This window comes from Populus trichocarpa, chromosome 11 (assembly GCF_000002775.5).
Source record: "Populus trichocarpa isolate Nisqually-1 chromosome 11, P.trichocarpa_v4.1, whole genome shotgun sequence".
Taxonomy (NCBI): domain Eukaryota; kingdom Viridiplantae; phylum Streptophyta; class Magnoliopsida; order Malpighiales; family Salicaceae; genus Populus; species Populus trichocarpa.
The window spans coordinates 18695620-18800677 of NC_037295.2; the positions used below are offsets into that span (position 1 = coordinate 18695620).

At 36.1% G+C, this 105058-nt stretch overlaps 11 protein-coding genes, 1 long non-coding RNA gene and 4 pseudogenes across 13 annotated transcripts; 13 read left to right on the forward strand and 3 right to left on the reverse strand.

Moving 5' to 3' along the window:
• Positions 1 to 405: 405 nt before the first annotated feature.
• LOC18103504 (putative germin-like protein 2-3) lies at positions 406 to 1199 on the forward strand. The gene is made up of 2 exons (XM_006377876.3): positions 406 to 520; positions 664 to 1199. The coding sequence occupies exons 1-2, from the start codon at positions 406 to 408 to the stop codon at positions 1197 to 1199; spliced, it is 651 nt and encodes a 216-aa protein (XP_006377938.1).
• A 3401-nt stretch (positions 1200 to 4600) lies between these two features.
• Positions 4601 to 6419, reverse strand: LOC18103506 (uncharacterized). The gene has a single exon (XM_052445457.1). It carries the CDS (start codon positions 6252 to 6254, stop codon positions 4800 to 4802), a length of 1455 nt encoding a protein of 484 aa, XP_052301417.1. The 5' UTR covers positions 6255 to 6419; the 3' UTR covers positions 4601 to 4799.
• A 7293-nt stretch (positions 6420 to 13712) lies between these two features.
• LOC18103507 (tubulin beta chain) lies at positions 13713 to 17026 on the forward strand. Its single transcript, XM_006377879.3, has 3 exons — positions 13713 to 14354; positions 15140 to 15409; positions 15954 to 17026. The coding sequence occupies exons 1-3, from the start codon at positions 13961 to 13963 to the stop codon at positions 16625 to 16627; spliced, it is 1338 nt and encodes a 445-aa protein (XP_006377941.1). The 5' UTR covers positions 13713 to 13960; the 3' UTR covers positions 16628 to 17026.
• Positions 17027 to 17503: 477 nt separating this feature from the next.
• On the reverse strand, positions 17504 to 18638 carry LOC18103508 (putative germin-like protein 2-2). The gene is made up of 2 exons (XM_006377880.3): positions 18270 to 18638; positions 17504 to 18124 (listed from the first exon to the last, which is right to left on the reverse strand). Exons 1-2 carry the CDS (start codon positions 18385 to 18387, stop codon positions 17601 to 17603), a joined length of 642 nt encoding a protein of 213 aa, XP_006377942.3. The 5' UTR covers positions 18388 to 18638; the 3' UTR covers positions 17504 to 17600.
• A 1659-nt stretch (positions 18639 to 20297) lies between these two features.
• On the forward strand, positions 20298 to 22188 carry LOC18103509 (tetrahydroberberine oxidase-like). The gene has a single exon (XM_006377881.3). The coding sequence runs from the start codon at positions 20508 to 20510 to the stop codon at positions 22116 to 22118; it is 1611 nt and encodes a 536-aa protein (XP_006377943.3). The 5' UTR covers positions 20298 to 20507; the 3' UTR covers positions 22119 to 22188.
• A 911-nt stretch (positions 22189 to 23099) lies between these two features.
• Positions 23100 to 24956, forward strand: LOC18103510 (tetrahydroberberine oxidase-like; annotated as a pseudogene).
• Positions 24957 to 27844: 2888 nt separating this feature from the next.
• Positions 27845 to 35314, forward strand: LOC127904025 (tetrahydroberberine oxidase-like). Its single transcript, XM_052445459.1, has 2 exons — positions 27845 to 28445; positions 34215 to 35314. The coding sequence occupies exons 1-2, from the start codon at positions 27938 to 27940 to the stop codon at positions 35297 to 35299; spliced, it is 1593 nt and encodes a 530-aa protein (XP_052301419.1). The 5' UTR covers positions 27845 to 27937; the 3' UTR covers positions 35300 to 35314.
• Positions 35315 to 48634: 13320 nt separating this feature from the next.
• LOC18103511 (tetrahydroberberine oxidase) lies at positions 48635 to 50530 on the forward strand. The gene has a single exon (XM_006377883.3). The coding sequence runs from the start codon at positions 48635 to 48637 to the stop codon at positions 50330 to 50332; it is 1698 nt and encodes a 565-aa protein (XP_006377945.3). The 3' UTR covers positions 50333 to 50530.
• A 1490-nt stretch (positions 50531 to 52020) lies between these two features.
• LOC127904033 (uncharacterized) lies at positions 52021 to 55742 on the forward strand. The gene is made up of 3 exons (XR_008056827.1): positions 52021 to 52088; positions 53012 to 53093; positions 55636 to 55742. It is a non-coding gene; the product is annotated as an uncharacterized LOC127904033 (long non-coding RNA).
• Positions 55743 to 56415: 673 nt separating this feature from the next.
• LOC127904029 (tetrahydroberberine oxidase-like) lies at positions 56416 to 61433 on the forward strand (annotated as a pseudogene). Its single transcript, XR_008056826.1, has one exon. The product of XR_008056826.1 is annotated as a tetrahydroberberine oxidase-like (transcript).
• Positions 61434 to 75955: 14522 nt separating this feature from the next.
• LOC127904024 (tetrahydroberberine oxidase-like) lies at positions 75956 to 77857 on the forward strand. The gene has a single exon (XM_052445458.1). It carries the CDS (start codon positions 75962 to 75964, stop codon positions 77657 to 77659), a length of 1698 nt encoding a protein of 565 aa, XP_052301418.1. The 5' UTR covers positions 75956 to 75961; the 3' UTR covers positions 77660 to 77857.
• A 3956-nt stretch (positions 77858 to 81813) lies between these two features.
• Positions 81814 to 83632, forward strand: LOC127904027 (tetrahydroberberine oxidase-like; annotated as a pseudogene).
• A 5734-nt stretch (positions 83633 to 89366) lies between these two features.
• Positions 89367 to 91207, forward strand: LOC127904028 (tetrahydroberberine oxidase-like; annotated as a pseudogene).
• Positions 91208 to 96561: 5354 nt separating this feature from the next.
• LOC127904030 (putative germin-like protein 2-1) lies at positions 96562 to 97796 on the forward strand. The gene is made up of 2 exons (XM_052445461.1): positions 96562 to 96805; positions 96972 to 97796. The coding sequence occupies exons 1-2, from the start codon at positions 96694 to 96696 to the stop codon at positions 97505 to 97507; spliced, it is 648 nt and encodes a 215-aa protein (XP_052301421.1). The 5' UTR covers positions 96562 to 96693; the 3' UTR covers positions 97508 to 97796.
• Positions 97797 to 99326: 1530 nt separating this feature from the next.
• LOC127904032 (putative germin-like protein 2-1) lies at positions 99327 to 100223 on the forward strand. The gene is made up of 2 exons (XM_052445463.1): positions 99327 to 99501; positions 99580 to 100223. The coding sequence occupies exons 1-2, from the start codon at positions 99390 to 99392 to the stop codon at positions 100113 to 100115; spliced, it is 648 nt and encodes a 215-aa protein (XP_052301423.1). The 5' UTR covers positions 99327 to 99389; the 3' UTR covers positions 100116 to 100223.
• A 2056-nt stretch (positions 100224 to 102279) lies between these two features.
• LOC127904031 (uncharacterized) lies at positions 102280 to 103315 on the reverse strand. Its single transcript, XM_052445462.1, has 2 exons — positions 102819 to 103315; positions 102280 to 102610 (listed from the first exon to the last, which is right to left on the reverse strand). Exons 1-2 carry the CDS (start codon positions 103195 to 103197, stop codon positions 102606 to 102608), a joined length of 384 nt encoding a protein of 127 aa, XP_052301422.1. The 5' UTR covers positions 103198 to 103315; the 3' UTR covers positions 102280 to 102605.
• Positions 103316 to 105058: the final 1743 nt, after the last annotated feature.

The window sequence follows — 105058 nt, forward strand, 5'->3', positions numbered from 1 at the left end:
TGAGTTGATTGACCTAGTCTCTTAAACTCACAGAGCATATGAGGCTATGTTAGTAAGACAAACAGAAATTGGACTCATATGTGTAACACATCCCGTAATAGGATTTTGTAGTCACATATTTTATTGATCATCCTAGGAGAAAACAAGACATCTGGATCAAAATGATTTTCTTCTGGTTATATTTTCAGATTGTATGGAAGATGGCAGACTCTTTCAACACATATAGACACTGGATAGCAGCTAATCATATCTTCAAAGACGGAGTCCTGAAACTCTGATCCATCCTTTAATGCCAATGCTTATCTGCACTCTATGTTCACTATATATAAGAGTTCTTGTAACCATCCTTTTCCATCTCAAACTTACTTCATCAGTCTCTCTCTAACAATACTTCGAAGAATCAAAATGGCTAATCACCTTTTGGTTATTGCAAGTTTACTAGTCATTGCTTGTGCCATGGTTACTGCCTTTGAGCCTAGTCCATTGCAAGATTTCTGCGTTGCAGATCCTACTAGCTCAGGTCAGGATCTTACTAATTTATAAAGTAGCTTTAATTGCATAAAAAACGATGCATGTTTTAGCTTCTGCTCTTTCCAGACTATTAATCAGTACATGTCAGATGTTCGGCTCTTGTTTCTTACAAATATTTTTTTCATATGGCAGCAAAAGTTAATGGTCTAGCTTGCTTGGACCCGAAGATGGTGCAAGCCAACCACTTTTCCTTTAGTGGACTCCATATTCCTGGCAATACATCAAATTCCCTTGGCTCTGCAGTTACACCAGTCTTTGTAGGCCAATTACCTGGACTCAACACCCTTGGAATCTCAATGGCCCGTATCGACTATGCACCGTGGGGTCTGATCCCTCCTCACACGCACCCTCGAGCCACTGAAATTCTAACAGTCTTAGAAGGCAAACTCCTCGTTGGCTTTGTGACTTCTAACCCTGAAAACAGGCTCATTACTAAGGTCCTTGAGAAGGGTGATGTGTTTGTGTTTCCAATTGGACTTGTACATTTCCAGAGAAATGTTGGCCATGGAAGTGCTTTCTCAATCTCTGCCTTAAGCAGCCAAAACGCTGGTGTTGTTCTCATTCCAAATACTCTATTTGGATCCACACCAAGTATTCCTGGAGACATTCTAGCCAGGGCTTTGCAGGTGGACACGTCAGTCATTGAAAAACTTCAAGCTCAATTCTAGACGGTCGAGATCCTGAATTGAAGAATTTCTCCTTTCTTACCAATATGTTTCTTACGGTGATTTCTTACATTTGTCTAGTCCTCATTTATTCTAACGTTTGACGATTTGTATCATTTACTTACAAAATGTTCCTAAGACTTCCATAAAGTTTGCAATAATTTATAGTTTGATCAGATAATGCTGCTTTATGACTGTAATTGCCACACCAAATTCTTCCAGCCATATAATAAGCTTACATAATATAAATGAGAAAACATCTGATGATTGAACACAATTTCATTCCTGAAGGTCCAGTTAGTCCAAATGGTGACAAAAGGCAATGCACTAATCTTTCTTCTGCATGTTGCAGTGGCCAAAGTGCTCAATTGCCAGAATATTTCCTCAATAGAACTTGACATACACCACATAATTCCTGACTTCGATTGAGTTAATTCCACATACTCTAAATACTAGGTCACTGCATTAGAAAATGCAGCGTGTTTCAGCAGAACTACCATAGAAAGAATAAACCTTGCTACTTTAGCAGTTTTGCACTCCTGACTCCAAATGACTTGACTGAAAATTCCATTACAGTAACAGAGTACTTTCACAGTTTTGGTTGCATATACTATCAAGTTTAATTTTGAAACACTCTAGCAGTTTTCATGCATTTGTTAAAAATTGATCTTAATCAACCTTGGCAGGCCCGAAACATATTGTTCCATGCGTTTCTCTAGAATTATTCAAAGTTATTTAGTGCAGGGTTAGTTTTAGTTCTGAGATGGAAGAAGACATCCTCTGCGTGAACTAAATGATTAAGAAGATTTGCTAATGTGGCACTAATGAAATCAATAGCAACAACACATGACACAGTTCGATCATATGAAACCGAACTCAAATCATGTTGAGCATATCTTGTATTCTTAAGCCTAATTCCAAGTACCTGAGGACTTTTTCAGAAGCTGGGAAGAACAGGAAGGCGAATAGTGACAGGGATGCAAGGTATCGTAACCCTTACACAGAGGAAGCCATTTGGAATAAAGGGATGTACTTCTGTAGCTATATTCGGCTTGAATTGAAGATGCCAGACTCTCTCAATTCTAGTGCTGACATTGGACGGCAGCTAACTCGTTCAAGGTCTAATTCTTTAATTTCTGAGCCGCGCTTCATCATATGCATATGTAAGAGTTGATGGAGCGACGATTTCACAACTTCAAATTACTTGAACAAAGGCTTATCAACCTGCTGCTAATAATACCTCAAAGAATCAAAATGGCTAAACACATGATATTTGTTGTGAGTTTAGTAGCCATTGCTTGTACCTTGGCCATTGCCTTTGAGCCTGGTCCGCTGCATGATTTCTGTGTCGCAGATCCTACTCGTCCAGGTCAGGGACCTTACTGAATTGTAAGCGATCATTGTACAGTAGCTTTAATTCCTTAAAAATTTGTTTCAAATGTTTTTGCTTCTGCTCTTTCCAATACATTAATCAGTACATGATCAACATGCTATTTATATGTTCTTACATTTTGTTTTTCGTATGGCAGCAGAGAGTTACTGGTCTAGCTTGCTTGGATTCAAAGCCTCATCTCAGCTATCCTAGGCCCCGTTTGTTTGTTGGAAAGTAGTTTTCTTTTGGAAAGTGAATTCCGGGAAGGTATTTTTCGATGTTTGGTATGTAATGATGGAAAATAAGTTGGAAAACACTTTCCAGTGTTTGGTTATGTCATGAAAAATGAGCTGGAAAATAACTTATTAATGTTTTATTTTTCTCAAGTTTATTAAAATAATGAGGAACAAATCTTACAAATTAAAAAGTTGAAAGAGAATGAAATTGAAAAAAATATAATTTCATAAATTATCTCAAATAAAATAAATAATAATCAAAATAATAGAGATCAAATCTAAAAAATTAAAAAAAAAATGAAAGGTGAAGAAATTAAAATAATAATAATTAACATTTCATAAATTATTTCAAATAAAATAAGTAACAATCAAAAGAATGAGGATCAAATTTGATAGATAAAAAATTTCAATAAAAAAATGATAAGGAAAAAGCAAATAGCAATTATAAAAATAAGGACCAAAATTAATATAAAAATTAAATTTTAAGAGATGGAATTGAAAAATAAATATTCAAAACAAATTATATATATCAATCAAAAGTTTGAGGATCAAATTTGATATAATTAGCAAATAATGATATTTTTAAATTTTTCACAACTTCCGGAAAGTGTTTTCCGCCCAAATTTTCCAGGAAAACACTTTCCTGAAAACCAAGCTAAATTTTTCTTTGACTGGAAAGTGTTTTCCGTTGACCAACGTTTCTAATGGCAAACAAACACAGGAAAGTTTGGAAAGTGGTTTCCCGGAAATCACTTTCCGGAAAACAAACACAGCCAAAAGGGAAAACATTTTCCTGGAAACCAAACCAAATTTTTTTTTGACTGGAAAGTATTTTCCGTTGACCGGAAAGTGTTTCCGTTGACCAACTTTTCTAATAATAAACAAACACAGAAAAGTTTGGAAAATGATTTTTCAAAAAGTAAATTTCGGAAAACAAATATATCTTAGACCGAATCCCAATCCCGTACAAATTTTGAAGGAACATTGATTGACACCCAAAACAACATAGTGTTATTACCTCCAAGAAATATCCTAAGCTTATGAATGGACGAATTATCAGTGTGGTGTCCTTTCATGAACTTGTTTTTCTAACGGGCACCAACTTTTTTCGCTAATTACTTGCAAGCCCTAACCTTTCCTATCAATGGAACACTAAGGCACAGCAATCAACAACACTTGGTTCAGGTAACCTGCACGGTAAAGGCTACTCCAAACAATTTCATGCTCATCGGAAAGGTGATCCAACATATTTATCCACCTTTTGACCAAAATTTCCTTTCTAAAAAATAAAGTAACTGGATCGCAAGTTAAACTGAATTTTTAACATGATCAGGTTTTTTATTTTTTTAAACTCTGACTAGTCTAGACAAATGACCAAATCAATTTTATAACTAGAATTATTATATTATTATTAATTTTAATATTCAATGTAAATTAAAATTAAAATAATTTATTAAATCTTGTTGACAATTTTCTAAAAACCGTACTAAAACAGTCAACCGTCAACGTCCCTTGTTCTGTATCTTTTCTTCACCATCTCCTATCCTTCTTATCTACACTGTGTTGTCTCTTGTGACAATAACCAGACGCGCTACCGTTGTGAATAAATTAGAGGAACTAGTAACTCTAAAGGTAAAGAAGACTACATTTGGCTGATACATGCGTTTTACAGTTCTTTTGCGGTACAGATATGGTTAATGCATTTGAGCTGAACATTTCTGCTGGTCTAGCGGTTGACATAAATAAATTGCAGACTTGATGGTGCTTCTTAAACTGAAATAAAACCAAGACAAGTATACAACAAATTTCCACAATTTAGGAAATGAAAGTATTTATGAATCTTGATTCTGTGTCTGTAAATTTACAGTTACAACACCTCAGGTTGGAATCCCAGCAAAAAAAGATTGGAATTGCTCATCAGACTTTTGTAATACAGTTTTGAGACGTGAAGAACACTTTCCCTGGAAGCAAAAACAGCAAAAATCACCCAAGATCCTAGCTTGAGATTGAAGCTCGGGACCTATTCACTGGCTCGTTTACACATCTAAATCTTCCAATCAATTTTATCAGCAAACATGATGCAAGTGTAAGCACAAGGGATAGACTCCGACCTCCTACAAGACCAGCAAGAGCAACAAAAAAGAGAATCAGATAATCTGAACTGCCCTTTTTATCAACTACTACTACTTCCGTTTCAGCCTGCCATCCAGTGCTAGAGCTAGAATTTCCTTGATCAGGTTCTTTTCCTTTTCTCCTCTCTTTTATTCCCTCTTCTTCTTCTTCCTCTTCCTCTTCCTCTTCCTCCAACTTTGATAGCAAGGCCTTGCCTTTGTTTTCAAACCCTTGTTTGTCACCATCTTCTAGCACTTCAATTATCCCCATCTCATCGTCTCCCCAACAACTAGATGATTCACTACCGACATCTGGTTCTTGCCCCTTGCTCTTTTTCGCCTTCTTTATAGCCCGCAACTTCTTTGGCACCAATTTCTTTATGATCTTTCTTCTGATTTTTGATTTTCGGCTTCGCTCTTTTTCGCATACCAAAACTCCACTTTTATCTTCCTCTACCTCCATAATTCTCCAATCACAAACGAGCAAATCCATTCTTGATTCAGCTCCCCTATTTGCTTCAACTGGCACAATCCTATCAAAATTAAATTCTAGAGCTTGAGTTTCCTCGAGGGAAGACTTCATTTCAAGAGTCTCAATTAAATCACAAGAATCAATCCCAACATCTTCTTCTTGTTCTATCTCTTGAATGATCAATTCTTTTCTTGAATCATCACATTTCCTTACTCCTTTCAACATCAGAAATGCTGAAGAAACCCTTTCGACAAATAGTTCTAAGACTATCTCTACATTGAGACATGGTTTCAAGAAACATAACACATGCTTTCCAACATATTCAAGAAAAATAAGCACAAAAGCAGACATTGTTATCCCAACTACAAGCTTTTTAGTACTTAAACCCAAAACCACCACCAAAAACATCTTCAAAACCACAAATAACAAACGTTTCTCTTTCTCATTCCAACATTTCTTATCAGTAACCTTAACATCATCAACATCTTCAACATCTTCAACATCTTCATCATCTTCAACAACAGGCAATAACTGACTCACCAAATCACATACATCAAAACTCTCCATATTCTCCAAATTCTGAATAGGCCCTGGTGAATCCACCAACTCTATAGAACTTGATACAAAAATAGGATCAGAGATTACAAGTTCCTCCTCCACCTCTTGCAACTGCTGTTGTCTCTTCTTCTTCTTCTTCTTCTTGCCAGTTGGTTTCTTTAACCTTTCACGGTTCTTGACAAAGAGATCAACAAGAGAAGTAGGGAAACCAGTCTCAACAACAAGAGAATTCCCTCTTTTTGGCGACTGAAGATCTGCCACAATACGTGAAAATCTTGCAACTTTGTCCTTCTTCCACGGAAAAGGCATGTTCGCATCAAAAAAGATTGGATTTTGAAGGATGCCCGGATGGGAATTTTCCCTAAAAATATAGAATTTGAAGAGAATTTGTGTGATCTTGTTCTCTTACAAGCATCCTATAAAAATGTCTTGTTTTGTATTTTATTGTGCTGATAAAAAGGTTAGAAACCTATAGGAGATAATAAGGGAGATACGATAGAGGGGGGGGAAATGGGAAGAAATTACTGTGGAAACGCGTGTGCGCTGTTGATGAGATTGTTTAACTTTTAATAATTCATGATATTTTAAAATAATATTTTTTAATTTATTAAAATTAATTTTTAATAATAGTATATTAAAACGATATTAAAATACAAAAAAAATAATTTAAAACTAAAAAAAAACTTTAAAAATATAATTAGACAAAAGTTAAAGTGGAGTCTTAATCTCTGTTTTTTTAGTATAGAGAATTTAGGTTTTTTTTTTTTTTTAAAAAAAAAAAGAGGTTTTGGGGTCTAAAAGGGCTTGCATTTACCTAATAAGGTGGTGAAATATGGTGGAATACTACAGCTTGGCAAGGGAATTGGTGGTGGTTGCTTTGCTAATTTTGGCTATTCTTGCTGCCAAAGGCTGGATTTTTACCTGTTTTACAGCGTCTCTATTTAGTAGGAAAATTGTTTGAGTTGTTAACGGTTGATGTTTTGTTATTTTATGTCTTTCATTCCCTTTAAACTTTGTGAGTTATATTTAGAATTGAATTATAAAAAATAAAATCATAGTTATTAAACTTTATTTTACAAGAATTTGATAAGAGTTAAGTTTCTTTTGAAATTATTTTAAATATTAATTTAGTATATTGATTTGATATTTTATTGATATAATCTAATCTGAGTGAAGTTCAACAAAACTAAGTCTAAATAATTAAAAAAAATTAAAATAATACCGTTTGGTGAATTTTTTTAATTTGAATTAACTAGATAAAGTAAAGTAAAATTAAAAAATAAAATCTTTGAAAGGTAATTTGAAACGAATTTAGTTACGCTTGGTTTACCTAAATCAAGCTTTATATTAATTAAAGCATTAATATCATGATATTTGAGCGTAAATATCATGTCCCCCACGGTGATTTAGGAGAGAATCGTCCATTCATGAAAAAGGTGTTTTTTTAGAAAAAGAAAAAGGAAAGAAAACAAACCATTCTTTCCATAAGGCCATGATTGGATTCCATTTGAGAAAGAATTAAGCATTCTTCCCATAGGGCCATTAAGCATTTAATTAAGTTCCTAAACGGCGGGAGTAGTTTTTTCTTTTTATAAGGGCTTTTTCAAATTGTGTTTATTTTTAAAAAGATATTAAATTAATAGTTTTTAAATTATTTTAATATATTAATATTTTTTTAAAAAAAAAGGCGCTAAGCTAGATAATAAAACAAGGTGGACAAGTCAATAATCAATTCAAAACAAGCCGCCTAATTTATGGACGAACGCGAGGATATTTCCTTAATGGGACCCAAATGGCATTTTGATTAGAATCAAACGGTGGAAAATCAAGATTAAGAAGAAAGAAGAGAGGATTTTGGACCAAAAGTGGAAAGGGACATGGCTAAGCTGGATGATGGGGAATGTGGACAGCTCAGAGGAGAGAGAAAGTAGGGCCCAGTCAGTCATGAAAGTAGTTCAGAGTCAAGTGGGGGTTTCTGTGACAGGATAATTGAAAAGACAAAGGGTGAAACACAAGTTAAAGTGACTGTCAACATGGTGTTGATGATGTTTGACTGCGTTTTGGTCTTTTTTGTTCGCTTTCTGCAAGGCGTGGTCTTTGGGCTTGGTTCCAGCTGTTCAGTATCGTACATTTTACTGTAACCATTAATCATTAAATGTACTTGTCTTGTCACCATGTTTTTTAAAAAAATCTAGGTTGATGAATTATTCAGTTAATTTGTGGGTTATAAGGTAAATTAGAATTGTTTTCAATTAAAATTACATTATTTTTTTAAAGCATTTAGTGTTAATTAGTGGAACTTCATCGGGTTATTAAAAACTTGGTTGTGTAATTTGAGTTTTAATAGATTAATGTCTTGTATATGTAGTTTTTAATCCTGATTCCACGATTGATCCAAGATAAGTCATGGGCAGGTAAATTGAACTAGGGTGGATTGATTTATTTAAATTTTTTTTTTTGGAACATGACCGAACCTAAATCCTAGTTCAAGGTTCAATCTTTTGAATCCGATTGGTATTAAAATAGTGGTCTTAATTCTATAGTTTTTAACTCCTATTCAAGAGTCAACTCGAGACAACTCATATGTTATGAGTTAGGTAGATTAATGTGAGTTAATTTGGGTTAACTTGATTTTTTATCTTATAAAAAAACAAAAATAATATTATTTTTAAAAAAGCAATTAAAAAAAAGTCAGCAGATTTTGACCAGGGGCCATCCTTGATTTTTTATTGGGCCACTGAGTCAATTCTTCCTATGTTTTTGTTGAAACCCGGTCTAATCTAGACCTCGAGTCACCCGAATTACAAGTCAACCCACCAATCCAAACTGAGTCTTAAAACAATGCATGCGTGATTTAATTAGAAACTCGGTTTGAATCATGTTTATATCTCAAGTTTTTCAGGTCAATATGTTACATGTGTGGAGTTTAAAATGAATGAAAAATGATAAATTGATATTTGGCATTCCACAAGGTTCAAGAAAGAAGGGATCTTTAATTTGTTTTTCAATAAATTGACTATAATTTAGTCTATAAAAATTAAGTGATTGATTTTTTATTATAGAAAATTATTAGATATGTTGTCCGTGCATGCTATGGGCCAAGAAAAAAACATTTGACGTAAAAAAAGTTCTAGATTTAAAAAACCCAAGTCTCGAGTAAATGGTTTAAATGACAATTTAAATAATATAAAAAAAACAAAAAAAACAAAATTGACAAAAAAATAGAAGATTAACATAACCATACATGAGCTTATTTGGATTAGTAAACAACTTAATGCTAACCCAATAAAAGAAAAACCATAAAAAAAAAGAAGCAAGACTTCAAAACAAAAAAGAGATGAAAACTCAGAGTAAAAAAAAGAAGGAAAAAAAACTAAAAAAACTCAGGCGAACCTTCTAAACCTGGTCTAATATTAAAAACTTGCAACTTATTGAATCATGGACTTGATTTCAATCAAAAAACTTAATTGTCAAACATTTTAATTTTAAAGGATGAAATCATTAAAAAATATATTAATAAATAAACTTGAAAAAGCAAAAAAAAAAAAGAACAAAAAGAATGAGGATAAAATTTGAGAGAAAAACAGATAAAAATGATGAAATTTGAAAAAAATTAAAATAATCTCAAACAAAATAAATAGCAATTAAAAGAATGAGTATCAATTTTAAAAGATAAAAAAAATCATAGGGTATGAAATTGAAAAACATTTTGATAGGTTATTTATAGATTAAGAAATGGTAGGAGGTAATACTAGAAAACATTATAGAGAGCTAACCCAATAGAATCAAACCAAGAAAATAAAAAAAAAACAAAAAATAAATTAAAAATAAGCTAAAAAGAAGATAAAAAAAACTTAAACAAACCCGGATGAACCTCCTGAACTTGATCTAATCTCTAAAACCTGTAAATTGTGAAATCTTGGATCTGGGTTTATTAAGAAACTTAACTCTTAACAAATTTAATTTTTAAGGATGAAGACACGTAAAAACCATTAATAAAAAAACTTGTACAAGGAAAAAAAAACAAAAAAACAAGGATAAAATTTGATAGAAAAATACCCGAGGAGGATGAAATTTGAAAAACTAAAAATGACCCCAAACAAAATAAATTGCAATTAAGAGAATGATGACCAAATTTGAAAGATTAAAAAATTATAGAATGTTAAATTAAAAAAATAATAATTTGATAGATTATTCATGGATTAAAAAATATTAGGGGGTGAAATAGAAAAAAATTATTGAGGGTTAACTCAATAGAATCAAAATGTAAAAAAAGAAAAAAATACTTAAAAAAATAAAAAAAATAAGAAAACATCAATTTAGAAAAAGAAAAAAAACCAAGAAAACCCGGCGAATCTTTTAAACTTGGTTTAATTTCTAAAAGTTGCAACCCGTAAAATATTTGACCTAGATTCAGTTAAGAAGCCTAATTCTTAAAAAATCAATAAAAAATAGCGAGGATAAAATTTAATATAAAAAAACCCAAGGAGAATGCAATTTTAAATTTTTTAAAAAAATGGTGCCAAATAAAATAAAAAATAATTAAAAGAACGAGGCCAAATTTTAAAGATAAAAAAAATAACAATTAAAAGAATGAGAACCAAATTTTAAAGATAAAAAAAAATAACAATTAAAAGAATGATAACCAAATTTTAAAAATAAAAATGTCATAGAGGGTGAAAATTGAAAAACATTTATAAAAACCTAGTAAACCTGAGCAAATACATAAACCTTGTCAAATTTGAAAAACTTGCAATCCATGAAACCCTGAATTCGCATCCAATCAAGGAGTTTATTATGAGCCAATTTTAAAATATAAATTTTAATAAGTTGTTAAAGTAAAAAAAAAATAGCAATAAAAAGAATAAGGATTAAATTTGATAGGAAAAAAAATCAAAGGAGGGTGAAATCATAAATAAAATCATTTATGATTTAAAATAAAAACTTGTCAAGGCTAAAAAATTCACAAAAAAAAGAGGGATAAAATTTAATAGGAAAAAAGCAAATGAAAGTGAAATCGTAAAACAAAATCAATTGAAAAACATGATTCCAAACAAAAAAAATCAAAATTAAAATAATAGGGATCAAATTCAATATATTATTCAAGATAAAAAAATCATAATAAAAAGAAAAAGGGATTATATCTGAAGAACCAACAAATTAAAGGGTTGTTCTTGAATTTTTAAGGGGTTGTTGCGAAAATCTAGGTGAAGGAGAGAGAAGTTGAGGGGGAAAGAAATGGCTGCTAATGCAAAACCACCACGAATCTTAGTACATGCGTCGTCTTATCTAACTCGGGATGCCGAGACCTTTCAAATGTCACCCAAACGGTGCGGGGGGCCTCTACACGCTGGCTCATGTCGTGCATGCATTAGCATGTTTTTTTAATTATATTTAATAAATATAATTTTACAATAATACTCTTATGCACCCTTGAATTTCCTATCACATGGCTAAAGACATAATTTTAACCTCCAATAAAATTAGTATGGTGCTATATTCTCCACTCTAGACTCATAAATTAGTGTGACACCATTTTTCTTATTAATGACTACCTTTTGTATGGGCACCTACTTCCCTCTCCAATTACTTACGAGCACCAACCTCTTCAATAAAATTAGAATGGTGCTATAGTCTCTTTAACTGACTCACAAATTATTAGTGCAACACCATCTTTCTCGTCAATGACTACTTCCTGTATGGGCATCTACTTTTCTCTCCAATTACTTATGGCCACTAATCTCTTCATTAATAATACAACAAGACACAATAATCAACCACTCAACTTTTAATGTGCCTTTCACATTTCTCCAATGCTCTATATTCCTTGCACATTTTATCTTATATTTACTAACTTAAACATTAAATAGTTATTGTTTCGTCTGAGAACTTGTAGTTAAGTTTTTCATATTAAGAGTGTGTTTGAGAGTGTGGTTGCGGTTGCTTTTCAAAATGTTTTTCATTTCAAAATAATATATTTTTTTATTTTTTAAAAATTAATTTTGACATTAGTATATCAAAATTATTTAAAAACATAAAAAAATATTAATTTTAAATAAAAAAAATTAAATTTCTAAAAAACACGATTTCAACTGCGTTCCCATCGCACCTTAAAAGTCATCTAATGTTGCATCACCCAGGCCAGCCCGTCGGTAGTGTATGGTTTATTAGATGGGTTTGCTTTTAGCAAAAATGGCATCACAGGCCTAGTCCATTTTCATGGATTCCAAATGCTACTCAACTTATTTCTGTTCAACATCTTTTACCTAGGACTTGGTCCAAATGTCTTTTTTTGGGAACAGGGTTTTGGTTTTGAGGCCATTATGAACTAAGGCCTACCAAACTTTCTGAGCACGAGCTCTCATCATGCCAGGAATTTGTTCAAATCCAATGACTTCTGTTTTGGTGTTGCCCTTATTCTACTCTCCGAGCAAAATTGGAAGAGATGAACTTTCCAAGCTTTTGATTCATTCATCAATGGTGGGGTTGCCTGCATTCCTAGCCCTCCTCTTGACTGAGATCGAAGTATCAGAAAACTTGAGAAAGTGAGAACTAAGGAAGTATGAACAGTTACCACAGCTGGGACTTGCGACTGAGAAACATTGGAGAGCAGAGTGGATCTTATCTTTCCCAAAAAATAAAAATAAAAAGTTAGATTTTTTCTTTTCCAAATTAAAACTTTATTGCTTTAAGTTCATATCTCATCTTGAAAACACCAGCTTGTTACAAATTTCTTGCTGTGTAATCCCAAAGGTAGCCAGCCAGCCCTAATGCCACTAGTTTCAGCACGTATTTTCATCAAATACCACCAACAATTTAGTATTTTTTTAATGGTCTACTATTGCTTGTACATATAAGAAATAATTCAAATTTATTTCTCAAATAATATCAACAATTTATGACATTAACTTTGTGGAATGGATCTCTCTAAAAAATTAAATCAATGCACCGTTAACTATTTTATATATTTTGATTAACGTGGGTGTCTGAGTCAGTTTGCGCGCACCTCGATTAATCTCACGAGCTCTGAAGTTAACGAACATGTAAGTCTCTAGTGGTCATCATGTTAGCAACCATAAGGCTTGAATCTGAGACCACAGGGAGAGCAAATCTTTTGGTCCCAAACTCTTACCACTGAATTACCTACTAGATGGTTATTATTTTAATATTAAGTGGCACTTGGAGCACTTGTTATGGGATTAGTTGTTGATATTTAGAAATAGTTATAAAATCTTAATTCTTAATCTAATCACCATTGTACTATTAGATATTTATAAAAAGTTTGAAATTCAAAATTATCTAATTATTACATCAATAATCAACACAAAATAACAATAATTAATCCTATAACAGTTTCTCTAAGCTAACAATAATTAATTCAATAACAACAATTGAGTTCAATTAAGAAGTTTTAATGAAATTTTACTTTTGAAATATTTTAAATATTAAGAGATTCAATATATAAAAAGAAATCAAATATTAACTTTTCTGTTTTATTACACTAAAAAGAAAAAATTAGTATTATTTTCTAAAATAATTATTTATCTATTTTTAATAGATATTTGAAGAAATAAGACCACAGCAATGCAAGTAATCTAAAAAAATTTGAATTCTATTTTTTAATATTTAAATTGAATTTATTTATTAATTAGATTTAAATTAATCAGAAATAGAAAATTTGTTACAAACAGTCTTTAAGCCTTAATTAAAATACACATTATAAAGACAATATGATCCCAAGGGATAAACTTGTCATGTTAGACATAAACTGATCAGGTGATTCCTTCCAGAACACTCAAACGTACATTCCAACTCACTTGCAACCAAAAATGATTAGAAAAAACACATCCTGAACCCCATCCCATGCAAGTAACCAATAAAATCACCTCAAAGACCCAAAGAAACCTCCTTTATATGCTCTCCTCCACTCCTTCCTCCTCAATTCCCTCTCCCCTTCAGATCCCACTTAAAAACCATTTCAGGAACCCCAAAGAGGTGCAAACTTTGGTGCCAAAATGAGAGAAATCCTTCACATTCAAGGGGGTCAATGTGGGAATCAAATTGGGGCCAAGTTTTGGGAGGTGATCTGTGATGAACATGGGATTGATCAGTCAGGGAGGTACAGTGGAGACTCAGATCTTCAATTGGAGAGGATTAATGTGTATTACAATGAAGCAAGTGGTGGAAGATATGTGCCACGTGCTGTTCTTATGGATCTTGAACCTGGTACCATGGATTCAGTCAGATCTGGTCCTTTTGGACAGATTTTTAGGCCTGATAACTTCGTTTTTGGCCAATCCGGTGCTGGTAATAACTGGGCTAAAGGGCATTACACTGAAGGAGCTGAATTGATTGATTCTGTTCTTGATGTTGTCAGGAAAGAAGCTGAAAATTGTGATTGCTTGCAAGGTAATTTTTTTTAAAGATGTCTTTTTTAGTGCCTTTTGTGTTGTTTTGATTGAACCCTTGTGAGTTTTGTTTATTTTGCTTGTTTGATATTGCATTGGGAGGGATTAATGCTTTGAGAAATGGCTTTGGATTGTTTTGATTGGATATATCTATTTTTTTAAATGGTTTTGGTTAGTTTGTTAGAATACAAAGAATACAAGTGGGTTTGATTGGATCTGGTCTTATATTCAGGTTTTTTGAGATTTTTCTTGGTGCCGTTGATTTTTTGTATTATGAAAATGAGGGGCTTTTCATTTTTGTTTTGTTTAGCTTGCTGGGAAGCTAAATGTGTGTTTATGATGGTGCCTCCATGACTTGTTCTTTCATGTTGTTCAATGACATCGTAATGCTGGACTAAATCCTGTTTTCTGGTTTTGCTGACTGCTCCATATGCTAGGCTAGTTCTGAATTTTTTTTGGCTGGAAACTTGTGTCGTTGGTTTTCACAGCTGATAACAGATAATGAGAAAATGATCTTCCGGGACTTGAAGTATGTAACAAGGTCTATTTAGATTCAAGTGTGGTTTATACTCATGGTTGGAAGTTTGGTTTCTATCTTTTTCATGATTTGGTTTTTGTTTGCAATTTTCCGTGTTTCTCTTTAATTTGTGGTCATTTGATTGGTATACCATCATTGTTTTTTCTCTTAAATTTAAGTTCTATCTAGAACTGTCCTTTCTCATTGATGCTACATTTTTAGTTTTCCTGTCTGTTTTCAAGAATCATTTAATATATTTGGTGGAACAGGATTTCAAGTTTGCCATTCTTTGGGTGGAGGCACTGGTTCTGGCATGGGAACTCTTCTTATTTCTAAAATTCGTGAGGAGTATCCTGATCGCATGATGTTGACATTTTCCGTCTTCCCTTCACCTAAGGTATCTGACACTGTTGTTGAACCATACAATGCAACTCTTTCTGTCCACCAGCTTGTAGAAAACGCTGATGAATGCATGGTTTTGGACAATGAAGCTTTGTATGACATCTGCTTCCGCACTCTCAAGCTTGCTACCCCCACTTGTAAGTTAATTGAAAGCGCTTTCTGTGAACTGAAAGACATAATTTAAAGATATTAAATCTGGAATTAATTAAAAGAACCATCTGGCCTTTTCTACCTAAAGATTGAAAATGAATGTTGAGATGGACAACAATAATAAAATGCTTAGTTCTTAGTTGGCTGCTCACTTCTCGTTCTCATTGGTGGTTGATAGGGAATTGATTGCTTGTGACTTCTTATTTTTTATTGGTATTTAAATCCACATGGTTTGCTGTCTCTCCTTGCCTCTAACCTAGACAACCACCACCCCCTATGCCCCACAAATAAAGATGACAACAACAACTTCTATTGTACAGCTTGCTGTTCACTTATTCTTCTTCCCTCTTCCAGAATATGCAATATCTTCAGCTCAATTTGATTGCAGATAATACACATGTAATTCATACGAACAGATGCATGATATGTGTACATGAACATGCCCAAACACATGCATGTATGTTCCATGTAAGGTTTTGAAGCATCATGATCTGACTCTGGTACCTTATGTTTTGTTTTGCCATATCCCAGTTGGGGATCTTAACCATCTCATTTCTGCCACCATGAGCGGTGTCACATGCTGCCTTCGCTTCCCAGGACAGCTGAACTCTGACCTACGAAAGCTCGCAGTTAACCTTATCCCATTCCCTCGTCTTCATTTCTTCATGGTTGGATTTGCACCCTTGACATCAAGAGGATCACAGCAATACCGTGCTCTGACTGTGCCTGAACTAACCCAGCAAATGTGGGATGCCAAGAACATGATGTGTGCTGCTGACCCACGTCATGGCCGTTATCTAACTGCTTCAGCCATGTTCCGTGGTAAGATGAGCACTAAAGAGGTCGATGAACAAATGATAAATGTCCAGAACAAGAACTCGTCATACTTTGTTGAGTGGATTCCCAACAATGTAAAGTCCAGTGTATGTGACATCCCACCGAAGGGTCTGAAGATGGCATCCACTTTCATAGGGAATTCAACTTCAATCCAGGAGATGTTCAGGCGTGTCAGTGAACAATTCACAGCTATGTTCAGGCGCAAGGCTTTCTTGCACTGGTACACTGGCGAGGGAATGGACGAGATGGAATTTACTGAGGCTGAGAGTAACATGAACGATCTGGTTGCTGAGTATCAGCAATACCAGGATGCAACTATCGATGAAGAGGAGTACGAGGAGGAAGAGGAAGAGGAACATGATACTTAAGATAGCTTGAAATTCTTTTCACTATGTCTCAAGTATGTATTTCCCTGGCTCTATTTAAGTGAGTGAAATGTTTCTCATTGGGGGGTCAAACTAGATTGACTTGCTGATGTATGGGTTGTGGTTCCTTGTATTGAAGATGGGATTTCGTGACTCCTTTTGCTTTTAAATTTGAATGATGGATGTCTTGTATTTAGTAGACGAGTGTTTGGTCATCTATCACTTCAAACTTGTAGCATTTTTCCTTGGATTAATTTGTGTGATAGGCATGGTTTTCTTAGCAAGGCAGGTTCTCGTGGCATTATAAATGCCATTAGTGTTGCAAGGGGGGAATTGTAATTTTTTTTCCTATTTGAGTGTATATCTTTAGTTTTTCGATTTGAATGTTTGTATCTTTAAAAACTTGCAATGAGTGCTTTTATTTCTTCTTTTTTTAAAAATCGTGGAGACCATAACCGACTAGATAAGATAATGAAAAGGAAACAAAATAAATAAAAATATAGGGTTTATGGACAACCAGAGCCAGTAGGATCTGCAACACAAAAATCTTGCAATGGGCTAGGATCAAAGGCAGTGGCCAGGGCACAAATGATGGCTAGAAAACTTGCAGTAGCAACAAAATGTGGCTAGCCATATCAATTCTTTGGGGTACTAAAAAGAGACTGGTAAACTACGTACAGCATTGATCATTGATGTAGTATGTACGCAGGAACTCTTCCTATATATGGCGATGGATCGACAGTCCAAGAATTTAGTCTTCGAAGGAAACTTGCCGCCGTCCAATGCCCATGTCTTTGGGGTACCCAAGACAAGGCTGGTAGATTACACATGCACCAAGAGTCGTAAGAACAAGGAAATGCCAATGAGTTGTTCCTTGCTTGTTAATATATGGAATAATTTTATTTTCTTGCATTATTTTTTATTACAAACTCGTGAAAGCAACACCAACCATGCATGAACAAGGAAAATTCAGAATTTAACTGTGGAACTGTGCTCTAAGTTTCTCAACAATGGACTTGTCGACATTATAAGCCTTGGCTAGAACATCATCACCAATGGGTGGATTGGTTCCAAATATATTGCTAGGAATAGCAATAAAACCAGGGTTCTGGCTGTTCAAAGAAGCAATAGCAGCAGCAGTTCCGTTGCCCACATTACTCAAGAAATGAGCAAGTCCTATGGGAAAAACAAAGACGTCTCCCTGCTCAAGGACCTTGGAAAAGAGCCTGTTTTCCGGGAAAGAGGACACAAACCCAACAAGGAGGCTGCCTTCCAAGACGGTAAGAATCTCACTTGCACGAGGGTGAATGTGAGGAGTGACGAGACCACCTTGTGCGAAGTCAAAGCGAATGAGTGTGAGTCCAAGGGTGTTTAGGCCTGGTATTTGGGCGACAGAAGCTGATGTAACAGAGGAGCCAGAGGGGTTTGATGTGTTGCCAGGAACATGGAAGCCTCCAGAGAAAAAATTATCAGGCTTTACCAGCTTCGGATCCAGGCAAGCTAGGCCATAATCACAAAAGAATATGTTAGTGGGAGCACTCACTAGACTTGGCTAAAAATAAAATGAAAGCATAATTTATTTCTTGAATATGATTAAAGCTAATTAATTGCAGTGTAATTTTGAGTAAATCAATTAGACCCCCACCTGAGCTAGTAGGATCTGCAACACAGAAATCTTGCAGTGGACCAGGCTCAATGCCGGCAGCGGCCAAGGAACAGGAGATGGCTAGGAAGCTAACAATCACCAAGATCTGGGAAGCCATTTGGATTGCTTGGGGATGGAGATTGAGGCAGAAACAGAAGTGACTGGAGATTTGAGTGCTATTCTTTCAAGGACTAATATGTATAGTGAATTTTGTAGGGTAGATATGGATTTATTTTAAATTCTTTACGATTTGAGAATCGATGCATTAAGTTCTTATTTGATTTCGGATATTATGTGGGAATAAATTTGTTAGCTAAGAAATTAAAATCTCAGATTCGAAGAATATGGAAAGGTAAAAAGGGAAATGAAATTCAGTAGTCAAATTCTGTAATGGATATTATATATTAAAACAGAGAAAGAAATCAATTATATTTATAATAAGATAAATCAATTAATTCCATGAACTTCTCTAACAAATCCCAAGATTTATCTCCATTATTTTTTGGTTGATTCTTGTGTGTAAAGTCAAGATACTTTTCAATAATTAAAATCCCCCTCAAAGCTGTCCTTGTGCTTGTTTAAAACCTCAAAAATTTAAAAATGAAGTAATGGTTGTTTTTAAAAGACTTTTCATTTTAAAATATATTAAAATAATATTTTTTTATTTTTTAAAAATTATTTTTAACATTAACATATCAAAATGATTTACAAACATCAAAAAAATATTAATTTGAAACAAAGAAAAAAATAAAAAAAATTTCAATCTTTTTTAAAAACGCTTTCAAAACGCAATGCCAAACACACGTAATAGAGTTGGTTTGATAATTGTTTTAAAATATATATAATATATATAAAATAAATAAAAATATATTTAATTAAAAAGACACCAACATAAAATAAATTGTATCTTGAATAGTTTTAGAAAGAATTTTATATTTTTAAAATATAAAATATATAAAAAATATCTATTCTATTTTTATTATCTCTATTTATTTTATCTCAAAACAATTGAATTTTATCTCGTAATAGTAATTCAACGCTACCTAATATTTCTCCTCCTTTCAAATGCTATGATATTCAACCATTTTTCATGATAAAATGAAGAAACCAAGCATGGCACTATGCATAAGCTAAGGATGACTTCCTGTTATTATTTATTTTACAGTGTGATCGCAGTTGCTTTTCAAATAATTTTTTGTGTTGAAATGCATGCTAATGATTTTTTTTATTTTTTAAAAATTATTTTTGACATCAGCACATCAAAACGATCCAAAACATACAAAACATATTAAATTTTAGCAAAAAAAAAAAATTTAAATTTATTGGGAACGCGGTTTGCACCGCGTTCCCAAACGGTGTAGTACTACTTGTAGTTTAGTTAAAATAATTAGTTAGTCCTTGTATTTTTAGAAACTATATATTTAATCTCTATATTTTTAAATTCATTTAAAATTCAACCATTATTCCATTTTATGCTTGTTTTCAACTTATTTTGATTTCTTCTTTATTTAAAAAAAATAGAAAAGATAGAAATAATTAGATAGGATGAAAGAGTTTTTTAGTACAAAATACTATTATGGTCAACCCTAATCAAAGGACCATTTAATCATTTTTGATATTATAGAAATTAATTGATTTATTTTATTAAACTACAAGGACTTAATTATAATTAACATTTGATTGTGGTCAAGCTCCTTAAAAACTTTCTAGAACATGCCAAATAAAAAAATAAAATATTTGGACTCTCTTAGCGGCAAGATCAAGCAAGGAGATTCACTGAATTATTATTATATTAAATATTATTTCTATTTTCTTAAAAACAAAATTCCAATGCTTGAGCTTTGACTAATCAAAGATTTGTGTGAGGAAATGTGCAATAACCGAGGAAAGCAGTTTTTCAATGCTTTTGGTTTAACATAAGGCATTGTAATTAAAATACCTTATGCAATGACTTATAACACACGACTCTGCATATGCTCATGATGACTACAATAAGCATTGCTCTAAACTTCCATGTCTGAATACTTTTCGACTTAGATTAGGTAAGTTCTTGGTAGTGTTGATAGAAGCAGAGCAATATTTAAAAGCCAAAAACATGAATAATGGTCAAACTTGAATTATATGGTTCCTCAATTACTGATCAAAATAGTTTATAACTCCCACTTGCTGTTGACAAGAAGCTGATCAGTTCGCCTGAATAAAGTCAATCTCTTGCAGGTTCCCCATGCTCAAAAAACAATGGAGATGGCTTCTCTAAACTCTTCCTTGTTGCCATTATTGTTTCTTCTTCTCTTATCTTTCTCATGGTTAACCCTAGCCCATCCTCATGAGGGTTTTCTTCAGTGTCTTTCCTTTCATTTTCAAGACTCCACAGCCATTTCTAAGCTCATTTACACCCCAACAAGCCCCTCATATTCTTCTGTCTTGCAGTTCTCGGTTCAAAACAATAGGTTCAATACAACTTCTGATCCAGAACCTGTAGTTATCTTTACGCCAACGAATGTATCCCACGTTCAGGCTGCGATTTATTGCTCCCGAAAGCAAAACTTGCATATTAGAATTCGGAGTGGTGGCCATGATTATGAGGGCCTTTCTTATGTATCATATTCACTCCCATTTGTGATCGTTGATCTAATCAATCTTCGAAAAGTCGCAGTTGATGCAAGGCATAAAACTGCATGGGTCCAGGCTGGTGCATCTCTCGGCGAAGTTTACTATAGAATTGCTGAGAAGAATAGAACTCTTGCCTTTCCAGCAGGAATTTGGCCTACTATTGGTGTTGGTGGTCACATTAGTGGAGGAGGATATGGCATGATGATGCGGAAATATGGCCTTGCTGCCGACAATGTCATTGATGCTCAACTGATTGATGTTAAAGGTAGAATCCTTGACAGAGCATCGATGGGAGAAGATCTATTTTGGGCCATTCGAGGCGGTGGAGGAAATACTTTCGGTGTTGTTGTCGCATGGAAATTGAAGTTGGTTCCAGTTCCACCTACAGTGACTGTCTTCACTGTCCCAAGAACCTTGGAACAAAATGCGACAAACCTTGTCCATCGGTGGCAATCGGTTGCGAGTAAGCTTCACAAAGATCTCACTATTGCCTTAGTCCTAAGGAGAATCAATTCTAGTGAAGAAGGAAAGACAACAATATTAGCTGCATTCACTTCCTTGTTTCTTGGTGGAGTTGATAGACTCCTTCCGTTGATGCAAGAGAGCTTTCCCGAGCTCGGTTTGGTTAAAGAAGATTGCATCGAAATGAGCTGGATCAAGTCTGTCCTTTATGTTGTCGGATTCCCAAGTAATGCATCCTCGGATGTTTTGCTAGCTAGGACTCCTCTAACTAACAGAAACTTCAAAGGAAAATCTGACTATGTTAAAGAACCTATGCCGGAAACTGCATTAGAAGGGATTTGGGAACGATTCCTTGAAGCAGATATCGACACGCCTCAAATGGTCTGGGCTCCTTATGGAGGAAAAATGGATGAGATCTCAGAAACTAGCATTCCATTTCCACATCGATCCGGGAATCTGTACAAGATTCAACACTTGGTGTTTTGGGATGAAGAAGGCAACGAGGCATCTAAGAGGCATATAAGCTGGATCAGAAGGCTTTACGATTACTTAACTCCTTATGTTTCAAAAAACCCTCGAGCTGCATATGTCAATTATAGGGATCTTGACATAGGCATAAACAATATTCAAGGAAACACAAGTTATCGACAAGCAAGTATTTGGGGTATCAAATACTTTGACAATAACTTTGATAGGTTAGTGTCTGTGAAGACTAGAGTTGATCCTGCTAATTTCTTTAGAAATGAACAAAGCATCCCACCTCTCTCTTCCTAGCAAAAGGAGGGAGATAGGGGGAGATGAAATTAAATGATAATAAAGATGTTGTCAAAAATAGTTTTTTTCCTTCATTTTTATCACAATTTGTGGCCTGCGATTTCACGCATACACAGTCTAATTAGCTTGGTGAAAAATTGTGTTCCCATATCTTTCACTTTGTCCCTTGGCTAGTTAGCTCAGTGAAAAATTAACATCGGTTATCCAGATTTTGTAATGAAAAAGGCTTTTCCTCTACAGCCAGCACATTCTACAGGTTCTTGCTGCTGAGTATTGCAATTCGACGTAGTGTTTCTGACTGGTTTACTCATAGTTGAAGACAGAAACAGAGAGCTGAAACAGAGGAAAACAGGGTGGTTTCAAAAGGAAAACAGAGAAAACAGAGTAATTTCCAAATCAGAAAGAAAATACAAGGGGTAAATGTTAAAAACTTTGACCAAAACATGAATTAATGGTGAGACTTTAAAACTCCAAACCTTTGAAAATGACTCATAATAACATAGAAATTCCAATGAATTGCAATATTATAAGCATTCTTTAATTTCATATGTTGATTAAATGTGCTTACATTATTGACTAATTGAAATAATTAAGTAAAAGAAGTTTGGTGAATCAAAATTCAGAAGTTTGGGAATTAACTAATCAAAATTGGAAGGAAAAGGTCAGAATCTTGGAAAGAAATTTCAGAAAGGCTCGTTGCATGTGTGGATGATGAGATACCGTTTCGTATACTACGTTATAAAATAGGATCATCTCCATTTGAACACAATTTAATAGCTTTCATCTTGATTTGTTGTCAATGCAGATAACCGATAGTCCTGGAGGAAATACTTTGTTATTTGCAGTCATTCTTCAACTTCAAGTTTCTTGCGACGCAAGTTCAAACATCGATTAATTTACTTTTTCTACTTTTAATCTGTTATTACAAATTTCTCTTTCTTCCTATGGTAGCACTTCTCCTCAGTTCTATAAATAAGATGGTTCCCAGCAGGGCTCTATGCTAAAAATCAAATGATCGAAATGATTTCTCTTAGTTCTTCAATGCTGCCACTTCTGTTTGTTCTTCTCTTTTCATTCTCATGGGTGACTTCAGCTCACACTCATGAAGATTTTATTGAATGTTTTTCCCTTTACGTTGAAGACTCCACAGACATTTCCAAAGTCATTTACACCCAGAATGACTCTTCATATCCTTCTGTGTTGCATTTCGCAATACGAAACCTTAGGTTCAATTCTACTACCCTAAAGCCTCTTGTCATTGTTACACCGACGAATGTATCACACATTCAGGCTGCCATTCGTTGTTCCCAGAAAAATAATTTACAAATTAGAATTCGAAGTGGTGGCCATGATTTTGAGGGTCTCTCTTACATGTCTGTTCTGCCGTTTGTCATCCTTGATCTAATCAATTTTCGATCAGTCACCATTGATGTAACTAATAAAACTGCATGGGTTCAGGCTGGTGCAACTGTAGGGGAACTTTACTATCACATTGCTAAAAAAGGTAGAACACTTGCCTTCCCAGCAGGTATTTGCCCTACTATGGGTGTTGGGGGACACTTGAGTGGTGGAGGGTATGGAGCGCTGCTTCGTAAATATGGTCTTGCTGCGGATAACGTAATTGATGCAGAATTAATTGATGCTAATGGTAGAGTTCTTGATAGAATATCGATGGGAGAAGATTTGTTTTGGGCCCTTCGAGGAGGTGGAGGAAACAGCTTTGGAGTGGTTATTGCGTGGAAAATAAAATTGGTTGAAGTTCCACCTACGTTGACAGTCTTCAATGTCTTAAGAACCTTGGAGCAAAATGCAACCCAACTTATCCATCGGTGGCAATACATTGCAAATAAGCTCCATGAAGATCTCATGATCACGACATATATAAGAAGAGTTAATTCCAGTCAAGGAAATCCAACAATACAGGCTACATTTGCAGGTTTCTTTCTTGGAGGGGTGGACAAGCTTCTTCAATTGATGAATGAGAGCTTCCCCGAGCTTGGTTTAGCAAAAGATGATTGCCTTGAAACAAGCTGGATTGAGGCTATCATCCTTAACAGATTTCCAGGTAATACATCTTTGGAACTGTTGCTTGATAGGACTCCTCGATTTGTAACAAATTACAAAGCGAAATCTGATTACGTCAAGGAACCTATGCCTGAAATTGCTTTGGAAGGTATATTTGAAAGGTTCTTGGAAGAGGACATTGAAACACCTAGACTGCTATTAGTTCCTTATGGAGGAAAGATGGACCAGATTTCTGAGTCTAGCTCTCCATTTCCACATAGAGCTGGAAATATATACAAGATTGAGCATCAGGTGTCTTGGAGTGAAGAAGGCAAGGAGGCATCTAAAAGGCACGTTGATTGGATTAGAAGGCTTTACAGTTACATGACTCCTTACGTTTCGAAAAATCCTCGAGAAGCATATATCAATTATAGGGATCTTGACATTGGAATGAATAGCCTGGCAGGCAACACAAGTTATGAACAAGCAAGCATTTGGGGTAGGAAGTATTTCAAGAACAACTTTGACAAGCTGGTACGCGTGAAGACTGCTGTTGATCCTGCTAATTTCTTCAGAAATGAGCAGAGTATTCCACCTCTCCCGTCCTGGTGATCGGAGGGGGATAACACATACAGGGTTGGAAGAAGATTCATCACACTAATAACATAATTTTCTGTTTTAGATGTCTATAAAGTTTACTTCATCAACATTTATTGCATGGCATTTCATGCATGGTCCAATATTTTGATCATTGTAATAAAAATAAGTATGGTCAATGGAGATATGTGATTTGAATGAATAAAATTTCCTTCTATGATGATCTAAATTGTGAGATTTCATTCAAATTAAATATGATATGTTGCTCTTGTATTCTTATAGTTCGATCTTCTCCCTTGGCATAACGAAGAATTGGTCTTGGTCAATGCTTATGCTCTTGAAGTGGGATATGTATCAAAGGCTTTCAAGAGAAAATTCGGAAGTGTCTAATGGGTCTTCTGATAATAATAAAAAACATAAATTTTAATCCTATTATTGGACAGGGCTAAAATTTTATGTGTGTTTTACATGTTTCTTATGAGGTTAGCTGGCTAGCACCAACTGAGGTCAAGAACATGTTCAAATTAAACCTAGAAAATGCTGTTTCGGAATTTTCTCTGGTTATTTTAGGATTCCTTTTTTAATTAGGTTTCAAAGTGTTATTTGATTTAGGTTCTTTCGGCTCCTATTTAAATAGTTTTATATGTTAATTTTCATGAGATTAAACAAATTGGAATAGTCAAGAATTATTGATATTTTGAATTCATCAAATCAGTTGCAATTTATTTGTTAAAAGTATTTCAGCAGAAGGATTAATCAAGAAAAAACCACAAAAACCAAAAGATAAACCTTGCAGTGAAGTAATTGACTTGTAAATGAGGCATGAAACTAGCAACAGTGGATGGTCAAGGTGACTGACCGAAAATTTACTTCGATTCATTTCCCTCGGCATAAGTCTTCCAGATTATGTATCAGTTGAACATGATCATAGGGTAAGCATCAGCAGACACTATTATCTATATTTTTGAGGAAGAGAAACAGAGAGGCAAAACCAAGAAAACAGAGTAGTTTATGAGAAGAAAACAGAGAAAAACAGTGTATTTTTAATATAAAAACAGAGAAAACAGAGAAATTTCAATACTTCCAAGGACAAAGATCACCAAGGGTAGGTGTTGAAAGATCATTCTCTCTATTAAATATTTTTGAAAATGACATAAAGTTTATTAATTTAAATGTCTAGAAATATTATAAGCATCCTTCAATGGTTGAATAAGCGTGTTCATCTGAACTTCGGTGCATGCTCGAAGATTACGACACACAAGGCCATCATTGAACTGTGCTAAGACGTTTTAGTATTATTTATGAATCCAAATCCAACTGCTTGGACATTGACTAATCAAATTGAAATAGAAAATGTCGAATACTAGAAAAGTAGTACTGTTTTGGACAGCTCCATTCGTAGGTAATGTGATGATAGCTTAGGTTTTACACACACATATATATCGCCAGCCATCACATGCCAACCGGTTAACTGGTTTAGATAAATTGATAGATTAGCAACACAAACCAACCGGCCAGCTAGTTTAGAACAACCAATTAACTGATAGAAACTAGTTAACCGGTTGACTTGTCTAGCCAACCAGTTGAATGGTTGATCAGGATTTTGAAAATCTTGATATGTTAATCTTTCAAATCTGTAAATCCCATAATATAACAATATTATCTTCAACAACCCATAATTTTACATTAAATCAGTTTATTTAAAGCCAACTAATATTCTAATACATCAATTAAAACCCATATAAAAACCCTAAACACTTTCAAAATCCTTCTATAATCAATCTCTTAATGAAAAATAAAATAAAATTAAAGAGGGAATCACTTGTTTCTTCAATCTTTTTTGAATCAAAATTTAAGCTAAAACCAAAATCTTGGTATATATGGGAGGAAGTTATAGTAGAGAGAAGAAAAGATGAAAAGAGAGAAAAATAATTCTCTTACAATCTTATTTTTAAATACCTAGATTAGTTGGGTTGAATTTGAGCTGAACTTGGAACTTGAATCTAATGAGCCAAGAATATAGGTCTCACAAGATCAAAGCAGTCCAAGTTCAAAGATATATCCATGAAATACTAACCTTCATGACTCAATTACGTAGTAGACAACTGGATTATGTATATGTTGACTGTGATCAACGAGCATTTACCTAGTTTAGTTGGGTTGAATTTGGGCTGAACTTTGAACTTGGATCAAACGCTTACATCAAAACCACATATTAATTGAGAACACAGTTTATAAGAACCAAAACTGATGTAGAGGGTTTTGAACAATACGATGTGGATTTGTTTAATAGACTACATGGAAAGCTTAGTATACACATTTACGAACTAGTGAGACAGATATAAGCCTAATAAGAAGTTTAGCTGTGCCCAACGACATTAACTTTCTGAAGATTCTGAAGTCCTTGTTCTATAAAAGGGCCAGCTTGTTCACATCAGAAAAGCCTTAAAAAAAGGGCTCAGAAGATACTGTTTGATTTAGTTTTATTATTTTCATCTTAATTTCAGATTTCAGCCTCAATATCGATTTTTGTTTTTACTTTTTCTATTTGTTTAGGGATTTTGATTTTCTTTTCTTGTAAGGGTCGATTTCAGACTTATTTAAAGGGTTGTATTTTGTTTTGAAGAGGTACATAATTAGAGAATAATTTATTTAGTAATTAAAGGAATGGATAGGGTTCCTGTTGTAGACTCCTTTCGTGAATCCTAATCTGAACAGGTTCAGCCGTCTCAAAAACCAAGCAGAAAATAGAGTAATTTGAAGATAAAAACAGAGTAGTTGAGAACAGAGAAAGCACACTAATTTCAAAGTGACAAGGGCAAAGGTTACTAAGGGCACGTCTTGAGGTGGATGATCATCGAAACCACCTATTAATCGCAAGTATCCAAGAAATCTCTGCTATTCAAATGACTTGCAATATTATATATCAGATAATTTGAAAATAGTGCTTACTAAGAACCGAGAATTCGCAGATAATATTTTTTATGCAGGTAAGTCGTGAAGGAAAAGCTTAATTATATTAACAGTCAATTTTTGACTTCAAGTTTCTTGCGGAGGAAGTTCATTTTTTTTTTAATTCTTAATCTATTTGAAACTCCAGCTCTTCTCATTTTAATTTACTTGTTTCTCAAGCAAGAATTCTCCTTTACACTATAAATTTGGGACTGCCTTGCAGGTTTCTGCACTCAAAAAACCATAAGCGTATAGTAGAAAGAAAAATGACTTCTATGAGCTCTTCAATGCTGCCATTCCTACTTTGTCTTCTCTTTTCATTGTCACGTGTAACATCAGCTCGTCCTCATGAAGATTTTCTTCAATGCCTTTCCCTTCATTTTGAGGACTCCACAGCCATCTCTAAAGTTATTTACACCCCAAAAAACTCATCATATTCTTCTATCTTGCATTTCGCTATACGAAACCCCAGGTTCAATTCTTCTGAACTGAAACCTTTTGTCATTGTTACACCAACGGATGCATCGCACATCCAGGCTGCCATCCATTGTTCCCAAAAACACAAGTTAGAAATTAGAATTCGGAGTGGCGGTCATGATTTTGAGGGTCTATCTTACATGTCTACTGTCCCATTTGTCATTGTTGATCTGATCAATCTTAGATCAATCACTGTTGATGCAACCAATAAAACTGCATGGGTTCAGGCTGGCGCAACACTAGGGGAACTTTATTATAGAATTGCTGAGAAAAGTAGAACTCTTGCTTTCCCTGCAGGTTCTTGCCCTACTATTGGTGTTGGAGGACACTTTAGTGGGGGAGGATATAGCACGATCTCTCGCAAATACGGCCTTGCTTCAGATAATGTGATTGATGCTCAGTTAATCGATGCTAAAGGAAGGATCCTTGATAGAGAATCAATGGGAGAAGACTTATTTTGGGCCATTCGGGGCGGTGGAGGGCAAAGCTTTGGAGTGGTTATCGCATGGAGAATCGAGTTGGTTGAAGTTCCACCAAAAGTGACCGTCTTTACTGCAGCAAGAACCTTGGAACAAAATGCAACCAAGCTCATCCATCGGTGGCAATACGTTGCGAATCAGCTTCCTGAAGACATCATCATCGATGTGCTTGTAAACAGAGTTAATTCTAGTGAGGAAGGAAAGTCAACAATACAAGCTGCATTCTTTTCCTTGTTTCTTGGTGAGGTTGACCAGCTTCTTCTTTTGATGCAAGAGAGCTTTCCTGAGCTTGGTTTGGCCAAAGATGAGTGCACGGAAATGAGCTGGATTGAGTCTGTCATCTACATTATTGGATTTCCAAGCAACGCATCCTTGAATGTGTTACTTGATAGGACTCCTCAACCACCCTCATTACAATTCAAAGCAAAATCTGACTACGTCCAGGAACCTATACCTGAAATTGCATTTGAAGGGATATGGAAAAGGTTCTTTGAGAAAGACATCGAGGTGCCTGTATTTTTCATGATCCCTTATGGGGGGAAAATGGATGAGATTTCGGAGTCCAGCACTCCATTCCCTCATAGAGCTGGCAATCGATACATATTTGTCCCCGTAGTGTCTTGGAGTGAAGAAACCAAGGAGGCATCCCAGAGGCATCTAGCTTGGATCAGAAGGCTGTACAGGTACATGACTCCTTATGTTTCAAAAAATCCTCGAGCAGCATATGTCAATTATAGAGATCTTGACCTAGGAGTGAACAACCTGGGATACACGAGTTATAAACAAGCAAGCATTTGGGGTCGGAAGTATTTCAAGAACAACTTCGACAGGTTGGTTCGCGTTAAGACTGAAGTTGATCCTACCAATTTCTTCAGAAATGAACAAAGTATCCCACCTCTCTCATCTTGGTGATCAAAGGGAGCTACTTCTCTTATGTATGAGATTAATGCTAATAATAATACTTCTCTTATGTATGAGAGTTCAGCATGGCCCAATAATAATTTAGATCATGTGAATTAGTTCATAAAATTTCCTTTTGTAATGATCTAAAGTGTGAGATTTCACACAAATTCAATACGATGTTGTCTTTTGTATGTTAAAAATTCTGATTTTCTTCCTTGTCAAAAAAATTGACCCTAATCAAAGATTATATCCTCGAAAATTTATTTTAATTTTCTTCCACCTTGTCATAAAAAACTTCCTCCAATTCCATCATGGCTGTGAAGGCGAAGGCAAGGTTCAGCCTGATGTCTATTCTTTGCTCACTTCCTTTTTGAGTGTTGCAGAACTGTATATTTTCTGCTTGGTCATTTATAATTGAAGACGAAGGAATGGAGAACAAAACATCATCAAAAGGAATCATCTACTTGGAAATTTCTAGTTATTTAGCTTTAAAATAGTTTATGGTCTCAAGACAGACAGATACAGGACCTAAACCAAGAACAACAGAGTAGTCTGTAAATAGAAACAGAGAAGACGGAGCAGTGTCAGATCACTTGGACAAAGGTTACAGAGATCAAGCCCTGATAATTATGATCAAACCACATATTAAATTTGAACATGAGAAATCATTCTTTTAATAAAAATCTTCGAAAATGACAAGAAAAATTCAGAACTTCAAATGACTAATAGCATTTTAAACTTCTTTAATTTAATGGCTTGAATAGTTGTGCTTATCAGAAATTGGTGGCAAGTTCGAATAATGACATGCAAGGAAATCTGAATCTGCTATCGAATTATAATAAAAAGATATATAATTTCTAAAACCAAGTTTCAATAGCTTCTACATTGACGAAATCAAAACCGAAATAGAAAATGTCGAATACTAGGAAAATAATGCTCCAGTAAAACAAAATAAGAAAGAGTTATTTTAATAGTTACATTGGTAGGCAACCTGATTAAAAATTTTTTTTCCAAGAAATTATGGAAATCTTTTTTATATTAACAATCAATTCTTACTTCAAGTTTCTTGTGTGGCAAGTTTTTTCTTGGTTAAGTTATTAATTGATTTGAAATCTTTGTTTCTTCCCATAATTGTCGGACCTAGCCCAAAGAGCTAACCATGAAAAAAGGCCCGGGTCTTTGGGCTATCGAGTCAACCAATGAGTCACCGGTCAAATATAAGTCAATTATTTTTTTTTAATCAAAATGACATTATTTAATTCTTATTTTTCTTGTTGACTTCAAGAATCATTTTTTTTTTTGTAATTAAACCTTCAATAAATTCAATTGAGTCCTTAAACATACAATCTTGAATTTTCCTTCTCAAAATTGAATATTTTTGCAAGTAAGATTTTCATTAGTTGAAAATATGCTGTCAAATTTCTCAATTTTATGTATTTTGATCTTTCTTAACCAATCTTTGGCAATTTCCTAAGAGTTATGATATGTTCTTCTTAACTTGTAACGTTTTGAATTAATGAGTTGGAAAATACAATAAAGCCCTTGAAGGCTTAAAAGTTGGAATAAATGAATAAGGGGTATAGTGGTAATTCAACAAAACTTGATAAATATAAATAGGAAGTAAAAAAAAGAAGAAGAAGAGATCTGAATATTTTGAGAGTAAACCGTGAGAGAGGAGAAAGAAGAAGAAGAAGAAGAAGAGAAAAGAGGGAAATTAGAAGGGAAATAGAAAGGAGTTGGAGGAAATAAGTAAAAAGGGTAAGATTATGCTTTAATGTGTATAATATGTTTTCTTTAACTTTAATTTCGGTTTTGATGAATGTTAGGGTTTTGAAAATTTGTGTTTTGGATTTAATTGATGAATTAAATTGAATGTTATAAGGTTGATTGTTGTGGGTAATGGATTGTTATGTTGAATTTGAGAGATTGTAGATAAAAATGATGATTTTGAGTTATGGTTTTGTTTGAATGGTGAATTTGTGTTAGAAATTTGGAGAGGACAGTAGGTTTTCTGTTAAAATTCTGGGTTGGAGGTCGAAGATGACAAAATTTCGGTTTGGTCCCTCAATTTTGGAAAATTACAGTTTAGTCCCAAAACTTTGGAAAATTACAGATTGGTCCCTGGATCATATTCCGAGATTCTGAACAGAATAGAAGATAAATTATGGGCAGAATTCCTGTATAGTTATGAAATTTTAACACTTTCAATTTGGTCCTCCAATTTGACAAAAATTACAATTTGACCCTACAAATTTGGAAAAATTCCAGAATGGTCCCTGGAGCATAATTAGAGGTTCTGTACAGAAATGAGGATGAATTATGGACATAATTCCACTATGTTCATGAATTTATGATATTTTAGTTTGGTCCTTCAATTTGACAAAAGTTACAAATTGACCCTTAAAAATATGATAAATTACAGATTAGTCCCTAGCTGTAATATTAGCTTTTGCAGATGGTTTGATGAATAGTTGAGGGTTATTTAGTGAATTATTATCAATTTTATTATTTGTTTTATTATGGATTAGATTTCGGGAAAACCGTTAGATTTTGGGTTTTTAGAAAAATAACTAGTTAGTCTAAAAACATATAGGGTTATGGAATATACCCTTAGATAAGTATATTAAATAGGTTATATGTTCTTTCGAGTCGTTCTTGAAAATGTCTCCTTTATATTCAGATAATCCTGATATTCTACCGGCAGGACGTCAGTAGGATTTTCTTCGGTGTCTGCTTTTGACTTCTGTTTGCTTTCTAGTCAGGTGAGTGGATAATTTTCCATATGCATGAGAAATATTATAAATATTTGATTTGTTAATATGAATTGGATCATGCTTCTTGATAATATATATGTTGATTATTATCCTTGTTTTGATAAAGCATGATCAATTGTTGAATCTGAATTCTTGATATGAACCAGTATATATTCTGAATTGACTTCTGAATTGATAGCTCCTCATTTGATTGATGTCATGAGTTGAGCATTGAGATATGAATATGTCTGTTTGATTATAATTATGAACCTATGGTATGTCTGTCAGAATACTCATGCTAATAGGGTAGTGTTAGTCTTTGTGCACATCATATCTGAACCCTAGTTGTTCGGAGGAGTCACCAATCTGTGTGGATTGATCATCCCACAGTACGGAGCCTCATGCTCATTGCATTTTGATTTTCTGACGAGCTTTACCTTCTGATATTCTTGTTATGGCCTATTTGCGAAACTTTCCTATAAGAACATAGAGCCATACTTGTATATATATTTTTTATTTTTTTTATTACCTCGTGTGTGTATATTGAACGTTATCTACTCACTGAGTTGTTGAACTCACCATCTCATTATTTATCCTTTTCAGGCTTATAGCTTGATAGCAGGTCATTTTGTTGGACCTTCAGAACCTGCTCTTTGGTTGTACTTTGTACCTTTCCTTTATGTCTAGTTAGTGCTCCAAAACTCTGAACTTATATATACTCTTGTATTAAGACAATTCAATTATATTATGAAGTTGATTTTGTTATTAATGCTGCGTCCTAACTCTGATTGAGTTAGGATAAGTTTGTGTGTAAGTTTGGGTTCGCATAGGTATGGAATCTTGGAGGGGAACCTTGCCTATGTGCCGGTCATGGATCTGGGATTCAGGTCGTGACATAACTGATATATATGTATCTTTTTATTTTTTTGTATTTTTTATATTTTTATGTTTATATGAGCCCTAAAAATAATAACAACACTACATATGAATATGAATATGAATATGAATTGTAGACATAATAATTAACATGATTGGGTATAGTCGTCGATATCTTTGAAATTTCAACAATCAATAACATGCAAATAAGCTTTCTTTAACCCAATGGGTTGACTTCTAGGCCTACTTGAACTTCGTAGTAAGTTCCAACTTTGAAAGATTTAGTTATACTGACGATATAACTTGGAAAGATTTTGCTATGCTAAGGAGATTTGAAGCCGCTTTTGACTTGTAGCAATTAGTTAACGATTTTTCTTGGCACAAAATTCAAAAGTTGATGCATTGACTAATATAATATGACAAATTCTTGATCTGACCTTTCTAGCTATGTCCTCAATTTCTTTCTTCCTTGGATAAGAAGTCTTCTTGATGATACTATAAATGAGGGAGCCCTTGCAAGCTTCATTGCTCGAAACCATAGTGATTGATGACTTCTCTTAGTAGTTCAATGCTACCATTTTTGTTGATTCTTCTATTTCCATTCTCATGGGGGACATCAGCTCACACTCATGAGGATTTTCTTCAATGTCTTTCCCTTTATTCGGAAGACTCCGCAGCCACTTCTAAGGTCATTTACACCCCGAACAACACTTCATATGCCACTGTTTTGCAGTTCTCGATACGAAATCTTAGGTTCAATTCTTCAAAATTAACTCCTGTAGTCATTGTTACACCAACTATCTTGTCACATATTCAGGCTACCATTCATTGTTCCCAGAAACACAATTTACAGATTAGGATTCGAAGTGGTGGGCATGATTATGAGGGCCTTTCTTATATGTCTGTCCTGCCGTTTGTCATCCTTGATCTGATCAATCTACGTAAGATTACCGTTGATTTGTCGACTAAGACTGCGTGGGTTCAGGCTGGTGCAACTCTAGGTGAACTTTACTATAGCATTGCCGAGAAAAGTAGAACTCTTGCTTTCCCTGCAGGTGCTTGTCATACTGTTGGTGTTGGAGGGCAGTTTAGTGGAGGAGGGTATGGAGGGTTGCTGCGTAAATATGGTCTTGCTGCAGATAACGTAATTGATGCAGAATTAATTGATGCTAATGGTAGAGTTCTTGATAGAGAATCGATGGGGGAAGATTTGTTTTGGGCCATTCGAGGCGGTGGAGGAAATAGCTTCGGAGTCGTTACAGCATGGAAAGTAAACTTGGTTGAAGTTCCGCCTACAGTGACCGTCTTTGCTGTCCCAAAAGTCTTGAAAGAAAATGCAACCAAGCTTATCCATCGTTGGCAATACGTTGCAAATAAGCTTCCTGAAGATATCGTCATTGCAGCATATGTAAACAGAATTAATTCTAGTCAAGGAGGAAATCCAACAATACAAGCAACATTCACTTCTTTATTTCTTGGTGGGGTTGATAGACTTCTTCCACTGATGCAAGAGAGCTTCCCTGAGCTTGGTCTTGTAAAAGACGATTGCATTGAACTGAGCTGGATTGAGTTTGCCCTCTTCCTCGCTGGATTTCCAAGTAATGCATCCTTGGATGTGTTGCTTGATAGGACTCCTCAATCCATAACAAGTTTCAAAGCAAAATCTGACTATGTTAAACAACCCCTGCCTGAAACCACATTAGAAGGGATGTGGGAAACGTTCTTCGAAAAGGACATTGAGTCCCCTAGTTTGTTCATGGTTCCTTATGGGGGAAAGATGGAAGAGATTTCTGAGTCAAGCATCCCATTTCCACATAGAGCTGGAAATTTATATAAAATTCACTACTATGTGGCTTGGACAGAAGAAGGCAAGGAAGCATCCGAAAGGCATATTTCTTGGATCAGAAGGCTTTACAGTTACATGACTCCTTATGTTTCGAAAAATCCTCGAGAAGCATACGTCAATTACAGAGACCTTGATCTCGGAATAAATAACCTTGCAGGCAACACAAGTTATAAGCAAGCAAGCATTTGGGGTAGGAAGTACTTCAAAAATAACTTTGACAAGCTGGTACGCATAAAGACTGAAGTTGATCCTGCCAATTTCTTCAGAAATGAGCAGAGCATACTGTTAATTTGAGTAGGGTTTTTCTGCAGAATTCAATTGTATATTCTTATTGCAGAAACAGGGGATTTATACATCACAATGTACAGCCTTCCTAGTTGTATTTGGAAAGGAAACAATTACGATCCCATGACAATCGGGATTTACATAAATAGAAGATAAACGTGACTATTACAGCTATAATTTCCTATTGTCTCTCGGTTTGTACAGCTCATGCCAACACTCCTCCTCAAGTTGGTGTAGAAATGTCTTTGATACCCAGCTTGTCAAGTGAGCTGTGAAAGTTTTTGTTTGAAACGGCTTTTGTAAGCATGTCTGCAAGTTGGTCCTCTGATCTGACGAACGGAAAGCGAATTACCTTTTCTTCAAGATTCTGTTTAATAAAATGCCGGTCTATCTCAATATGCTTTGTTCTGTCATGTTGGATTGGGTTCTGAGATATTTCTATCGCGGCTTTATTATCACAATATAAATTCATTTCTGAATTGGGTGCAAATCCAATTTCTGAGAGTAGGCGTCTGAGCCACAAAAGCTCGCAAAGCCCCTTTGCCATACCTCTAAACTCGGCTTCCGCACTTGATAGAGCTACCACCTTTTGTTTCTTACTCCTCCACGTAACCAAGTTGCCTCCGACGAATGTGAAGTATCCTGATGTGGATTTTCTGTCGGCCAAGTTTCCTGCCCAGTCTGCATCTGTATAGCCTTCAACATCTAAGTGATCATTCTTAGAGAACATAATCCCCTTTCCCGGAGCTGATTTCAAGTATCGAAGAATTCGAACAACCGCATCCATGTGATCTTTACTAGGGCAATGCATAAATTGACTGACCACGCTCACCGCGTATGAAATATCTGGACGAGTATGAGATAAATAAATTAGCTTACCCACCAGTCGTTGATACCTCTCTTTGTCAGTTGGGGTTTGATCAGGATACTCCCCAAGTTTCTGATTCTGAATTGTTGGAGTATTCGCCGGCTTGCAGTCGAGCATTCCAACTTCGGCTAGTAGATCAAGTACATACTTTCGTTGTGATAGAAAGATGCCTTGTTTTGATCTAGCCACTTCTATTCCAAGAAAATATTTGAGTCCACCCAAGTTCTTCATTTCAAATTCCATGGCCAAATGTTTCTCCAGTCTATAGATTTCTTCTGAATCATCTCCTGTGATTATCATGTCATCGACATAGATTATCAAGGCAGTTATTTTCCCTTGTCGTCGTTTTAGGAAGAGAGTATGATCTGAGTTGCTTTGTTGAAAACCATACTTTCTCATAGCCATGCTAAAGCGACCAAACCATGCACGCGGTGATTGTTTCAGTCCATACAATGCCCTTTGTAACCTGCAGACAATTCCTGTGGAGGATGACATATAGCCTGGTGGGATATCCATGTATACTTCTTCCTTAAGATCTCCGTGAAGAAAGGCGTTCTTCACGTCAAATTGGTGTAGGGGCCAATCTAGATTTGCAGCCACAGATAACAGCACCCTCACGGTGTTTAGCTTCGCTACAGGGGAAAATGTCTCATGATAGTCTATGCCGTATGTCTGAGTATATCCCTTAGCCACTAACCTCGCCTTGTATCGTTCAATGGATCCATCTGCTTTGTGTTTAATTGAGAATACCCACTTACACCCCACTGTTTTTTTTCCAGCCGGCAGTGGGACAAGATCCCAAGTTCTATTCCGATTCAAAGCTTCCATTTCCTCTTGTATTGCTACTGACCATTTGTGATCTGCTAAGGCTTCATGGACTCCGCAAGGAATGTGATCTGAAGACAGCTTTTGTGCAAATTTTATAAGAGGATCAGACCAGCCTTTTGTTGTCATATGATTAGAAATTGGGTACTTGGATTTCTTCCCTGCTTCTCCAGGAGAGTAGCGAGCTGGAGCTTTGCCACGGTTACTCCTGAAAGGTAAGTGATAACCAGTTGCAATATCCAAAACATTGCTGGAAGGTGATGCAGAAGGTCTTACCTCAGGAATATTCTCAGGAGAAGGATTGTCACTGTCGGGTACTTCCAAAAGAGGGGTTCTTCTACTAGGAGATTCATCGTCAGAGTCAATAACCATGATGTCTTCATACAGGCCATTATCTGCAACTGGTGATGGTGTTCCTGTTGGTGTTCCCGTTACTGCTTCTTCCTCTATATGTATAGCAGCATCCGCTTCTTCCTCTATATGTCTAGCAGCATCCGCTGTCACCATATTTTCATCCATTTGTGTAACAGCTGCTTCTGTCTCCTCCTGTGATGGCGCCACTGTCACCACGGTAGGGGCTGCTGTCACCATGGTTTCCTCCTCCTGTGATGGAGGAGCTGCTGTCACCACTGTTTCTTCAATTTGTCCCGGGGCTGCTGTCACCATGGTTTCCTCCTCCTGTGATGGAGGAGCTGCTGTCACCACTGTTTCTTCAATTTGTCCCGTCCACCACTTCTGCTCTTCATCCCAAGTCTCCCTCTGAAGAGAAGAAGCTGATACATGTGATGAATAAAACTTGTCCGATTCTACAAATGTGACATCCATTGTTATATATACCCGATTTTTATTCGGGTCATAGCAGCGATACCCTTTCTTGTTGGTACCATACCCCAAAAATATGCACCGAACAGCACACGGTTCCAGCTTGGTCCTTTGATTTTTATGCAAATGAACAAAGGCAACACATCCAAATATACGTGGCTTAATGAGTAGTAAAGATGGTAGAGTGACATGTTTTGACAAAACCTGTAATGGGGTGTTGAAATCCAAAACCTTAGAGGGCATACGGTTCATTAGATACACAGCCGAAGCAACAGCGTCATCCCAATGACGGCCGGGTGTATTTGATCCAATCAACACGGCTCGTGCAGTTTCTAAGATGTGTCGATTCTTCCTTTCGGCTACTCCATTTTGTTGTGGCGTCTGACTACACGATGACTCATGGAGGAGACCAGTTCTTTGGAAATATTCATGAAAATTGCGATTCATATACTCTCCCCCATTGTCCGTCCGAAGAATACGGACATTTGCTGAATATTGGTTCTGAATCATAGCATGAAATGCTCGAAATACACCAAACACTTCATCCTTGCGTTTCAACAAGTATAGCCACGTCATCCGCGTACAATCATCTACAAAAGTCACAAACCATCGTATACCCGAGATAGTTGTAATAGGGGAAGGTCCCCAAACATCAGAGTGAATTAGAGTAAATGGAATATCACTTTTATTCATGCTAGTTGGAAAAGGTACACGGTGACTCTTGGCCAATATGCATGTTTCACATCTGAAATTTGAGTAACTCAAAGTTGAAAATAACTGCGGAAATAAATGCTTCATATAGCTAAATGAAGGGTGCCCCAACCGAGAGTGCCATAACCAAATCTGTTCTTCGCGTGCGCTAGATGTGCGACTCATGGTATTGACTTTGCCGACACTGAAGTCGTCCATGTAGTATAACCCCTCTCTTTTAGTACCACGCCCAATGATCTCCTTCGTGAGAATATCCTGAAAAAGACAAAATGTTGGATACATTAGCACTAAGCAATTGAGTTCTTCGGTGACTTGTCCCACTGATAATAATTTACTGGAAAGAGAGGGTATTAAAAGAGTGTTAGCCAATGAGATTGAAGATGATATATCTACGGTTCCAGCTCCTGTAACCGGATACTTAACCCCATTGGCATTGAATATATTATTTCGCCTTGGCTCTGTAATTTCCACGAAATCATCTTGACAAAACGTCATATGATCAGTAGCTCCTGAATCCACTATCCAGTCTTCATTCTTGCCTGCGTTAGACACAAGTAAGGCACTGCTGTCATTACTGGAATTGTTACCTGGATTACCGAGAGAGGCTGCCTTGTCCTCCTTTGATTCAACAAGTGGGACGAGTGAAAGGGTGGCTTCTGGATTTATAGGGGCTGAATTAACCATGGCTGCTCTTCCAGTTCCACCAGCAGCTTCTTTTTGTTTTCGTGCCTTGAGTTCTGTCCACCATTCGGGGTAGCCATGTATTTTAAAACATGTCTCACGGGTGTGTTTCAAGTTCCCACAGTGAGAGCATCCATCGTTTCCTCCTTCTACATGGCCCTTAGTTTTTGCAGGATTAAATTTCCCCCCATGTGAAGAGGAGTTTCCAGTCTTGGCTACCTGCAATGTAAATTTGTTTTGTGAACCAGTTCTCATACCTCTAGAGATCATTGCAGCAGCATCTGGAATATTTCCTCTGTTGGACAGCATCACGGCCTGCCTTATGTCTTCCCTCCGGACATGGGCATACGCCTGTTCTACAGTTGGAAATGGTTTCAGTTGCAACACATCACTCCTGATTTTATCAAGCCTGTCATCTAATCCATCAAGAAAGGTGTACACCCGATCCTCTTGCAAGAGAGTGTTGTATTTTTGTATATCATGAACACAATTCATCGGGTTTGGACGACGAAAGTCAATCTCCCTCCATAAGCCTTGGAGATCATTGTAGTATTTTTCAATTGGTTCTCCCGATTGTTTCATCTTATTTACTCGCCTCTTTAGATCATACACCTGAGATGTATCAGTCCCATCAAAGTAAGTTACAGCAATTGAATCCCATACCTGTTTAGCTGTAGGGAATCGAATAAAGTTGCTGACCAAGGATGGGTTCATTGAGCCAATTAACCATCCTTTTACCACTGAGTTTTCTGTCCTCCACCTCCTAAACGAAGGGTCATTCGGTTCTGGTTGTGGAAGATCACCATTTATATATCCCAATTTGTCTTTTCCTGAGATGAACATCTCAACAATTTGGGACCATAAAGCATAATTGGTACCATCGAGTTTGATACCAATCTGTGTTGCAGTAATATCATGCATTACTGTTGGAGTCTGTGTTTGATTCTGGTTTATGGCTTGAGTCATTCTTGCCATAAGGTCTTCAAGATTTGCAGCCATATTTGGTTGCTCTAGTTCTGCTGGTGCTCCTTCCATTCCTTCTATTCCCTCCATTATCGTATGCTGCTATTGGTTCCAGCAACTTTCGTTGTAGCAATAGATCAATTTAAGGATCTATGCTCTGATACCATGTTAATTTGAGTAGGGTTTTTCTGCAGAATTCAATTGTATATTCTTATTGCAGAAACAGGGGATTTATACATCACAATGTACAGCCTTCCTAGTTGTATTTGGAAAGGAAACAATTACGATCCCATGACAATCGGGATTTACATAAATAGAAGATAAACGTGACTATTACAGCTATAATTTCCTATTGTCTCTCGGTTTGTACAGCTCATGCCAACACATACCACCTTTCTCATCTTGGTGATTAAAGGCATAAGAAGAGAAAGTTAATGGTAATACATTATTATATATTTCATCTGGAGAGACATCAATAAAGTTATCCGTTTTAAGATCAATTTTTCTACTGAGATACTTTTGAAGGTGTCCAAGAAATATGTGAGATTTCATTCAAATTCAATAATATGCTGTCATTTCAGTGTTTCTAAGATTGAAGGTTGAACAGTTGGGATCAATGTGGAGAGTTTCAATTTTTCTATATTCAAAAGCTTGAACTTTGACTAATAAGAAATTGTGTGGAAAAGTAGGCGATAATAGCGAAGATAAAGATGGTACTGCAATTATGATTTTACTTGAGAATTTCCTCTTACGTACTAAGATGCAAAAAACATGTTACTTTTTTTTCCCTCTCTCTCTGATGTAATAATATTAATGCCGAACAACAAACAACCTGTTAATTAATGGAGAGCAAAAGTCACACCCCACCCACTTCTTGTCCAGCTAGAAGTGGAAGAAATGATGGCACCTATCTCACTTACTGTCCAGCTGCAAGTGAAAGAACCGATGATCACCAAGAGATGAGATGTAGTAAGGTGGCATGTGTTGGAATGAGCTGGATCTATTCCAACTTGCTGCGGAAACACAGCACAACATGTGTGAAAAAAACACTAGGGAGCTAAACACCAGAAGAAAGAGAGAGAGTGTTGTGAGTGTGAGAGTTTGAGTTGAGTTGAGAAGAGAGTTTCTCCTCCTCCTTGTAATATGTATGGTTTCTCTAGTTAATGAAAATAGCAGCTCCAAATTGCCGAACCTAAATCTTGCGGGCCTCCATTTTTTATCCTAACAACCGGTATCAAAGCAAGGTTCATGAGTGTTCTTGATTTTCCCCCAGAAATCAAAGTGTTCCAAACTTTGATTTGAATATAGCACTGGATACTACTCGTTTTGAGGATTCAAACAACGCAAAAATCAAGCATATCGGAGCTAAAACGAAGCCACACGGTCTGATCAAAGTTTGCCAGGAAAAGTCAACAAACTTGTGAAGAAGAAAGAGCCCGACCCGCCACGTCATCCGGGTTAATCTGGCCAGGTAAGCTGACACGTAAGCATCTTCATCCCAGCAAGCGTCCACACACAGGACGCATCTTCAAAACACTCCACTTGCCACACCAGCGACTGAACCTCCGCTTGCCACGTCATCACAGGGTGTGATCCTGCGCAAGCAGCTCTACCGGCACCCGCCTCTGTTGCTTGATCAGAACCATTAATTTGACCAGATCTTGCATAGTCAGATTTAAGCCTTCCGGACTCGGAATCTTGTGATTTCTGAGTCGATCCCAACAGACTTGATCATTGCTGACACAACCACAGAGTCTGATTTTGAAGATTCACACTTGAAGTTTGGGAAAAAAATGGTGGAGGAAATAAAGTTGCTGGAATTGAAAAAATTAATGGAAGAGATTTTGTATACTGGAGAATGCAAATTGAAGATTATCTCCACGGAAAGAAACTTCACCTTGCTTTGCTAGGAAGAAAGCTAGAAAATATGAATAAAGAAGAATGAGTCAGATTAACCTTAATGAGAAAGGTTGCATATAATGTCATCCAAAAAAGAAGTATTGTGGGGCTAATGACAGCAATGCAGTGTTTTAAAACCCGGACCGGCCCGGCGGGTCGATCTGGAACCCGGCTGACCCGGGCCTGGGACCGGTCCGGGTGGAGGCAAAAACCCGCTTGGGAATTGGCCCGGCGAAACCCGGTCGACCCGGCGGGTCGACCCAGGACCCGGTCCACCCGGTCAAACCCGGGTGAGACCCGGTCAATTAACTATAGTGCGAGAGAGACGAGGAGAGATGGCTTGAGAGAGTTACGAGGAGAGATGGCTTTGATGGATAAAATTAAAGATTCAGGGAGGAGGTAGTTGAACGCAGCATAACAGAAGCAATGGTTACTCTTAGACAACTAAGAATCCCTACCCAGATCGAAAACTGCAACCAATAGTACCCAAGATGCCAAGAGGTTCTCTCTGCTTCTATTTCTTCTCCAATCTGTTCTCTTTCGCTTCTTTTACCACTGATCAAGCTGGATAGTGTACTGTTTGGTGAAGAAACCCCAGTTTCGTCATCACAATCTGCCACAGCTGCCGGTACCCTGTTCATGTCAATCCCTCGTTGAAACAACCTCGTATCACATATTCACATGTTCTATCTGCAATAACAAAAACAATAATGGGAATCCTGTAATTAACCGAAAACACAGATCTGAATCAAAGACAGTACTGAAAGCTTGTTTTTTTAGAGCCCAAAAACAAGAAGAAACAAAACAGGTACCTGGTGATTGAAAGAGGTCAGTCCAGGAAGTTTTTTTTTTATGTTTGTTTTGTGAATCCAAAGGCATGAGATTTAGCTTCAAAGAAGGCTGCTGATGATGATTCCGTTGTGTAGCATATCCCAAGCTCAAACTCAAGCCCAAGCCATCATTTTTATCACCCATCTTCTCTCTCTCCCTCTCAAACAACAAAACCAAAGTTTCAATCTTTCCGATCAAAATAAACACTCCCTTTTGCCTTTCAACTGGGATAACTGGGTTTTTATTCAGGATTGTGAGAAAGCAGAATGGGAAAAGTTTCAATCATTTATAATTTCCAGGATAGATTTCAATTTTGTGTGTGGATAAAATAATTAAGCTGTCGTGATGGATGATGTTGTATGTTTACAATAGTTTTTTAAAGTTAAAGTATTTTTAAAAAATATATTTGATATTAAATAAAAAATTAGTAAATCTTTGAAGTCAATAGGCTGGCTTGTGGGAGTAGTATAACTCAATAAAAATAAGAGGATTGACGCGCATCTCCGATGTCAATTACTAGGCTGATATATATATATATATTCTTCCCAGCTTCTGTAGCAACTGGGATAATGGCGCGTAGAAATTCTATAATAATCGCTCATTGATTGGTTGAGAAAACTGTGTCTCACAGGACAGGAAGGGCAGCCAGTGACTATTGCAAATTTGGAACCGCCAATTATTCTTGTTATTAGGCATCAAGAACACAAAAGCTGTTTTTTTTTTGGTTGACCCGGGTCAACCCGGGTCAACCCATCTGACCCGTGACCCGATCACTTGACCAGGTCGATAACCGGGTCGGGTTTCAAAACTATGCAGCAATGTACGACATGTATGAAAAGCTATCAGCAAACAACAAGGTGTATTTGATGAAGAATTTATTCAATTTAAAGATGACAGAAAGAATGTCCATCACACAACACTTAATAATATCAACATTATCACGAATCAATTGTTATATGGTGAAATTGAATTTGATGATGAGCTACGAGCATTGATGTTGTTGGCTTCACTTCCAAATAGTTGGGAGGCTATGCAACTCTGCCGAAAAGTCTAAATTAAACTATGATAACATTCGAGACTTGATTCTTAGAGAAGAACATGGAAAAGATTCAGGTGATTCTTTAGCTTTTGGTTCTACCTTGAATCTTGAGATGAGAGGTAGAAGATTTGATAGATATTCAAATCATGGTAGATTAAAATCCAGACCAAAATCCCGTCAAGGTCGAAGCAAGTCAAGATTCAGAAAACAAGTAGAATGTTGGCATTGTGGCAAACCAGGTCATATTTAGGTGAACTGTAACTTGATGACGAAGGATGATGAGAATAAATCTGCTAAGCAATAACAGAAGATGGACATGAAGCATTAGTACTTTCGGTTTACAATTCCCTTGATTCTTGGGTGTTAGACTCATGAGCCTCTTTTCACACTACACACCAAGAAATCATACGGAATTATGTTGCTGGTGAATATGGTGTGGCGTATCTAGCAGATGGAGAGCCATTGAAAATTGTGGGCATAGGAGATATGGAGATAAAACTGGCGCCAAACGGATCTGTATGGCAGTTACAACATGTGAGACATGTACTTGAACTGAAGAAGAATTTGATCTCTGTGGGACAACTTGATGAAAGTGTCCCTTTTCATAAATTTTATGGGAGCTATATGGAAGGGCTCTAAAGGAGCAATAGTTTTGGATCGAGGTTAGAAAACTGGCACCTTGTAAATGACCTCAGCATCAAATCATAGCATTTCTATTGCTGAAGCTAAAAATCAGGCATAATTATGGCACTATAGACTTGGTTGTATGAGTGAAAAGGGAATGAAGCTTCTTCTTTCAAAGGGAAAGCTACCATGTTGATAGATAATGGTGAAAAATAAAATCATGATGAAGTTATGCAAGTTGAAGAATCAAGCAAATGAGAGTTGGCTATGAAAGATGAGATGAATTATTTGTTAGGGAATTAGACATGAAAGCTAACTGAACCACCTACGTGAAAAAAAGCTTTGCACAACAAATAGGTGTCCAGGATAAAAGAAGAACACGATAGCAACAAACATTACAAATAGAGATTAGTCATGAAGGAATTCAACAAAAGGAAGGTATCAATTACATATATATCTTTTCTCTAATGGTGACACTTGCAACAATTAGATTGGTACTGGAAATTGTAGCCGCAGAAGATTTACATCTTGAGCAGTTAGATGTGAAGAATTGTTTCCTTCATGGAGATTTAGAGGAAGACATCTACATGAAGCAACTTCAGATTTTTTCACTGAAAGGAAAAGAGAACATGGTTTACAAGTTGAAAAGGAGTTTGTAAGGCTTGAAACAAGCTCTGGTATAAAAAGTTTGATAACTTTATATGCAGTAATGGGTTCATGAAACTGCAAGCAGACCATTGTTGCTATAGGAAGAATTTTGGCAACTCCTATATTATCTTATTGCTATATATGGATGATATGCTAATTGCATGATCTAGCATTGATGAGATCAATAAGTTAAAGAAATAGTTGTCTGAAGGATTTGGGAGCCGCAAAACAAATCCTTGGTATGAGAATTATCAGGAATAGAATGGTAACATGAAGCTTTCATAAGAAGAGTACATGAAGAAAGTTCCTCGGAGAACTCCAACTATACTTTTGTCTCGCAGTTCTCTCTAAGAAATCCTAGGTTTAACTTAACTTCTACACCAAAATCTCAAGTCATTGTTACAACAACAAATGAGTCCCAGATTCAGGCTGCCATTAATTTTTCCTAAGCACACAACTTCAACTCAAAAAAGCAAACAAAACAAAACAAAATAAAATGTGCATCTATTTATATTAAACCAGTCAATTCTATTTAATTCAAGAATAAAATTTATTTTTTAAAAATAAACTAAACAAATAAAAACACATGAGATAACCCAATTAAATAAGAATGAAGGATAAAACAAAGGACGTAAAAAGCAGAAAAAAAAACATAGCTTAATCTCTAATTAAAAAAATATTAAATGATCAAATTGAAAAAACACAAGCTTAAAAAAAAAAAACCAAAGCAATCCTTGGTGAACCTTCTAAAACTGGGTTAATTTCTAAACCTAGCAACTCGTGAAATCCTAGACATGAGCTTAACCAAGAAGCTCAAATTCAAATTAATTAAAAATTGAAGCATGAAATTGAAAAAAAAAATTAAAAAGTTTTGCAAAGCAAAAAAATAATTAAAAGAATGAGGATAAAATCTAATGGAAAAATAAAATGACAAAAGGTGAAATTACAAAAAAAAGAGTATAAATTCTAAAAATAATCTCATATCACATAAATAGTAATTAAAAGAATGGTGATCAAAATTAAAAAAGTAAAAATTTGAATGAGGATGAAATCAAAATAAAAATCCAATTTCATAAATTGTTAAAACAAATAATAACTAAAAGAACATGGACCAAATAAAAAATAAAAAGAAGTTTAGGAGCTGATTTGAAAAATTAGAGGGTAGGGCGTAAATACCGAGAAAGAGAGAGAGAAAAGAAAGAAATGGTTGTCAACGCCAAACTAGATATCTTCTCGGTGCATGCATCACAGGATCATGAAAGAGATGTCGAGATGAATCAGACATTACCCTAAAATGATTTTTTTGGTTATTGAAATCAGTCGCACGCATGACAGAGTGATTGACATGCACATGCCAATGTTTTTTTTAAATCCTTTTTATTTATCAAAAGACTAAATAATCCCTAGCCCAATCCAATAATAACAAAAAAAAAAAAAAAACTAGTAGGGCAATGAAAAGAGTACCCTTTGACCCAAGGTTTAAGAATTTTAATTTCAAGGGTAGACAAGTCTTTTTATTGTGTTGATAAAAAGAAAAAAAAATGAAAAGCCTCCATTATCAGTTATAGTTTTTTTATTTATTTCAAATGTAAATAGGTTATTGATATGATTCGAGCAACGAAAAAATGATCTGATTCGGTTTCTGTCGTAAAGTTCCAACTGTCCAGTTTTACGACATCAAACATAACTCGCAATCCGACTGTTGGATCATACTAAATATTTATCTAGAGTTTCTAGACATATTGTTAAATGTTGGGTTAAAGTTGTAGATCAATCGAAGTCCAATAATGAAATGCAACACATACTAGAAGCTACTATATGGGTTCTAATATCTGATTTCTTTTGATTTATGAACTTTTTATTTGTTATGGATTCTTTATCTAGTGAACACTAGGATATTCAGCAGAAAAAAAAACAAATATTTGGTAAAACAAAGTGGTTTCAATTAAGCTTTGAATATGCCAGCACAATACATCAACAAAGCATGTGTTTTACAAGAGAGATAATGGACAAGCAAGCCACTTTGGTAGCAGCATCTTCATACAAAGTGAATATCACTTTCAAATTCCTTACAAGATAAGATGGGGCAGTCATGGGCAGTAAAGGAGAAGTCAGAGAACACATGAAAACAAAAATGACAGATTCCAGCACTAATGAATAATTTCGGCAGCTTTGTGTAATTCAAATTTCAGTTTTTGTTGTTTTTATTTTATGCTGTATTTTATTTAGGTCATGTCCAGACCTTAGTTCTTTAAGTTATTAGTTTAGGGAAATATAAATACCCTTTTGAAAGTGAATGTAAGGCTTGGAAATTACAGACTTTGTTGAATGAATTATTTGTGTTTGAGAGGATTTTCACACTTTGGTTCTTAAATGAACTGAAAATTAACTTATTGAAAAATAATTATATTAAACTTTTATCCTTAAATATGATTTTTAACTTTCATAGGTTTGTGTCAATCTTCGTTATAGATTACGTGACAACGTGATGATAATATTCACTTCAATTAATTATTGTACACTTTGATATCAATAGATAAAAATAACCTTTATGGTATCCTAACTATTTGCTTTTTTTTTTAACAACATTAATGTCATTTTACTATGCAATCCAAAAGACAAAACCTATTTTGTCCCCAAACAATTTTAAAATATCAAAACGGTCCCAGTACAAAGAAAATTCTATTAGCCTATGAGTGTTTTTTTTTAAGAAAAAAAAAGGGAAAGAAGGTGAAAATATTCTTTTTATCTAGAACGTAATGTGACTAGGTGAACAGTGTATTCACCTTCTTTTCCATTTATTTTTTTAATATTTACAGACGTGGTCATTTGAACTATTGACTTGTCCTAAAATTTGAGCAACCATGTTCAAATAAAAAAGTGCACGTACTGCTTTTGTGTATTAGAACTACAAGCTCCACATTCAACATTTTGGATAAAATAATAATTACTTGCACAAGAGGTTTATCATATGTTTAGAAAATTATTTTTACAAGCGTCGTCATTTGAACTATCTACGAGTCCTAAATTTTGAGCCACCAGACAGATTCAATACTAGGGAAAAAACCTGCCTTTGTGGATATCTGTTGATTTGAACTTTCTAGCCGTGTCTACATGCTTGACTTGTTCAAATTCTTGGCAAAACGTCTTCAATCCTATTTATTTTTATATTTTAAAAGTGTTTTTGAAAAAATTTTAAAATTTTTTTATTTTTTCTTTGCTTCAAATTAATATTTTTTTGGTGTTTTAAGATTATTTTGATGAGCTAATGTCAAAAATATTTTTTTACAAATATTATTTTAATGTATTTCGGAGTAAAAAATACTTTAAAAAACAATTACAACTACACCCTCAAATACCCTCGATTTTCTTCCTAAGCAACCATTCTCTTAATAGATGTAGTATAAATAAGAGAGTATGTTACCAAGTTCCTATGCTCAAAGCAAGAATTCTCCTTTACACTATAAATTTGGGACTGCCTTGCAGGTTTCTGCACTCAAAAAACCATAAGCGTATAGTAGAAAGAAAAATGACTTCTATGAGCTCTTCAATGCTGCCATTTCTAATTTGTCTTCTCTTTTCATTGTCATGTGTAACATCAGCTCGTCCTCATGAAGATTTTCTTCAATGCCTTTCCCTTCATTCTGAGGACTCCACAGCTATTTCTAAAGTTATTTACACCCCAAAAAATTCATCATATTCTTCTATCTTGCATTTCGCTATACGAAACCCCAGGTTCAATTCTTCTGAACTGAAACCTTTTGTCATTGTTACACCAACGGATGCATCGCACATCCAGGCTACCATCCATTGTTCCCAAAAACACAAGTTAGAAATTAGAATTCGGAGTGGCGGTCATGATTTTGAGGGTCTATCTTACATGTCTACTGTCCCATTTGTCATTGTTGATCTGATCAATCTTAGATCAATCACTGTTGATGCAACCAATAAAACTGCATGGGTTCAGGCTGGCGCAACAATAGGGGAACTTTATTATAGAATTGCTGAGAAAAGTAGAACTCTTGCTTTCCCTGCAGGTTCTTGCCCTACTGTTGGTGTTGGAGGACACTTTAGTGGGGGAGGATATGGCACGATCTCTCGCAAATACGGCCTTGCTTCAGATAATGTGATTGATGCTCAGTTAATCGATGCTAAAGGAAGGATCCTTGATAGAGAATCAATGGGAGAAGACTTATTTTGGGCCATTCGAGGCGGTGGAGGGCAAAGCTTTGGAGTGGTTATCGCATGGAGAATCAAGTTGGTTGAAGTTCCACCAAAAGTGACCGTCTTTACTGCAGCAAGAACCTTGGAACAAAATGCAACCAAGCTCATCCATCGGTGGCAATACGTTGCGAATCAGCTTCCTGAAGACATCATCATCGATGTGCTTGTAAACAGAGTTAATTCTAGTGAGGAAGGAAAGTCAACAATACAAGCTGCATTCTTTTCCTTGTTTCTTGGTGAGGTTGACCAGCTTCTTCTTTTGATGCAAGAGAGCTTTCCTGAGCTTGGTTTGGCCAAAGATGAGTGCACGGAAATGAGCTGGATTGAGTCTGTCATCTACATTATTGGATTTCCAAGCAACGCATCCTTGAATGTGTTACTTGATAGGACTCCTCAACCACCCTCATTACAATTCAAAGCAAAATCTGACTACGTCCAGGAACCTATACCTGAAATTGCATTTGAAGGGATATGGAAAAGGTTCTTTGAGAAAGACATCGAGGTGCCTGAATTTTTCATGCTCCCTTATGGGGGGAAAATGGATGAGATTTCGGAGTCCAGCACTCCATTCCCTCATAGAGCTGGCAATCGATACATATTTGTCCCCGTAGTGTCTTGGAGTGAAGAAACCAAGGAGGCATCCCAGAGGCATCTAGCTTGGATCAGAAGGCTGTACAGGTACATGACTCCTTATGTTTCAAAAAATCCTCGAGCAGCATATGTCAATTATAGAGATCTTGACCTAGGAGTGAACAACCTGGGATACACGAGTTATAAACAAGCAAGCATTTGGGGTCGGAAGTATTTCAAGAACAACTTCGACAGGTTGGTTCGCGTTAAGACTGAAGTTGATCCTACCAATTTCTTCAGAAATGAACAAAGTATCCCACCTCTCTCATCTTGGTGATCAAAGGGAGCTACTTCTCTTATGTATGAGATTAATGCTAATAATAATACTTCTCTTAAGTCTTATGTATGAGAGTTCAGCATGGCCCAATAATAATTTAGATCATGTGAATTAGTTCATAAAATTTCCTTTTGTAATGATCTAAAGTGTGAGATTTCACACAAATTCAATACGATGTTGTCTTTTGTATGTTAAAAATTCTGATTTTCTTCCTTGTCAAAAAAATTGACCCTAATCAAAGATTATATCCTCGAAAATTTATTTTAATTTTCTTCCACCTTGTCATAAAAAACTTCCTCCAATTCCATCATGGCTGTGAAGGCGAAGGCAAGGTTCAGCCTGATGTCTATTCTTTGCTCACTTCCTTTTTGAGTGTTGCAGAACTGTATATTTTCTGCTTGGTCATTTATAATTGAAGACGAAGGAATGGAGAACAAAACATCATCAAAAGGAATCATCTACTTGGAAATTTCTAGTTATTTAGCTTTAAAATAGTTTATGGTCTCAAGACAGACAGATACAGGACCTAAACCAAGAACAACAGAGTAGTCTGTAAATAGAAACAGAGAAGACGGAGCAGTGTCAGATCACTTGGACAAAGGTTACAGAGATCAAGCCCTGATAATTATGATCAAACCACATATTAAATTTGAACATGAGAAATCATTCTTTTAATAAAAATCTTCGAAAATGACAAGAAAAATTCAGAACTTCAAATGACTAATAGCATTTTAAACTTCTTTAATTTAATGGCTTGAATAGTTGTGCTTATCAGAAATTGGTGGCAAGTTCGAATAATGACATGCAAGGAAATCTGAATCTGCTATCGAATTATAATAAAAAGATATATAATTTCTAAAACCAAGTTTCAATAGCTTCTACATTGACGAAATCAAAACCGAAATAGAAAATGTCGAATACTAGGAAAATAATGCTCCAGTAAAACAAAATAAGAAAGAGTTATTTTAATAGTTACATTGGTAGGCAACCTGATTAAAAATTTTTTTTCCAAGAAATTATGGAAATCTTTTTTATATTAACAATCAATTCTTACTTCAAGTTTCTTGTGTGGCAAGTTTTTTCTTGGTTAAGTTATTAATTGATTTGAAATCTTTGTTTCTTCCCATAATTGTCGGACCTAGCCCAAAGAGCTAACCATGAAAAAAGGCCCGGGTCTTTGGGCTATCGAGTCAACCAATGAGTCACCGGTCAAATATAAGTCAATTATTTTTTTTTAATCAAAATGACATTATTTAATTCTTATTTTTCTTGTTGACTTCAAGAATCATTTTTTTTTTTGTAATTAAACCTTCAATAAATTCAATTGAGTCCTTAAACATACAATCTTGAATTTTCCTTCTCAAAATTGAATATTTTTGCAAGTAAGATTTTCATTAGTTAAAAATATGCTGTCAAATTTCTCAATTTTATGTATTTTGATCTTTCTTAACCAATCTTTGGCAATTTCCTAAGAGTTATGATATGTTCTTCTTAACTTGTAACGTTTTGAATTAATGAGTTGGAAAATACAATAAAGCCCTTGAAGGCTTAAAAGTTGGAATAAATGAATAAGGGGTATAGTGGTAATTCAACAAAACTTGATAAATATAAATAGGAAGTAAAAAAAAGAAGAAGAAGAGATCTGAATATTTTGAGAGTAAACCGTGAGAGAGGAGAAAGAAGAAGAAGAAGAAGAAGAGAAAAGAGGGAAATTAGAAGGGAAATAGAAAGGAGTTGGAGGAAATAAGTAAAAAGGGTAAGATTATGCTTTAATGTGTATAATATGTTTTCTTTAACTTTAATTTCGGTTTTGATGAATGTTAGGGTTTTGAAAATTTATGTTTGGATTTAATTGATGAATTAAATTGAATGTTATAAGGTTGATTGTTGTGGGTAGTGGATTGTTATGTTGAATTTGAGAGATTGTAGATAAAAATGATGATTTTGAGTTATGGTTTTGTTTGAATGGTGAATTTGTGTTAGAAATTTGGAGAGGACAGTAGGTTTTCTGTTAAAATTCTGGGTTGGAGGTTGAAGATGACAAAATTTCGGTTCGGTCCCTCAATTTTGGAAAATTACAGTTTAGTCCCAAAACTTTGGAAAATTACAGATTGGTCCCTGGATCATATTCCGAGATTCTGAACAGAATAGAAGATAAATTATGGGCAGAATTCCTGTATAGTTATGAAATTTTAACACTTTCAATTTGGTCCTCCAATTTGACAAAAATTACAATTTGACCCTACAAATTTGGAAAAATTCCAGAATGGTCCCTGGAGCATAATTAGAGGTTCTGGACAGAAATGAGGATGAATTATGGACATAATTCCACTATATTCATGAATTTATGATATTTTAGTTTGGTCCTTCAATTTGACAAAAGTTACAAATTGACCCTTAAAAATATGATAGATTACAGATTAGTCCCTAGCTGTAATATTAGCTTTTGCAGATTGGTTTGATGAATAATTGAGTGTTATTTAGTGAATTATTATCAATTTTATTATTTGTTTTATTATGGATTAGATTTCGGGAAAACCGTTAGATTTTGAGTTTTTAGAAAAATAACTAGTTTAGTCTAAAAACATATAGGGTTATGGAATATACCCTTAGATAAGTATATTAAATAGGTTATATGTTCTTTCGAGTCGTTCTTGAAAATGTCTCCTTTATATTCAGATAATCCTGATATTCTACCGGCGGGACGTCAGTAGGATTTTCTTCGGTGTCTGCTTTTGACTTCTGTTTGCTTTCTAGTCAGGTGAGTGAATAATTTTCCATATGCATGAGAAATATTATAAATATTTGATTTGTTAATATGAATTGGATCATGCTTCTTGATAATATATATGTTGATTATTATCCTTGTTTTGATAAAGCATGATCAATTGTTGAATCTGAATTCATGATATGAACCAATATATATTCTGAATTGACTTCTGAATTGATAGCTCCTCATTTGATTGATGTCATGAGTTGAGCATTGAGATATGAATATGTCTGTTTGATTATGATTATGAACCTATGGTATGTCAGTCAGAATACCCATGCTAATAGGGTTGTCATAACCCAATTTTTGACCATTTTTATTATTATTTTATTTACTAAAAAGGATAAAAAATGATGATAAAAAAAATAATGATGAAAAACAAGTAAAAATAAAATAAATGAAGAATGAATTAAAATTTGGGTTAAGGGCAACATGATTGGAAGTTTTGGGGTTTAATTAAACTTTAAAATTAATCTAATTAGTCCAATTAAGGGTTTAATTGGAGAATTGATAAGTTTTGAGACTTAATTGAGCTTGGAATTAATTTAATTAATCCAATCAAGGGTTTAATTGGAGAATTGATAAGTTTTTGGACTTAATTGGCTTGGAATTAATTTAATTAATGAAATCATGGACTTAATTGAAGAAGTATCAAAGTTTGGGGTTTTAATTGGGGTCCAAATTGCAAAACTTAAAATCCAAGGACTAGCTTGAAAATGGCGCCAAAATGCAGGGGTCCAATTACAATTTAACTAGGGGCTTAGTTGCAAAACTTTCAAACATTCAAGGGCCAAAATGCAAATGGCCATTTCACATCTCAAAACGGCGCCGTTTCAAGGGACACTGTTCATCTTCTTCAAACAAGAAACGGACACTGCACGATCCTCATTCCCTCATTACTCTTGCAAACGGTCGGTCACCTCATTATGTGGAGGTGACCGCATGGCATTCTCTGGCTCTATAAAAGCTAGAGAAAGGCCATGCACGCAAAAAAAAAAAAAAGGGAAAAACTGTGAGCGACCGAAAAGGGGAAAAAGGGCAGAACCGAGGGGCTGAGAGGAGAAAGACAGAAAAAGACTGGGGGGGAATCACAGAACCGGGAAAAAACCCAGGGAAAAGAACGAAAAAACCAGGGGAACACGAAAAAAGACTGGGAGAGAAACAGAACCAGGGGAAAATTTTGGTCCATCAAGCAGCAACACCTCGTGCTTTTACTACCCTTGTCTTCGTCTTGAACGGAGAAGACTGGTCAGAGAAGAACTAAGAAAAACAAAAGCACAGAGACAGAAAGAATAAGAAATAAACACGGAAGAGACAGGGCAGAGAGGAGGTAGTGTCGGCCAGCCAGAGCTCCACCATCGTTTTCATCGCCTCCAGTAGACCAGGTAAGTTCTTCCTTCACCTCGCAGCTGCACGTAAGTTTGCACCTTTCCTTCTCTTCCCATCTTTAATTACATAGGCACCGTGCTGCTATTTTAATTACGAGAGTGTGTCCTTGGCCCAGCCGGGTCACTGGCTTGGGCCAGTGACCGGGCCGGGCTGGCTGGGTCTAGCCCAGCCCATGTGGGCTGAGCTGGGCCCAGCCCAAAATAATAATAAAAAAAACAGAAAAGTAAAACGGGTAAAAAAAAATAAAAAAATGTGTATGCATGAATAAAAATAATGTAAATTTATTGGTTTATTCATTGACGCCAGAGTCAGGAATAAAAATACCGGTTTAAATTTATATTATTTTTATTTGGTGTATTTTATTTAGTTAGAAAACTAAAAAATATGTGCATGTGTAAAAATCAATTTATTTTTATTTATTTATTCACTGGCGCTAGAGTAGGGAATAAAAAATATTGATCTAATTTTGTTTTCGTAGCTACGAATTTTTACCAACGCTAGAGTTGGAATTATTCGAGCTCGAATATTCATTGGCGCCAGAGTCAGGAATATTATAAACAAATCATCATAGCATAAGCGAATAAATGTTTAGCAATTTAAGACAAAACCAGCAATGCAGTCTGCCTCAGGCAGAATGTTTAAGGGGTGATAATATCTTCCTTTTTACGTAACCAATCCCGAGTCATAGAATCTCTGTTGACCAGTTAGGGTTCCTAGTGACCATAATACTAGGTGACGACTCCTCAAACAAGACTTTTTCCCCTTACAGAACCAGATGCTAGAAATCTGTTCTTTTTCCCTAATCAAGAATTATTTTGTGGGCCGCCGCGATGTCGGGTGCGACAAGGGTAGTGTTAGTCTTTGTGCACATCGTATCTGAACCCTAGTTGTTCGGGGGAGTCACCAATCTGTGTGGACTAATCATCCCACAGTACGGAGCCTCATGCTCATTGCATTTTGATTTTCTGATGAGCTTTACCTTCTGATATTCTTGTTATGGCCTATTTGCGAAACTTTCCTATAAGAACCTAGAGCCATACTTGTATATATATTTCTCATTGTTTTATTACCTCGTGTGTGTATATTGAACGTTATCTACTCACTGAGTTGTTGAACTCACCATCTTATTATTTATCATTTTCAGGCTTATAGCTTGATAGCAGGTCATTTTGTTGGACCTTCAGAACCTGCTCTTTGGTTGTACTTTGTACCTTTCCTTTATGTCTAGTTAGTGCTCCAAAACTCTGAACTTATATATACTCTTGTATTAAGACAATTCAATTATATTATGAAGTTGATTTTGTTATTAATGTTGCGTCGTAACTCTGATTGAGTTAGGATAAGTTTGTGTGTAAGTTTGGGTTCGCATAGGTATGGAACCTTGGAGGGGAACCTTGCCTATGTGCCGGTCATGGATCCGGGATTCGGGTCATGACATAACTGATATATATGTATCTTTTTATTTTTATGTATTTTTTATATTTTTATGTTTATATGAGCCCCAAAAATAATAACAACACTACATATGAATATGAATATGAATTGTAGACATAATAATTAACATGATTGGGTATAGTCGATATCTTTGAAATTTCAACAATCAATAACATGCAAATAAGCTTTCTTTAACCCAATGGGTTGACTTCTAGGCCTACTTGAACTTCGTAGTAAGTTCCAACTTTGAAAGATTTAGTTATACTGACGATATAACTTGGAAAGATTTTGCTATGCTAAGGAGATTTGAAGCCGCTTTTGACTTGTAGCAATTAGTTAACGATTTTTCTTGGCACAAAATTCAAAAGTTGATGCATTGACTAATATAATATGACAAATTCTTGATCTGACCTTTCTAGCTATGTCCTCAATTTCTTTCTTCCTTGGATAAGAAGTCTTCTTGATGATACTATAAATGAGGGAGCCCTTGCAAGCTTCATTGCTCGAAACCATAGTGATTGATGACTTCTCTTAGTAGTTCAATGCTACCATTTTTGTTGATTCTTCTATTTCCATTCTCATGGGGGACATCAGCTCACACTCATGAGGATTTTCTTCAATGTCTTTCCCTTTATTCGGAAGACTCCGCAGCCACTTCTAAGGTCATTTACACCCCGAACAACACTTCATATGCCACTGTTTTGCAGTTCTCGATACGAAATCTTAGGTTCAATTCTTCAAAATTAACTCCTGTAGTCATTGTTACACCAACTATCTTGTCACATATTCAGGCTACCATTCATTGTTCCCAGAAACACAATTTACAGATTAGGATTCGAAGTGGTGGGCATGATTATGAGGGCCTTTCTTATATGTCTGTCCTGCCGTTTGTCATCCTTGATCTGATCAATCTACGTAAGATTACCGTTGATTTGTCGACTAAGACTGCGTGGGTTCAGGCTGGTGCAACTCTAGGTGAACTTTACTATAGCATTGCCGAGAAAAGTAGAACTCTTGCTTTCCCTGCAGGTGCTTGTCATACTGTTGGTGTTGGAGGGCAGTTTAGTGGAGGAGGGTATGGAGGGTTGCTGCGTAAATATGGTCTTGCTGCAGATAACGTAATTGATGCAGAATTAATTGATGCTAATGGTAGAGTTCTTGATAGAGAATCGATGGGGGAAGATTTGTTTTGGGCCATTCGAGGCGGTGGAGGAAATAGCTTCGGAGTCGTTACAGCATGGAAAGTAAACTTGGTTGAAGTTCCGCCTACAGTGACCGTCTTTGCTGTCCCAAAAGTCTTGAAAGAAAATGCAACCAAGCTTATCCATCGTTGGCAATACGTTGCAAATAAGCTTCCTGAAGATATCGTCATTGCAGCATATGTAAACAGAATTAATTCTAGTCAAGGAGGAAATCCAACAATACAAGCAACATTCACTTCTTTATTTCTTGGTGGGGTTGATAGACTTCTTCCACTGATGCAAGAGAGCTTCCCTGAGCTTGGTCTTGTAAAAGACGATTGCATTGAACTGAGCTGGATTGAGTTTGCCCTCTTCCTCGCTGGATTTCCAAGTAACGCATCCTTGGATGTGTTGCTTGATAGGACTCCTCAATCCACAACAAGTTTCAAAGCAAAATCTGACTATGTTAAACAACCCCTGCCTGAAACCGCATTAGAAGGGATGTGGGAAACGTTCTTCGAAAAGGACATTGAGTCCCCTAGTTTGTTCATGGTTCCTTATGGGGGAAAGATGGAAGAGATTTCTGAGTCAAGCATCCCATTTCCACATAGAGCTGGAAATTTATACAAAATTCACTACTATGTGGCTTGGACAGAAGAAGGCAAGGAAGCATCCGAAAGGCATATTTCTTGGATCAGAAGGCTTTACAGTTACATGACTCCTTATGTTTCGAAAAATCCTCGAGAAGCATACGTCAATTACAGAGACCTTGACCTCGGAATAAATAACCTTGCAGGCAACACAAGTTATAAGCAAGCAAGCATTTGGGGTAGGAAGTACTTCAAAAATAACTTTGACAAGCTGGTACGCATAAAGACTGAAGTTGATCCTGCCAATTTCTTCAGAAATGAGCAGAGCATACCACCTTTCTCATCTTGGTGATTAAAGGCATAAGAAGAGAAAGTTAATGGTAATACATTATTATATATTTCATCTGGAGAGACATCAATAAAGTTATCCGTTTTAAGATCAATTTTTCTACTGAGATACTTTTGAAGGTGTCCAAGAAATATGTGAGATTTCATTCAAATTCAATAATATGCTGTCATTTCAGTGTTTCTAAGATTGAAGGTTGAACAGTTGGGATCAATGTGGAGAGTTTCAATTTTTCTATATTCAAAAGCTTGAACTTTGACTAATAAGAAATTGTGTGGAAAAGTAGGCGATAATAGCGAAGATAAAGATGGTACTGCAATTATGATTTTACTTGAGAATTTCCTCTTACGTACTAAGATGCAAAAAACATGTTACTTTTTTTTCCCTCTCTCTCTGATGTAATAATATTAATGCCGAACAACAAACAACCTGTTAATTAATGGAGAACAAAAGTCACACCCCACCCACTTCTTGTCCAGCTAGAAGTGGAAGAAATGATGGCACCTATCTCACTTACTGTCCAGCTGCAAGTGAAAGAACCGATGATCACCAAGAGATGAGATGTAGTAAGGTGGCATGTGTTGGAATGAGCTGGATCTATTCCAACTTGCTGCGGAAACACAGCACAACATGTGTGAAAAAAACACTAGGGAGCTAAACACCAGAAGAAAGAGAGAGAGTGTTGTGAGTGTGAGAGTTTGAGTTGAGTTGAGAAGAGAGTTTCTCCTCCTCCTTGTAATATGTATGGTTTCTCTAGTTAATGAAAATAGCAGCTCCAAATTGCCGAACCTAAATCTTGCGGGCCTCCATTTTTTATCCTAACAACCGGTATCAAAGCAAGGTTCATGAGTGTTCTTGATTTTCCCCCAGAAATCAAAGTGTTCCAAACTTTGATTTGAATATAGCACTGGATACTACTCGTTTTGAGGATTCAAACAACGCAAAAATCAAGCATATCGGAGCTAAAACGAAGCCACACGGTCTGATCAAAGTTTGCCAGGAAAAGTCAACAAACTTGTGAAGAAGAAAGAGCCCGACCCGCCACGTCATCCGGGTTACTCTGGCCAGGTAAGCTAACACGTAAGCATCTTCATCCCAGCAAGCGTCCACACACAGGACGCATCTTCAAAACACTCCACTTGCCACACCAGCGACTGAACCTCCGCTTGCCACGTCATCACAGGGTGTGATCCTGCGCAAGCAGCTCTACCGGCACCCGCCTCTGTTGCTTGATCAGAACCATTAATTTGACCAGATCTTGCATAGTCAGATTTAAGCCTTCCGGACTCGGAATCTTGTGATTTCTGAGTCGATCCCAACAGACTTGATCATTGCTGACACAACCACAGAGTCTGATTTTGAAGATTCACACTTGAAGTTTGGGAAAAAAATGGTGGAGGAAATAAAGTTGCTGGAATTGAAAAAATTGATGGAAGAGATTTTGTATACCGGAGAATGCAAATTGAAGATTATCTCCACGGAAAGAAACTTCACCTTGCTTTGCTAGGAAGAAAGCTAGAAAATATGGATAAAGAAGTGTTGCTACCCAATTTTTGACCCATGTTTTGATAAATTTTCAGAAAAATTCAAAAATAGCGAAAAACATTGAAAATCCAAAAAAAATACGTTTTTAATACATTTGCATTGTTTTTTAGCATTTTTAGCATCGTCTCAAAAGAATTTAAATTTTCAAAGATATTTGGAACGCGTTCAACTTTTCACGCGTCATTTTTAAAATCATTGATTTCCCGCATTGAGTCGATGTTGATATTTGCTCGCTTTCAAAAATACAAAAAAAAATAAGAAAAATCAAAATTTACAAAAAAGAGGAAAAGAGAAGGAAAGGAAAAGTTGAGGGACTAGTTTGAAAACCTAGCAAAACTTTTCCTATAAATACCAAGCTACACTGGTTTTTAAAGGGGGGGCAATTTTGACAATATCAGGAAAAAATACAAAAAATATCTAACCCTAAACCCATCTTTTTCTCTAGAGCCGCCGCCCCCCCGGTTGAGAATTTTCTTCCCCTTTCACAGCCGCTGCACCACTCCAACCGGCGCTCCATTTCCTTTCATTTTCCAGTCGGTTCCCCCATTTTCTTCTCCTTGGCCAGCCAACAACAAAAAAGCCCATTCATTTTTCCAGCAGCGGCTCCCACTCCATTTTCCTTCACACAAGCCGCTGCTCCCCTTTCCCCAAGTTTTCCCTTCGGTTTCTTCTTCCCTCTCTGCCATAGTCCAGCCCCCCACAGAGCCTCTCCATCTCACTGTTTTCTCCTCCACCGGAGCCGCCACCCCCCCTCTTGATTAGATTTTTCTCTTCTTCTCGCCAGCCTAGAGCTTGGCTCTTTGGACTGCACACAAAGCCAAGCGGCCCATTCCTTCTCCCAGCCGGCCACAGATAACCATCTCCCTGTGGCCTCCCTCACTTTGCCAAAACCAAGGAGAAGCCGCCCCCCAAACTGCAGAAAGAAACAAATCGGAGAGCACCTCCTCGTCTCTGCTCTCTATCCAAGCCAGACAGCGGCGGTCCTTCCCTTCTCTGAGACAAAGAAACCAGCGACCCTCTCTCGGCCACCGACTCCAGACCACATCCTTCCCTCAGCCGGCTCTCTCCCAAACAGCCACAACTGGAACCGGGGAGCCAAAGGGAGGCCGCCGCGCCTATTTATTTTGCTGTCTTCTCCTCCGCCCGACAGACCCGAGTCCTGCTTTCTTCTTCCCCAGCCGCCTCTGTTTTTTGGCCAAAACCTGAGTGAGCCAAAGTCATCGCCAGCCACTGAAGTGGAGGAGAAGAAGAAGCCCTCCCAGCCACCAGATCGGCCATCGTCAGAAGAAACGTCGACAGAGAAGGGAGAAGGCGGAGCAGCTGGACAGATCTAAAAAACAAAATAAAATCGACTGCTTGGGTGTTTTCTCTTGTTGCAGGTCACGGTGAAAGCCACCACGGGCAGGGAAGAGAAGCAGAGGAGAAGAAGGTGAAACCCATAACAGCTGACCCGAGGCAGATCTAAAAAGGGGAGAACCGGAACTGTTTGTGTTGTTGGTTTGCTTTACAGGTGACTGGGAGGTGCACCGCCGGACGGACAGAGAAGAGGAGAAGGAGACGATCCCGATCCCGATCCCGATCTACCAGCTTGCTGGTCTTCACCGGCGGCGGCGCGTGGGAAGACGCGCCGCCACTGTTCCAGCACTGTTGCTGCGATTCCAGAAGTGGTTCCTTTGCAATTCCCGGAGTTTTGGGGACTGTTTTGTAAATTTTGGATTATGTAATTTTATTTTTGTTTAGTGTTTAATTTTTTTATAATTTTGTAATGTGATGTACAAAAAGAACAAAAAAAAGAAAAGAAAAGAAAGAGAATAATAATAGAAAAAAGAGATGTGTGTGTTTGTTATTTTTTTATGTATGTTATTGAATCAAAAAGAAAAAAAATGAATTTAATATTTTAATTTATATGCACAAATATCTAAAGGACAGATAAAAATCATGTTGTATTTTCCATAAAAATATAGAACATGTATCTACATATATTTTGGGAACTAATAACTGATTTATCAAAGCCTTAGAATTGTGCTAAAATTTTATTTTTAAAAAACATATCAAGTCCACGAAGCAACTTACTTCAGGTAGGGTGCGTTAGGGGTGCTAATATCTTCCCTAACCACAACCAGTCCCTTACCAGTGAATCTCTGACAAGACCAGTATATCAGGTTTCCTAGTAGCCCTCAATAAATTACTAGGTGGCGACTCCAACGAACCAATCAAATCAACATAATGAAAAAATCGCCAAGCCGACGCCGCGCTGATTTTTTATCATGTGCGACAGAATGGCGACTCCACTGGGGAAGGTATTGTTTTCAACATTATTGGACTAAGCTTTGTGTATTTGATGTGTTTATGTTTTTGTGTTTTTGTCTTGTTTTATTTTTTGTTTTATTCGTGCATTTTGTAGAATTGTTTCATGCATCACATATTTTAATTTTTAGCACTCACAAGCTTCAGGTTAGGAGGGGGACTAGCAGCTTACTTTATGACTTTTAGTCAAGGTTTAAGTTTGTGTAAACCCCAACTCTTCGTTGAGTGTTTAGACTGGTAATAGTTGGACATGTGCCATCTCATTGCCTACAAGCCCCCATATTGCCTCCACGAGGGCAATCACTGGGACAACAAGAGACCCTTTTTAGAGACCAAGTAGTAAACCTACATTTTGTCTCACTTAAAAAGATTAGAACCTGCCTTTAGGATGTGTGCTCCGTATACATTGTTTTGCATCAGGGCAAACCCTTCTTGAAGCATCTTGAACTCAAGACTTTTGGGTGACCCAATGGCCGTCACTCAGAAAATTTTCATTGTAGAGTTTGGGCAAGAATCAAGATTCTTGTTTCATCATACAAGAGTTACGACCATATGTCACCCCTCGAAGGGCGAGTTCATCATATAATTTACATGTTCATACATTTATCATGCATGTACCGGGTTGAAAGATAGTTTCCCCCACACAAGCTATTCTACACGTGAATGAAGAAAGATGATAGAAGCGAAGAAAGTTGTCGGAGAGAGGCTCATTGTCAAAAGGAAGTTGAGAGCATCAGAGGTGAAGTAGCTAGAATCAGATCTGCTTGAACAAGTGTAGAGCATCAAAGGGAAAGGGAATGTCTACACAGTTTTCTGTGGGAACACTGCTTGTCCATGTCCCATCGAAGTTACACCTCCTCTTTTCAGTCATGAATAATTGCAGCAATGCCTTCAGTCATCAGCTAATGACAACTTTTGTTCTTGGCCAGCTGCCCTGTTAATTGTTCATCGCCTCCACATCTTTCAATGGTACCAAATAACTGCTAGCCTTCGGTGCATGGTGTGTTAGTCTTTTTTGACGTTACCCCAACTGTTAGCTCAATTCCAGTTCAGCGGCACAAGATGTAAAAAAAAAAAAACAAAACAAAAAAAAACCCCGAAAAAAAAAAACTGAAAAAAAAACCATGATTAGACACTGAACTTCTACGTTGCAGAGCTCTTTCTGTAGAGATTTGTTTGTGGATTTGCCAGTGGGGAATGTAAGAGGGGGTGTAGTAGTTTCATATGCTTTGAAACTTTCTCTCACCAGTGGCACCAGCAAAACATTGTAGTAGGCAGAAGAGTCAGACCTGGTCTGAAAATATTAGCAGTCGTCGAACTTTGACGTGGCAGAGCTCTCTCTACAAAAACCCGTTTATGGCTCTGCAAGTGGGGAATTCAAGAGGGGATGTAGTAGTTCTAGACAATGTGAAAAGTTACCCCACCAGTTTCAGCATCGAAACACTGTAGTAGGCAGAAAAGCCAGACTTGAGCTAGAAAACAGGAGCAAATATAGAACTTCACCATGGCAGAGCTCTCTCTGCAGAAATCTGTTTGTAGATCTGCAAGTGGAGAATCCAAAAAGGGATGCAGTAGTTTCTGATCATCTATAATTTTCTCTCATCGGTGTTAGCTTGAAAATGCAAAAGTAGGGGAAAGAGACAGACCTCGGCTGAAAAATAGAAAGAAGATTGAAACTTCAACAGAGCAGAGCTCCCTCTACAGGTGTCTGTTTGCTGCACCGTCAGTGAGGAATCAAAGAGGAGACAAAGGAGTTTCAGATTCATCAGTTTCTCCTCCAATAAAAACAATGCATCATTTCACACATTGACAGTGATAGCGCTGCATGATTCTATGCGCTGCCAAGATTACCTAGCTGTTGGAAGGTTTCCAACAACCCTCAACCAACCACAACAACATTGAAATATTGACATGAAGTTGTGTGGATTTCCAAAAGAATTGAGCTAGCTATCGAGAGAGGAAAGATTGAAGGATCTACCATGGATTCCATAACAGTGATGAGAGTTGGATCAGAAGATGACTCTCAATTGAGAAACCTCAGTCATTTTGCCTAGTCAGGTCTTGCCATAACATCAATTGCTCAAATGTCTTTGCCAAGATTGACATTCATCTGCCACTCAAGTTTGTCGACCAACATCTGTTAGATTCCAGACTTGTTGCACCCACTTCAATAAAATTGCATGCAACCACCGTGGTATAATTCAAACGAGATGTGAATCTCATGGTGGGTTCTTAGGCCATTTTAGTTGGACAGATGCAAGAGTTTCAAGAATCGAGCTGAGTTTGTGAAAGATGATGTCATCGATCATTTTGTCACCAGATTATCATCAGAATAACAAGTGATCGAAGTTGCTCGGCAAAACACAAATATGGCCAGAAAAGCTGATCCAAGAATGGTGCTGAATTGTCCATCATTTTATTGTGGAGTTGTCATTCCGCATTTTTGTTTTGGGGTCACATCTCATCCTTGAACGAAACATGTATTTTCTTTGTCTTTTTGTTGTTTTGAAATCAAGAGATGCTTTCTTTCAAAGGGTATTTTGACAAAAATATTTTGTTGATCAAACTCCAACATATAAAATTAAAGCTAGTCAATCCTGAAGATTAAAAGTGTTTTGATTGCGGAAATGACTTGATGCTTGAAAATGACATGAGGTGACCAAACAATTTTGAACTCATACCTTTTGAAACTGAGCCACACATCATATAGCTAAGCTTTAGCAGTATGCATAATGACATGTAGTGGATTCAATAGTTATGGACTCGAATAATGACTCTTACAAGTTCTAATCATTACACTAGATGAGGTCAAAATTTATCGGTTCTAACCGACCTTGCTTGAAATGAGAAAAGACCATTTTTGTTATCCTTTCACATTTCTTGAAATATTATCCCTTGTGGTCCCCATTTGAGCCTGATAGAATATTTTTTCAAGAAAACCCTGACTAGGATCACACCCTACACTGGGGGCAAATGAGAGATATTTTGAAGACAGTGATAGGATTAATGGATAAAAGAAAGGCTTAGAACAAAAGTCCAATGATTAGGAAAGGGCTAGAAGGAAAAAGCCATAGATTGAGGGCCCTCCAAGAAATCTTTGAGGAAGGCTATGTAAAAATAAAAAGAAAAAAAAGAAAAAAGAAAGAGTGGAATGGAAGGAGAATGCCTATCAATTCTAAGAGGGGCAAAAGAGGTTTCAATTAAAGAAAGACACAATAAATGCCAAAAGTTAAAAAAAAAATTTGAGCTTCATGTCTTTTGGTATGTCTAGGATAAAGCCTCTAATGTCTTCAAAGAGATTAGATTGATTATTCATCAAAGAAAAAGTTGGATTTGCATATAACCTAGGTTAAGAGAATTCTGATATTTGAGGTTAATAAGGTTATATGTCACTTTCTCTACAAAGACAATAAGAAAAAAGTTGATGAATAGTTAATATGGATCCTAAGTCTTTGAAACCCTCAAACACCTTTTGAGCCTGAATTTTCCTTTCTTTCATAAGCCATGAACCATAGCCTGCATTACGTGTTTTAAAAAGCCCTTTTTGATCAAGTAAGCAATCTAAACCAATAAATGGCGATCTCAAAACTTGAAGAGTTTTTCCATAAGGGTCGTGACTTCATGAATTAAGCTACTGATTATTATGCATGTTGATAAAATTGGTGCTAAAAAAAGAAAACAATCTTTCTTGATGAATCCTCAAGTTTTGACTTGAGCCTTTTGTTTTCCTTGAAACTCACAGAAGGTCACCTCATTGTAGACCGTGAAAAGATATACTCGAGATCAAAGATTAAAACTGACATAAAGAACCATGAAAAAAGTCATTTTAAACTTACAATGGGTCATTTCTGTTTTCAAAATACAAGACAATCAAAGGACTATATTGAATAGTGTGTATTGGGTCTTTGACCAAAAAGCTTGATTTTCAAAAGATCTTTTCCAAAACTGATATCTCTTTGATTTCATTTCAACAATTAGACTTGAATTGACATGATCTTTGAAATATGAGAGTTGATTCCAGAACAAGAAAGATTGTTAAACAACAAGAACATCGACCGAATTTGCAAAATCCTTGACAAGAATGACAGCAATATTTCTCGATACTCCTTGAAAAGTTGACCACTTGGGGGCAATACAGTGGATCCTGAGAAGGAAAACAAGCAGTATTCAGATCAGCTGGGGGCAAAGAAAGAATCGAACGATGAGTTGGTGAAGTCCATCAAAGTCATTCCTGGCGATCACAAAAGCCATTTGGTTATAGACAGGAGAACGAGCATTCAAATCATTGCTGGGGGCAATATTGTTCAAAAACAGTTTGTGATATAGTGAATTTCAGCAGCAATTGATGAGCAACGCTGCATTTGAAGGATATTTTCATATCTTCATCTTGGTTTATCATCTCCAACATGGCTATAACTTTTGAATGATGTTATCGTATAGTTGCATTTGAATGAATGTTGGAAAGATGCACCCACCAAGACTGACTGTGGGACCATCTGCTTTGAAGCTCAAATGCACACTTCACCGCATGAATACGGGTGATGAACATCATTGATGATGCCACTGCATTTCCTTTCATGATCTGATTTGACAAGCTGAGAAGAATCCATGGAGAAGAACATTGAGCTTACAACGATGAGCCCTTTTACTGCAAGGTATGAGATCCATGTCTGGATGACTTGGCAGTTCCATGAAGACTGATGATAACATATACTTGAAGAGTATTGTTTCAACTGGGGGCAAGTTCATGACTGATTGACCATTTTGATGGGTGTTGGCATGACGCACACAACCAATCAGAAGACAATTTTCAGAAGAATCCAGGAGAGAAAATCCTTCATGATGAATCAAGCAACACCACACTTGGGGGTAGAGTCAAGCTTGATAAACAACAAGAGCAGTAATCGTCGTAGACAGCCCGAGATGGGCACTGCACTTACATTTGAGTGGAAGGCTAGCATACGAATGAGCCAGTATATGGGAAGAGCAAAGAAGGCTTTGGTTAGCAAACAAAGGCACCCTATGACGATGGATCATCCAAGGGGGTAACCTACATTTCACATCAGGTAAGGATGCATGCATGTCATCTAACCTCAAAGCATTGCACATACTTGTGATTTGTTACAGAAAGATCCTAAATGAAGTCCAGCAAGTTTGTGGACAAAGAAAGAATCATTGAGTTGATGATGACAAAGAATCGGTTTAGATCCTGGAACAAGAAGAGAATGAGATGAACCCTGCCAGTAGGAGAATCTTAAAGAAACGAGGAGATTAACCCCGTCATCAAGAGGAGTCTTCAAGTCAACCTGCAACCAGAAGGTGCCAAGTTTCTCAGCCTTGTCTTGTCAGGACTGCTCCAACCAAGTCTTTTTGCCAGGTAAGTCACATTTTATCTTTGGGTAGGTCACCCGTAACAATGAGACCATTTTTTGAAAAAAAAAAACATCATTTTTCTGGGTAGGTCACCCATCACAATGAGACCACCATCTTCCATTTGGGTAGGTCACCCATTATAACACGACCACTTCACATTTTTTCTATCTCCCACCTGGGTAGGTCACCCATTATAACGCGACCACTTCACATTTTTTCTATCTTCCACTTGGGTTAGTCACCCATACAATGAGACCATCATTTTTCTTGGGTTCGTCACCCATACAATGAGACCATCATTTTTTTTCTTGGGTTAGTCACCCATACAATGAGACCATCATTTTTTTCTTGGGTTAGTCACCCATACAATGAGACCATCATTTTTCTTGGGTTCGTCACCCATACAATGAGACCATCATTTTTTTTCTTGGGTTAGTCACCCATACAATGAGACCATCATTTTTTTCTTGGGTTAGTCACCCATACAATGAGACCATCATTTTTTTTTTCTTGGGTTAGTTACCCATACAATGAGACCATCATTTTTCTTGGGTTCGTCACCCATACAATGAGACCATCATTTTTCTTGGGTTCGTCACCCATACAATGAGACCATCATTTTTCTTGGGTTCGTCACCCATTACAATGAGACCATTTGTTCCACATTCTTTGTTTTGGTTTAATGAGGTCGCCAGATGGGATCTTATGTAGCTTTGGTTAAAGGGAATCGCCAGATGGGATTTCAGGTTAACCGAGTTACGTAACATCTTTTAGTTTTGGTTTAATGAGGTCGCCAGATGGGATCTCATGTAGCTTTGGTTAAAGGGAATCGCCAGATGGGATTTCAGGTTGACCGAGCTACCACACATTTTTTTAGTTCCAGTTGAATGAGGTTGCCAGATGGAATCTCATGTAGCTTTGGTTAAAGGGAATCGCCAGATGGGATTTCAGGTTGACCGAGCTACCACACATTTTTTAAGTTCAAGTTGAATGAGGTCGCCAGATGGGATCTCATGTAGCTTTGGTTAAAGGGAATCGCCAGATGGGATTTCAGGTTGACCGAGCTACACATATTTTTTAGTTCCACTTTAATGAGGTCGCCAGATGGGATCTCATGTAGCTTTGGTTAAAGGGAATCGCCAGATGGGATTTCAGGTTGACCGAGTTACACACATTTTTTTAGTTTTGGTTTAATGAGGTCGCCAGATGGGATCTCATATTGGTTCTGGTTAAAGGGGATCGCCGGACGGGATCTCAGGTTAGCCCAACCACACACAGGATATTGGTTCTGGTTAAAGGGGATCGCCGGACGGGATCTCAGGTTAACCCAACCACGCAGATTTTGGTTTTGGTTCAAGGAGATCGCCCGATGGGATCTCAGGACAAAACGGAAAAAAAAAAAAGGATTTTCTTTACAAAGCTTACTATGCAAAACATTGAGGAGTTTTGCTTCGTAAGCATTGTAAAGAGGGGGCATCTGTTGCTACCCAATTTTTGACCCATGTTTTGATAAATTTTCAGAAAAATTCAAAAATAGCGAAAAACATTGAAAATCCAAAAAAAATACGTTTTTAATACATTTGCATTGTTTTTTAGCATTTTTAGCATCGTCTCAAAAGAATTTAAATTTTCAAAGATATTTGGAACGCGTTCAACTTTTCACGCGTCATTTTTAAAATCATTGATTTCCCGCATTGAGTCGATGTTGATATTTGCTCGCTTTCAAAAATACAAAAAAAAATAAGAAAAATCAAAATTTACAAAAAAGAGGAAAAGACAAGGAAAGGAAAAGTTGAGGGACTAGTTTGAAAACCTAGCAAAACTTTTCCTATAAATACCAAGCTACACTGGTTTTTACAAGGGGGGGCAATTTTGACAATATCAGGAAAAAATACAAAAAATATCTAACCCTAAACCCATCTTTTTCTCTAGAGCCGCCGCCCCCCCGGTTGAGAATTTTCTTCCCCTTTCACAGCCGCTGCACCACTCCAACCGGCGCTCCATTTCCTTTCATTTTCCAGTCGGTTCCCCCATTTTCTTCTCCTTGGCCAGCCAACAACAAAAAAGCCCATTCATTTTTCCAGCAGTGGCTCCCACTCCATTTTCCTTCACACAAGCCGCTGCTCCCCTTTCCCCAAGTTTTCCCTTCGGTTTCTTCTTCCCTCTCTGCCATAGTCCAGCCCCCCACAGAGCCTCTCCATCTCACTGTCTTCTCCTCCACCGGAGCCGCCACCCCCCCCTCTTGATTAGATTTTTCTCTTCTTCTCGCCAGCCTAGAGCTTGGCTCTTTGGACTGCACACAAAGCCAAGCGGCCCATTCCTTCTCCCAGCCGGCCACAGATAACCATCTCCCTGTGGCCTCCCTCACTTTGCCAAAACCAAGGAGAAGCTGCCCCCCAAACTGCAGAAAGAAACAAATCGGAGAGCACCTCCTCGTCTCTGCTCTCTATCCAAGCCAGACAGCGGCGGTCCTTCCCTTCTCTGAGACAAAGAAACCAGCGACCCTCTCTCGGCCACCGACTCCAGACCACATCCTTCCCTCAGCCGGCTCTCTCCCAAACAGCCACAACTGGAACCGGGGAGCCAAAGGGAGGCCGCCGCGCCTATTTATTTTGCTGTCTTCTCCTCCGCCCGACAGACCCGAGTCCTGCTTTCTTCTTCCCCAGCCGCCTCTGTTTTTTGGCCAAAACCTGAGTGAGCCAAAGTCATCGCCAGCCACTGAAGTGGAGGAGAAGAAGAAGCCCTCCCAGCCACCAGATCGGCCATCGTCAGAAGAAACATCGACAGAGAAGGGAGAAGGCGGAGCAGCTGGACAGATCTAAAAAACAAAATAAAATCGACTGCTTGGGTGTTTTCTCTTGTTGCAGGTCACGGTGAAAGCCACCACGGGCAGGGAAGAGAAGCAGAGGAGAAGAAGGTGAAACCCATAACAGCTGACCCGAGGCAGATCTAAAAAGGGGAGAACCGGAACTGTTTGTGTTGTTGGTTTGCTTTACAGGTGACTGGGAGGTGCACCGCCGGACGGACAGAGAAGAGGAGAAGGAGACGATCCCGATCCCGATCCCGATCTACCAGCTTGCTGGTCTTCACCGGCGGCGGCGCGTGGGAAGACGCGCCGCCACTGTTCCAGCACTGTTGCTGCGATTCCAGAAGTGGTTCCTTTGCAATTCCCGGAGTTTTGGGGACTGTTTTGTAAATTTTGGATTATGTAATTTTATTTTTGTTTAGTGTTTAATTTTTTTATAATTTTGTAATGTGATGTACAAAAAGAACAAAAAAAAGAAAAGAAAAGAAAGAGAATAATAATAGAAAAAAGAGATGTGTGTGTTTGTGTATTTTTTTATGTATGTTATTGAATCAAAAAGAAAAAAAATGAATTTAATATTTTAATTTATATGCACAAATATCTAAAGGACAGATAAAAATCATGTTGTATTTCCCATAAAAATATAGAACATGTATCTACATATATTTTGGGAACTAATAACTGATTTATCAAAGCCTTAGAATTGTGCTAAAATTTTATTTTTAAAAAACATATCAAGTCCACGAAGCAGCTTACTTCAGGTAGGGTGCGTTAGGGGTGCTAATACCTTCCCTAACCACAACCAGTCCCTTACCAGTGAATCTCTGACAAGACCAGTATATCAGGTTTCCTAGTAGCCCTCAATAAATTACTAGGTGGCGACTCCAACGAACCAATCAAATCAACATAATGAAAAAATCGCCAAGCCGACGCCGCGCTGATTTTTTATCACGTGCGACAAGAAGAATGAGTCAGATTAACCTTAATGAGAAAGGTTGCATATAATGTCATCCAAAAAAGAAGTATTGTGGGGCTAATGACAGCAATGCAGTGTTTTTGTTGACCGGGTCGGGTTTCAAAACTATGCAGCAATGTACGACATGTATGAAAAGCTATCAGCAAACAACAAGGTGTATTTGATGAAGAATTTATTCAATTTAAAGATGACAGAAAGAATGTCCATCACACAACACTTAATAATATCAACATTATCATGAATCAATTGTTATATGGTGAAATTGAGTTTGATGATGAGCTACGAGCATTGATATTGTTGGCTTCACTTCCAAATAGTTGGGAGGCTATGCAACTCTGCCGAAAAGTCTAAATTAAACTATGATAACATTCGAGACTTGATTCTTAGAGAAGAACATGGAAAAGATTCAGGTGATTCTTTAGCTTTTGGTTCTACCTTGAATCTTGAGATGAGAGGTAGAAGATTTGATAGATATTCAAATCATGGTAGATTAAAATCTAGACCAAAATCCCGTCAAGGTCGTCGAAGCAAGTCAAGATTCAGAAAACAAGTAGAATGTTGGCATTGTGGCAAACCAGGTCATATTTAGGTGAACTGTAACTTGATGACGAAGGATGATGAGAATAAATCTGCTAAGCAATAACAGAAGATGGACATGAAGCATTAGTACTTTCGGTTTACAGTTCCCTTGATTCTTGGGTGTTAGACTCAGGAGCCTCTTTTCACACTACTCCACACCAAGAAATCATACGGAATTATGTTGCTGGTGAATAAGGTGTGGCGTATCTAGCAGATGGAGAGCCATTGAAAATTGTGGGCAAATGAGATATGGAGATAAAACTGGCGCCAAACGGATCTGTATGGCAGTTACAACAGGTGAGACATGTACTTGAACTGAAGAAGAATTTGATCTCTGTGGGACAACTTGATGAAAGTGTCCCTTTTCATAAATTTTATGGGAGCTATATGGAAGGGCTCTAAAGGAGCAATAGTTTTGGATCGAGGTTAGAAAACTGACACCTTGTAAATGACCTCAGCATCAAATCATAGCATTTCTATTGCTGAAGCTAAAAATCAGGCATAATTATGGCACTATAGACTTGGCTGTATGAGTGAAAAGGGAATGAAGCTTCTTCTTTCAAAGGAAAAGCTACCATGTTGATAGATAATGGTGAAAAATAAAATCATGATGAAGTTATGCAAGTTGAAGAATCAAGCAAATGAGAGTTGGCTATGAAAGATGAGATGAATTATTTGTTAGGGAATTAGACATGGAAGCTAACTGAACCACCTACGTGAAAAAAAGCTTTGCACAACAAATAGGTGTCCAGGATAAAAGAAGAACACGATAGCAACAAACATTACAAATAGAGATTAGTCACGAAGGAATTCAACAAAAAGAAGGTATCAATTAAATATATATATTTTCTCTAATGGTGACACTTATAACAATTAGATTGGTACTGGGAATTGTAGCCGTAGAAGTTTACATCTTGAGCAGTTAGATGTGAAGAATTGTTTCCTTCATAGAGATTTAGAGGAAGACATCTACATGAAGCAGCTTGAGGTTTTTTCACTGAAAGGAAAAGAGAACATGGTTTGCAAGTTGAAAAGGAGTTTGTAACGATTGAAACAAGCTCTGGTATAAGAAGTTTGATAACTTTATATGCAGTAATGGGTTCATGAAACTGCAAGCAGACCATTGTTGCTATGGGAAGAATTTTGGCAACTCCTATATTATCTTATTGCTATATATGGATGATATGCTAGTTGCATGATCTAGCATCGATGAGATCAATAAGTTAAATAACTAGTTGTCATTACAATTTGAAATGAAGGATTTGGGAGCTGCAAAACAAATCCTTGGTATGAGAATTTTCAGGAATAGAATGGTACCATGAAGCTTTCATAAGAAGAGTACATGAAGAAAGTTCCTCGGAGAACTCCACCTATACTTTTGTCTCGCAGTTCTCTCTAAGAAATCCTAGGTTTAACTTAACTTCTACACCAAAACCTCAAGTCATTGTTACAACAACAAATGAGTCCCACATTCAGGCTGCCATTAATTTTTCCTAAGTTCACAACTTGCAACTTAGAAAAACAAACCAAACCAAACATGTCAATGTTTTTTTAATCCTTTTTATTTATCAAAAGACTAAATAATCCCTAGCCCAACCCAATAATAACAAAAAAAAAAAAAAACTAGTAGCTACATGAAAAAAGTACCCTTTGACCCAAGGTTTAAGAATTTTAATTTCAAGGGTAGACAAGTCTTTTTATTGTGCTGATAAAAAGAAAGAAAGAAAAAAGCCTCCATTATCAGTTATAGTTTTTTTTTTTCAAATGTAAATAGGTTATTGATATGATTCGGGCAACGAAAAAACGATCTGATTCGGTTTCTGTCGTAAAGTTCCAACTGTCCAGTTTTACGACATCAAACATAACTCGCAATCCGACTGTTGGATCATACTAAATATTTATCTAGAGTTTCTAGACATATTGTTAAATGTTGGGTTAAAGTTGTAGACAATCGAAGTCCAATAATGAAATGCAACACATACTAGAAGCTACTAAATGGGTTCTAATATCTGATTTCTTTTGATTTCTGAACTTCTTATTTGTTATGGATTCTTTATCTAGTGAACACTAAGATATTCAGCAGCAACTGGGAGTCAGAAAAAAAAACAAATATTTGGTAAAACAAAGTGGTTTCAATTAAGCTTTGAATATGCCAGCACAATACATCAACAAAGCATGTGTTTTACAAGAGAGATAATGGACAAGCAAGCCACTTTGGTAGCAGCATCTTCATACAAAGTGAATATCACTTTCAAATTCCTTACAAGATAAGATGGGGCAGTCATGGGCAGTAAAGGAGAAGTCAGAGAACACATGAAAACAAAAATGACAGATTCCAGCACTAATGAATAATTTCGGCAGCTTTGTGTAATTCAAATTTCAGTTTTTGTTGTTTTTATTTTATGCTGTATTTTATTTAGGTCATGTCCAGACCTTAGTTCTTTAAGTTATTAGTTTAGGGAAATATAAATACCCTTTTGAAAGTGAATGTAAGGCTTGGAAATTACAGACTTTGTTGAATGAATTATTTGTGTTTGAGAGGATTTTCACACTTTGATTCTTAAATGAACTGAAAATTAACTTATTGAAAAATAATTGTATTAAACTTTTATCCTTAAATATGATTTTTAACTGTCATAGGTTTGTGTCAATCTTTGTTATAGATTACGTGACAACGTGATGATAATATTCACTTCAATTAATTATTAATTATTAAACTTTGTGAATAATATTCCTTAAATATTATTAATCTTTGTGTCAATCTTTGTTATAGATTACGTGACAACGTGATAATTGTATTAAACTTTTATCCTTAAATATGATTTTTAATTCATTTATGACTTAATGGTAAAGGTTACGTTACAGGCCAAAACTTCATAGCAATACAACTTGAAATTTCGGTAAACTCAAGCATGGTAAAAATGTCATCCCAAAAAAAATGAATATATATATGGTTCACTAATTAAAACACTATCTCGTATTAGAAACCTGTCTTTAAGTTATTAGTTTAGGGAAATATAAATACCCTTTTGAAAGTGAATGTAAGGCTTGGAAATTACAGACTTTGTTTAATGAATTATTTGTGTTTGAGAGGATTTTCACAATTTGGTTCTTAAATGAACTGAAAATTAATTTATTGAAAAATACAACGTAATGATAATATTCACTTCAATTAATTTATTGAAAAATACAACGTAATGATAATATTCACTTCAATTAATTATTGTACACTTTGATATCAATAGATGAAAATAACCTTTATGGTATCCTAACTATTTGTTTTTTTTTAACAACATTAATGTCATTTTACTATGCAATCCAAAAGACAAAACCTATTTTGTCCCCAAACAATTTTAAAATATCAAAACGGTCCCAGTATAAAGAAAATTCTATTAGCCTATGAGTGTTTTTTTTAAGAAAAAAAAAGGGAAAGAAGGTGAAAATATTCTTTTTATCTAGAATGCAATGTGACTAGGTGAACAGTGTATTCACCTTCTTTTCCATTTATTTTTTTAATATTTACAGACGTGGTCATTTGAACTATTGACTTGTCCTAAAATTTGAGCAACCATGTTCAAATAAAAAAGTGCACGTACTGCTTTTGTGGATATTGGATGACATTTTAATATGAACAAATGCATCAACCAAAGTTAACAGAAACCTGCCTCAAAAAGTAGCCTTGTCAGAATGGACACTTGACAGTATTACGGATGGAGGGTTGAAATTAAGCAAATTACTTTTCTAAAGCTTGAAAATCCCTAATTAATTTAAGTTTATTAGACCATAAATTATAAGTTTATTAGAACTACAAGCTCAACATTCAACATTCTGGATAAAATAATAATTACTTGCACAAGAGGTTTATCATATGTTTAGAAAATTATTTTTACAAGCGTCGTCATTTGAACTATCTACGAGTCCTAAATTTTGAGCCACCAGACAGATTCAATGCTAGGGAAAAAACCTGCCTTTGTGGATATCTGTTGATTTGAACTTTCTAGCCGTGTCTAGATGCTTGACTTGTTCAAATTCTTGGCAAAACGTCTTCAATTCTATTTGTTTTTGTGTTTTAAAAGTGTTTTTGAAAAAGTTTTAAAATTTTTTATTTTTTCTTTGCTTCAAATTAATATTTTTTTGGTGTTTTAAGATTATTTTAATGTGCTAATGTCAAAAATATTTTTTTAAAAATATTTTTTTAATGTATTTCCGAGTAAAAAATACTTTAAAAAACAATTACAACTATATACACCCTCAAATACCCTCGATTTTCTTCCTAAGCAACCATTCTCTTAATAGATGTAGTATAAATAAGAGAGTATGTTACCAAGTTCCTATGCTCAAAGCAAGAATTCTCCTTTACACTATAAATTTGGGACTGCCTTGCAGGTTTCTGCACTCCAAAAACCATAAGCGTATAGTAAAAAGAAAAATGACTTCTATGAGCTCTTCAATGCTGCCATTTCTAATTTGTCTTCTCTTTTCATTGTCATGTGTAACATCAGCTCGTCCTCATGAAGATTTTCTTCAATGCCTTTCCCTTCATTCTGAGGACTCCACAGCCATCTCTAAAGTTATTTACACCCCAAAAAATTCATCATATTCTTCTATCTTGCATTTCTCTATACGAAACCCCAGGTTCAATTCTTCTGAACTGAAACCTTTTGTCATTGTTACACCAACGGATGCATCGCACATCCAGGCTGCCATCCATTGTTCCCAAAAACACAAGTTAGAAATTAGAATTCGGAGTGGCGGTCATGATTTGGAGGGTCTATCTTACATGTCTACTGTCCCATTTGTCATTGTTGATCTGATCAATCTTAGATCAATCACTGTTGATGCAACCAATAAAACTGCATGGGTTCAGGCTGGCGCAACAATAGGGGAACTTTATTATAGAATTGCTGAGAAAAGTAGAACTCTTGCTTTCCCTGCAGGTTCTTGCACTACTGTTGGTGTTGGAGGACACTTTAGTGGGGGAGGATATGGCACGATCTCTCGCAAATACGGCCTTGCTTCAGATAATGTGATTGATGCTCAGTTAATCGATGCTAAAGGAAGGATCCTTGATAGAGAATCAATGGGAGAAGACTTATTTTGGGCCATTCGAGGCGGTGGAGGGCAAAGCTTTGGAGTGGTTATCGCATGGAGAATCAAGTTGGTTGAAGTTCCACCAAAAGTGACCGTCTTTTATGCAGCAAGAACCTTGGAACAAAATGCAACCAAGCTCATCCATCGGTGGCAATACGTTGCGAATCAGCTTCCTGAAGACATCATCATCGATGTGCTTGTAAACAGAGTTAATTCTAGTGAGGAAGGAAAGTCAACAATACAAGCTGCATTCTTTTCCTTGTTTCTTGGTGAGGTTGACCAGCTTCTTCTTTTGATGCAAGAGAGCTTTCCTGAGCTTGGTTTGGCCAAAGATGAGTGCACGGAAATGAGCTGGATTGAGTCTGTCATCTACATTGGTGGATTTCCAAGCAACGCATCCTTGAATGTGTTACTTGATAGGACTCCTCAACCACCCTCATTACAATTCAAAGCAAAATCTGACTACGTCCAGGAACCTATACCTGAAATTGCATTTGAAGGGATATGGAAAAGGTTCTTTGAGAAAGACATCGAGGTGCCTGTATTTTATATGGTCGCTTATGGGGGGAAAATGGATGAGATTTCGGAGTCCAGCACTCCATTTCCTCATAGAGCTGGCAATCGATACATAGTTGCCCCCGTAGTGTATTGGAGTGAAGAAACCAAGGAGGCATCCCAGAGGCATCTAGCTTGGATCAGAAGGCTGTACAGGTACATGACTCCTTATGTTTCAAAAAATCCTCGAGCAGCATATGTCAATTATAGAGATCTTGACCTAGGAGTGAACAACCTGGGATACACGAGTTATAAACAAGCAAGCATTTGGGGTCGGAAGTATTTCAAGAACAACTTCGACAGGTTGGTTCGCGTTAAGACTGAAGTTGATCCTACCAATTTCTTCAGAAATGAACAAAGTATCCCACCTCTCTCATCTTGGTGATCAAAGGGAGCTACTTCTCTTATGTATGAGATTAATGCTAATAATAATACTTCTCTTAAGTCTTATGTATGAGAGTTCAGCATGGCCCAATAATAATTTAGATCATGTGAATTAGTTCATAAAATTTCCTTTTGTAATGATCTAAAGTGTGAGATTTCACACAAATTCAATACGATGTTGTCTTTTGTACGTTAAAAATTCTGATTTTCTTCCTTGTCAAAAAAATTGACCCTAATCAAAGATTATATCCTCGAAAATTTATTTTAATTTTCTTCCACCTTGTCATAAAAAACTTCCTCCAATTCCATCATGGCTGTGAAGGCGAAGGCAAGGTTCAGCCTGATGTCTATTCTTTGCTCACTTCCTTTTTGAGTGTTGCAGAACTGTATATTTTCTGCTTGGTCATTTATAATTGAAGACGAAGGAATGGAGAACAAAACATCATCAAAAGGAATCATCTACTTGGAAATTTCTAGTTATTTAGCTTTAAAATAGTTTATGGTCTCAAGACAGACAGATACAGGACCTAAACCAAGAACAACAGAGTAGTCTGTAAATAGAAACAGAGAAGACGGAGCAGTGTCAGATCACTTGGACAAAGGTTACAGAGATCAAGCCCTGATAATTATGATCAAACCACATATTAAATTTGAACATGAGAAATCATTCTTTTAATAAAAATCTTCGAAAATGACAAGAAAAATTCAGAACTTCAAATGACTAATAGCATTTTAAACTTCTTTAATTTAATGGCTTGAATAGTTGTGCTTATCAGAAATTGGTGGCAAGTTCGAATAATGACATGCAAGGAAATCTGAATCTGCTATCGAATTATAATAAAAAGATATATAATTTCTAAAACCAAGTTTCAATAGCTTCTACATTGACGAAATCAAAACCGAAATAGAAAATGTCGAATACTAGGAAAATAATGCTCCAGTAAAACAAAATAAGAAAGAGTTATTTTAATAGTTAAATTGGTAGGCAACCTGATTAAAATTTTTTTTTCCAAGAAATTATGGAAATCTTTTTTATATTAACAATCAATTTCTTACTTCAAGTTTCTTGTGTGGCAAGTTTTTTCTTGGTTAAGTTATTAATTGATTTGAAATCTTTGTTTCTTCCCATAATTGTCGGACCTAGCCCAAAGAGCTAACCATGAAAAAAGGCCCGGGTCTTCGGGCTATCGAGTCAACCAATGAGTCACCGGTCCAATATAAGTCAATTATTTTTTTTTAATCAAAATGACATTATTTAATTCTTATTTTTCTTGTTGACTTCAAGAATCATTTTTTTTTTGTAATTAAACCTTCAATACATTCAATTAAATTTTTGAAAAATTTCAATTGAGTCCTTAAACATACAATCTTGAATTTTCCTTCTCAAAATTGAATTTTTTTGCTAGTAGGATTTTCATTAGTTGAAAATATGCTGTCAAATTTCTCAATTTTATGTATTTTGATCTTTCTTAACCAATCTTTGGCAATTTTCTAAGAGTTATGATATGTTCTTCTTAACTTGTAATGTTTTGAATTAATGAGTTGGAAAATACAATAAAGCCCTTGAAGGCATAAAAGTTGGAATAAATGAATAAGGGGTATAGTGGTAATTCAACAAAACTTGATAAATATAAATAGGAAGTAAAAAAAAAGAAGAAGAAGAGATCTGAATATTTTGAGAGTAAACCGTGAGAGAGGAGGAGGAAGAAGAAGAAGAAGAGAAAAGAGGGAAATTAAAAGGGAAATTGAAAGGAGTTGGAGGAAATAAGTAAAAAGGATAAGATTATGCTTTAATGTGTATAATATGTTTTCTTTAACTTTAATTTCGGTTTTGATGAATGTTAGGGTTTTGAAAATTTGTGTTTTGGATTTAATTGATGAATTAAATTGAATGTTATAAGGTTGATTGTTGTGGGTAATGGATTGTTATGTCGAATTTGAGAGATTGTAGATAAAAATGATGATTTTGAGTTATGATTTTGTTTGAATGGTGAATTTGTGTTAGAAATTTGGAGAGGACAGTAGGTTTTCTGTTAAAATTCTGGGTTGGAGGTTGAAGATGACAAAATTTCGGTTTGGTCCCTCAATTTTGGAAAATTACAGTTTAGTCCCCAAACTTTGGAAAATTACAGATTGGTCCCTGGATCATATTCCGAGATTCTGAACAGAATAGAAGATAAATTATGGGCATAATTCCTGTATAGTTATGAAATTTTAACACTTTCAATTTGGTCCTCCAATTTGACAAATTACAATTTGACCCTACAAATTTGGAAAAATTCCAGAATGGTCCCTGGAGCATAATTAGAGGTTCTGGACAGAAATGAGGATGAATTATGGACATAATTCCACTATGTTCATGAATTTATGATATTTTAGTTTGGTCCTTCAATTTGACAAAAGTTACAAATTGACCCTTAAAAATATGATAAATTACAGATTAGTCCCTAGCTGTAATATTAGCTTTTGCAGATGGTTTGATGAATAATTGAGGGTTATTTAGTGAATTATTATCAATTTTATTATTTGTTTTATTATGGATTAGATTTCGGGAAAACCGTTAGATTTTGGGTTTTTAGAAAAATAACTAGTTTAGTCTAAAAACATATAGGGTTATGGAATATACCCTTAGATAAGTATATTAAATAGGTTATATGTTCTTTCGAGTCGTTCTTGAAAATGTCTCCTTTATATTCAGATAATCCTGATATTCTACCGGCAGGACGTCAGTAGGATTTAATTTCTTTGGTGTCTGCTTTTGACTTCTGTTTGTTTTCTAGTCAGGTGAGTGGATAATTTTCCATATGCATGAGAAATATTATAAATATTTGATTTGTTAATATGAATTGAATCATGCTTCTTGATAATATATATGTTGATTATTATCCTTATTTTGATAAAGCATGATCAATTGTTGAATCTGAATTCTTGATATGAACCAGTATATATTCTGAATTGACTTCTGAATTGATAGCTCCTCATTTGATTGATGTCATGAGTTGAGCATTGAGATATGAATATGTCTGTTTGATTATGATTATGAACCTATGGTACGTCAGTCAGAATACCCATGCTAATAGGGTAGTGTTAGTCTTTGTGCACATCGTATCTGAATCCTAGTTGTTAGGGGGAGTCACCAACCTGTGTGGACTGATCATCCCACAGTACGGAGCCTCATGCTCATTGCATTTTGATTTTCTGACGAGCTTTACCTTCTGATATTCTTGTTATGGCCTATTTGCGAAACTTTCCTATAAGAACCTAGAGCCATACTTGTATATATATTTTTCATTGTTTTATTACCTCGTGTGTGTATATTGAACGTTATCTACTCACTGAGTTGTTGAACTCACCATCTCATTATTTATCCTTTTCAGGCTTATAGCTTGATAGCAGGTCATTTTGTTGGACCTTCAGAACCTGCTCTTTGGTTGTACTTTGTACCTTTCCATTATGTCTAGTTAGTGCTCCAAAACTCTGAACTTATATATACTCTTGTATTAAGACAATTCAATTATATTATGAAGTTGATTTTGTTATTAATGCTGCGTCCTAACTCTGATTGAGTTAGGATAAGTTTGTGTGTAAGTTTGGGTTCGCATAGGTATGGAGTCTTGGAGGGAAACCTTGCCTATGTGCCGGTCATGGATCCAGGATTCGGGTCGTGACCTAACTGATATATATGTATCTTTTTATTTTTTTGTATTTTTTATATTTTTATGTTTATATGAGCCCCAAAAATAATAACAACACTACATATGAATATGAATATGAATTGTAGACATAATAATTAACATGATTGGGTATAGTCGATATCTTTGAAATTTCAACAATCAATAACATGCAAATAAGCTTTCTTTAACCCAATGGGTTGACTTCTAGGCCTACTTGAACTTCGTAGTAAGTTCCAACTTTGAAAGATTTAGTTATACTGACGATATAACTTGGAAAGATTTTGCTATGCTAAGGAGATTTGAAGCCGCTTTTGACTTGTAGCAATTAGTTAACGATTTTTCTTGGCACAAAATTCAAAAGTTGATGCATTGACTAATATAATATGACAAATTCTTGATCTGACCTTTCTAGCTATGTCCTCAATTTCTTTCTTCCTCGGATAAGAAGTCTTCTTGATGATACTATAAATGAGGGAGCCCTTGCAAGCTTCATTGCTCCAAACCATAGTGATTGATGACTTCTCTTAGTAGTTCAATGCTACCATTTTTGTTGATTCTTCTATTTCCATTCTCATGGGGGACATCAGCTCACACTCATGAGGATTTTCTTCAATGTCTTTCCCTTTATTCGGAAGACTCCGCAGCCACTTCTAAGGTCATTTACACCCCGAACAACACTTCATATGCCACTGTTTTGCAGTTCTCGATACGAAATCTTAGGTTCAATTCTTCAAAATTAACTCCTGTAGTCATTGTTACACCAACTATCTTGTCACATATTCAGGCTACCATTCATTGTTCCCAGAAACACAATTTACAGATTAGGATTCGAAGTGGTGGGCATGATTATGAGGGCCTTTCTTATATGTCTGTTCTGCCGTTTGTCATCCTTGATCTGATCAATCTACGTAAGATTACCGTTGATTTGTCGACTAAGACTGCGTGGGTTCAGGCTGGTGCAACTCTAGGTGAACTTTACTATAGCATTGCCGAGAAAAGTAGAACTCTTGCTTTCCCTGCAGGTGCTTGTCATACTGTTGGTGTTGGAGGGCAGTTTAGTGGAGGAGGGTATGGAGGGTTGCTGCGTAAATATGGTCTTGCTGCAGATAACGTAATTGATGCAGAATTAATTGATGCTAATGGTAGAGTTCTTGATAGAGAATCGATGGGGGAAGATTTGTTTTGGGCCATTCGAGGCGGTGGAGGAAATAGCTTCGGAGTCGTTACAGCATGGAAAGTAAACTTGGTTGAAGTTCCGCCTACAGTGACCGTCTTTGCTGTCCCAAAAGTCTTGAAAGAAAATGCAACCAAGCTTATCCATCGTTGGCAATACGTTGCAAATAAGCTTCCCGAAGATATCGTCATTGCAGCATATGTAAACAGAATTAATTCTAGTCAAGGAGGAAATCCAACAATACAAGCAACATTCACTTCTTTATTTCTTGGTGGGGTTGATAGACTTCTTCCACTGATGCAAGAGAGCTTCCCTGAGCTTGGTCTTGTAAAAGACGATTGCATTGAACTGAGCTGGATTGAGTTTGCCCTCTTCCTCGCTGGATTTCCAAGTAATGCATCCTTGGATGTGTTGCTTGATAGGACTCCTGATCAATCCAGAACAAGTTTCAAAGCAAAATCTGACTATGTTAAACAACCCCTGCCTGAAACCGCATTAGAAGGGATGTGGGAAACATTCTTCGAAAAGGACATTGAGTCCCCTAGTTTGTTCATGGTTCCTTATGGGGGAAAGATGGAAGAGATTTCTGAGTCAAGCATCCCATTTCCACATAGAGTTGGAAATTTATACAAAATTCACTACTATGTGGCTTGGACAGAAGAAGGCAAGGAAGCATCCGAAAGGCATATTTCTTGGATCAGAAGGCTTTACAGTTACATGACTCCTTATGTTTCGAAAAATCCTCGAGAAGCATACGTCAATTACAGAGACCTTGACCTCGGAATAAATAACCTTGCAGGCAACACAAGTTATAAGCAAGCAAGCATTTGGGGTAGGAAGTACTTCAAAAATAACTTTGACAAGCTGGTACGCATAAAGACTGAAGTGGATCCTGCCAATTTCTTCAGAAATGAGCAGAGCATACCACCTTTCTCATCTTGGTGATTAAAGGCATAAGAAGAGAAAGTTAATGGTAATACATTATTATATATTTCATCTGGAGAGACATCAATAAAGTTATCCGTTTTAAGATCAATTTTTCTACTGAGATACTTTTGAAGGTGTCCAAGAAATATGTGAGATTTCATTCAAATTCAATAATATGCTGTCATTTCAGTGTTTCTAAGATTGAAGGTTGAACAGTTGGGATCAATGTGGAGAGTTTCAATTTTTCTATATTCAAAAGCTTGAACTTTGACTAATAAGAAATTGTGTGGAAAAGTAGGCGATAATAGCGAAGATAAAGATGGTACTGCAATTATGATTTTACTTGAGAATTTCCTCTTACGTACTAAGATGCAAAAAACATGTTACTTTTTTTTCCCTCTCTCTCTGATGTAATAATATTAATGCCGAACAACAAACAACCTGTTAATTAATGGAGAACAAAAGGCACACCCCACCCACTTCTTGTCCAGCTAGAAGTGGAAGAAATGATGGCACCTATCTCACTTACTGTCCAGCTGCAAGTGAAAGAACCGATGATCACCAAGAGATGAGATGTAGTAAGGTGGCATGTGTTGGAATGAGCTGGATCTATTCCAACTTGCTGCGGAAACACAGCACAACATGTGTGAAAAAAACACTAGGGAGCTAAACACCAGAAGAAAGAGAGAGAGTGTTGTGAGTGTGAGAGTTTGAGTTGAGTTGAGAAGAGAGTTTCTCCTCCTCCTTGTAATATGTATGGTTTCTCTAGTTAATGAAAATAGCAGCTCCAAATTGCCGAACCTAAATCTTGCGGGCCTCCATTTTTTATCCTAACAACCGGTATCAAAGCAAGGTTCATGAGTGTTCTTGATTTTCCCCCAGAAATCAAAGTGTTCCAAACTTTGATTTGAATATAGCACTGGATACTACTCGTTTTGAGGATTCAAACAACGCAAAAATCAAGCATATCGGAGCTAAAACGAAGCCACACGGTCTGATCAAATTTTGCCAGGAAAAGTCAACAAACGGGTGAAGAAGAAAGAGCCCGACCCGCCACGTCATCCGGGTTCATCTGGCCAGGTAAGCTGACACGTAAGCATCTTCATCCCAGCAAGCGTCCACACACAGGACGCATCTTCAAAACACTCCACCTGCCACACCAGCGACTGAACCTCCACTTGCCACGTCATCACAGGGTGTGATCCTGCGCAAGCAGCTCTACCGGCACCCGCCTCTGTTGCTTGATCTGAACCACTAATTTGACCAGATTTTGCATGGTCAGATTTAAGCCTTCCGGACTCGGAATCTTGTGATTTCTGAGTCGATCCCAAAAGACTTCATCATTCCACACAACCATAGAGTCTGATTTTGAAGATTCACACTTGAAGTTTGGGAAAAAAATGGTGGAGGAAATAAAGTTGTTGGAATTGAAAAAATTGATGGAAAAGATTTTGGATATTGGAGAATGCAAATTGAAGATTATCTTTATGGAAAGAAACTTCACCTTTCTTTGCTAGGAAGAAAGCCAGAAAATATGGATGAAGAAGAAGGGGCCTCTCTTGATGGACAAGTTCTTGGTTTGGTCAGATTAACCTTAATGAGAAAGGTTGCATATAATGTCATCAAAGAAAGAAGTATTGTGGGGCTAATGACAGCAACGTACGACATGTATGAAAAGCTATCAGCAAACAACAAGGTGTATTTGATGAAGAATTTATTCAATTTAAAGATGACAGAAAGAATGTCCATCACACAACACTTAATAATATCAACATTATCACGAATCAATTGTTATATGGTGAAATTGAGTTTGATGATGAGCTACGAGCATTGATATTGTTGGCTTCACTTCCAAATAGTTGGGAGGCTATGCAACTCTGCCGAAAAGTCTAAATTAAACTATGATAACATTCGAGACTTGATTCTTAGAGAAGAACATAGAAAAGATTCAGGTGATTCTTTAGCTTTTGGTTCTACCTTAAATCTTGAGATGAGAGGTAGAAGTTTTGATAGATGTTCAAATCATGGTAGATTAAAATCTAGACCAAAATCCCGTCAAGGTCGTCGAAGCAAGTCAAGATTCAGAAAACAAGTAGAATGTTGGCATTGTGGCAAACCATGTCATATTTAGGTGAACTGTAACTTGATGACGAAGGATGATGAGAATAAATCTGCTAAGCAATAACAGAAGATGGACATGAAGCATTAGTACTTTCGGTTTACAGTTCCCTTGATTCTTGGGTGTTAGACTCAGGAGCCTCTTTTCACACTACTCCACACCAAGAAATCATACGGAATTATGTTGCTGGTGAATATGGTGTGGCGTATCTAGCAGATGGAGAGCCATTGAAAATTGTGGGCAAATGAGATATGGAGATAAAACTGCCAATCGGATCTGTATAGCAGTTACAATAGGTGAGACATGTACTTGAACTGAAGAAGAATTTGATCTCTGTGGGTCAACTTGATGAAAGTGTCCCTTTTCATAAATTTTATGGGAGCTATATGGAAGGGCTCTAAAGGAGCAATAGTTTTGGATCGAGGTTAGAAAACTGGCACCTTGTAAATGACCTCAGCATCAAATCATAGCATTTCTATTGCTGAAGCTAAAAATCAGGCATAATTATGGCACTATAGACTTGGTTGTATGAGTGAAAAGGGAATGAAGCTTCTTCTTTCAAAGGAAAAGCTACCATGTTGATAGATAATGGTGAAAAATAAAATCATGATGAAGTTATGCAAGTTGAAGAATCAAGCAAATGAGAGTTGGCTATGAAAGATGAGATGAATTATTTGTTAGGGAATTAGACATGGAAGCTAACTGAACCACCTACGTGAAAAAAAGCTTTGCACAACAAATAGGTGTCCAGGATAAAAGAAGAACACGATAGCAACAAACATTACAAATAGAGATTAGTCACGAAGGAATTCAACAAAAAGAAGGTATCAATTAAATAAATATATATATATATATATATATATTCTCTAATGGTGACACTTACAACAATTAGATTGGTACTGGGAATTGTAGCCGTAGAAGTTTACATCTTGAGCAGTTAGATGTGAAGAATTGTTTCCTTCATAGAGATTTAGAGGAAGACATCTACATGAAGCAGCTTGAGGTTTTTTCACTGAAAGGAAAAGAGAACATGGTTTGCAAGTTGGGAAGGAGTTTGTAAGGCTTGAAACAAGCTCTGGTATAAGAAGTTTGATAACTTTATATGCAGTAATGGGTTCATGAAACTGCAAGCAGACCATTGTTGCTATGGGAAGAATTTTGGCAACTCCTATATTATCTTATTGCTATATATGGATGATATGCTAGTTGCATGATCTAGCATCGATGAGATCAATAAGTTAAATAAATAGTTGTCATTACAATTTGAAATGAAGGATTTGGGAGCTGCAAAACAAATCCTTGGTATGAGAATTTTCAGGAATAGAATGGTACCATGAAGCTTTCATAAGAAGAGTACATGAAGAAAGTTCCTCGGAGAACTCCACCTATACTTTTGTCTCGCAGTTCTCTCTAAGAAATCCTAGGTTTAACTTAACTTCTACACCAAAACCTCAAGTCATTGTTACAACAACAAATGAGTCCCACATTCAGGCTGCCATTAATTTTTCCTAAGTTCACAACTTGCAACTTAGAAAAACAAACCAAACCAAACATGTCAATGTTTTTTTAATCCTTTTTATTTATCAAAAGACTAAATAATCCCTAGCCCAACCCAATAGTAACAAAAAAAAAAAAAAAACTAGTAGCTACATGAAAAAAGTACCCTTTGACCCAAGGTTTAAGAATTTTAATTTCAAGGGTAGACAAGTCTTTTTATTGTGCTGATAAAAAGAAAGAAAGAAAAAAGCCTCCATTATCAGTTATAGTTTTTTTTTTCAAATGTAAATAGGTTATTGATATGATTCGGGTAACCAAAAAACGATCTGATTCGGTTTCTGTCGTAAAGTTCCAACTGTCCAGTTTTACGACATCAAACATAACTCGCAATCCGGCTGTTGGATCATACTAAATATTTATCTAGAGTTTCTAGACATATTGTTAAATGTTGGGTTAAAGTTGTAGACAATCGAAGTCCAATAATGAAATGCAACACATACTAGAAGCTACTAAATGGGTTCTAATATCTGATTTCTTTTGATTTATGAACTTCTTATTTGTTATGGATTCTTTATCTAGTGAACACTAAGATATTCAGCAGCAACTGGGAGTCAGAAAAAAAAACAAATATTTGGTAAAACAAAGTGGTTTCAATTAAGCTTTGAATATGCCAGCACAATACATCAACAAAGCATGTGTTTTACAAGAGAGATAATGGACAAGCAAGCCACTTTGGTAGCAGCATCTTCATACAAAGTGAATATCACTTTCAAATTCCTTACAAGATAAGATGGGGCAGTCATGGGCAGTAAAGGAGAAGTCAGAGAACACATGAAAACAAAAATGACAGATTCCAGCACTAATGAATAATTTCGGCAGCTTTGTGTAATTCAAATTTCAGTTTTTGTTGTTTTTATTTTATGCTGTATTTTATTTAGGTCATGTCCAGACCTTAGTTCTTTAAGTTATTAGTTTAGGGAAATATAAATACCCTTTTGAAAGTGAATGTAAGGCTTGGAAATTACAGACTTGGTTGAATGAATTATTTGTGTTTGAGGATTTTCACACTTTGGTTATTAAATGAACTGAAAATTAACTTATTGAAAAATAATTGTATTAAACTTTTATCCTTAAATATAATTTTTAACTTTCATAGGTTTGTGTCAATCTTTGTTATAGATTATGTGACAACGTGATGATAAATTCACTTCAATTAATTATTATACACTTTGATATCAATAGATGAAAATAACCTTTATGGTATCCTAACTATTTGTTTTTTTTTTTTTAACAACATTAATGTCATTTTACTATGCAATCCAAAAGACAAAACCTATTTTGTCCCCAAACAATTTTAAAATATCAAAACGGTCCCAGTACAAAGAAAATTCTATTAGCCTATGAGTGTTTTTTTTAAGAAAAAAAAAGGGAAAGAAGGTGAAAATATTCTTTTTATCTAGAATGCAATGTGACTAGGTGAACAGTGTATTCACCTTCTTTTCCATTTATTTTTTTAATATTTACAGACGTGGTCATTTGAACTATTGACTAGTCCTAAAATTTGAGCAACCATGTTCAAATAAAAAAGTGCACTGCTTTTGTGGATATTGGATGACATTTTAATATGAACAAATGCATCAACCAAAGTCAACAGAAACCTGCCTCAAAAAGTAGCCTTGTCAGAATGGACACTTGACAGTATTACGGATGGAGGGTTGAAATTAAGCAAATTACTTTTCTAAAGCTTGAAAATCCCTAATTAATTTAAGTTTATGAGACGATAAATTATAAGTTTATTAGAACTACAAGCTCAACATTCAACATTCTGGATAAAATAATAATTACTTGCACAAGAGGTTTATCATATGTTTAGAAAATTATATTTACAAGCGTGGTCATTTGAACTATCTACGAGTCCTAAATTTTGAGCCACCAGACAGATTCAATGCTAGGGAAAAAACCTGCCTTTGTGGATATCTGTTGATTTGAACTTTCTAGCCGTGTCTAGATGCTTGACTTGTTCAAATTTTTGGTAAAACGTCTTCAATCCTATTTATTTTTGTGTTTTAAAAGTGTTTTTGAAAAAGTTTTAAATTTTTTTATTTTTTCTTTGCTTCAAATTAATATTTTTTTGGTGTTTTAAGATCATTTTGATGTGCTAATGTCAAAAATATTTTTTTTAAAATATTATTTTAATGTATTTCCGAGTAAAAAATACTTTAAAAAACAATTACAACTACACCCTCAACTACCCTCGATTTTCTTCCTAAGCAACCATTCTCTTAATAGATGTAGTATAAATAAGAGAGTATGTTACCAAGTTCCTATGCTCAAATCAAGTAGTTTTAGAGATGACTACATGTCTAAGCACTACAACAATGTTGCCCTTTCTGTGTTTCCTTCTCTTTTCCTTCTTATGGTCAGCTTCAGCTCACACTCATGAGGATTTTCTACAATGCCTTTCCCTTTATTCTGAAGACTCCAATTCCTTTTCCAAGCTCGTTTATACCCCAAACAACTCTTCCTATTTACATGTCTTGCAGGGCTCTATACAGAACTCCAGGTTTAATACAACTGCAACCCCAAAACCTCCAGTTATTGTCACACCAATGAATGTATCCCACATTCAAGCCACCATTTTCTGTTCCCAAAAACATGGCATGAATGTTAGAATTCGCAGCGGCGGCCATGATTATGAGGGTCTTTCATATGTTTCTGTTCTCCCTTTTGTCATCATTGATCTAATCAATCTTCGAGCAATCAATGTTGATGTAGAAAACAGCACTGCTTGGGTTCAAGCTGGTGCAACTCTTGGCGAGCTTTACTATAGCATTGCTGAGAAAAGCGGAACTCTTGCCTTTCCTGCAGGTGCTTGTCCTACTGTTGGTGCTGGAGGGCACTTAAGTGGAGGTGGGTATGGAGGGCTGATGCGGAAATATGGCCTTGCTGCTGATAACATAATTGATGCTCAATTAATCGACGCTAAAGGTAGAATTCTTGATAGAGCATCAATGGGAGAAGATTTGTTTTGGGCCATTCGAGGCGGTGGAGGAAATACTTTTGGAGTTGTTGTTGCATGGAAATTGAAGTTGGTTCCTGTTCCACACACAGTGACATTCTTCTCCGTCTTAAGATCTTTGGAAGAAAATGCAACCAAGTTAATCCATCGGTGGCAGTACGTTGCAAATAAGCTTCCCGAAGATCTCTTCATTACAGCATATATAACCAAAATTAATTCTAGTCAGGAAGGAATTTCAACAATACAAGCTGAATTCCCTTCTTTATTTCTTGGTGGGGCTGATAGGCTTCTTCCATTGATGCAAGAGAACTTCCCTGAGCTCGGCTTAGTGAAAGATGATTGCACCGAAATGAGCTGGGTAGAATTTGTCCTCTACAATTCTGGATATTCTAGTAATTCTTCCTTGGATGTGTTGCTCAACAGGACTCCTCAATACATAACAAATTTCAAAGCAAAATCTGACTACGTCAAGAAACCTATGCCTGAAATTGCGTTCGAAGGGATATGGAAAAGGTTTCTTAAAGTAGGTATAGAGACGCCTAGATTGGTCCTAGTTCCATATGGAGGAAAAATGGATCAGATTTCGGAATCTAGCATCCCATTTGCGCATAGAGCCGGTAATTTATACAAAATTCAATACTTGCTGCTTTGGAATGAGCAAGGCAAGGAAGCATCAATGAGACATATAGCTTGGATTAGAAGGCTTTACAGTTACACGGCTCCTTATGTTTCAAAAAACCCTCGAGAAGCATATATCAATTATAGGGACCTTGACGTAGGGATGAACAATATTCAAGGCAACACAAGTTATAAACAAGCGAGCATTTGGGGCAGGAAATATTTCAAGAATAACTTTGACAGGTTAATACAAGTGAAGACTGCAGTTGATCCCGATAATTTCTTTAGAAATGAACAAAGCATCCCACCACTCTCTTCTTAGTGATCATAGCGACCAGATGATTTTTTATATTTGAAAATGATTTGATGCTGATAAAGGTATTTTCTTCTGTATTAGACATTAATAAGAGTTTGGTCAGTGATCATTTATGGCCAGAGTTTTTATGTATTAGTCCAATAAAAATGGAGAACACATGTCATTTGTTTTTTAAATAAATTAGCATTGATCATTTGTTTGAACACTTCAATTTTTGTTTTACATATAAGTTTTTTTTCTATATTTTGTGTGTGTTAATGACTTGATACCATCCAGCATTGCTGCTCATTGTGCTGAAGATGGATAAATTAATGGATAGGAAGCCAAAATAAAAGGACATAGAGGAGTTTCAATATGAAAATAACAGAGTTACAAAGCCACGTAGTATTGGTCAGGAATTTAATGAAATATACCAGCAAGTTTTATCATAAAAATACATAAATTATGGTCTAATTTCAATAGTAGCATGCAAGATGAACGAGTTTATAGGGTAGCTAATCAATTTTATTATAGCATTTGAATTTTTTTATATATAATGAATTAGTACTGCTTATAAAAGTTATGAGGTGACTTTAAAATATTGCATATGCTTGAATCATGAAATATTGAAAAGAATATCAATCTAGTTGTAAAAGAGAATCAAGAAGCCACCATATTACTAGTTCATGATGAATGAATGAAAACGAAAGAAAACATGTGGTATCTAGAAAATGGAGCTAGCAATCACATGTGTGGAGATAAAGATAAATTTGTGGAGCTTGATGAATCAATTAAAGGTAATGTCACATTTGCAAATTATTCAAAGGTTTCCATAAAAAAGAAAGGTATGATTCTGATTCAAATGAAAGATGATAGTCATTAATTTATTGGTGATGTTTATTATATCCCAACTGTAAAAAGTAACATATAGAGTTTAGGATAATTTTTGGAGAAAGGGTTATGAAATTCAGATGAAAGATCATACTTTGATATTACTTGATACCTATGAAACTATGATTGCAAAGGTAACCATGATAAAGAACAAAATGTTTTTGCTAAATATAGAGACAGATGTGCCTAAATGTTTAAAGACATGTGTGAAATATGAGACATGGTTTTGACATATGAGACTAAAACATGTAAACTTTGATAGCTTGAAGATGATGGTGTAAAAAAACATGTTAAAGGGTTTACCATCCATTGAACATCTAAATCAGTTGAGTGAAGGATGTTTAGTGGGCAAACAATTTTACAAGAACTTTCCAAAGGATACATCTAGAGTAAGCCAACCCTTATAAGAGATACACGCAGATGTATGTGGTCCTATTCAACCATGCTCATTGGATGAAAATTTGTATTTTCTACTTTTTATTGATGATTACATTAAAAGAACATCTTTATACTTACAAGAAAAGTCTAAAGTGTTTAATTGTTTTAAGAAGATATTAGTTGAAAAAGAAAGTGGTTATTCTATAAAATCACTTAGGACAAACAGGGGGTGAATTTTGTTCTAATGAGTTTTGTGAAGATTATATTATAGAAAGACTCCTAACAGTGCCTATACCCCAAAAACAAAATGGCGTGGTAGAGAGAAAGAATAGAAGCATCCTAACTATGGCAAGAAGGATGCTTAAAACCAAGAAAATGCCAAAGGAGTTTTGGGATGAAGCTGTAGATTGTGTTGTTTACTTGTCAAATAGGTGTCTTACAAAAGAATTGAATGGCATGACTCCACAAGAGGCATGAAATGGAAGAAAGCAGTGCTACTCACTTGAAGGGTTTTTAGAGCATTGGCTATGTGCATGTAGATGATCAAGTAAGGACCAAGCTAGATGACAACTTTTGGGTGGGCATATTAGTGGAGGAGGATTCGGCATGATCTCATGTGAATTTGGCCTTGCAACAGATATGTGTTAGATGCTAAATTGATTGATATCAAAGCAGAATCCTTAATAGAGCATCAATGGGAGAAGACATTTTGGGCCCTTCAATTCGCTGGTGAAAACAACTTCAGAGTGGTTTTAACATGGAAAATAAACTTGGTTGTGTTAGGGAACCATTTTAACCTAATAATTTAAGTTGTTAGGTAAGGTCCCAATATATAATTTATATTATATTCTAACACACCCCCTTAAGTGAAAACCCTTTGGGCTAGAAACTTGCACAGACCTACACCACCTTGTGCTTAATTTTTATCAAATAAATAGGAATGATGAGATTCGAATTCGTGACCGCTTGGTCATCAAGGCTCTAATACCATGTTAAAGAATCATCTCAATCCAATAACTTAAGCTGTTAGGTGAGGTCTTAAGATATGATTTATTTTATATTCTAACAGGGTGAAGTTTCCCCCGTAGTGATAGTCTTCAACATTGAAAGAACCTTGGAACACAATGCAACCAAGCTTAACAATCGGTGGAAATTCATCGGAAGCAAGCTTCCTACTGGAATCATCCTGCCAATATTCGTAGACAAATAAGTTAATTCTACTCAAGTAGGAAAAAAAATAGTAGCAGCTTCATTCCCTTCCTTATAGCTTGGTTGGGTTGATACACTAATTCCTCTTATTCAAAAAAGCTTACCTGAGCTTGGTTTAGTTAAACAAGACTGCATTGAAATGAGTTGGATTGAGTCCATCCTCTACATTGCAGGATTTCCGAAAAATACATCATTGGATGTCTAACTTGTAAAAACTCCTTTTTCATCAACATATTTCAAATCAAAATTCGATTTCACCAAGTCATCAATGCCTGAAAACTACATAGGAAGGGATGTGGGAAAGGTTCTTAATGGAAGAAGTCAATGTTAGAAGAAGGATGGGTGTGGTAGAAGATCAAAATCAATAATGTAAAGTCAAAAACTTAAGAACAAGAAGAAGATTGAGATGAAGGTATATTTTTATTAAGTGTTTTGCTCTAAGCTCTCTCAGTTATTTTCTCTCCTTTTATGCTTCTTTATAATGTTACAAGCCCTTTTATAGGTATTAAGTCCTAGACAATCAAGAAATGAAATTAATATAATGAAATTCTAATCTGAATAGAAATTGTATTCTACTGATTGAACTAGCCATCCATTTCTCAACCAGTCGATTGATTCCTAACTGTTAGTCCAGTTTCTCTATTATTTAGAAAAATCAGAAATTAAATTTAAATTTCAACCACCAAGATGTTGAGATTGATCTTGACTCTTTACGGAGAAAAAATGGATGAGATTCCAGAATCTGCCACTCCATTTCCACATAGAGCCGGTAACATAATCAAAATTAACTACCTGTCAATTTGGAGGCAAAATGGTGAAGAGGCACCCAAAAGGCATATAGATTGGATTAGAGAGCTTTACAATTATACAACTCCTTATGTTTCACAAAATCCTCGAGAAGCATATATCAACTACATGGATCTTGACATAGGAGTAAATAAGGTTCAAGGTGACACATGTCAACAAGCTAAGATTTGGGGTCCGAGATATTATAATTTTGAAAAGTTAGCAACTGTGAAGTCTGCAGTTGATCCTACCAATTTCATTAGAAATGAACAGAGTATCCCACCTTTTTCATCTTGATTTGAAGATTTGATCCAATGGATTGAGCTTAAATTGGCAACAATTTTTACCTTTTTTTTATGGATGACACATTAATAAAAGTTTTTCTAAAAACAATTCATCATTTATATTGAATTAATAATTGGTAAAATTTATCTCACGATGTAAACCTGGTGATTAAAGAAGTATGTTAAAACTTATTAAATTATTCTAAATGTACCTGGCCGAGATGGGAGGTGCACTCTCAAAATCATTCAGCTAGGAGATAGGCACCTCTGTTTTGTTAAGATCTACTGGGATGATCTAGAGTAGATTTCTTGTGATTCCTTGTTTGAGAAATTGATATATATGACTTAGAAAGAAACTAATCAGATTTTATGCATTGTAATTGCTTTCGAAGTGTTGACATTAAGACATTTTTGAAGATATATAAAAGAAATTTGTAAATTTCCTGTGAGGTGAATTCATATTTTCACTATCTAGGACACTTCGCTATATGTCTAATTAGTTAAAAGATTTTAATACTTTTGAGACATTCACCAACGAGCTAAAACAAACTGGTGATTATAGGACTTCAACCAAGAAGAGAGACGGTGAAGGATCAAGCTAAAACAAAAATCAAAATTTGCAGTATTTTTTTGGAAAACAACATTATTCTGGATTTAGTCATACACTCCAGGCTGTACAGAAGAATAAAAGCTTCCAAGCTCTTGTTTAAAAATTTTCAGTAAACAACGTAGATCATTGATATAACATGTCATTCAAGTACCTAGAAAAACATCCACTAAATCCCCACAAAAATAGAATTCTTATCAAAATATTCCAAACAAAATCACAAACATTATGGGCAACTATGCAAAATCAACAGCAACAAACAAAAAGAATTAACAATGGGCATCTTGTGTTTACATAGGCACCCTCCCTCACGTCCAGTTTACCTTATATCCATCCTTCAACAAAGGTGGAGCAAATAGAACACTACTGATTATAGTCATCAAACCTGGACAAAGGTATAACAAAAACAAAAAAAAGCTTGTGTCACTTGGTTATTGAGTCTGCCTGCATCAATAAATTTTTTTATAAAAATAAAATCGTTAAATATATTTTTAGTGTCAACCCAACTAGATTTAACCAGGTCGAGTTTAGCTAGGTCAATTTTTTTGTTTCAAATTAAAATCAAACTCGAATCAGACGTGTTATCTATGTCAATCTACTCGGCCAGGTTTTAATAACCATGCCACTTTTAAGTATCCTCATTCTTGAAAAATTAATGGTCGGCCGGCATATATGGGTTAATCCGAATACTCCCTTGTATATTTTTTAAACACTGGACAAGCAAAACTGAACAACAACTGAGTCTTAAGACAGCTATACACATGGTACGTAGAGAATGACTATTTCAGAAGAACGACAAGCCGATAGTAATGTATTATATTATCGAATTAGCTTATATAAAATTTCTCTATTTGATGCTTTTTTCTTAATTTACTCATATTAGATCATGTTTCAGAGTAATCAAATACTAATTTAATCATAAGAAAAAAGTTCAGTTTTAACTATTTATAAATAAAAATGGAGTGAAAAGTAATATCAGTTGGTTGAGTTTGTTAATTGTCTTTTCAATTTTCAATCATAGAAAATATAATCAAACATTAAAAGACAACTCAGTAATGTACTCATCCCAGCCCTTTTGGAAATAATTTTAAATTTAATATCAAATGTGGATAAAGTTTGTGATCGGTACCGGCCACCCTTTATATCTAAGAGCACTTAAATAAAACGTTAACCTCCAATTAATTAATTAATTAATTAATGCTTTCCTTCCTTCATTTTTGATTACTTAGTCCTACACGGACAGGTCCTCATTAAAATAACGTATTGCTAATACCGTTTGAAGTTTTCCTTCTAATTAATGGACGCGGATTTGAGCAAGGAAAAGGATGTGATGTAGACTCTTTCAATGGGACGGCCTTACTTGTTAATTAATTCACTAATTTAATTGTTAATCATCTCTTTCACCTCTCTCGCAGCTATATATATAAATAGGAATTGGAGGAACCATATTTCATCAACACAACTAAAAGTTGAAGAAAGATAGATATACTCGATCTGTACACATAGAAATTAGAATTGCTTCATAGTGTTGAGAAACTCTTACATAGGATTTTGGAAATGGCTTCTTCCATTCTTTTCTTTGGATTCCTAGCTCTGTCCTTCATCCATGCCCTAGCATCGGATCCAGGCTCACTTCAAGATTTCTGCGTGGCAGATGAAACCAGTAATGGTACGTACAAGTTGTTAAAAATATATAAAACTCTCTTGCTCTTCAAGCATTTGAGGGGCATGGTAATCGTGCTAATGGCCTGTCTTTGATATTCATATCACAGTTTCATTCAACTTTGAATTAGATTCTGCTTCTTTGATATTGAGATTCATTTGTTTTATGGCAGTGATAGTGAATGGTTTGGCTTGCAAGGATCCCGAAATGGTTCAAGCTGATGACTTCTCCTTCAGTGGACTTCACTTGGCAGGCAACACTTCAAACGCTGTAGGGTCTAGGGTAACCACAGTAAACGTAGCCCAGATACCAGGGCTTAACACACTTGGAATCTCTCTTGTTCGCATCGACTACGCACCATGGGGCATTAACCCTCCACACACACACCCTCGTGGAACTGAAATCTTGACTGTCATTGAAGGTAGTCTTGAGGTTGGGTTCGTGACATCCAACCCTGAAAACCGTCTCATCACAAAAGTTCTACAAAAGGGTGATGTGTTTGTATTTCCTATTGGTCTCGTTCACTTTCAGAGAAGTGTTGGAAATGGCAACGCCGTAGCCATTGCAGCTCTGAGCAGCCAAAATCCAGGTGTCATTACCATTGCAAATGCTGTGTTTGGCTCCACCCCAGAGATCCCAAGTGACATTCTAGTGAAGGCTTTCCAGTTGGATAAGAATGTTGTCAATTACCTTCAATCCAAGTTCTAAACAACGTTGACAAAAATTCATTGAGGCTTTGGGATATAAGATATTGTGCTCTTGTGAGGGCTTTCATTGTTTGTTAATTTGCTTGTAACACTCCATTGTTTAGCTTGAATTTCTGTGTGCCTCTTTTGGGATACAAGTGACATTCTGTTAATTTGTTTGTTAATTCTTTGCTTCTCTAGTTTTCCTTTTCCATGGCTATGTAATTCCTTTATGTAGCTATTGAAATTTATGATTCAATTCTGTGTAATTTTATCTCTCAATAAAATATATGCATGTTGTGGTTCAGAAATTCTCTCTTTATTGATTGCCATATTATTACCTTTATTGCTCACTCCAAGATAACAAATATGATAAGGCCACGCCTTGATTTTGTTGTTGAGATTTCACTAATTACCTCGAGCAAAGGAACTAATGTGTTCCTTTTATATTCGTGGAATTCTAGCTTACTGGCAGTGTTCTTCTAGTTTACACCAAGAGATTTCAAGCTCATTTCTTAACAAATGCAAAGTGATTGAACTTGTTAAAGTTAGTCTCTTGTATTTGGTATGGTGGTTAGATATATTATTCTTTTTTTATGACAAGTATTAAACCTGGTTTCTCTTTCTTTTTAACACTAATAATTAACTAATCGTTAATGAATATTAGCTTTTAAAAAAAAACAATATGCAAATCAGAATATTATGAGGAAAATACCATAGCTTTTAAGGCTCACAAAATCATTCACTTCCTATTCTGATGGGATTATACAAAATTCAAGTCATTAGGGTTATGTACTAGCTTGTGAAACTGATTTGCAAATTTAAGTAGGTGGACTTATGTTCTTTTGTCTAGTGAGGCTGGTTAGTTTCAGCTCAATAATAGTGTTGCAGCTTGTATTACTTCTATGGTTGTTGCTGCTCTGAATAAGTATTAAGTGAAGTTTTAAAATATAATTTTGTCAGAGAATTGTATAAATAATATTTTATAGTCTTACCTGACAGTTTAAATTATTGGATTGAATTAATTTTTTGACATGATATCAAAGCCTTGTTGACCATGCAGTCATGAGTTCAAATCTCACCACCCTAATTCTATTTGATAAAAATTAAGCACAATGTAATGTGAGTTTGTACAAATTTAAAACCTAAAGGGTTTTCACTTAAGAGGGTATGTTAGATAATTATATAAATCATATCTTGTAGTCTCACTTGACAGTTTAAGCTATTAAGTTGAATTAGTTTTTTAACAAATTAATTTATATTATTATAACACTCCCCTTTAAGTGAAAGCTCTTTAATCTTGAAACTTGCATAAACTCATTCTAGCTTTTAAATTGAAACGATATTTTGACATAGCATCAAAGTTTTGCCGGTCAAAAATTACAAATTTAAATCACACCATCCCAATTCTATTAAATTAAATACAATATAATGAGAATATAACGAGGGAGCCCCTTCGTACTTGACACTTAGCAGCATATGAGATGACATGTTAGGCTTCAATTAATTAATAAGAATTACATTCCGTCTTTCCATTAAACTATTTAGCTTAACCAGTCCTCCATGACCAAATCTTAGCTTAACTATTTTGTGCCCTTGATAAATTAAGGCCGGCATGTACTGAAAGATCCCTAGATTATTAATTATGGCCTGTATGTATGAACGAGATAGAAGAAAGAGAAGACTAGTAAGCAATAAGATTCTTCCAACAGGACGGCATGGAGTTATGGTTTACAGCTTGATTCAGCTGATTAATTAGTTAATGATCTCCTCTAGCTCTCAAATGTATATATATAGGAAGCATTAAAGGTATTTGATTCATAACTAAAAGCTCGATTAATATTATTTTCTTGGTACACAAGCAATTAATTGTTTCACAGAGCTTCCATACCTTTGATTTCCCAATGGCTGCTTCCATTATTTTCTTTGGATTTCTAGCTTTGTCCTTCTCCTTTGCCTTGGCATCAGATCCGAGCCCACTTCAAGACTTCTGTGTGGCAGGTGGAGATGGCAATGGTATGCATCATGTAAATTTGTTATTTTTGTTGATTTTTTCATAAAAGAAAATAACACAATTTAATTATTTTATGGCAGTTCTTGTCAATGGCTTGGCTTGCAAGGACCCCAAGAGTGTTCAAGCTAGTGACTTCTCTTTCAGTGGACTTCACATGCTAGGCAACACATCAAATGCAGTGGGGTCGAGGGTAACTGCAGTGAATGTAGCCCAAATACCAGGACTTAACACACTTGGTATCTCTTTTGCACGCATTGACTATGCACCAGCTGGTATTAACCCTCCACACACGCACCCTCGTGCCTCTGAAATCTTGACAGTTCTTGAAGGTAGTCTTGAAGTTGGATTTGTTACTTCTAACCCTGAAAACCGTCTCATTACCAAGGTCTTACAAAAGGGTGATGTGTTTGTGTTCCCTATCAATCTTGTTCACTTTCAAAGAAATGTGGGAACGAGCAATGCTGTTGCCCTAGCAGCCTTGAGCAGCCAAAACCCAGGTGTCATCACCATTGCGAATGCTGTGTTTGGGTCTAATCCAGACATTCCTAGCGACATTCTTGCAAAGGCTTTCCAGTTGCACAAGAATGTTGTCAATTCCCTGCAATCAAAGTTCTAGACAAGAAATGGGAAATGGTGGGAGAAGAAAGACAAGTTGGTTAGGCCATTAAGTTCTTTTGTATTTCCTTGATTTTGTTCTTATCTTTGTGTGCATGCAGTGGAGTGCTTGTGCTTCATTGCATGATAGCTTAAGTGGATTTGTATTCCATGTATTAAAAGGTGTTTTGTTCTTTGAATTCATGTATTAAATCATTCTTTTTCTGTATTAAATCCCTGTTTCTTCTCACTAATCTCCTTTTTTTTATTAGCCACTTGATGTGACTTCATTTTACAAGTCTCTTTCATGGATGATCAATTACCAAGTTTTTTGAGTCCCTCCTACACATGGCTAACAAACGGCTAATTTAACTATATACAGAGAATCAGTCAAATCCAACTGATTAATCTGGCTTAATTTATAATTCCAATGAGATCTTAGACATTCCATTGGTGTGTGGATGTACAATTCAATTCAGAAGGAATAATTCACTCTCTATCATCTCCATTTGGATTCAAACAAGAGATAATAAAATATAAAAGAATAATGAGATTTTAGATAGAGTAGTCGGTTCTCAAGGATCAATACTAGTTATAGAGAAGTTACGTAGAAATACTAGTTGATAAAGAGAAGTTCATTATGGCCAATGATGGTGCCAGGTGCATACAATTCTTTTTTCTTCTGAGGTGTGAGAGTGGGGACTCTTTATCTCTCTGTGAGCTCTTAATCTGTGGTTGGCTCAGGCAATGTGCCGCTCATGGACGGGCAGTTAGCAATGACGAGGGCTTTTGGTGATGGGAGATTAAAAATCACATTACGTCAGAACCAGATATAATGATTGCCCATGTTGACGAGGACACTGAACTCATAATTTTTGGGGAGTGATGGCTTGTGGAAGGTGAGAGAAAGGCTTGACAGAGCAATATATGATGACTAGTCTTCGCTTCTTGATGTAACCTGTTTTGTTAGGCATAAATTTAGAAGTCTATTTTTCCTTCCTTTTATCTTTTTTCCTGTGTCATTTGGTGGATGAGCACATGGGATGGCAGCATGAAGTTTCTCATGATAAAATAAACAAATACATGTTTAATTAAAAGGACAGAAATGAAGTCTAAAAAATAAATATCTCTGGATAATTTTAATTACAGTGAGTTCTTGTTTTTTTTTAAAAAAAAACATAGACATGTCTTTTCTATTTCAACTATCATCCTTTTTTCTATCCCGCGGCAGTAACCAAATAATATCATAAAGACCTCAACTAGATGCTACCATACAATTTAAATGATGAATTCAGGGACATGAAGCAAATGAGAGATTCATTTATGACTTAATGGTAAAGGTTACGTTACAGGCCAAAACTTCATAGCAATACAACTTGAAATTTCGGTAAACTCAAGCATGGTAAAAATGTCATCCCAAAAAAAATGAATATATATATATATATATATGGTTCACTAATTAAAACACTATCTCGTATTAGAAACCTATCTTTAAGTTATTAGTTTAGGGAAATATAAATACCCTTTTGAAAGTGAATGTAAGGCTTGGAAATTACAGACTTTGTTGAATGAATTATTTGTGTTTGAGAGGATTTTCACACTTTGATTCTTAAATGAACTGAAAATTAACTTATTGAAAAATACAACGTGATGATAATATTCACTTAAATTAATTATTGTACACTTTGATATCAATAGATGAAAATAACCTTTATGGTATTCTTACTATTTGTTTTTTTTTTTAACAACATTAATGTCATTTTACTATGCAATCCAAAAGACAAAACCTATTTTGTCCCCAAACAATTTTAAAATATCAAAACGGTCCCAGCACAAAGAAAATTCTATTAGCCTATGAGTGTTTTTTTTAAGAAAAAAAAAAAGGGAAAGAAGGTGAAAATATTCTTTTTATCTAGAATGCAATGTGACTAGGTGAACAGTGTATTCACCTTCTTTTCCATTTATTTTTTTAATATTTACAGACGTGGTCATTTGAACTATTGACTAGTCCTAAAATTTGAGCAACCATGTTCAAATAAAAAAGTGCACTGCTTTTGTGTATTAGAACTACAAGCTCAACATTCAACATTCTGGATAAAATAATAATTACTTGCACAAGAGGTTTATCATATGTTTTTTTTTTTGAAAGATGTGTATATTATTTAAACGCCAAAGCCTGGCGGGAGTAGTACAGAAACTACACAATATCGTACTATGGCAAAAAGCCATAAATAGGATAAAGCGCAGTATAAGAAAAACAAAAGCAAAGAAAACCTTAGAATAGCCATCCGAATGAGCTCAAAGCTAAACAATCCTCTACAAAACAAAAACGAAAATAACTCAAAGACATAGTGGGAGAAGACACAAGAGCAAGGCCATAGAAAAAAAAAGTGTAGTCAAAGCCAGGCAACAAAATCACTTGATCTCTGCACTCTTTGTTTAGCCATGCAATCTGCCATGCAATTACTTTCACGGAAGATATGGGAGAAGGTGATTGAACCAAAATATGCTTTCAGCCTATTAACAGAGGAGAACAGATTATGATGCTTCCAGGGACGGTTGTGAGGCTTATTCATCCAGCTAATAGCATTGACAGAGTCAGATTCTATGATGAGGTGGTGATGGTGGAAGAGACAATTAGATGCTGAAAGTTCAATGGCTTTGACAATAGCCCTTAACTCAGCAATATTGGAGTCTAAAATACCAACTGGAACAGAGAACATACCGAGAAGATGTCCATGATGATTTCGCAGTACACCACCTATTCCAGAAGGGCCTGGCTTACCAAGAGACGAGCCATCCACGTTCCATTTGAGGCTATTAATCATAGGAGGAGACCACATATTATGAATCCTGAAGGAGTGGGCATTGGACCACCGAAGTAAGCCATCTGCCGATCTGATCAGATCTGAAGGGGAGTATGGGAAATCAGAATGGATAGCTTTTAGCCATAGACATAGACGGGTGATAATAAGAAAGAATATTGAATCATAGTCAGGTGTCTTCTGTTGGAAGATCAGATCATTTCGAAGTAGCCAAAGAGACCATGCCACTGAGAAGAACAACATCAGCCACGCCTTCCTCTGAAAATGACCATGCACCATGGAAGTCCATTGAGACCACAAATCTGAGAAGCTCTTTGGGCAACACCAAACTAAACCCCACCACTTAATGATTTTGGACCAAATGAGCCAATGCTTATGGCATTGAAGCAGGATATGGTCCACCAATTCTGCCTCCACTAGGCAGATAGGGCAATTTGATTCTGAGCTACTCAATATACCTCTTCGAACCAACATGCATCGGGTGTTGATTCTGTTAATGATAGCCATCCAACAAAAGATCTCTACCTTAGGAGGGACAATACCTTTCCAAATTCCAGCAAACGAGAAGGCATTGTTTGTGGAAGGCTTTGGGCTTAACAATCCACAGAGAGATTTAACTAAAAATCTTCCTGAATTATTGTCCTTCCATATTAGTCTATCCTCTCCATCTTTGTCCATGAGTACAGTCGATAGGATTGCATAAAGCTGATCGAGCAAGCCAATGCTGCGCCCCCGTAGCGGACGTATCCAGGAAAAAACCCAAATCCACTCATACCCTTCCCACATTCCCATTTTAGCAATGCTGGCAGCTTTGTCATTGGATAATTGGAAAAGAGTAGGGAAGTGCTCTGCTAAACAGTGGTTATTAAGCCAGCAGTCAAGCCAAAATTTAGTCTTCTTGCCATTTCCGATAAGGGCCAGAGATTGCTCTTTCACAATATCCTGCAGCTTATTATTTCTCACACAATGATTGACAATCCGGGACCATGTAGTTGCAGCTCCTGGAATAGGAGCTTGCAGCAGCAGATTAGAGCAATTGGTGATGTGGATGCTTTTGATCACATCCTTCCACAAACTTGATTCCTCCGACCCAAACCTCCATAACCATTTAAAGAGCAGAGCTGTGTTTTTGTCCCTTAAGGGACCAATCCCAAGACCACCCGCTTGTTTTGGAAGAGTAACAGTGGCCCAGCTGACATTGCATATTTTGTGTCTTTCCTCATTTCCAGACCAGAGGAAGGATCGAAGTTTGTGATCAATTATGGAGGCAACCGAAGCAGGCATAGGGAACATAGATAGGTAGTAGATGGGGAGATTGTTGAGCACAGATTTAATCAAGCACAAACGGCCCCCAATAGATAAGAACCTGCATTTCCACGAAGCCAATCGGAAACTGATATTGCATAAAATAGGATTCCACATTGTAGCTCTGCCCAGGTTTCCACCTATGGGGAGTCCAAGATACATGAGAGGCAGCTGATCCTGCTTGCATCTGAGAAGCTGAGCCGTGAAGTTACATGTATGAGCTGCTACACCCACACCGACAATGCTGCTTTTATAAAAATTGACCTTCAACCCCGAGACAAGTTCAAAGCATAATAGGATACGTTTAATGTTCTGCATGCTATGTAAAGAGTCTGAACTGAATATGAGGGTGTCGTCCGCAAACTGTAAGTGAGATATGTCAAGCCCTGCATTGCCGATGTTTATACCTGAAGTCAAACCCAAATCACAGTCACGCTGCAACATACAACTCAACCCCTGGACTGCAATGTTGAAGAGAAACGGAGAGAGAGGGTCTCCTTGGCGTAGGCCTTTAGCTAAGCAGAATTCCTCCGTGGGAGACCCATTAACAAGCACAGACATTTTTGCCGTTGATATGCATTGCATAATCCACCCTCGCCATCTATTGCCAAAGCCCATACTAGCCATGATTTCATTAATATATTCCCATAACACCGAATCAAAGGCTTTATGAAAATCTAATTTGAAGAGATAAGCTTTACCCTTTTTCTTCTTAATGAAAGAAAGGACCTCATTTGCAATCAAGACGCTGTCTAAAATTTGCCTCCCTTTGATGAAAGCATTTTGATGATGAGAGATGACCTCTGGCATAACATGTTTCAACCTGGTTGCTAGA

Excerpts from the sequence above, each read along its gene's own strand:
- LOC127904030 (XM_052445461.1), top strand. The coding sequence starts at position 96,694 with ATGGCTTCTTCCATTCTTTTCTTTGGATTCCTAGCTCTGTCCTTCATC. Across the intron at positions 96,806-96,971 it reads GGCAGATGAAACCAGTAATG|TGATAGTGAATGGTTTGGCT; the intron begins GTACGTACAAGT and ends GTTTTATGGCAG.
- LOC127904024 (XM_052445458.1), top strand. The coding sequence starts at position 75,962 with ATGCTCAAAGCAAGAATTCTCCTTTACACTATAAATTTGGGACTGCCT.
- LOC18103507 (XM_006377879.3), top strand. The coding sequence starts at position 13,961 with ATGAGAGAAATCCTTCACATTCAAGGGGGTCAATGTGGGAATCAAATT. Across the intron at positions 14,355-15,139 it reads AAATTGTGATTGCTTGCAAG|GATTTCAAGTTTGCCATTCT; the intron begins GTAATTTTTTTT and ends TTGGTGGAACAG. Across the intron at positions 15,410-15,953 it reads CAAGCTTGCTACCCCCACTT|TTGGGGATCTTAACCATCTC; the intron begins GTAAGTTAATTG and ends GCCATATCCCAG.
- LOC18103508 (XM_006377880.3), bottom strand. The coding sequence starts at position 18,387 with ATGGCTTCCCAGATCTTGGTGATTGTTAGCTTCCTAGCCATCTCCTGT. Across the intron at positions 18,125-18,269 it reads TGCAGATCCTACTAGCTCAG|CTTGCCTGGATCCGAAGCTG; the intron begins GTGGGGGTCTAA and ends ATTATGGCCTAG.
- LOC18103509 (XM_006377881.3), top strand. The coding sequence starts at position 20,508 with ATGGAGATGGCTTCTCTAAACTCTTCCTTGTTGCCATTATTGTTTCTT.
- LOC18103506 (XM_052445457.1), bottom strand. The coding sequence starts at position 6,254 with ATGCCTTTTCCGTGGAAGAAGGACAAAGTTGCAAGATTTTCACGTATT.
- LOC18103511 (XM_006377883.3), top strand. The coding sequence starts at position 48,635 with ATGCTCAAAGCAAGAATTCTCCTTTACACTATAAATTTGGGACTGCCT.
- LOC127904025 (XM_052445459.1), top strand. The coding sequence starts at position 27,938 with ATGACTTCTATGAGCTCTTCAATGCTGCCATTCCTACTTTGTCTTCTC. Across the intron at positions 28,446-34,214 it reads AACTCTTGCTTTCCCTGCAG|GTGCTTGTCATACTGTTGGT; the intron begins GTTCTTGCCCTA and ends CTTTCCCTGCAG.
- LOC18103504 (XM_006377876.3), top strand. The coding sequence starts at position 406 with ATGGCTAATCACCTTTTGGTTATTGCAAGTTTACTAGTCATTGCTTGT. Across the intron at positions 521-663 it reads TGCAGATCCTACTAGCTCAG|CAAAAGTTAATGGTCTAGCT; the intron begins GTCAGGATCTTA and ends TTCATATGGCAG.
- LOC127904031 (XM_052445462.1), bottom strand. The coding sequence starts at position 103,197 with ATGGTGCATGGTCATTTTCAGAGGAAGGCGTGGCTGATGTTGTTCTTC.
- LOC127904032 (XM_052445463.1), top strand. The coding sequence starts at position 99,390 with ATGGCTGCTTCCATTATTTTCTTTGGATTTCTAGCTTTGTCCTTCTCC. Across the intron at positions 99,502-99,579 it reads GGCAGGTGGAGATGGCAATG|TTCTTGTCAATGGCTTGGCT; the intron begins GTATGCATCATG and ends ATTTTATGGCAG.